Source organism: Papaver somniferum, chromosome 3, assembly GCF_003573695.1.
Source record: "Papaver somniferum cultivar HN1 chromosome 3, ASM357369v1, whole genome shotgun sequence".
NCBI lineage: Eukaryota > Viridiplantae > Streptophyta > Magnoliopsida > Ranunculales > Papaveraceae > Papaver > Papaver somniferum.
In genome coordinates this window covers 83,686,423-83,829,588 of record NC_039360.1, presented here as the reverse complement: position 1 = coordinate 83,829,588, position 143,166 = coordinate 83,686,423, and the positions used below count along the sequence as shown (strand labels likewise).

The 143,166-nt window shown below is 37.7% G+C and overlaps 11 protein-coding genes and 1 pseudogene across 16 annotated transcripts; 6 read left to right on the top strand and 6 right to left on the bottom strand.

Moving 5' to 3' along the window:
• Positions 1-5,081: 5,081 nt before the first annotated feature.
• On the top strand, positions 5,082-6,578 carry LOC113359689. The gene is made up of 3 exons (XM_026603281.1): positions 5,082-5,216; positions 5,346-5,736; positions 5,824-6,578. The coding sequence occupies exons 1-3, from the start codon at positions 5,082-5,084 to the stop codon at positions 6,576-6,578; spliced, it is 1,281 nt and encodes a 426-aa protein (XP_026459066.1).
• A 28,941-nt stretch (positions 6,579-35,519) lies between these two features.
• On the bottom strand, positions 35,520-35,619 carry LOC113362391 (annotated as a pseudogene).
• Positions 35,620-43,300: 7,681 nt separating this feature from the next.
• LOC113356692 (pentatricopeptide repeat-containing protein At3g24000, mitochondrial-like) lies at positions 43,301-46,566 on the bottom strand. 4 transcript variants are annotated; one of them, XM_026599902.1, is made up of 2 exons: positions 46,357-46,566; positions 43,301-45,391 (listed from the first exon to the last, which is right to left on the bottom strand). In XM_026599902.1, exons 1-2 carry the CDS (start codon positions 46,473-46,475, stop codon positions 43,447-43,449), a joined length of 2,064 nt encoding a protein of 687 aa, XP_026455687.1. In that variant the 5' UTR covers positions 46,476-46,566; the 3' UTR covers positions 43,301-43,446. The 4 variants fall into 4 exon arrangements, with proteins under 4 accessions (XP_026455687.1, XP_026455686.1, XP_026455688.1 ...); XM_026599901.1 differs by having other exon boundaries at positions 43,301-45,381; XM_026599903.1 differs by having other exon boundaries at positions 43,301-45,381; positions 46,407-46,566.
• Positions 46,567-50,280: 3,714 nt separating this feature from the next.
• Positions 50,281-54,260, top strand: LOC113361419 (single myb histone 5-like). 2 transcript variants are annotated; one of them, XM_026604671.1, is made up of 8 exons: positions 50,281-50,435; positions 51,128-51,353; positions 51,529-51,800; positions 51,891-51,975; positions 52,298-52,381; positions 52,794-52,961; positions 53,019-53,240; positions 53,918-54,260. In XM_026604671.1, the coding sequence occupies exons 2-8, from the start codon at positions 51,204-51,206 to the stop codon at positions 53,930-53,932; spliced, it is 996 nt and encodes a 331-aa protein (XP_026460456.1). In that variant the 5' UTR covers positions 50,281-50,435; positions 51,128-51,203; the 3' UTR covers positions 53,933-54,260. The 2 variants fall into 2 exon arrangements, with proteins under 2 accessions (XP_026460456.1, XP_026460455.1); XM_026604670.1 differs by having other exon boundaries at positions 52,794-53,240.
• A 7,840-nt stretch (positions 54,261-62,100) lies between these two features.
• Positions 62,101-65,684, top strand: LOC113356691 (GPN-loop GTPase QQT1-like). 2 transcript variants are annotated; one of them, XM_026599900.1, is made up of 11 exons: positions 62,101-62,139; positions 62,256-62,382; positions 62,536-62,580; positions 62,738-62,817; positions 63,075-63,149; positions 63,267-63,370; positions 63,495-63,651; positions 63,762-63,849; positions 64,487-64,559; positions 64,641-64,771; positions 65,426-65,684. In XM_026599900.1, exons 2-11 carry the CDS (start codon positions 62,291-62,293, stop codon positions 65,487-65,489), a joined length of 909 nt encoding a protein of 302 aa, XP_026455685.1. In that variant the 5' UTR covers positions 62,101-62,139; positions 62,256-62,290; the 3' UTR covers positions 65,490-65,684. The 2 variants fall into 2 exon arrangements, with proteins under 2 accessions (XP_026455685.1, XP_026455684.1); XM_026599899.1 differs by lacking the exon at positions 62,101-62,139 and having other exon boundaries at positions 62,150-62,382.
• A 10,686-nt stretch (positions 65,685-76,370) lies between these two features.
• LOC113359688 lies at positions 76,371-76,871 on the bottom strand. Its single transcript, XM_026603280.1, has one exon. The coding sequence runs from the start codon at positions 76,869-76,871 to the stop codon at positions 76,371-76,373; it is 501 nt and encodes a 166-aa protein (XP_026459065.1).
• Positions 76,872-76,976: 105 nt separating this feature from the next.
• Positions 76,977-78,002, bottom strand: LOC113359687. The gene has a single exon (XM_026603279.1). It carries the CDS (start codon positions 78,000-78,002, stop codon positions 76,977-76,979), a length of 1,026 nt encoding a protein of 341 aa, XP_026459064.1.
• Positions 78,003-89,396: 11,394 nt separating this feature from the next.
• LOC113361418 lies at positions 89,397-90,713 on the top strand. The gene is made up of 4 exons (XM_026604669.1): positions 89,397-89,573; positions 89,663-89,801; positions 89,901-90,116; positions 90,275-90,713. The coding sequence occupies exons 1-3, from the start codon at positions 89,449-89,451 to the stop codon at positions 90,033-90,035; spliced, it is 399 nt and encodes a 132-aa protein (XP_026460454.1). The 5' UTR covers positions 89,397-89,448; the 3' UTR covers positions 90,036-90,116; positions 90,275-90,713.
• A 126-nt stretch (positions 90,714-90,839) lies between these two features.
• Positions 90,840-91,582, bottom strand: LOC113359686 (transcription factor MYB117-like). Its single transcript, XM_026603278.1, has 3 exons — positions 91,348-91,582; positions 91,067-91,217; positions 90,840-90,909 (listed from the first exon to the last, which is right to left on the bottom strand). The coding sequence occupies exons 1-3, from the start codon at positions 91,580-91,582 to the stop codon at positions 90,840-90,842; spliced, it is 456 nt and encodes a 151-aa protein (XP_026459063.1).
• Positions 91,583-92,215: 633 nt separating this feature from the next.
• Positions 92,216-93,268, top strand: LOC113359685. The gene is made up of 4 exons (XM_026603277.1): positions 92,216-92,352; positions 92,451-92,574; positions 92,649-92,853; positions 92,975-93,268. Exons 1-4 carry the CDS (start codon positions 92,216-92,218, stop codon positions 93,109-93,111), a joined length of 603 nt encoding a protein of 200 aa, XP_026459062.1. The 3' UTR covers positions 93,112-93,268.
• Positions 93,269-93,873: 605 nt separating this feature from the next.
• LOC113356690 lies at positions 93,874-95,712 on the top strand. The gene is made up of 4 exons (XM_026599898.1): positions 93,874-94,009; positions 94,365-94,470; positions 94,697-94,748; positions 95,402-95,712. The coding sequence occupies exons 1-3, from the start codon at positions 93,897-93,899 to the stop codon at positions 94,709-94,711; spliced, it is 234 nt and encodes a 77-aa protein (XP_026455683.1). The 5' UTR covers positions 93,874-93,896; the 3' UTR covers positions 94,712-94,748; positions 95,402-95,712.
• A 167-nt stretch (positions 95,713-95,879) lies between these two features.
• On the bottom strand, positions 95,880-100,340 carry LOC113356689 (pentatricopeptide repeat-containing protein At5g67570, chloroplastic-like). The gene is made up of 9 exons (XM_026599897.1): positions 99,649-100,340; positions 99,318-99,509; positions 99,019-99,100; positions 98,745-98,936; positions 98,522-98,635; positions 98,142-98,235; positions 97,909-98,066; positions 97,167-97,604; positions 95,880-96,704 (listed from the first exon to the last, which is right to left on the bottom strand). Exons 1-9 carry the CDS (start codon positions 100,248-100,250, stop codon positions 96,042-96,044), a joined length of 2,535 nt encoding a protein of 844 aa, XP_026455682.1. The 5' UTR covers positions 100,251-100,340; the 3' UTR covers positions 95,880-96,041.
• Between the last annotated feature and the right edge of the window lie 42,826 nt (positions 100,341-143,166).

The following is a 143,166-nucleotide window of genomic DNA, read 5'->3' as shown; positions in this document are numbered from 1 at the left end:
CTTGGTCATAAAGGGAGATTGTCTATCAACAATTAACTACATCCAGGGAAATAATACTATCAAATGGTTAATTTCAAGCAATTTTGGATGAAGCAACGAAATTATCAGATCAAGTAGTCTCTTTTCTGAGATTTTAATCTAATTATATGAAAGCAAATGGAGCAACAGACTTGTCAGCCAAGAAATAAAGAAAAGATGTTGCCACAATGTTTCAGGATGAATCATCACCATTTTTGATTCATAGAATAATTTTTGATTTTGTTAATGCTTGTCATGTAAATATCTTGAGCAAATCTGTTATTTCGACTTTAGGAAATGTTCATCTTACCGATTCAATAATCTCAAGGGTACTGGCTGCAGGGTCTGCCTCTAATGAGACCGTATCATATGATTAACTTGCATTCTTCATTATGCCTCGAGTGAATAACATACACATTAGATATGATTCGTAATTTTATATAGGTTCAAATCTATGTTGCACGGACACGGATACGGGACACAGTTACGACACGACACGGTTACGCGGACACGTCAAACCTCAAAAAAACGGGTTGCGGGAACACATTATATATATTACTCAAATCATTAAAATGAAATATTACTATAATCTACACAACAAAATAATTACTCTTATTTTTAAAATATTTGAATACTAATTATATAAAATTAATAATAATGTAATAATGGTAAAGTTTTTCATGAAAAATGTTTGGATTTGACTAAAACAAGAATAAATTAGCCTCACATTTAGTTTATTTTGATTTTCCAAATCAAAATAAATTATTTATGACGTGTCCGAAAGTGTCGAATTGGTGTCCGCAAAGTGTCCAATATCAATTTTTACGCGACACATGATGTGGTGTGTCCATCGAGTGTCGGGAAGTGTCGTAACCGTGTCGTGTCTGTTCATGTGTCCGACACGGTTACATCATCTTTCTTGGAGTGTCCGTGCAACATAGGTTCAAATTAATCTATTCTTACACTAAATTAGATTAAAATGAATAAATAAGCTAAAAACAAAAATCTATAATACAAAACAGAAGGGGTTTTTGAGCTTGGACGGACGTATAACATTCTGAGAAACAAACAGGTGACCCGACCATCCCAGTCTCATCCCAGCCAAAAACATCTAGCAGCCATGATGTTTGTAACCTCCTTCCATTATTGAGATATTGATAACCATCTTAATTAGTCCCTCATCAATTAAAAAACAAATGTGTCATTCCAATAATGAGGAAAAAAACAACATGGAATTTTCAACTTTAGATGGGCGACTAATATTTTGAGAGACAAGTGTTATGTCAGACCATCCAAATCTCATCCAAGCCAAAGACATCCGATGGATGTAAGAGCTGTAACCTCTTTTCATTATGAGTATATATATATATATAGATACATTGATTGGGTCCCTCACAACTAGGATCATAAATAAAACTACATGTGAATTCTTTTTTTAAGACCATTAACTTTAATTTTTTTCATTATCTTATTTTTCCAATATATTCTCCATCTACAAATAAATAAATACCCAAAAATTTCTCAAAATCAAGAATCACTAAACACCAGTTAAATCCACAAAATGAATGAAAACTAAAATTATTCACCACACATCGAAGAACTGTGCATAAAAATACCAGTTATAGAGAAAATCCATGATAATTTATTGCCTTTTGGTAGTTGTCTAAAACACCTTAATATTTATCTATTGTTTATGCTTTCTTTGCTAAGTTTTCTTGTAAATTATGTATTTTATGTTTGATTTTGAGTTTTAGGTACTTTGGAGCAAAAGAAGAAGAAACGTCGCTTAAAAAGGGCTAAAGTGTCATTTCATGTGCAATCGCGGTTGGAGGCGAATTATCTCTCATTATTTGCTTTTATTTCTTCATCTCTGAAAGGCATGTCGGCTTTAGTGATGTAGAAAAATTGAAGAAAAGAAGTGAATATGAAAGGTAAGAGATGACGGCTCGAGAAACTAGTAAGGGCACCCCCAGAAATGACCCGGAGGAGTTGATAAAGGCACCCAAGAGTTTTCACTATCTACAGACCAAAAGTTATCTCTGTACCCCATAAATTACTATTCACAACCCCAAGAATTGCTAAATGTACCCCAAATTGCTAAAGGGATACCGCTGTTGGATAAAGGGGAGGTCATCTTCTCCATTTGAATTTCAAATTTTGGCGGGAAAAAGTAAGGTTTGAACAACAGAATTAGGGTTTAGGATTTGAAGGTGTTCTGAAGAGATTCAATGGCTGAAATTCATTGGGTTTGATCTTCTCGACTATACAGGACTGGTAATGATCTTTGTTTCAGTTAGAATTGTCATGATAATCGGAATTTGAAGAACAAAGAATACACGGTTTGAAAATATTTTGACGGGAAAAGTGATCTTCACGAACCAGATTTAGGGTTCGAATTTTGACCGAGAGTTAACGAGATTCAATCGCTGGATTTAGTTTCATTGGGAATGTTAAGGCTAAACAAGGGAGATATGGGTGATTTGTTCGACCCACTTGGGCTGGATAATCACTAGTGATGAAAACAGAGTTAGAAGGACATTCAGAGTCCTGTTGAGAAGACTTGGACCTTTACACTGAGATTCAACCGGTCAAATAGACTATAATTATCATGTTACGACTTAACAGGATGGTACGTGTGTTGGAATGGGTTTAATTCGACAAAAAATGAAGATTTTCTCAAAACAGGGAAGTTACGGAAATGGAGAAAGAATCTCGGCTTTATATGGAAGTAAGTGGATTTATTTCCACTCTGTGGGATTCTACTACGTCATGATGATAGCTTTGAAGGAAATATCCAGAAGACGCGTAAGAAGATTTGGGAAGAAATTCTCGGAGCTTGGCAGGGAAGAAAAGCGGGTGACTTTGCGTGGAAGAAAAGCATTGTGAAGATTTTCTCGAGTATTTTTCAACTTGTTGGATATACAAAAAAAATCACAAGTTTCATAAAGTTACCTGCTGCTGCAAAATTCGAGAACACGAAGAACATAGGTCGTTCAGAACAGTCGCAGTAGCAGTCTTATAATCAACAGCAGAAGATCAGTATCGTACACTATTTTAGTTGCAGTAGATCTTTCACAACTGAGCTATTGTAACAACTTCGTGGCTGAATACCTTTGGCGACCAAAAATCGTTGTAAGCATATTTATATCTTTTTGAATACAATGATTAATCAAGATTTCTTCAATTTTCGATCCATGAGTAGCTAAATCTCTTTTCTAGGGTTTTGGAAGAAGCTATTTTTGATGCGTAATTTTTAGTAATTATTTTCTTTGACAAAAATACTCAAATATTGTGCTTTTTAAATTATTAAAAAATTTCTCTTCTTTACATGCTCCGTGAAAATTGTTTTGGGTAGTTTAGATACCGTTCTGTTATAAGCGAATGAAAATTAGGCCTTAGAATATAGATGAGAGTCATTAAAAAAGAGCTTGTAGCGTTATATCTTCCAAAGCATGAGATTGGGTTCGAAACTGTTTTGAGTAAAATAGGAGTATTTTGTCAAAGAAATTGTTATTGAATTTACAAATATTGGAAGTAGTGGAATCCAAAACCCTAGAATCTTCTCTCCTTGATAAAAAAAATCAAAAGTAATTAGTTTGTCTTAGTATTTTCTTTAGTTAATCTTAAACCAAATCTTCAAAAGAGTCCGAGAATCGAATCCTTACTACCACAATCAAAACTACATCAGTTTTTGGCGCCGCCGACGCGGACTTGCCTTTAGGTTAGATTTTAGATTTTTCTTTTTCTTTTTTTCTTTTTAATTTAGTTTTTGTTTAATTTAATTTTATTTTATTTTATTTTCTTTGACTTTACTTGGGTATTTTTCTTGTTTTTATTGTGCAGGTAATATTCTATATTTATTGTGGAATTGCCTACCAAAAGAGGTAAGTAACAAAACCCAAATTTTATTATTTTTTAGGTTTTATTTCCTTTATGTGTATATCTATTTTATTTTATTTAAAAAAAATACACGCGCACACACCAATTGCATTATTCGTCTGGCACCGATTCTAGGAAAACACGTGGTTTAGTACGGTGAACCCTATGGGCGTTATCATCCGAAACACCACAAACCTCAGCCCAGTACTTGTGACCAGTCTTTGACTGTAGGTATATTTTGCTGTAGGTAACCCAAGTTTACCTAAATTAGTGAACCCCAGCATTTGCATGTGCACGATTTTCTTGCTTCACTAGTGTTTTTGCTTGTGTATGCGAAGTTGGAAACAGGTAGGAGATAGACTTGAGAAAAACGACCTTTTTAATTTGAGTCCGACCCGCTACACGGATATAGGTGGTACTTCTATTTTTGCAGAAATGGTTAATGAAAATGACGAAGATGTCCCACCAACCAAAACTCTTAGGGATCGCTTGAACCCGTCTAGAGTGACACGTGAACCTGGGGTTGTTTTACCGGCCACTACAGTTAGGTTTGATATTAAACCTGGGACATTTAGCATGCTTTGAAACTTTAGGGGAATAGAGAATGAAAACCCGTATACCCACATAAGAGACTTTGAAATGATCTGTGATGCAATGAATTATCCAAACGTCACAAAAGATGTGCTTAGGTTGCGTTTGTTTTCTTTTTCCCTAGAAGAGAGAGCCAATGAGTGGTACCATTGGATTCCTTCTAAAAAAATCACCACCTGGGATGGCCTTGTAGAGGCCTTTGTTAAGAAGTTCTACCCACACCACAAGACTGTTGTTGTTAGGCAGTCTATCCAAACCTTTAAGCAGAAAATAGGTGAAAGCCTACATGATTACATAGAAAGGTTTAATGAATTGTTATACCAATGCCCGCACCATGGCTTTGATAAAGCCCACATGGCCTAAATCTTATATGAGGGCCTTGATAGTGAAACCCGAATGCAGGTAGAAACAATGAGTGGTGGAGAATTTACCCATCAAGACCCAGATGAATGTTTTGACGAGTTCATCGAGTTAGCTGAAAAGACTCGTCAATGGGTTCAATGAGGGAGCCCGAAATAACTAGGAACCATATCCATAAAGTCAATAGAGTTGATAATGGGTCTGATATCCTTAGGCGTCTAGAGGCCTTATAAATGAACCAAAGGTCTACCCAGACTATGAGCTGTAATAGTGAGCCCAGAACTTATCCATGTACCATTTGTGGTGACCAAAGTCATACTGGACCTCAGTGCCCCCTGTTTTACTTAACTGAAACTACCTGTGACCAGGTTAGTGTCCTACATGGTGGTATGAACTCTAAATTTTAGGGTAGACCCAAGTCTGATCCCTATTCTAATACGTAAAACCCTGGTTGGAGACATAACTCTAATATTTCTTGGTCTAAAGGTTCGCAACAGGGTGGCCCATCTAGCAACCCACCACAAGGTTTTCATGGGAACCAAACTCAAGTCCAAGAACCGAGCCCAGTTGAACAAAAGGTGTCTTCTCTAGAGGAAACTCTAAGACTCTTTATTGAAGGTAGTGCCCGAAATAATGCCGAGACTACCCAAACTTTTAAACTTTTAGGACAAAGGTTCGATGAAGTTCAACGTAACCAACAAAACAGTGACCGAGCTATTACCAACATAGAGACTCAGATAAGTCAACTGTCAAACAGGTTAAATGATAGGGAAAACGGGAAATTTCCTATCCAATCGACTCCAAATTCGAAAGGAGTTAACCAGGTTAATGGGTCGGGTAGTTCTAACCACAATGAACATGTCAAAGCAGTTATCACCCTTAGAAGTGGTAAAACTCTAGAGAACTCGGTAGAACCACCTAAGCACAAAAGTCCAACTGAAAAATAGAGTGAGGTTGACCAAACTTCGTCTAAAGACCTTAATGGGCCTGAGAGGGCTAAGAGTCCAAGTGAGGAAGATATCCCTGAGAGGGTGTACATACCACCCGCACCATTTCCTCAGAGACTCGCTAAGAAAAAGCCTAGTACATATGTTGAGATCCTAGACATCTTTAAGCAAGTTAAGATCAACCTGCCTTTATTAGATGCAATAAAACATGTACCTGCTATTGCCAAGTTCCTAAAAGAGATGTGCACTATCAAGAGAGAAGCGAGTGTCCATAAGAAGGCATTTTTGACCCAACAAGTTAGTTCCATAATCTCACAAAAGTACCCAGTCAAATTAAAAGATCATGGTTGTTCTACTGTCACATGTGTCACAGGTAAACAAACGATAGACAATGCTCTATTAGATCTTGGGGCTAGTGTGAATCTTTTACCGTTCTCGGTATATGAACAAATTGGACTAGGTGAGATGAAACCAACTAGGATAACACTACAGTTAGCCGATAGGTCAGTCAAAATCCCACGTGGAATTATTGAAGACGTTTTGGTTCAGGTAGAAAACTTTATTTATCCAGTTGAATTTGTGATTTTAGGCACTCAACCTGTCTCTAGTCAAGATATCAATATCCCAATCATCCTAGGTCATCCGTTTCTAGCCACTGCAAATGCAATCATACATTTCCAAACTGGCCTAATAGAATTTTCCCCTGGGAATCAGAAAATCTCAATGAACGTTTTTAAGGCGTTACAAGCCCCACCGGACCCTGAACACTATGAGTCTATATGAATGATTGACTCTCTAGTTGAGAATACTTTTACCACTAATAGTGTTAGTGATCCTTTAGAGGCATGCCTGGCCCACTTTGGAGCCTACTATGATGAGGATAGTCATTTTGAAGAAGTTAATGCGTTGTTAGATTCTGCAACAGTAATGAATTATGGGAAATGACAGCGTAAACCAGAACCTCTTCCGCCGACCATATATAAACCCCTCCCATCATCAGTTAAGGAACCCACCCTTGAATTAAAGCCGCTATCAGATACACTGAAATATGTATTTCTTGGTAGTGAAAATACTCTTCCTGTCATAATTGCCTCTGACTTAGAGCCCGATCAGGAAAGTAGACTAGTTAGTGTTCTCCGTGAGCACAAGACTGCAATAGGGTGGACTATAGCAGATTTGAAAGGAATTAGTCCTGCTGATTGTATGCACCGCATTTTCCTAGAAGAAGGTGCCAAAACCTCAAGAGAAATGCAGAGACATTTAAATCCTAACATGAAGGAAGTTGTTCGCACTGAGGTGCTCAAATTATTAGATGCGGGTATCATATACCCCATCTCTGATAGTAAATGGGTCAGTCATGTCCAGGTTGTCCCAAATAAGTCTGGGATTACTGTAGTTGCGAATGAGAATAATGAATTGATCCCTACCCATGTTACTACCGGGTGGAGAGTTTGTATAGACTACCATAAGCTGAACTCAGCAACTAGGAAAAACCACTTTCCTCTACCATTCATCGACCAGATGTTAGAAAGATTAAATCCCTATAGCACCGGAGGACCAAGAGAAAACAACCTTCACATGTCCATTTGGTACTTTTTTCTTACTGGTGTATGCCTTTTGGGTTGTGTAATGCACCCGCAACATTCCAACGTTGCATGCTAAGTATCTTTTCGGACATGGTTGAGCGATTTCTCGAGGTCTTTATGAACGATTTTTCGGTTTTTGGATCCTCATTCGATGAATGCTTGCACCACCTTACACTAGTTCTAGAATGTTGTGAAGAAAAGAACTTAATCCTTAATTGGGAAAAGTGTCATTTTATGGTTAAATCTGGAATAGTGTTAGGACATGTGGTTTCCTCTAAGGGAATAGAAGTTGATAAATCCAAGGTTGAACTAATTTCAAAATTAAGACCACCTAAGAATGTTACAGACGTTAGATCTTTCCTTGGCCATACTGGATTTTATCGTCGTTTCACCAAAGACTTTAGTAAGATTGCTTTACCCCTATCGAACCTACTTGCTAAAGATACTTCCTTTGTATTTGATGAAGCCTGTGTTGCAGCTTTTGAGAAGCTAAAATCGTTGTTGACTTCTGCCCCTATTATCCAACCACCCGATTGGAACCTCCCATTTGAACTCATGTGTGATGCGTCCGATTATACGGTTGGTGTTGTCCTTGGCCAACGACGTGATAAAGCACCTAGTGTGATTTATTATGCGAGTAAGACCCTAAACGATGCCAAGTTGAACTACACAACCACTGAGAAAGAAATGTTAGCCATCGTTTTTTCTTTGGAGAAATTTAGATCATATCTCCTAGGGTCTAAGGTCATAGTTTATTCTGATCATGCCGCACTCAAATATCTCCTTTCAAAGAAGGACTCTAAATCATGGCTGATTAGATGAGTATTGTTATTCCAAGAATTTACTCTAGATATTCGTGATAAGAAAAGGTATAAAAATGTAGTAGCTGACCATTTATCCCGTATCCTTGATGAGACTAGAGATGACGAGAGACCGATCCATGACATGTTCCCTGATGAACAATTACTTTCCATCTCTGTGTTACCCTGGCTTGCTGACATTGTCAATTATTTGGTAACTGGTCAAATGCCCGACCATTGGTCTAAACAGGATAGAGTTAAATTCTTGTCTGAGGTAAAATACTTTTTCTGGGATGATCCGTACTTATTCAAATATTGCCATGATCAGATCATCCGTCGTTGTATTCCTGACAACGAAATCTCCAGTGTCCTGACTTTTTGTCATTCTGGAGCTTGTGGGGGTCACTTTAGTTCTAAGAAAACAACTACAAAGGTTTTGCAATCCGGTCTTTATTGGCCAACAATGTTTAAGGACTCCCACCTATTTTGTCAAAGTTGTGATAAATGTCAAAAGTTAGGAAAGATGACCCAACGTAATATGATGCCACTTAGTCCTATATTAATAATAAAAATATTTGATGTGTGGGGAATAGATTTTATGGGTCCTTTTGTCAATTCATATGGCAACTTTTACATCTTATTAGTTGTTGACTATGTGTCTAAGTGGGTAGAAGCAATTACTACCAAGACAAATGATCGCCACGTTGTAATCAAGTTTGTTAGAGACAATATTTTCTCTCTATTTGGTATGCCTAGAGCAATCATTAGTGACGGAGGTACCCATTTTTGTAACCGATCTTTTAAGAAATACTCTATTACCCATAAGGTTTCTACACCTTATCACCCACAAACTTGTGGCCAAGTTGAAGTGTCTAATAAGAAGATTAAACATATTTTAGAAAAGACCGTAAACCTTACCCGAAAGGATTGGTCTCTGCGCTTAGTAGAAGCATTGTGGGCTTACCGAATCGCTTTTAAGACTCCATTAGGGATGTCTCCGTACAGACTTGTCTTCGGTAAAGCCTTCCACTTGCCTGTAGAATTAGAACACCGAGCTTATTGGGCCAATAAACGGCTAAACTTTGACCTATCTACTGCTGGTGATCACCGTAGACTACAACTCCGTGAGTTATCGTAATGATGCTTACCAAAGTGCGAAAATTTACAAGGAGAAAACTAAGATATTTCAGGATAAATCGATTCTTCGAAAGACATTTGAACCAGGTCAAAAAGTTCTCCTTCACAATTCTCGTCTACACCTTTTCCCTGGTAAATTGAGGTCTCGGTGGTCCAGGCCATACTTTGTCAAAATTGTTTTTCCTCATGGTGCAGTTGAAGTTGAAAATCCTAAGAACGGAGAAACTTTCAAGGTCAACAGTCAACGGGTGAAACCATTCTTGGAGTTACCCAGCCATGCCATAGAAGAGTCGGAGCTTAGAGATCCTGTCTACCAGGATCAATTTTAACGGGTAACAAAGTCTGGCTGAAGACACTAAATTTAGCGCTTATTGGGAGGCAACCCATACATGGAGATATTAAGGTCCCTCTGGAGGACCCTGCTGTTGTACATTGGTTTTTATTTTCTTTCTTTCTTACTCCCATGGAAGGATTGCTACGCTTCATCCAGGTACTATCTTTCTGACTTACCTCTTTATTCCTCTTGTTACTTATTTTTTTGGTACTGCACTTTAATTTGAAACATTGAGGACAATGTTAGGTTTAAATTTGGGGGTGAGGTAAAAACTTTTAGTTAGTTTTTAATAAAATAATAATAAAAAATTTAAATAAAGTATAAAAAATTAAAAAAATTGAACTCCAGAGCCTAGAAATTTGTGCGAAATAAGGATGACACTAACCAGTCTAAGTGAATGGAAACATCTTGGTTGTAGGAGTTAAGGAACCCAATAACAGAGTCTATTCATAGAAAGACAGAGTTCAGGTGTTAGAATGGAATCATCACACTACGTTCTGTTTTTATTTTATTTGAAAAATTATGTTTCTTTAAGTGATTTGGTGGGGCCCACATATCGAATTGTTACCGTTGCCGGATGGAATAGAGTGATTGAGTTACTAAATAATAAATAGACCAGACCAATCAGACCAAACAGATTAAATTTAAAAATAATAATAATAAAAATTAACACTCGAATAACAATATGTGTGTGTTTTCCCTGTCTTCGTCGCCTAAGCAAGCATGGAATGCAGGATCCATGGGAACTATCATGTAATCTGCTGACAAGAAGCATGCGCTTGGATCCAAAAGATCAAATCATGCAGTTGAAAAATAAATAAATAATGAAATGACAGTTATTGTGCAATAAAATCGACTGTTGGTTCCCTTGTATATGCCAAGCAGTGTTGATATTAGTCCAGACCAGTATCTCAATCCATTAGGATTCATAGGTTCATCTTGGCGGAGGCCTTCAAACAGATATGGGAAACACCGTTCACCTTAGACAACATTGTTTGAACTATCTATCTCTATAATCCATCTTCTTAATCTATTCATTTGTGTGATTCCGATTATTGATGTCCATAGTGCGACTATCTATTTAGAGCTCTGTCACTTATATATATGAATATGACTCGCAACCGGGTACTTCCTTTTGTAACCAATGAAAGTATGCCAACCAAGGAGACTCTTTAGTGTCGTTCCTGAGTTCTTCATAGATAGCTAGCGTTTGGAGTAAAAGGTTTTGTAGGTACACCTCTGGTAAACCTTCCCGAGACTATAACTCGGCCTCTAGGGCCACCTAGGGATTTAAAGGCTTGTTATACGTGCTAAGTGTGACCGTATCCTCAACGAGATGGAGTTGTATGTTTTAAAGTTAGTTTAGTTTGATTTGTTCAAGGACTAGCAAAGTCTAAGTGTGGGGGAATTTGATAGACACCTTGATATTTATCTATTGTTTATGCTTTCTTTGCTAAGTTTTCTTGTAAATTATGTATTTTCTGTTTGATTTTGAGTTTTAGGTACTTTGGAGCAAAAGAAGAAGAAACGTTGCTTAAAAAGGGCTAAAGTGTCATTTCAGGTGAAATCGCGGTTGGAGGCGAATTATCTCTCATTATTTGCTTTTATTTCTTCATCTCTGAAAGGATTGTCGGCTTTAGTGATGCAAATTATGTCTGAAAAGCATGACAGCTTTAGTGATGTAGAAAAATTGAAGAAAAGAAGTGAACATGAGAGGTAAGAGATGGCGGCTTGAGAAACTACTAAGGGCAACCCCATAAATGACATGGAGGAGTTGATAAAGGCACACAAGACTTTTCACTATCTACAGCCCAAAAGTTATCTTTGTCCCCACAAATTACTATTCGCAACCCCAAGAATTGCTAAATGTACCCCAAATTGTTAAAGGGATACCGTTGTTGGATAAATGGGAGGTCATCTTCTGCATTTGAATTTCAAATTTTGGCGGGAAAAAGTAAGGTTTGAACAACAGAATTAGGGTTTAGGATTTGAAGGTGTTCTGAAGAGATTCAATGGCTGAAATTCATTGGGTTTGATCTTCTCGACTATATAGGACTGATAATGATCTTTGTTTCAGTTAGAATTTGCCAGATAATCGGAATTTGAAGAACAGAGAATACACGATTTGAAAATATTTTGACGGGAAAAGTGATCTTCACGAACCAGATTTAGGGTTCGAATTTTGACCGAGAGTTAACGAGATTCAATCGCTGGATTTAGTTTCATTGGGCCTGTTAAGGATACACATGGGAGATATGGGTGATTTGTTCGACCCACTTGGGCTGGATAATCACCAGTGATGAAAACAGAGTTAGAAAGACATTCAGAGTTCTGTTGAGAATACTTGGACCTTTACACTGAGATTCAACCGGTCAAATGGACTATAGTTATCATGTTACGACTTAACAGGGATGGTACGTGTGTTGGAATGAGTTTAATTCGACAAAAAATGAAGATTTTCTCAAAACAGGGAAGTTACGGAAATGGAGAAAGAATCTCGGCTCTATATGGAAGTACGTGGATTTATTTCCACTCTGTGGGATTCTGCTACGTCATGATGATAGTTTTGAAGGAAAGAAACATCCAGAAGACGCGTAAAAAGACTTGGGAAGAAATTCTCGGAGATTGGCAAGGAAGAAAAGCGGTGATTTTGCGTGGAAGAAAAGTAAAGATTGTGAAGATTTTCTCGAGTATTTTTCGACTGGCTATATAAAGACATGTAGGAGTCCCAAAAAGATATACAGAGAGCCTAGGAGAGAATAGATACTGCAGAATCGAAGAAAAAAAAATCACAAGTTTCAGAAAGTTACCTGCTGCTGCAAAATTCGAGAACACGAAAAACATAGGCCATTCAGAACAGTCGCAGTGGCAGTCTTATATTCAACAGCAGAAGATCAGAATCGTACACTATTTTAGTTGCGGTAGATCTTTCACAACTGAGCTATTGTAACAGCTTCGTGGCTGAATATCTTTGGCGACCAAAAATCGTTGTAAGCATATTTATATCTTTTTGAATACAATGATTAATCAAGTTTTCTTCAATTTTCGATCCATGAGTAGCTAAATCTCTTTTCTAGGGTTTTGGAAGAAGCTAATTTGATGCGTAATTTTTAGTAATTATTTTCTTTGACAAAAATACTCCAATATTATGCTTTTTAAATTATTAAAAAAAATTCTTCTTTATATGCTTCGTGAAAATTGTTTTGGGTAGTTTAGATACCGTTCTTTTATAAGCGAAGGAAAATTAGGCTTTAGAATATAGACGAGAGTCATTAAAAAAAGAGCTTGTAGCGTTATATCTTCCAAAGCATGAGATTGGTTACGAAACTGTTTTGAGTAAAATAGGAGTATTTTGTCAAAGAAATTGTTATTGAATTTACAAATATTGGAAGTAGTGGAATCCAAAACCCTAGAATCTTCTCTCCTTGATAAAAAAAAATCAAAAGTAATTTGTTTGTCTTAGTATTTTCTTTGGTTAATCTTAAACCAAATCTTCAAAAGAGTCTGAGAATCGAATCCTTACTACCACAATCAAAACTACATCACCTTTTTAGTTAACTCATGTATAAGAGTGCAAATTAAACAAACAAAAAAAAAGTAGTGAAACATACAAATCATTTATAAAGAACAAAATCCTATAGCATGCCTGGAGGAGAAACAAACTAAAGCACAAGATTGTTTGGAAATTACCTTGATGATATGAAGGAGCTTGGTATAAATAATAAAAACCAACATTTTATTTGCTATGAATCAACCCATTGAATTGATAAACGTGAACAAAGAATCACAATTACATAACGGGTTTTGCATGTTTTCTCTTCAACCAAGCATCACAAATCTGATATATGAAATTGCTGAATATATCGCGTTTTCCAAAAAATAAATCAGTAGACATGATATGGAAGAATGGATTTAAATTTCCTACGGTTGATCAACAGTTTCACTAAGTTATGTCGAGCGAATATCAAAGACGTAGCGGGGATAGATGAAAATTTGAGGGAAGTTGTTATTTTCGAGAAAGTCAGTAATTTTAGGAGAAGCGAAATAGAGGCTCGGTAAATTTTGGGCTGAAATATCCCAGGAATGTTTATTTGTATTAATATCTTATGCGTGAAACAAATAACGACCTTTTTGTCACTCTAAATTTTCACATTTTAATTTTGGAACGGTAAGAAAACAAATGTATGGTAATGCCATACACATGCACATGTACAAACCATATAAACAATCCTAAGAAAATTGTCACGAACTAATAAAAAATATGCATAATTCAGGTTAGCCAGATTTTAACGATACATCAGAGGTCAATTATATTGCTACTAAAGGAAATGATTAAATTAGATAAATATTACATTATCCTTTTTCTCTTTTTATTAAACATTACTAGAACATCATATTATAAGTGATTTTGGTTGGATTCAAGGTTCACCATGTTGTCAGATAAATATTACAATAGTGTCGTTACAACCAGGGTTATTTCTAATAACAATACATAAAGGGATAATAGGAAATTATAAACTTTATAAAAGTACGATCCTTAGCAAAGGTGTTGAAAAAATAAGGTTTTTTACTTGATCCTTGGTTGAAGCTAAACACCGATGGAGCGACTCGAGGGACAGCGGGTAAAACTGGTATTTCAGGGGCATGCTACATTTTGAGAAACCATACAGGGAAGCACTTAGTATCAGCAACAATTCCTTTGGGCATAACTGTGAGAATTGTGGCAGAATCAAAAGCGTGTTTTCTTGGTCTCAGGGAAGTGGTGAATTTGCGCACAACTCATCTACATTTGGAAATGGACTCTACTACTTTAGTGCATTGGCTTACTACACATACGGATGAATCGAACTATCCGTACCATCTGTATCATCTACTGAAGGACATCCACAAGCTACTGCGGCAAATTCCTAATGTTCGCATCTCTCACATATATCGAGAAGGAAACAAGGCGGGCGACGCATTGGCAAACATATGAGCGGACAAGGTGGATATTACAAATCAATCTTCAACGACGGAAATATGGATTGATATAGCACCAACTTTTTTAACACAGTTTCTTGTATTAGTGTTTGTGGGTGAAAACCGTTTCTGCCGATTTCGGTAATTTCGTGTGAGTGCGGATGAGAAACGAATCTAAACCCAAAACAATGTACTGCACGGGAGTACTTTTGATTCGAGAGATCAATCTGTACAATCCTGGCCTAAAACAAGAAATGGTCGTTCCAGGATTGCTTCGGTCACAAAGTGAAGGAGAAGGGTTGGTCTTAGGGAGGGAAGCGAAGAAAGTGTTGAGGCCAGAATAGTTGATTCTGGAAGTGTGGATGTTTTGCGACTTTTATCCGAAAGTTGAACTGGAGAGATGAATGGAAAGCTACCAGGTGATTTCTGGATGTGTATTGTTCTCCTGACCAAAACTTGTTCTTTTGTGGAAATAGGTGAGACCTATTTATACAAGTCGCAATAAAACGTACCCTGGCCTCGTAAGAAATGAAAGCGATTGAGTGGTGGAAGAAAGTGGTAAAGGGTAACGCCTGGAATTGATGTTTCCATAATGAGGATAAGTTTCACCAATATTTCTTGCCATCACTAACCGCCTCACTCTTATGACACTTTCTTGTAACGGGCGTTTTGCACGCCGCACGCTGTAAACCGCCAGACCAATACCCTGATGAGCATCCCCCAGTTTGTGACATGTTTTGATGTCTCGAGTGTTTTCATGGAAAACCTAAAGCATGTTGCTATGTTGTCAAGTTAAAATAGAGAGGCTTGCCGGTTCAGTGGCGACGTTCGACGGCGGAGATTTTACATCTAGGGAGGAAGGGTAGCCGTTGATTATGTCTACCTTCCGTTGGTAGCCAGCGGCGTGGCCGTGGTGCTGGCATGGCTTGCGCATGCCTTTGGCGTGGCCAATTAGGGTTTGGTGCTGTGACCAAAAAATTGGCATCGTAGCCAAGAGGTTGCCACAAGTCGTTTGGTTTGGTGGCAAGCTTGTACGGCTGAGATCTGCATCTCGGGAGAAAGGGTAGCCGTTGATCGTGGCTACCTTCCGTTTTCCGGCCAGTGTCATGGTGGCATGGCATGCTCGTGTATACTTTAGGCGCGGCCAAATTAGGGTTTTGGCATAAACCGTGGAATTTGGCATTGCGACCAAAAGTTGCCACAAGTTTGGTGGCGAACTTGGACGGCTGAGATTTGCATCTCAGGAGGAAGGGTAGGCGTTGATTATGGCTACCTTCCGTTGGTGGCTAGAGGCGTCGTAGCGTGGCTGGCATGGGTTGTGCATGCTTTTTGGCACAATTGCGTGGCCAATTTAGGGTTTGGCGGCACAAACCAAAGGATTTGGCGTTGTGGCCAAAAAGTTGCCACAAGTCTTGCGGTTTGGTGGCGAACTCAGACGGCTGAGATTTGCATCTCAGGAGGAAGGGTTGCCGTTGATTATGGTTGCCTTCCGTCGGCGCTCGACAACTTTGTCTAAATTAGGGTTTGGCATGCAGAAACCCTAATTAGCGCCCTTTACTAAAATCGTTGTAGAATTCTCATACGAACTCGGATTTTGACGGTCCGCCCCTCTATTCTTCCCAGAAAAGAATTTCCTATCTCCTTACGAGGGAATATTTAGAGTTTGAGATCGTTTATGAGGTGAAAACAGCGACAGAAAAACCCAGGAAAAGAATTCGGGAGGGATGTTGCGGACCCGAGGTGGCATAGTTTTATGCCACGATTAGGAATTAGGGTTTTATCCACCGCCACTAGAGCATGGTCGCGTCTAGGGTTCAGGCTATCCAAATTGAAGTCCTTTGTGAAGCTGGTCACGCACGGAGAGTGAGCTGGCAAGTTTTGGCATGCTGTCACGGTAAGTGTGCCTGGCATGTGTGTTTGGCATGCGCGTCTGGCATGCGCGCTTGGCATATGCGGCATGCGCGTGCGGCATGTTGGCGCGTTTTGGTAAGCCGACGCGTTTTGGGAAGCCGACTTAGTATGGCGACCTCTTTTGAGGCCGCGACAGGTTTGGAGCAATCTAATTGGTCAATGATGGCAGGTGGCCGGCAAGCTAGGGTGCGGCTGATGGACACATTTTTGTGTCTAAGTTGTCCTCAATTTTTTATATTGTTGTCCCTCGATTTTGTACTAATTTTGGTGTTTTATGTGTTTGTAGGCATTTTTGGGAAATAAACATTTTTGGAAAATTCGGCTTGAAAAGTTGATTTTGGCACCCGGAGGACATTTGCTAAACGGACCCCTGCTTTGGATAAGGGGCGCCTCAATTTATAAGGGGCACCTCAGTTGCACTCCACAGATGGATAGGGGTCAACCACCTTCTTCCCAAATTCAAAATCAATTTTGGCGGGAATGTAAGTTACAACACAGTTCAATTAGGGTTCGAAATTTGGAAGTGATTTGATGAGATTAAATTGCTGGAATCGGTTGGATTGGGCTTGACTTAGTGAAACATGCGTAGTCTGGTGGTTTAATTCAATGGAGATGGGTCAGATAATCAGTTTTTGATAAAACAAGAAAGTGATAAATACTCGATATTTTGTGGGATATTTTTGATGTGGAGGTGTTTCAGCGAGATTAAATCGCTGGAATTCGTTGGTCTGGCTTGTTTTGCCTTAACAGGCATCATATGGGTTTGTGGTTCGACTAAGTTTGGCTGGGTAGCTCGAGTGAAAGAAAACAGGGAAGAGGAAGTAAACTCGGCGTTGACCAGAGAATATCACGGGAAATAATGTGTAGATAGCGTTCTTGCACGAGTTTTATTTCACCAGAGACTCATTCTCAGTGTGTTTGGAGGATTCAGGCGTGTGGAAGTGATAAAAAAAGAGAGAAAATCGAAATTATTCTCGTGCTGCTACAAGTAAGGAAAGAGAATTGATGACAGTTATTACGCGTGATTTTTTTGTCCTGTTGGGTATAAAAGCGAAATATGAGAGGCGTACAAGGGGATGGAGAGTTAGGAGTGAGAACAGAGTGTAGAAATTAGAGTTGCAGAGAGTTGCTGCTGCTGCCATTAGAGAAGAACACGAAGAACAATAGACTGCAAGTAGCAGTCGTTTTCTAGTGTCTTAAAGCCGTTTTGCTTCTGCGACTGTTTTGTGCTATAATTTTGTAACAGCTTCTTTGCAACATTTGTAACACCCGTGTACCATTGCAAATCTCTTTTTTCTACTATTTTTCCAATAAAAACACCATTTGAGCTATGAGTTATCTTTTTGAGTGTGTTTTCACCATGTGGAGCTAGAACCCATCACTGGGACGACGGAAGAAGTTGTCTTTCATTCTTGGGGTAATTTAATAAATTCCTTATTTACTTTTTGCACAAATTTTAAATGATTTATGATTTCTATTAATCAATTGTTATCTTGTTAGATAGTGTATGCTTAGTCTTAGATGCTTTAGATACACTATGCTTGTAATTTACAATTGATGTTTTACGAAATCTACTTTGGCAAAGAATAGAGTTATTGTTTCTTTTGTTTTGAGCTATAAATGTCTAGGATTAATTTATGAACCCCATGAACATGAAAAGCAGTGGAATCCCGAGTCCCGGTCTCTCTTCATCCGTGACAAAAATTTGTATATATATTTTTCTTTTATTTTGGTTTATTAATTCCTAAAAACAATTTCAACAAGTCTGAGTGAACAACAACTCTACTTACCACTATTAAAAATTCGATCAATTTTTGGCGCCGCCGACGCAGATTTGTTTATAGATTTTTTTTAGGTTTTCTTTTCTTTTTATTATTTTTGTTCTTTTTTATGCGTTTTGGTATTTCTTATTTGCTTTCAGATTTGGAGCTAAGCTAAAGAAAAGGGAGAAAGTGTTGAAAAGAAAGGCAAAGCCCAAAAAAGGAAAGAAAAGAGAAATCCAAAAGGAGTGAAGAAGAAGATTTTGTAAATAATTTTTTTTTATTTTTTTTTAGAAACTGTAATTAAGGTTTTTATTTCTGTAATCTTTTATTTTTTGACCTTTTTTCTTTTTGGACTTTATTTTTGGACATTGGACTTTATTCTATTTTTAAAAACCCTACGGAAGGGTAGTTTTAAATAAACTGTGTGCAGAAAAGGACGGCGATTACAATATCGCCTCGGCCCCTCGGGTTCGTACATGACATAGGAGTCGTGGCCCGAGTCGACTTCAACGGTTCATCCCCCGTCTGGAACGGGAGGTTAGAATTCTAAACACCCGTGAATCCCCTGTCAGCGGGTTTACTGGATGATTTTGTATGCATATATGTTGAGGAATCAAATATGGATGTTTTAATTTCCTAGTAAAGGGCAAGGCCTGGCCATACAAGATAAGGGTTCGGATTTCATCACCGTTTTCTTCTTGCCCGCCTTAGGAAAACGAAACCAAACACGAACCTAAGCCTAAAATTTTGACTATAACGAGACTGATAGGGTAACGAGCTTAATAGGAAAGTCATTCGAAAAATATTGGTTACTCTTTTAAGCATACTTCGAAGTTCACGATGGTTTCTGTGAGTTGAATGCGTGATTGCGCCGCCTTGTAATGCGGTGAGGCCTTGGGTATCAAAGCTCCACACAGCTTCCCTCGCCTCTATTCAACTTACTTTGACTCGTATTGAATCCAGAGGGGTTTGCTTAAATTTTAACGAATTCCATTTCCAAAGAATAAAAGCTGGTCTAGAAACAATCTAAGTGGAGCCATCATGCTTTTTGTTTGCTAGATAAAATAGGATTGTTGTGGTCGAGTCAGCCTTCTTTGTGTTTGTTTAAAATTCCCTTGCGGTTAGGATGTCGAACTGGTATTATAATAGCCAATACAATGAGTATACGACTGAGCAGCTTGGACATTATCCTTTTTATGACCATAGTGTGAATAGTGATTGGGAACACGAAACTTTTGGAGGTTATGGTCCATACCATTGTGAGCCCAATTACTATCCATATACCCACAGGTCATACGAGCAAAACAATCCTTCTAGTTCTCTAGAAGAGTCTCTCAAGAGTTTCAATGAGTCAACACGGAAGTTATTTATGAAAGAGACTTATAATATTCTTCTCCCAGAAGAGTCCGTAGAGCGGTCAACTAAGATATCTCTAGGAGAGTCCCTCAAGCAATTTACTGAGAGTATAAATAGGATTGTGGAAAAACTTGCTCAGGATAGTCTTAATTTCCAGTATCGTGTTCCCAATACCACCCTTGAAAATAAGGATAGTTTTTATTCACATAATCAAGATGACAAGGTTAGAATTGATAACACTACTTGTTTTGATGAGGTTCGATCTTTTTCATGTTATTATAAAGATGATTATGATGAGGATAGTATTGGTGAAGAACATGCAATATGTAGGCATAGTGATCAGGAATTTGTTACTCCGATTGAGATTTATAATGATAGTGTTGTTTCTAGTACAAATCCAAATAATTTTAATAATTATTCACCTATTCAAAAGGATGACGATTTGACTAGAGATACCACCGTTTTAGACGATGTAGTTCATGATCCTTTAGCCTGCAGTATGTTGGATAATCTATTATTTGATGTGCCTATCAGTGAATCGGAGGAAGTAACTATGATTAGCACCTTAGTTAATGAGCCTTTACTAGAAACTTTCGCTGGTAATCCTTTATATGATTGTGATAATGGTTTAGAGGAAAGAGTTTACCCTGAGAATAATGTTTTAGAGTCTAGCGATTTAGAAACACTAATCTTAGAAGACCATAAACTCGTAGAGATGAGCGAGGATGAACCAGACTTAGAAGAATCAATTGACCATTTTCAGGAATCTGATGACCTAGAACTTAGGGAAGTTGTGACTAGTCTCTCTAGAGACACATAAAACTCTAAGTTTGGGGGTAATTCTCCGTGTGCTTTAAATATTAGAAAGTTCCCTCGTGTAGGACTTGAAATTTGTGCCTCAACCATATTACAAGATTATCTTCATACACATTTTACCGAACCTAATGATGTCCATAAAGAAGCTCAGTTGTTAGAAACCCATCCTCTGGTTGATGTGGTTTACCCAGGCGATAATACCCAAATTGACTTTGTTTTCCTGCCAAAAACTTTTCTTCCAATTGTGGGAACGTATGATTTTCAGATGTGTCGGTTATTAAGTTTTGAGACTAAACCTAATTACTTTAGGATATTAGGGTCGACACATTATTGTGGTCAACTATGTGAGTCAAATCTAATTGACTTAGAGGATCCCCAATTATTCAGGTTGTTGTTATGTGCTTCTAAGTTCTTAGTTGAGTTTTTCCAGACTCTAATACCTGAACCGGATCTTAGCTTTGAGGAAATCCAACCGATGAAAACCTTTTATTTAGACTCTTTTATAGAGCCTGAACCTGAACCACAACTAGATGTAGTTGTCTTAAGCAAGGGTATGTTCGGTATCTTCTTGGTCTGTTGCAGTTTCCTCTTCTTGTGGGTAATACTTTTTGATCCAGATGATCCACAGTTATTCCGGCTATTACTTTATGATTCTAAGAGGTGACTAATTCCTTTTGATGTCTGGCTGAAGAATTTAAACTTAGCACTTCTTGGGAGGTAACCCATGCTCATGCAACACGGTAATATCTTTCCTTAACTCATTTGCTTCAAGTGGTAACAGTTTCTCCTTGTTCATGCTTTTAATTTTATCTTTAGAACATTGAGGACAATGTTAGATTTAGGTTTGGGGGTATGGGAGAAACTTTTTAGTTGCAGTATAAATAAACTCCAGAGCCTAGAAATTTATGCCTATTAAGGATAGCACTAACCTATCTAAGTGGATGGAAACATCTTGGTTGTAGGAGTTGAGGAACCAATCTGATTAGATGGAAGCATCTAAAGAGTCTATTCATAAAAGCACAGAGCTCAGGTGTTAGAATTAAAAAAAAACATGGTAGTTTCGCCATATCTCGTTGAATCCTAATCCTTCTATTTTTATTTTTTAAGTGATTTGGTGGGGCACAGGATTCAAGTTGTTACCTTTGCTAGGGTGAAATAGGGTGATTGAGATACCAAAAAAAAAAAAAAGAAAAAAAAAAAGAATTAAGACCAGACCATCAGACCAACCGGAATAAATTCAATTAAGTCGACCGCTGGTGCCCTTGTATATGCTAGTTGTGTTGACCTAGAGTTAGGTTTATCGACCACTGGTACCCTTGTATATGCCAGTTGTGTTGATATTAGTCAGACCGGTATCTCAGTCCATTAGGATAGGTCCATCTTGGCAGAGGCCTTAAGACAGATATGGGAAACACTGTTCACTTTAAACCATCTATCTTTTCTCTTTATCCATCTTCTTAATCTTTCCATGTGATTGGTGGACTCTGGTTATGATGTACAGAAACTATCTGAGTAGAGATATGTCACTTTATATGAATTTTAGTATGCTTGAGTGCAAAATAGTGTACAACAATTGGAATTTCGCATCAGGGTACTTCCTCCTATAATCAATGATTGTACGCCAACCAAGGAGATTCTTTAGTGCCTTCCAAGGTTCTGCATAGATAGCTAGGGTTTGAAGTAAAGGTTTTGTGGGTACACCTCTGGTAAACCCTCCCGAGACTATAACTCGGTCACTAGGGCCACCTAGTGAGTTTGAATTTTCTTTTCTAGAATAAATTTGCTCGAGGATTAGGAAATAATAAGTTTGGGGGTATTTGATAGACACATTTTTGTGTCTAAGTTTTCCTAAATTTTCTATATTGTTGGCCCTCGATTTTGTACTAATTTTGGTGTTTTATGTGTTTGTAGGCATTTTTGGGAAATAAACATTTTTGGAAAATTCAGCTTGAAAAGTTGATTTTGGCACCCGGAGGACATTTTCTAAACGGACCCCTGCTTTGGATAAGGGGCACCTCAATTTATAAGGGGCACCTCAGTTGGACACCTGCTACTTGCACTCCACAGATGGATAGGGGTCAACCACCTTCTTCCCAAATTCAAAATCAGTTTTGGCGGGAATGTAAGTTGCAGCACAGTTCAATTAGGGTTCGAAATTTGGAAGTGATTTGATGAGATTCAATTGCTGGAATCGGTTGGATTGGGCTTGACTTAGTGAAACAGGCGTAGTCTGGTGGTTTAATTCAATGGAGATGGGCCAGATAATCAGTTTTTGATAAAACAAGAAAGTGATAAATACTCGATATTCTGTGGGATATTTTTGATGTGGAGGTGTTTCAGCGAGATTAAATCGCTGGAATTCGTTGGTCTGGCTTGTTTTGCCTTAACATGCATCATATGGGTTTGTGGTTCGACTAAGTTTGGCTGGGTAGCTCGAGTGACAGAAAACAGGGAAGAGGAAGTAAACTCGGCGTTGACCAGAGAATATCACGGGAAATAATGTGTAGATAGCGTTCTTGCACGAGTTTTATTTCACCAGAGACTCATTCTCAGCGTGTTTGGAGGATTCAGGCATGTGGAAGAGAGAAAAAAAGAGAGAAAATCGAAATTATTCTCGTGCTGCTACAAGTAAGGAAAGAGAATTGATGAGAGTTATTACGCGTGATTTTTTTGTCATGTTGGGTATAAAAGCGAAATATGAGAGGCGTACAAGGGGATGGAGAGTTAGGGGTGAGAACAGAGTGTAGAAATTAGAGTTGCAGAGAGTTGTTTCTGCTTCCATTAGAGAAGAACACGAAGAACAATAGACTGCAAGTAGTAGTCGTTTTCTAGTGTCTTAAAGCCGTTTCGTTTTCTTCCAGAAAAAGACTGTTGCTTCTGCGACTGTTTTGTGCTATAATTTTGTAACAGCTTCTTTGCAACATTTGTAACACCCGTGTACCATTGCAAATCTTTGTTTTCTACTATTTTTCCAATAAAAACACCATTTGAGCTATGAGTTATCTTTTTGAGTGTATTTCACCATGTGGAGCTGGAACCCATCACTGGGACGACGGAGGAAGTTGTATTTCATCCTTGGGGTAATTTAATAAATTCCTTATTTACTTTTTGCACAAATTTTAAATGATTTATGATTTCTATTAATCAATTGTTATCTTGTTAGATAGTGTATGCTTAGTCTTAGATGCTTTAGATACACTATGCTTGTAATTTACAATTGATGTTTTACGAAATCTACTTTGGCAAAGAATAGAGTTATTGTTTCTTTTGTTTTGAGCTATAAATGTCTAGGATTGATTTATGAACCTCATAAACATGAAAAGCAGTGGAATTCCGAGTCCCGGTCTCTCTTCATCCTGTGATAAAAATTTGTATATATATTTTTCTTTTATTTTGGTTTATTAATTCCTAAAAAAAATTTCAACAAGTCTGAGTGAACGACAACTCTACTTACCACTATTAAAAATTCGATCAGCGGCCACTCTTCTAGTGCGCGTGGCGGGTTTAATGCGACCTGATTGGTCTATGGGAAGTGGGGCCAGCAAGCTAGGGCGTGGCCACACTTCCAATGCGCTGTGGCGGATTTGAAGCGACCTGATTGGTCGATGGAAAGAGGGCCGACAAGCAACGTGGGGACAACTTTGTTTGGAATGCGCATGGCGCATTTAGGGCGACCTGATTGGTCGATGGGAAGTGGGGCCGACAAGCTAGGGCGTGGCCACACTTCCAGCGCACTATGGCGGATTTAATTACCTGATAGGCATAATTAGGAGAAGAAAGGTCTGGTACATTGCGCGAGGCGCGAAACCCTAACTTCTGCAAGTTAGACATGTTGACTGAATTCTATGTGTCGACACAGAGTTCTTTTAAGTTCGTTGCCAGAGAGCAGCATGCTTTTCTGATTAATACCTTATGCAAAGATCTTATTCTTGATACTTGGAGATGCGTGCTACTCTGCTGCGAGTGAACATAAATCATCATGCCATATCAACCTTAAGAGTTCATTCGGAGAACATAGCATATAAGGCATTCAGAGGAACTTATATTAAGTGAATATACGCGAGGCGCCGAAATTTACAGAACATTTGGGATTCGCAGGTCTGGGTAAATTTCGTGTAAGTATATTGAGTGGCACAATAAATATGCCAATGGAGAGGTTAGCGCACATGGCTTTGTTTCCTTGCAGAGTGATGTCACATCAGATGCAAGGTTTTACGATTTTATCCCTAAGCTAAAAACCACCATCAACATTAAGTCCCCTGCTTAGCACGTAACAGTGGCGATGTTGTGAGGTAAGCATGAGATGGTGACGGACAAGAGTAAAATCGAAGGGGCAAGACGTGAAGAGTTTCCAGGGAAATTCAACTAACCTTTAGCGGAAGGCATGAGGAGTCCGTGATCCTTGTATTGACGACTTGGCGCATTTCCGGATTGACTAGGGGGTGTTGGCGTAGAGTTTTGCTTCCCGGAACGTTGGTGCCAATTTGGGCCATGGGGTGGTGAAGATGGCGCCTACGACTTGGGAATGGAGGACGGCGCGGCTTTGAACGGTGGAGATTGCGTTGCTTTGAACGTCGAAGATGGTGCTTCAATCTTGGCCGAGCGGAGATGATGCTGCGGAATGGCGAGTAGCGCTACTAGCTTGGAAGAGACGATGGTGCGGTAGCTCGGAATAGCGCTACTAACTCGGGCGCGGACTTCTGGTACATGCCTGGTGCGGCTGACTTGGAGTAGCAGATGGACGCGGCTATCTAGGCATGGTGGATGGCGCAGCATTGAACGGCCAAGATGGCACCGTTTTTGGTTGGATACGGAAAGGCCAATGGCATGAACAGCTTGGAAGGGTCAATGGCGAGGCTTCGGCGCGGCTTGGACGCGGAGCCGTTTGGCTTGGCTTGGGCGCGGCTTGGACGTGGAGCCGTTTGGCTTGGCTTGGGACGCGAGCTGTTGGCGTTGATGGCATGGTAAATGTGGGGCCACGGAGCATTGGCGTAGTGTTGGCTTGGCAGTGGAAATTAGCGTCATGGAACGCCAACACCGCGGGCCCGGCTGCCTTCTTTCGTGCGCGTCCAAAAAGAGAAACCCTTCTCTAGTCGAACTCCAGAAACACCATGCCTATAAAAGGCGTTGCCCATATTCCTTACTTTCACATTGTTTGCTTTGTTTCCACATCTTGGTGTTAGCAGCAAAGGTTTGGATCAGGGGAGAGAGCATCAACAAAAGTAGGCGAGCGTATTTTAGGTATGTTTCTCGACGTTTCTTCTAGGAACGGTGATGATGGCACTGAAACTTTGGCTATCAAGCAGCGATGATGACGTTGATGCTTTCAGTCTGTGGAACAGTGTAAATGGTACTTGGAAGGCTTGATGGCTAGATCACGGAATGCTGGAGCATTGGCACTAACTTAATCATGGAGCGATGGAGCCATGGAGAGTTGGATTGACCACGGAGTGATGGGTCCATGGAGAGTTGGCTTGACTACAGAGTGCTGGAGCCAAGGAGAGTTGCAGGTTGAGCGACTGGTGTTCCTCGTGCTGTCGCGCCGATGGTTTGATCATGGAGCGGAGATATTGGCACACTACTTTTTTGGCTATGGAGCATGAGTGTGGTGCACCCAATCATCTATTCCCGTTCATGGAGCAGTAAGGAATCCTTATTCTGTTCAAACTCTAGAAACTGCATTCATATGAAAATGTTCAAACTCTAGAAACTGCATTCATATGAAAAGGGGTATCGACCCTCTTCTGTTTTTGTTGTTCGTCCAGCTCCGTGATTTCATCTGCAGTATCTGGCTCCTCTTCGTCATTTGTTAGCGGTGGCAGAGCGAGCATTAATGGTAACGAAGCAATCTCCAATAGTTATAATCAGCAGCAAGGCGATCCAGGAGAACTCGAGGTAGGTGCTCTCCCGTGTATCCACCCAATAGTACCATTAATCTTCTCCAGAATGTGTAATAAGGTTCTGACTCTAGAAAAATGAGCATCCGACCTCTCCAGTGGATTTCAAAATTTACCAAACTCCACTACACTCTTTGGATGGATGGATGGATGAAATAATGTCAGGGATAATCTTGGAGATTGTGGTTGCGTTGTTAGTCCATCCTTGACTTTAGGTTATCTGGTGCCTGGACTTCCTGATTGCTATGATGATATGTTGTGGATGCTTGCATGGTCGAAATCTTCTGGAGCCATTGGGTGAAATAGATGAGTTGAGAGACGTTCCATTGCTGATGTGCTGTTATCAAGTTTTCAAGGACTTCGCTCCAAACGACATCCTTTGAACCATCTTCTGAACCTTGGACTATTGTATAGAATGGGATGCAGTGAGCAGTGACCAGTTATACTTCTGTTAGATCCGATGGTGTGGCCGGATATGTGAATTTATCTGTGGCGTACTTTTGGGGACTTTGATGCACGTGTACGGCTTCATGTTGAGAAATTCTTACGACTCATAAAACTTCGACAGTGATGATGTTGAAATCGGAAATAACCTGGTTGAGAGAAATAAAGGCGTCCCGTTCTGGTAGTCCCCATGTGTAATTATCCTGAGCTTATTTTCTCGTGGAAGATGTGCTTCTGTTGCATTCGCTGGTAAGGTGGTGACTTCGTTTAAGCTTCTAAACATGAAGGAGGCTTCAGTCCCCAGGTGTAGATTGCTTTAATCGTATTGCCTTTAATCCACGCCTATGGGATTTGATACAATATTATCATACTCTCCTGGATGTGATGTTGGGGTGCTTGGAATATCACATGAACGAAATATTCTGGATAACGAAGAAGTAGAAGTGAGAGAGTCATGCCGTTAATCGTGGCTCCCTCTGTCTCTTCAAGAAATGTTTCAGCCGAGTCTCTGGAGTTATCTTATGAATGCTTGATTGTTGCCGGGGATGGACCGTGATGAGTAGTCCCCAATCGCACTTCTCTTTGGTTACTGAAGTTGTTTTCTCTGAGCAAGCTTGGGATCTGCCGCGACCTTGTAAAGTGTTGTAGGCGCCTTCTAAACGGAGAGGTGATGATATTCTCACGCTACACCTTTGAAGGTTAGATGACTGTGTCGTGGATATGACTTTTGGTTGACTGTGTCTTCCGAGCTTTGACAGTGAAGGGATCCCGAGTAGAGCCTCAGTGCCTAAGTGTGGTTTACATGTTTATATCCGGTATGGTTGGCGAGTTGACCATGATAAGGATATCACCATCTTGCATCCGTACTGGTGACTCTATTACTTCTTCCATGTGAAACTAAAACATGGAGAAGTACAGATTACCCTTGTAGCGGTTGTTGCTATGGTGAAGTTCTGGCTGGTATCGACAAACGAGCAGCAACAGTTCTTGGAAGCAGATGTGATCAGAAGAGACTACATCGCGTGGAAACCAAAATAGGTTGGATGGAATTGCATGGGCGTCCATGGAAGCAAAGGGATCGGTTGTATGCGTAAGCGAGTGAACTGTCCATGACCACGAGGTTTGGCGAGATGGATCAAAAAGTGGCCACAACTGCGATCCTTGGCTGGCTGTGATCACAATCCTTGACAGGGAGGAGTGTGGCGGCTATGGCAAGATCTTTGGCAGGAAGAAGTGGCATTGAAGCGACTTCGGATCTTGGAGCAGCTTATGGAGAGAATTTTGAAGCGGAGCGACTTCTGGCTCTGAAAGCGGAGCGGCTTCCCGAGAGAATGTTGAAGCGGTTTCCAGAGAGAAACCTTGAAGCGGAGCGGCTTCTGGCTCTGGAAGCGACTGTTTTCCTGATACAGTGCGGTTGAGGGCTGCAAGTATGTCTTGACGATGCGCCTTGGAGACATACAGAATCCCACACAATTGTTTCATCATAGACTGTACGATTTTGTGGATAGAGTCCCCAGAAATTACGCAGCTCCTGATGGGAAGAGGGTCTCTGTGAACTCAGGAGGGTTGTTGATTTTCTTTGCCTCGATTTTGGAGAAGTCGTTCATGATCTTCACGAATGATGAAATTGGATTGCTGATTTTTTACTACTGGGCGTTTAGGAGAAACGCGAGCCTCTTCATATATAAAGGCGCGTCCTGCTGAAGTGCTTGCGCCGGATGTTAAAAGTATTCCTTGTCAGCTCCATCTGGGGTTGACGTGACTCTTGTGGTAGCTGCTCCGTTAGTGTCTTGAGGAAAATAAGTATCTCTTTCTTAGTTGTAGCCATGTCTGTCTGAGCCTTACGAGAACCTTTTGTCTTCCCATCAAATCAACAGTGGTAAGAGGAGATCGGCTTCTTCTGGCTCCTCCAATCTCTCGTCCTGATGGTGGAGTAGCAGCGGCTCTGGTGACGGTTGAAGCTGTCACACTTGAAGAAACGTTGGGAGTGGCGGCAACGGCTCTGGTGACTAGAGGTGTAACACCTGAAGGAACATTTTATGCGGCAAAGGCTCTGGCTCTGGTAACAGAAGGCGTAACGCCTGAAGGAACATTCTCCATGTTGCTGGTGTTGACATGTGGCGTATTAACACTATTGGAAGGAACGCCAACACCGAGGATAATTTTAGCGCCAGTGTTCTCAGCGTTTGTGATAGACACATTTTTGTGTCTAAATTGATCTCAATACTATATATTGTTGGCACTCGATTTCGTATTTATTTACAGTGTTTTTTTGTGTTTGTAGGTATTTTTGGGGAATAAACATTTTTGGAAGAATTGGCTTAAAAGTGTTAAAGGCATCCTCATTTCAGATAAGAGCACCAATCTTGTTAAAGGCACTCAACAAATGGATAGAGGCATCCTCTCCTTCTTCATCTTGAAACAGATTCACGGAATTTATGGGAGATTTTAAAGATTCGAGGCAAAGATATCTTCTTGCCTATTATACAGAAAGTTTCCATATCTTGAAGGTAAAAGAGAGAATATATTTATGAGTTGGTTTTTATTGAAAAGGAGAAAGAAAATCTGGGGTTTTATTTAAAAAATAAAAAAAGATAATATCCCTAGGATTTTATTCTAGCAAATAAAGAAGATTTGTGATAACGGAGAAAGAAATTATTCATGAGATATCTTTCATTAAAGAGGAGATCTGATGGAGTTATGGAAGAAGATTTCGAAAAGATATTTGAGTAATGGGTTATTGTGTATAAATAGGGTGCTGGTAGGACCAAACAGGATTATGGAGAGAGGGGAGTTTTGGGAGAGAAAAATCATTGTTTTATTCTTCTCATTACATTTCATCATCTTGTAAACACTTTTTGAGCCATGAATAAATATTTTAAGTGTGTTTTCGACGTGATGAGCTAAACCCCAACACTGAGACGACGGAGGAAGACGAATTTCATACATGGGTAAAATTATTTAATTATTTTTAAGACTTTTGCATTAATTTTAATTGAATATGATTTGAATTAATTGGTTGTCATTTAATTTGATGAGGTATGCTTAGCTTAAATGTTTTGATACATCATGCTTAGGATTTACAACTAATCTTTTGTGAATCTACCTTGGAAAAACCAGAGTCCATGTTAATTTTATTCATTTATCTTTAATTGTTGAGAATAAATAAATTGAACCCTATGTTATGAATTTGACGAAATCCTAGTCCCAGTAACACTCTTCATCCTGTGACAATATTTTGTGTATATTTTCTCTTTTCTTTTAGTCTATTAATTCTTAAAATCAATTCATCAAGTCCGAGTGAGCGAGAACTCTATTTACCACTATATAAAATTCGATCAGTTTGTTGCTGATCCGGACCGTTTCCGAGGATGTAATCTCGAGCTGGGAGTTCCACCGGGACATGTGCATAAACTTTGAGTTCAATGCTCCCTGGTTCGTTGAGGGTTTCACCGAGATCCAAAAGTTGCAGGTTAAGGCGACCGAAGGCCCCTCCGCGGATGTGATCAATCAATAGGAAGTAGAAATCGGAAGGTTGTCCAAAAGTCGAAGCTGAAACATGCGGCTCTCCAAAGCGCGAAGGAGGTTTTCTCTAAAAAGAGCAAGCCATTGCTGAATGATTTTCCTTGAACATCTTCTGTCTTCTGGACCTCTTTTGCTAGTTTTTTTTTTTTTGAAAGGCAAACGAAACGCCTAGTTTATGGTTTGGTTTTCTGGTTTTTGGATTGATAGATGATTGTTACCTATGAGGGTTTTGGATTATTCTTTGGAATGAATTTTGGAATAATGTCGTTTTGATTATGACTGTTAGTAGCATACATATTCCAGGAGAGTCAAGGAACTGTGAATGTCGTATGACGGTAGAAAGTATGGGATGAGATTTTTTATTTTTTTTGGGATAACATGGTTGTCGGTTTCCAATGTGAAAACCTAAAGTAGTAGATTGTGTACTATGTATAATAAGACTTACTTGCTTTTAGGGTCTCCCAACAAAATGGATCTTCCGGGCGTATCTCTGAGCTTCATGAGCGACGTCGTTGTATCTGTGAGAAGTCCCCAGTCATTCCTCATCGTTTGATAACTGACAACTGAGTCAATGAACCCCGCGTGATCGTTTGCTTCTACCATCTTGATGTATAGGTTGAAGAATGAAACTTGGAATTGGAAATTGATATTGTAACCGAGAGATTAATCTCCCACTGCGGTCGCCAATTGTTTGTGGGTGAAAACTGTTTCTGCCGATTTCAGTAATTTCATTTGAGTGCGGATGAGAAATGAATCTAAACCCAAAACAATGTACTGCACGGGAGTACTTTTTATTCGAGAGATCAATCTATACAATCCTGACCTAAACCAAGAAATGGCCGTTCCAGGCTTGCTTCGGTCACAAAGTGAAGGAGAAGGGTTGGTCTTAGGGAGGGAAGCGAAGAAAGTGTTGAGGCCAGAATAGTTTATTCTGGAAGTGTGGGTGTTTCGCGACTTGTATCCGAAAGTTGAACTGGCGAGCTGAATGGAAAGCTACCAGGTGATTTATGGATGTGTATTGTTCTCCTGACCAAAACTTGTTCTTTGGTGGAAATAGGTGAGACCTATTTATACAAGTCGCAATAAAACGTACCCTGGCCTCGTAAGAAATGAAAGCGATTGAGTGGTGGAAGAAAGTGGTAACGGGTAACGCCTGGAATTAATGTTTCCATAATGAGGATACGTTTCACCATTATTTCTTGCCATTACTAACCGCCTCACTCTTATGACACTTTCTTGTAACGGGCGTTTTGCACGCCGCACGCTGTAAACCGCCAGACCAATACCCTGATGAGCATCCCCAAGTTTGTGACATGTTTTGATGTCTCGAGTGTTTTCATGGAAAACGTGTAGCATGTTTCTATGTGCGGCAAGTTAAAATAGAGAGGATTGCCGCTTCAGTGGAGACCTTCGACGGCCGAGATTTTGCATCTCGGGAGGAAGAGTAGCCGTTGATTATGGCTACCTTCCGTTGGTAGCCAGCGGCGTGGCCGTGGTGCTGGCATGGCTTGCGCACGCCTTTGGCGTGGCCAATTAGGGTTTGGTGATGTGACCAAAGAATTTCCATCGTAGCCAAGAGGTTGCCACAAGTCGTTTTGTTTGGTGGCAATCTTGTATGGCTGAGATCTGCATCTCGGGAGGAAGGGTAGTCGTTGATCGTGGCTACCTTCTGTTTGGCGGCCAGCGGCATGGTGGCATGGCATGCTCGTGCATACTTTAGGCGCGGCCAAATTAGGGTTCTGGCATAACCCGTGGAATTTGGCATTGCGACCAAAAGTTGCCACAAGTTTGGTGGCGAACTTGGACGGCTGAGATTTGCATCTCAGGAGGAAGGGTATGCGTTGATTATGGCTACCTTCCGTTGGTGGCTTAGAGGCGTGGTAGCGTGGCTGGCATGGCTTGCACATGCTTTTTGGCACGGTGGCGTGGCCAATTTAGGGTTTGTCGGCACAAACCAAAGGATTTGGCGTTGTGGCCAAAAAGTTGCCACAAGTCTTGCGGTTTGGTGGCGAACTTGGACCGCTGAGATTTGCATCTCAGGAGGTGATAAACGCATTTATGTGTCTATTTTGATCTCAATTGTATATATTGATAGTGCTCGATTTTTTATTAATTTGGTTATTTTATGTTTTTGTAGGTGTTTTTGGAGAAATAAGCTTTTTCCCGAAAAATGGCTCGAAAAGTGATATTTGCGCTCGTGTGAGAAAATTACTATTCGGACCCTCAGTTTGGATAAGGGGTAACCTAATTACTAAGGGGAACCCAGATCACTATTCACCACCAACTGCTATTTTTACCCCCATTTCTGTTAGGGGGACTTCACCTTCTTTACGTGAGAATTGAAATTGGCGGGAAAAGTCACGTTTAAAAGCTGCTCACCTGCGAACTTTTCTGCTTTGATTCTGCACAAGATTTTCTTGTAGTTTTTCACGAGTATGGATTGGGTTTGGCCTGTTAACATACAACAGGATTTGTGGTTGCTTCGAAATCGAGAAAAGGAAGGTTCCCACATGGTTATCTTAAAACAGGGAACTAAGTTATTACCGGGTTTGTTTGGGATTGTCTATGGAAAGTACGTGTGTAGAAAGGAAATATATCTGTTCGGGATTTGGCTTTATCAAGTTAGGGAATTTTTGGAAGATTGAAACAACTCAGTCGACGCGTGAATAAGGTAGCAGTGAGATTTTCCCGTGACTTGGCTTGGAAGGAAAGAAGAGATTTCGAAGAGATTTGGGAGAGATTAAACCGGCCTGTGGTGTATAAATAGATTGCTGGGAGGTCGAACAAGGGAGTCGAGAGTTTGGGGGTCGATAGAATCGGAGCAGAGAAGCGCAGGTGAAGTTGCAGGAATATTCACCTGCTGTTGGTGAACAAGAGAAGCTGAAGAACATTGGACAGACGAGAACAGTCGCAAAGGTTGTCGTATTCAAACAGCACATCAGAAGTATCGATGTTCAATAGATCACATATATCATAAGCTGTCATCTTTTCTCTGTAATAGTTCAACACCCGTTGTAACAGCTGTTTGTAACGCCAATACAGCGTTGCAACTGTCTGCGTTATAAGTTTTCTCTTTTTTTTCACCTATTTGAGCTATGAACACCTATTTTGAGATTGTGAATAATATGAGGAGCTAAACCCCAATACTGGGACGAAGGAGGAAGCTATTTTTCATGCATGTGGTAATTCTACTTATTTCTTGTATGACTTTTTGCACTTGATTTAATTGTTTTATGATTTTCACTAATTAGTTGTGATTTCGTTTGATAACGTATGCTTAGTCTTAATAATTTTGATGCGTTATGCTTGTGATTTATAATTAATCTTTTAAAAATCCACCTTGGCAAAGAAGAAGAGTCTATAAAAAGTTAACTTTGGAGCTATAAATGTCTAAAATAATTAGAACCACATGAACATGAGAACTGGTGGAATCCGAAGTTCTGGTATCTCTCGTTATCGTGACAATCTTGTGAATATATTTTCTTTATTTTAGTGTTTTCTTTATTTTTAAGTCTAGAATCGAGTCTTTACAAGTCCGAGCGAACGATACTTTACTTACCACTTGAAAAATTACATCAATTTTTGGCGCCGCCGACGGGGATTTGTGTTTAGGTTAGGGTTTTAGATTTATTTTAGGTTTTGATTTTGTTTTTAGTTTTATTCTTCTTGTTCTATTTTACGTTTTTGGGTATTTGTCTATTTATTGCAGGTTTTGAATCAAAAAGAAATTGGAGACTAAAGACCTTGGGGATTGAAACAAGAGACAAATCGAAAAGAACTGAAAAGAAGACAATTTTATTTTTGTTTAATTTTTAGGATTTTGTTTATTTCTTCTTTTTTTAGAAAAAACTGTATTAGGGTTTATTTTTAATTTTTGTAATTTTTCTTTTCTTTTTGGACACTTTGGACTTTAAACTTTGGGACATTATTTTGAACCCTACGGAAGGGTAGTTTAAATATAAACTGTGTGCAGAGAAGGACGACGATTATGATATCGCCTCGGCCCCTCGGGTCCGTACATGACATAGGAGTTGTGTCCCGAGTCGACTTCAGCGGTTCTTCGCCCGTCTAGAACGGGAGGTAAGATTCTAAACACACGTGAATCTCCTGTCAGCGGGTTTACTGTATTCCTTCGGTTGCATATATGCTGAGGACTTGAAAACGGCTGCTTTAATTTCCTAGTAAAGGGCAAGGACTGGCCATACAAGATAAGGGTTCAAATTTCATCACCGTTCTTGCTGCCTTAGGAAAACGAAACCAAACGCGAACCTAAGCCTAAAATTTTGACTAGAACGAGACCTATAGGGTAACGAGCTTAATAGGAAAGTCGTTCGAAAAATATTGGTTACTCTTTTGAGCATACTTCGAAGTTCATGATGGTTTCTGTGAGTTGAATGCGTGACTGCGCCGCGTTGTAATACCGGTGAGGCCTTGGGTATCAAAGCTCCACCGAGCTTCCCTCGCCTCTATTCAACTTACTTTGACTCGGATTGATTCCAGAGGGGTTTGCTCAGACTGTAACGAGTTCCTTTTCGAAAGAATAGAAGCTGGTCTAGAAACAATTTAAGTGGAGCCATCATGCTTTTTGTTTGCTAGAAATCAATAGGTTTGATTTGGTTGAGTCAGCCTTGCTTTGTGATTGAATAGAATCCCCTTCCTTATTCTTTTGCATGCCTGAACGTAAATGAGACGCCCTAGGTAGATTTGTTAAAGACAAACCTAGTAGTTCTAAGCGTCTCGATTACCTCAATTTAGAAAGTCTGATTCTTGAAGATTCCGTTTTTGAACGTCTGTTTGAGGAGAAAATCCCTGATATTCCAATAGTGCCAGAAATGGCAACTTTGAAAGCTTTGTTGAGCCCTACTAGGACTACTCGTCCCTCGTGTATCAGGTTATCTGAAACTGAAGCAAATTATGAACTTAAGCCTGGAACCTTACAGTTGCTCCCAATATTTTTAGGGAAAGAAAATGAAAACCCTTATTTCCATGTTAGGGACTTTGAGGAAATTTGTAGTACCCTAAAAATTAAAAAACTTGATGATGATGCTTTGAAACTCAGGTTATTCCCCCTTTCCTTGAAAGATAAAGCCAAATCGTGGCTATATAGTTTGGCTTCCGGATCAATTGAAACATATGAACAACTTACATCTGCCTTTTTGAACAATTTTTTCCCTAGGCACAAAACATCGTCTATTAGGACGCAAATCTGCACATTTTCTCAACAGGAGGGAGAATCCTTGTATAGGTATTTGGAAAGGTTCAATGATCTATTAGCCCAATGTCCTCATCATGGTTTAGAAAAGGTTAGGTTAGTTCAGATCCTTTATGAGGGTTTAGATTATCCCACTACAACCACAGTAGAATCTATGTGTACAGGTGGGTTTGAAAACCAAACAGTTGATGATGCGATGACATATTTGCATGAAATCGCCGAAAAGACCCAACAATGGGAAAGTAATAGGGGACCCCATAAAACAATTCTTCTAGGCAGAGAAAACATTAATAGGGTAGAAGGAAACTTTGAATCAGATGCCAAAATTGCTGCTATAACGAAAAGGTTAGAAGCTTTAGAAATGGGTCACACTAGTGGTAGATTAGAGCCTTTTTGGGAAGGCCAGAATAATGAAGAGCAAGCCAATGCTCTCTATAATAACACTAGATTCGATAACCGTCAGAAGTTTGACCCATATTCAGAAACCTATAATCCTGGTTGGAGAAACCATCCGAACCTTTCATGGTCTAAAGGCCAGAGTCAAGGTCAGTTTAGTAATTCTAATGCTCCCCCAGGTTTTGGTTCAGATAAGAACTCTTCAGGTCAGTTTCAGAACTCTTCAGAGAATAGAATAACGAGCTTAGAGGAATCTCTTAGTATATTTAGAAAGAGCCAGGATATGTTAGCACAGAGCCAGGACATGTTATTAAAGAGCCAAGTTAGTTTTCAACAGGAAACCAAGCAGAACTTTCAAACTAATGCTCAGACTCTTGCTAAGTTAGAACTTCAAGTCGGCCAAATAGCTAAGACCTTAAGTGAGAGAGATAACGGAAGGTTCCCTAGTCAGACTAATCCCAATCCTAGAGGAGTTCATGAAGTAGGTGCAAAACCATCGAATCAATTGAATGCTGTTAGAACCCTTAGGAGTGGCAGAGTAGTAGACAATCAGGTAACCATGCCCGATAGTGAGCATACTGTAGTTCACCCCTCAGGACCAACCATAGTTGAGGAGACTGATAAAGTTTCTAATGATGTCAATTCGGCTCCTGAGAGGCCCTATTTTGTGCCTAGAGCCTCATTTCCACAGCTATTAGTACCAACAAAGAGTGAATCGAACTTTAATGACATAATGGAGGTTTTTAGGAAAGTTACCATAAACCTTCCGTTACTAGAAGCAATTAGGCAACTTCCAGCTTACACCAAGTTTCTTAAGGATATGTGTACGCGAAAGGTAAAGCTTAGTGTCCCTAAAAAATCCTTTTTAGCTAGTCATGTAAGTTCGATCATTCAGAACCCCACAACTCCTAAATATAAAGACCCGGGTGCGCATACTATTGCTTGTACGATAGGAAAACACAGGGTACACAAAGCTTTACTTGACTTAGGAGCCAGTGTGAACTTACTCCCATATCATGTGTACTTAAAGCTAGGGCTCGGTGAATTGAAACCTACCAAGATAACATTGCAGTTAGCTGATAGGTCTGTCAAGATTCCTCGTGGTGTGATAGAAGATGTTCTTATTGAGGTCGACAAGTTTATTTATCCTGTGGATTCCGTGGTCTTAGATACCCAACCTCTCCCTGACCCAGAGAACCAGATACTTGTGATTTTAGGTCGCCCATTTTTATCTACGCTTAATGCGATCATAAATTGTCGAAATGGTATTATGAATCTATCTTTTGGTAATATGACTATTGAGTTGAATATTTTTAATGTCAATAAGCTACATTCTGAGCTAGATGACACGTGCATTGAAGAGGTGAACATGATAGGAACCTTAATTCAGGAGTCATTACCAAACCTCATATCGGAAGATCCATTAGAGAGTTGTCTAGCCCACTTTAGCATGGATTTCGACGAAGATAACAACATTGAACAAGTGAATGCTATGTTGGATTCTATTCCTATGTTAGATACTGATAAATGGAAAGCTAGGTTCGAACCATTACTAGATTTTGAGTCTACCTTAATCCCTTGTTTAGAAGAGCCTCCTCAGTTGGACCCTAAATATGCATTCTTAGGCCATCTAAGACTTTGCCTGTGATTATAGCATCCGATCAGGACAGCAGGCCAGAAATCGTGCTTCAAGACAATAAGGAAACTCTAGGGTTGACCATACAGGATATGAAACATATAAGTCCTACATCTAGTTTACCTCAAAAGAATTTAGAGGATGAACCACCTGATTATAACTCAGAGAAAGCAATTGACCTTTTTCAGAAACCTGATGGTCTAGAAATTAGGAATATTGTGACTAGTCTATCTAGAGACACCCAAAATTCTAAGTTTGGGGGTAGTGATCGTCAATTGTCCCTAATAGAAGTCCCTAACTTGGGACTCGATCCTACTGCATATGAGGTATCACTTGAGTCTATTCAGACTCCTCAACCCGATCCTCCTGATACCGTCCAGGAGGAAATCCAGCTATTAAAGTCCCGTTTTTCGGATGAATATGTTTTTCAAGACACTCATATTAAGCCCAAATGGGCGCCCCAAATAAATCCAATTGTCTTGCAAGAAACTTTCAATGAGGTTGTGCTCCTTATGTTATTTTTTCCGATCATGTGCAGTTGTTTCATATTAGTGGCAGTTTTATTTGGTTTTGATAACCCACATTTATTTCGACTACTGATATATGATTTGAAAGGTAACTAGCCATTTTATGAAACTTGATGTCTGGCTGAAGACTTTAAACTTAACACTTCTTGGGAGTTAACCCAATCTCATGCAACACGGTAATATCTTTCCTTAACTCTTTTGATTCAATGGTAACAGTTTCTCCTTGTTCATGCTTTTAATTTCATCTTTAGAACATTGAGGACAATGTTAGATTTAAGTTTGGGGGTATGGGATAAACTTTTTAGTTGCATTAATAAACTCCCGAGCCTAGAAATTTATGTTTATTAAGGATCGCACTAACTAATCTAAGTGGATGGAAGCATTTTGGTTGTAGGAGTTGAGGAACCAATCTGATTAGATGGCAACATCTAAAGAGTCTATTCATAAAAGCATAGAGCTCAGTTGTTAGGAATAACATGATAGTTTCACCATATCTCGTTGAGTCCTTTTCACTTCTTTTTGATGTTGTTTTGTTTTTAAACTATGTTTCTCTAAGTGATTAGGTGGGGCTCACGATTCAAGTTGTTACCAATGCTAGGGTGAATTAGAGTGATTGAGATACCATAAAAAAAAAAATTGAGGCCAGACAATTTGACCAAAAGGAATAAATTCAATAAAGTCGACCACTGGTACCCTTGTATATGCAAGTTGTGTTGACCTAGAGTTAGGTTATCGACCACTGGTTCCCTTGTATATGCCAGTGTGTTGATATTAGTCAGACTAGTACCTCAATCCATTAGGATAGGTTCATTTTGGCGGAGGCCTTCAGACAGATATGGGAAACGTCGTTCACTTAGTAAACATCAAAACCATCTATGTTTTTCTCTATATCCATCTTCTTGATCTATCCATGTGATTAGTTTTGACTCCGGATATTGATGTCCATAGTGCGACTATCTGAGTAGAGCTCTGTCACTTATATATGAATTTTAGTATGCTTGAGTGCAAACTCGTGTACAACAATTGAAATTTCGCATCAGGGTACTTCCTCTTATAGTCAATAAGTATGCCAACCAAGGAGATTCTTTAGTGCCTTCCGAGGTTTTGCGTAGATAGCTAGAGTCAGGAGTAAAGGTTTTGTGGTATATCTCTTGTAAGCCCTCCCGAGACTATAACTCGGCCACTAGGGCCACCTAGGGGTTTAAAGGCTTGTTGCATACGCTAAATGCAACCGACGATGCCTGCGACAGTGAGTTAGGATTTTATTTTCTATTTTTGATTTGCTCGAGGACTAGCAAATAATAAGTTTGGGGGTATTTGATAGACGCATTTATGTGTCTATTTTGATCTCAATTGTATATATTGATAATGCTCGATTTTGTATTAATTTGGTTATTTTATGTTTTTGTAGGTGTTTTTGGAGAAATAAGCTCTTTCCCGAAAAATGGCTCGAAAAGTGATATTTGCGCTCGTGTGAGAAAATTACTATTCGGACCCTCAGTTTGGATAAGGGGTAACCTAATTACTAAGGGGAACCCAGATCACTATTCACCACCAACTGCTATTTTTACCCCCATTTCTGTTAGGGGGACTTCACCTTCTTTACGTGAGAATTGAAATTGGCGGGAAAAGTCACGTTTAAAAGCTGCTCACCTGCGAACTTTTCTGCTTTGATTCTGCACGAGATTTTCTTGTAGTTTTTCACGGGTATGGATTGGGTTTGTCCTGTTAACATACAACAGGATTTGTGGTTGCTTCGAAATCGAGAAAAGGAAGGTTCCCACATGGTTATCTTAAAATAGGGAACTAAGTTATTACCGGGTTTGTTTGGGATTGTCTATGGAAAGTACGTGTGTAGAAAGGAAATATATCTGTTCGGGATTTGGTTTTATCAAGTTAGGGAAGTTTTGGAAGTTTGAAACAACTCAGTCGACGCGTGAATAAGGTAGCAGTGAGAATTTCCCGTGACTTGGCTTGGAAGGAAAGAAGAGATTTCGAAGAGATTTGGGAGAGATTAAACCGGTCTGTGGTGTATGAATAGATTGCTGGGAGGTCGAACAAGGGAGTCGAGAGTTTGGGGGTCGATAGAATCGGAGCAGAGAAGCGCAGGTGAAGTTGCAGGAATATTCACCTGCTGCTGGTGAACAAGAGAAGCTGAAGAACATTGGACAGACGAGAACAGTCGCAAAGGCTGTCGTATTCAAACAGCACATCAGAAGTATCGATGTTCAATAGATCACATATATCATAAGCTGTCATCTTTTCTCTGTAATAGTTCAACACCCGTTGTAACAGCTGTTTGTAACGCCAATACAGCATTGCAACTGTCTGCGTTATAAGTTTTCTCTTGTTTTTCACCTATTTGAGCTATGAACACCTATTTTGAGAACGTGAATAATACGAGGAGCTAAACCCCAATACTGGGACAAAGGAGGAAGCTATTTTTCATTCTTGTGGTAATTCTACTTATTTCTTGTATGACTTTTTGCACTTGATTTAATTGTTTTATGATTTTCACTAATTAGTTGTGATTTCGTTTGATAACGTATGCTTAGTCTTAATACTTTTGATGCGTTATGCTTGTGATTTACAATTAATATTTTAAAAATCCACCTTGGCAAAGAAGAAGAGTCTATAAAAAGTTAACTTCGGAGCTATAAATGTCTAGAATAATTAGTTGAACCACATGAACATGAGAATTGGTGGAATCCGAAGTCCTAGTATCTCTAGTTATCGTGACAATCTTGTGAATATATTTTCTTTATTTTAGTGTTTTCTTTATTTTTAAGTCTAGAATCGAGTCTTTACAAGTCCGAGCGAACGATACTTTACTTACCACTTGAAAAATTACATCAGAAGGAAGAGTAGCTGTTGATTATGGCTGCCTTCCGTCGGTGCTCAGCAACTTTGGCTAAATTAGGGTTTGGCATACCGAAACCCTAATTAGCGCCCTTTACTAAAATCGTTGTAGAATTCTCATACGAACTCGGATTTTGACGGTCCGCGCCTCTATTATGTCCGGAAAAGAATTTCCTATCTCCCTTCGCGGGAATATTTAGGATTTGAGCTCGTTTAGGAGGTGAAAACATCCCGACAGCAAAACCCAGGAAAATAATTCGAGAGGGATGTTGCGGACTCGAGGTGGCATAGTTTGTGCCACGATTAGGAATTAGGGTTTTATCCACCGTCACTAGAGGATGGCCGTGCCTAGGGTTCAGGCTAGCCAAATTGAAGTCCGTTGTGAAGCTGGTCACGCACGGAGAGTGAGCTGGCAAGTTTTGGCATGCTGTCGCGGTAAGTGTGCATGGCATGTGCGTTTGGCCTGCGCGTCTACTATGCGCGTTTGGCATGCGCGCCTGGCATGTGCGGCATGTTGGCGCGTTTTGGGAAGCCGACTTAGTATGACGACCTCTTTTGAGGCTGCGGAAGGTTTGGAGCAACCTAATTGGTCAATGAAGGCAGGTGGACGGCAAGCTAGGGCGCCGCCACACTTCTAGTGCGCGTGGCGGGTTTAATGCGACCTGATTGGTCGATGGAAAGTGGGGCCAGCAAGCTAGGGCGTGGTCACACTTCGAATGCGCTGTGGCGGATTTGAAGCGACCTGATTGGTCGATGGAAAGAGGGCCGACAAGCAACATGGGGCCGGCTTTGTTTGGAATGCGCGTGGCGCATTTAAGGCGACCTGATTGGTCGATGGGAAGTGGGGCCGGCAAGCTAGGGCGTGGCCACACTTCTAGCGCACTGTGGCGGATTTAATTACCGAATAGGCTTAATTTTGACAAGCAAGGTTTGGTATATTGCGCGAGGCGCGAAACCCTAACTTCTGCAAGTTAGACAGGTTGACTGAATTTTATGTGTCGACACGGAGTTCTTTTAAGTTCGTTGCCAGAGAGCAGCATGATTTTCTGATTGAATACCTTATGCAAAGATCTTATTCTTGATACTTGGAGATCCGTGCTACTCTGCTGCGATTGAACATAAATAATCATGCCATATCAACCTTAAGAGTTCAGCCGGAGAACATATCATAGAAGGCATTCAGAGGAACTTATATTAAGTGAATATACGCGAGGCGCCGAAATTTACAGAACATTTGGGATTCGTCGGTCTGGGTAAATTTCGTGTAAGTATATTGCGTGGCTCAATAAATATGCCAGTGGAGAGGTTAGCACACGTGGCTCTGTTTCCTTGCAGAGTGACGTCACATCAGATGCAAGGTTTTACGATTTTATCCCTAAGCTAAAAACCACCATCAACAATTAGATGATTCCCAAGTTACCACAGGGCGCATAATTCGCAGACAGTAATAATAATTTTAGTTTACTTTTTTGAAAAAAAAAAGTGGGTTGAAATCAAATTTTGCATGATTGTTGAATCAAAATCAAATAGGCAGGAAATAAACCTTCCTAGTTTGGGGCCTGGGGCATTTATTTAAGGCCTGTTACTAAAAGATAAAAAGGATCATTAGAAATTAATTTTACACAACGCCTTAGCCAATTATTCTCTTACTACCCATTTTACCCCTGATTAATTAATCGTTTAGGTGTTAATTTACCGTGTTAAATGTGAGATCAACTAATGTAAATCGAACTCTAAAACATCAAACAAGTGAAATTTTTTGATTTTTTCTTTTCCCGAAACATAAACTAGAATCGATTTACGTTCATGCACTTGTAAACCGATTATGAGTTGACCGATTATGGTTCCACACAAAAACCCAAGATTATTTGTAATTTCCAATTTTAAATGGATAAACTAATCATAAATATTAAGAATAACGTGTTGCAATCAACTACGTTTATTTTGAAAAAATAAATTTACAAAAAATGATGAAATCTCCTTTAGATCGATATAGTTAGGATCAATTGATGAAGTTTTAAATTCAATTTATGAGGGAAATGATTTGAATATGTTTTAATTTTGAAAGGATCTCAATAGGTTTTCAAATTTAGCATAATTGCTAAAGACTGATGCCAATTCTTTCGGGATACCATTCTGTATAAGACAAAAAGATAGATATCGATCCCGACCGTCGGATCACTCAAACGGTATCCCCTTAGCAATCATGAAATTTAGAAGGATAATACTTAGAATAAAATTTTAATAATAAGGGTAATTTAGTATTTTATCTAGTTCAGACACCTCTTACTTTAGGTGGGTGAACAAATCTATATGCCTCAATAAATAACTGCCCTACGCCCCAACCTAGGAAGGAAAATAAAATGGCCTCGTGTAATAACAAGTAAATTGGGATAAAATTATTTAGTACAGATCCCCTCTGCCAAAAACGATTTGGGTTAAATCTAGGGACGGGCTAGAGCCTCAGTTAAGTTAGCCCCTTGCCCGTCCCTGCTACCAGTAGTCTTTACATGAACAACTACCACCACTGAAATGATGGTACCTTTTGGTGTCTCGCACTATGATATCCCTCTGCATTACTTTTGACACAAACTTGATAGCAGAATGACAATCTCCACATACTCTGATGTTCTTTAGTATCAGAATTCTTGTACCAGGAGGTGTACTAAGAAGAGCAAACGCTAAAGCTAACTTCTCGCTGTGAACCTGCAGCCTAGCTTCCCTCTCCTGTTGATCAGTAAATGCTAGAACATGGCTCGTATCTGGAACATACCCATCCTGCTTAATCTTCTCACTCACCTTAGCCCACATTTTACGGATTTCCTCATTCAGTGGGTGAGCATCATCATTAGCTACAAACACATGATCTGCATTCCCTATCTTCACCCAACTATTACCAGGTTCTTTCTCAAGCCCAATCTCTCTCATCCTTTTTCTGACTCTTGCAACATCACTTAATCTACCAATAGATGCATAAATATTCGAAAGAATAATGTGAGGACCTGAATCAGTATGATCGAGCTCAATACAACGTTCACCAGCAAAAATCCCCAATTCAGTATTCTTATGCATTCTACAGGCACCCAACAGAGCTCCCCAAATAGCGGATGTGGGTTCAATTGGCATATCTTTTATAAAATCTAAGGCTTGATTAAGAAGCCCTGCTCTACCAAGAAGATCAACTTTTGTTACATAATGATCAACATGTGGTTCCACGTTGTACTTCTTCATCAATTCAAGATAATACAGCCCTTCATTCACTAATCCGCCATGACTGCAAGCCGTAAGAACACAAAGGAAAGTTATATAATTTGGCAGAACTCCAATCTTAAGCATTTCTTCAAATCGTTCAACAGCTTCCCTCGCTTTCCCATGTTGAGCAAGCCCGGTAAGCATAGAATTCCATGACACAACATCTCTGCTCTCCAACCTATCGAAGATTTTGCTTGCGTCCTCAATGCTACCCGCCTTCGCGTACATGTCAAGAATAGTGTTGCCAACAAAAGCAATAAGCTTTCCTCCCGACTTAAGCATATGAGCATGAATCCATTTTCCTTGTTCTAAAGATTCAGTACTAGCACAAGCCTTAAACACACTTGCATACGTGAAATGGGTAGGTTTAAAACCTTCTCTTTGCATCCTCCAAAACAGCTTAAGAGCATCCTTTCCCTCACCCTTTCTGGCATGAAAAGCAATTAATGCATTCCAAGAGACTTCATTTTTACTTACCATTCCATCAAACACTATTTGAGCTTCTTTTATTCTATCAAACCTAGCATACATATCCACAAGGGAACTAGCCACATAAACATCTGAACTGTAACCACAATTTACTACAAAAGCATGTACCTGCCTACCAGGTGTATCAGTAGTTGCTGATCCAGAAGCCTTCAGAAGGCTGCCGAAGGTAAACTGATTTGGTTTCAATCCAAGCTCAATCATCTGAGGAAACAATGCAAGAGCTTCTTCAGGTCGCTCATTTTGAGAATATCCTGAAATTAGAGCAGTCCAAGTAACCATATCTTTGCAAGGCATCTCATCAAACATTTTCTTGGCATCATTCAAACTACCACATTTTGTATACATATTAATGATGGTATTAAGGGTGAAAACATCAGATTTGAATTTTGATTTGAGAAAATGCTCATGAATCATTCTGCCTTCTCTTAGTTTTCCCAAATCGGTGCATTTCTTAAGCATTTTATTATAGAGTGTATGATCAGGTACAATGGAACCTTGGTCGATGAGATCAAGAACGTAAAGACCTTCTTTTGAGTTGTGGCTTTTGCGAAGGTAGTCTTTTTCTTGAATGATACAAGATGCATCACCCTCTTCATTGTCTTCGAAGAAAGCTTCAAATGCAGAGGTACTTAGGCCTTTATTAGATGACGTGGATATGGATGCAATGGTGCACGGAGAAGAAAGTCCCTGGAAAATACTATTCAGGGATGTTTTAATGAAACAAGAAAATCAGTAGAAACATAAAATACATTAAAAAGGATATAGGTGCGCAATTTCGATGTTCACGACACCAAGTTATACATTCATCTCTCAGTAAACATGGTAACTTTCCCAACATATATAACCCTGTCAATCTGTTTCATGGTGCAAATTCTGAAACCTACTAGGATACAAATTGTATGCAAGACACGACACTTGAGGTTTCTAAGTACTGAAATAATCAGTTATATAATCTCTAAACTGCCTAGTACTTCAAGCTACTTTGCAATTGCTTAAGCAAAGATGCATAGACTTGCAACAAAAAATTTATGGCTTTTCTACACGTTGTCTGCGATATACGATAGTTGACTGAATATCAATTTGGTTTATCAAGCCAAGCAGATTGGCTTGTGTTCATATGAGTATCAGACAACCATGAAACAAAATCAATTGCATAATAACTATTATTGCAACCTGCCATAATATCTAAAACATAAGCAAAATTCTAAGGCCACTATTCTTGTTTGACGATAACGTCACCAAAAAGTATCTCTCACCAATATTGATAATTCTTATACCTCTCACAACAGGATGGATAATTCTTATACTTTTTGTTGCGGGGAGAAAATTACACAAAAGTGAACCCTAAGAAGTAACTAACTACAATTTCACAACTATTTCTTCCAATTTCACCACAACTTTTCCAATTCACTTCATTGCTACTTGGAATTAGGTAAATGTTTATGCCAGCACACACTCAGTACACAAAAAAATGTAAACAGGCTCACTTACAGAAAATCCAGACACAAAAAACAACCAAATGCAGATTGAGGAGATAGCCTAACATACCAGAGAAAAAAATAATCTGATAGATACTTTGATAAGCTAAGGCAGCTTAAATTGACACTAAAATCGACAGAGATTTAGAATTTGAGCAAGATTATCCGAAATTATAAAACGTACCCTTCTATGGAGATGTTCTTGATAAATACCAGAATCAATTGCAAGCTCACCATGTTTAATCTCCTGAACCAACGCCTCGAATGAGAATAATCTCGATGAAGAAGAAGCTGACCGGACATAATGTAACGCCCTAATAAACATTTTTCTTTGGCGATTTCGCCGTTTTTAGATTTCTCCGTCCCTCAACCATGATTAACGGTATCCAGTCGACCAGTCCTACACTTTGATACAATACTACGCGGAGTATTAGTTTCCGTGTAGGTATAAAATCTCCATGTTCCAAAGTTACCCTTTCTGGAACAACTTTCTCTGTCTCGGTTATGTGGGTCCGACGCTTGGCAGTTAAATAGGACTATGGTTATTTATCTTAGGATGGGAAACAGAAACACAGAGAGCTTGGAAACGGGATAACATATCCCGGAAAGATTTACCTTAATTTAATTTATGATAACCTTGTTAATGGTTAGTTTTAATGGTGTTTGTCTAAAATTCTATCATATCTTGGGCTAGGTTAAATTGTGTTTGTTTGACTACATAAATAGGTTAATACAAATAATTATTTCTTAGACAATTACTTATTTTAAAGGAAAATAATTGTCTAACCCAGGTAGGCCTGTCAATGGATGCTAACGTAACGGAAATAGGCTCTGCCGCTGCCGTTTCCGTTAAAATTTAGCGGATATCCGTTACCGTTCATTTCCGGCGGAAATAAGAAATTCAAAAACGTTACCGTTACGTTTGACTTACCGAATAACGGATATTTTTCCGCTGCCATCCGGTAAGTCACAGGACAGCCACAAAACAGGCTAAAAACACAGAAGTTACAGAACAAGTACACATAACAGCTTTAAAATCCAACAAAACATGTTCTAAATCCATGCCACACCAAAAAAAGACATACAGATGTTCATGACATTGCCACACAAGAAAACAAGTTCATAATCTTCATGTTTTTTTTGCAAATGCATTCCTCTTCCATCTCCAGATTCTCCTCTGCGAAGTCCCAAGTGCCAACTGCATCTGCAAATGCATTTACCTTACTCCTTAGTCCTGAACTTCTGTATTTTGAAAGAAAAATCAAAAGTGTTAGACATTTTAAGCTGGCAATGTCATTGTCAGTGCAATAAGCCAATAAATTGCAAAAAGAAAGAAAGATTAAGATGTACCTGTAACACAACTATCACTGTCACTGAGAGTGAGATCTGGCAGCCAATCACCCAAACAAAGCAAAGCTTCAACAAGATCTGAAGCTAATGAACTCCTGTGAGATGTGAGAACTCTGCCACCAATACTAAACATAGATTCTGATGCTACACTTGTCACTGGAACTGCCAATACATCTCTTGCAATCCTTGAGAGAATTGGGTACTTAGGAGCATTATTCTTCCACCAACTTAAGATATCAAACCTAATTTCTTCAGTGGATGTGCCTTTAGGAAGAACTGGTTCTGCTAAGTATGTCTCCAATTCTGACTTCTCAACCTCAAACATATTGTTTTCCATAATGAAATCATCATAACCAAATTCATATGATGTTGTTGTACCTGCAGAGCTCTCAATTGCAGTTGAATGCATTCCAGTATCAAAGTAATCTGGAGCTGTAGTGTTAGTTTCATAAGCACAGAAAAGAGCATTGAGTTCAAGCTCAAATTTGTTATAGTGACTTTTATAGTGTTCCACACCATATACTCTCTTCATAACAAACTCCACCCATTTAGATTTGTACCTAGGATCCAAAACAACTCCAATTCCCATCAAAGTGTTACTTTCTTTCCAGTAGCTATCAAATTTCATCCTCATATTCTTGGCCATGTCTCTGATATACTCATGCTCACTTGATTCCCATAACTTAATGCATCTATTAACTACTTGAACCCCATTATAATACAAATTTGCTGTGGGATACTTAATCCCAGCAAATTTGGTTGAAAGGACATCAAACAATTCCAAACATTCACATATGTGTACTCCTTGTTGCCACTCCTTAGAGGTTGGTAGTATCTTGAAGTCATCATCCAAATCAGCTAGCCTAGCAAAAGCTTGTCTAAAAAAAATTGCATCCTTTAGCATCTTAAAGGTGGAGTTCCACCTGGTATCCACATCTAAACCGACAGACCTTTAAGCAGGAAGCTTAACTTGGGAAATTGCACATTCAAATCTCTCTTTTCTAGCCTGACTTGACTTGACATATTTTACACACTCTCTAAATGCATCTATAAATGGAGCAGCTACTCTCATTCCCCACCCAACAATTAAGTGCAATATATGATTACAACACCTCATTTGGAACATATTCCCATTAAGAACTAAACAGTCTTTGCTATCAAGCCATTTCTTCAGCTGTTCCATCATAACATTGTTGGAGCTAGCATTGTCAGCAGCTACAACAAAAAGCTTATTGTCTATGTTCCATTCTAGACACACTGATTTCACTACAGATGCTAGAACCTCTCCAGAGTGTGGTGATGGCACTAAAGTATATGCTAGTGTTTTCTTAACCAGTTTCCACTCCTCATCTATGTAATGCAGTGTCACACAACAATAACCATCCTTTGTATGCTTACATGACCACATATCTGTTGTTAAACTACATTTAGATGTAATATTCTCAAATTGTTCTTGTAATTGCAGTTTGAACTCAGTTGTTAGTCTCATGATGTCTTTCCTAACTGTATTCCTAGTGTAAAGCTTAGCAGTAGGATTCAAAGACTTAACAAACTCTCTAAAATAAGGATGCTCAACTATAGTGATTGGATAACCATGTTTAGCAATCATTTTGGCAACTAGTGTCCTAGTAACAACAGGATCAAACTTCCAATTTGCTAACTTGGTTTGAGCATTACCTGTTTTGAGAGAAGTAATCTTGCTTTGTCCTTTCTTATTGTCAGCTTTTCTTTGCAGATTTTGGCATGGTAATGCAAGCGGCTGGTTCCTTGGTTACTGGGAGCAGGTATTCTCTTGTGACAGTGTTTGCATTCAGCTATCAGTACCCCAACCTCCTTCCCACCTTTTACTGTCTTCTTTCCAACCTTCCTTTCAAAATCAACCCATACATCATACCTTACTGAGCGCATTTTTTTTTCTCTTCAACTATAACTGGGTCTTCATCTACTTCTACATCTTCTTCTTCTTTTTTCTCTAGGACGAATTACAGGTGTAATAGAAGCAGGTGTTGAATTCACTCCAGAAGCTTGAACTTGGTTGGATGCAGCAGCAGCAGCAGCAGGTAAATGTGATGCAACTGAAATAGAGAGATTTTGTGAAGACCCAACATGGTTTGATGCTCCTCTTTCGCTTTGGGACATGATTAATTTCACAAATATGAAATTGTGAACCCTAATTTCAGAAACCCTAAATTGAAATTGAGTTTTGAAGATTGAAATTAAACTCAAAGAAAATTGAAGAAGAGAACCCTAGTTTCTAATCAGTAATCACACAGAGAAGATGATGATTTCTAAGGCAGAGAAGACGATGCTTGATTCAGCATCCGTAGTTTCTCTCTTTTTCTCTCTGAGAACTTCTCTGTTGTGTCGAAACTCGAAGTGAAGAACAGAAGAATGAGATGAGATAAACCAAACAATACTGTCAATACATAACGTATAAAAATTTACACGTGCAGTACGCACGTTAGCGGATAACGGAACTAAACCTAACGGAAATAGGCTTTGCCACTACCGTTACGTTAAGAAGGGATTATCCGTTAGCTTATCGGTATCGGATATCCGTTTACCGCTATGTCGGATGGTAGCAGTAACGGCTAACGGATTATCGGTATCGGATAACGGAAAATCGGTATCTGGAAGAATACCTTAACCTCACTTTTTTATTTTCCTAAAATCAAGGAAGGTTTAGTAATCCTTATCCAGGATTGGAATTGCAGTGAGACAAACACATTTTAACAGTTTTTTACTGGATAACCCAACCTAGGATGGGATATCCAGGATACCAAACACGACCGGAAGGTATAAAGAGGAAAAAAAGGAAACCAAATTCCTATATATTTATATTTATATGATTTTGATCAAAGAGTAGAACAACACCCCTTTCCTATTCCGGAACAATTTTCAGCTTCCTCAAAGGTAATCGTCTAAATCCTTTCCATCTTCTTCAATATTTTGATCAGTTGAACTGTTTGATTCTGTTGATCCCGATGATTAGTAAATTTTATTCTTTTCGTTAATTGATGCTTTTAGGGTTTGATTGTGCACAATTCTGTTTTGGTGATGTAATTTATGGTACTGTAGATATAGAGAAAACGTTTAATTGAGTGACATTGATGAATTTCTTTATCCATGGTGGTGGATGAGAAAGTAATTTTATACATGGTGATGTTAATTAACAACTAGTAGCAGTAAGAGACCATATAAGCCCTAAGAGTGATTCTAAGTAACTTGGTCATATGCACCAAGACAAGTTTGACAGAATGTGCCTGTCAAAGGTTTTAGAAGGATAGGCATGAACATCAAAAAGGGAAGAGATAGCATGTTACAGTTTATATCATGTAGAGGGACAACTCATATGGAGAAACATCAAAAAGGGAAGAGATAACATGTTACAGTTTATATAATCTGACGACATTTACTAAAACTTTCCGTTTTTCCTTACTTCGGCCTTTCAAATTTCCTTCCATGTTTGAGTTTTAATTGATTACGTCCGTATTAGTTTAATTTTTTTCCTCCTAAAATTGGACTCTCGTGTTCTAATTCGTTTGGCATTATTAACTTTTTTTTTAATTGAAGCTAATGAACTTAATTTGCCGACATGTGTACAGGTTGGTCTTTCAATATTGATCGGACAAAGTTATCCTAGTCGATTTTAACTTGGAATAAATTGAAGTGTTCAATTTGATGGGCGCGCCTAAACAGAAGTGGACTGCAGCCGAAGAAGCAGCCCTTAGAGCTGGAATACTTAAACATGGTCTAGGAAAATGGCGCCAAATACTGAAAGACCCAGAATTCAGTGGTATCTTAATTCTGCGCTCAAATGTGGATCTCAAGGTATTACTTTGAATTCTTGTTGAGTTATAATATAGCTCTTTTAAGCTGAGTTTTTTGTTTTGTAAGTTCTACTTTTTAAAGATTCTTTCCACTTCTTAAATTTTATCACATTTCTTATCCTTTTCAACTTCTTAAATTTGCACTTCTTACACTAATGTGGTTCAACTCTTGATAGGATAAGTGGAGAAACATCCAAGCACCAAGATCATTTTCGTCAGCTGACAGACCAGATACACTTTATAGACCTGAAACCCCTGACCTGAGCAGAGCTAGGTCAGGTTATGAGAAAAGTCAACTCAAGGTAGAGCCTTATGAAAGTCCTTTCGCCCTTAGTTGGGAAGCTCGAAGTTGGGAAGCTCAAAGCGATGATGACATTGTTGACGTTAAGCCAATTCCAGTTGCTGTTGAGACCTTGTCAGAGTCTGGTTCAACACAATCAAATTTAAGGTCTGTTACATCACATTGCTATGTTAGAATTATTGCTGATGTGCAATGGACCTGATTTTGACAAATTTTGTGAATTTATCATGTTTGTAGGCTGGACAGTCTTATAATAGAAGCTATAGCCAATCTTAAGGAGCGTAATGGGTCTAACAGGACTTCTATTGCAACCTACATAGAGGTACTTCTTTTCCTTGCACTTTTTGTATTTAATATTAAATGTGAAATTATCTGTAGATGAAATAAGCTAAATTAACCTAGTAGTGGTTATAGTGCTAAACCAATGTTACTACAAATGGTTTGCAATGTTGCAGGGATTTAAAATGATAAGTTCTTAGTTTAGCCATTGCAAGCATAGCTTCTTTTATCCGAATTTTTTTAATGTAAAATGGTGGAACGTTTACGTATTCGGTCTTAGAGCAAGCACACGAGCATTTATACGTATCACACAGCAAATTTCTAGATTAATTTCCGATAATGTTGTTGCTTTTTTTCTTGTTTAGGATCACTATTGTGCGCCACCAAATTTCAGAAGGATCTTGTCAGAAAAGCTCAAGCGTTTTATTGCAAGTGGAAAATTGATAAAGGTCATTACTCGCACTTCCAAAATTAATTAGGGTAAATAGATCTCATGCTAACTGGCCCACTCATATGGTGAATTGCAAGCATGGTTTCTAGCTGATTAAATTAAAAGTTTGTGGACTAGTAAAGTTCCATAGATCTCTCATCTGTTGTTTCTTCTGTTTTTACTTTCCAGTAGAACTAACTAAAATCATAAACCATCTTAAATGCGCGAGTTGATGGAGACGGTCGAAAAAATTGTTTTCACTATATGGTATATCCTCTTCACATGTTGAAGAACCAAGAACCAAGCCAATATCAACTACTTGAAATGTAGGGTTAGAGACTCAAAAAGAAAAACAGAAAAGGAATTGAAAGTAGTGTATCTTTATCAAGTATCTTTGCCTTATTTTATTTTTCCCATTTCTGCCTTCACAGGTAAATCGCAATTACAGAATTGCATCAAACTCAGTTTCCTCAGTTTCCTTTGAGAAAAGCAAAACATGTGAGATGCGACTCCTGGAGGCCAAGCAAGATGACTCTCCCAACATAGATAAAGAACCTGAGAGGATGGTCCCAGAGGCCAAGCAAGATGACTCTCCCAACATAGTTAAAGAACCTGAGAGGATGGTCCCAGAGGCCAAGCAAGATGACTCTCCCAACATAGATAAAGATGGTGATAAAATCATCACTAGGACATGTATTAATACAGAATTGGCAGAAATGAGGTTCATGACAGCACAGCAGGCTTTTGCAGCGGCTGCTCGAGCAGCGGCAGCGGCAGATGAGTGGATGGCAATAGCTGAACAGGCAGCAATGGAGGCAGAGGCAGCTGAAGCTGATGCAGAAGCAGCAATGATGACTTTGAGAGCCAGGAATGCATCGGTACTATTCTTAAGCTGATAATTTGTTTCTCTCTTTCTTTATTTACCGTTTTCGTCGCATCTCTTTCGAATGCTCAGCTGTATCATTCTTGAGTAATTAAATATTTTTGCACTTCTTAATTTCACAAAGGATAGGATAGAGAATCCCGATGTAGTTATAGCCCCAAAATGCGGGGATGCTGTAGGTATCTATAAGAGGGGCCATACCAACCTGGTGTTTCAATCCTGTGAGGACTGTGTTAGTTAAGTTGGGGTACATGTGTTCTTTCATCTTCTTTCTTTCTGAGAATTTTTCTCAAATTGTTTTAAAAGCATTAGAGATAGCATTTAGATCGTGAGTTACCATTTTATTAATTTAGGTTTCAAGAGGATTTTTGGCTCATGTGACTAAGACTCTTACACACCACCTTATAAGTGGGCAAAGTTGGACTCTAGGAAGAAGTTCCCGTTTTCAGTTCATGAAGGTTTAAGGACCCACCAGGCACCAATAATAAGATTTACTAGAGAACCAGTTTGTTATCGTTTGTTCGATGTGGTCAATAATTTATACCATATACAGTGTGAAAATTGTGCTGTTTTCTTTTTCTTTGTTTCTACCGGCTCTTTTATTTTTCTTTTTGAAATGAGATATTTTCTATGTGGTCTTTTAGCTGATTCACATGTTGCAACCATGTACAGGTAGCTTGTGCTTGAAGGGGGCATTACATGCAAGCCATGGAGATGGATGAGCATTAATGGTGGACGCTATTTCAACTACTGATCTGCTTTTTAGTGCTGTTATGCTGACCAAGCCTGTATATATAGGAATAATATTTTGTATAGCTAGTACAATAGAGGATTCATGTCCATGAAGGGGCTAACTGAGGCTCTAGCCCGGCTTTTGATTTAACCCAAATCATTTTTAGTAGAGAGGATTTGTGCTAAATTAGATTTTATTCAATTTTACTTGTTATAAGTTCATGTAATAGGCAACACCAGCTTATTTTTAGCCCATTTGATTTCAATCCATGCTGTTACTGTATTAACTTATCTTTTCGACACCTTTGCTAAGAATACTTTTTTTTATAATGTTTATAATTTCCTATCATCTCATTATATTTTTGTATTCAACTTTTTTATTTGTTTTTTTTTTCTTGTGTTCCCTCACTTCCAAAGATTGCAAATAGTATCTAGCGATCCAGCGATCCCCTTCATTGTTATTTTTTCCATCAATTTCAAAAGTTAGTTGACTCGTCAACAATATACACGTGGCTAGGACAATTCTTGTTTTTAGTGAACTAGCCAAAATATCATCATGCCAAAACGCCAGATTTTTTTTTTTTTTTTGTGAACCATGCATGTGCAAACAAATCTCAACCTAAATCAAATAAATCAACGACGGAGATTCATATGCACATAAGCCCACCATTTGTGCGAGAAAAGACTTTACAAATTTGGAGATGAATTTGAGCTCGGTAATTTCAAAGAAAAGTGACGATACTCAACACAAGATCCTAAAACCAAAATTCAATATTTTTTAGACTAGAAAATATATGCTTACCATATCACAAAGGTTTACAAATCACTAATTGTTATATTAGTAAAATATATGAATGTATTCTAGCTAATTTAGTAGTCAACTAAGAGTGATTGGTTTATGAGTTGGAATACAATTGGTATTTGTTGAATTCAGAAATGTTCTTTGAATATCTTTGGGAATTTCGGAAATGGTAATACATTGTCTTCCGCTCAAGCCTTGATCATAACACTATAAGTAGTGGAGCTTGTATTCTTACAAACTCATTTGTTGGCACACTGCCTAATCGTTTGTGTGGATGTATGTTATATTAATAAAGTATATGGATATATGCTAACTAATATTAGTTGTCAATTAAGAGTGATTTCAGTTTATAAGTCGGAATAAAATTGGTATTTTTTGAATCCGAAAATAATATTTTTTGAGTATCTTTGGGAAATTCCGAAAATTGTAATACATTATCTTCCATTCAAGATTTGATCATAACATTATGAGTAGCAGAGCATGTATTCTTACAAAATCACCCATTAGCACACTGCCTAACCGTTTGTGTGGGAAGTTTACTCGTTGATAGAGAAGAGTAATATAATTAGGTGAAATCTCCTGCGTTGCCTTCATTTAAAGTCTTTATTGGGATCAAGAAGTTTTTAGTAGTACCCTTCGTGGAAAATTAAACTGTATTGTTATCTTAGTTTTATTGATTTGATTTACTAAAGATATGGTTATCCTTGATAGATCAAACTTGATTATTCCATGGTCATTCTCTTCTGGTATAAGGCCGCTCAAGTTTGTTTAAGGATTGATTATTACAGATCTCATGATTCAAGATATGCATATAAAAAATTTAATCAATCGACATTAACAGACTTCGTTCATTACTAGAAGTCAAGTTGTTGTGCATCGGTTATTTTGAGGATTGAAGACTTGAAGATTTTTTATTTTTGATATTCTGATTTTCATGATTCTTATTATACACTTGATTCTCTGGGATCCAAACAAGTTATTTATTTCGATAGACATCAAAGTTATTGTAAAGATCGAACCAACCGTCGAGTTGCTTTTCCTTATAGAGTTGCTTGGATTGAGCTTTTTTACTGAGGTAGATTATTTCTATGGTCTTTTTCTTGGTTTGATATGAGACCAAATGAGTTTATATTGATTAAACGGAAGATCCTTTATACTCAACTTATCTCTGGTCATTGTCGGACTTGGGAGGTTTATAAGTGAGGTGTTTACTGAACATAATTAGTCATTTGTTGTTTCGAGTTACGATCCAAAAGAGTTGAGAGCATAAGTCTCAATATAGTGAACCGTGTCTTGGGATTCACGTGCGTAGACCAGATTATTTTTAGGCGCATGATACTGAAGGAACTAGGTAACTGATGGCAGTTTACTTGGTTTTAACTATACGAAGTCGTAATAGTTAACTTTTATAGCGGCTTAATTCTGATAGTATTCAAAAATGGAATAATTCAAGCATGTTGTTACTAACCTTGAACTGAAAGATGATGTGTTCGTTGATGCCTATACGTTTCTATGTTCCCGGTCCAACCTAACGAAGTTGAATCCAGTAATCAAATCAAGCATCTTCGAGTTTCTGAACTAAAATATGACAATCAAACTTGACATACTAATGCTGGTGGGTTCAACCGAGCAATGCTCTAAGTCTATCACAGTTTCCCCTTTGTCAATTTTAGTTACAACATTTTACATATAGAGAATACGAGAATTAAATTATAAAGATATTACATTACATAAAAATCTCAGTGAATCAGAGGTTTAACGTACCACGTTTGATAAGCAACACTAAATCCAAAACCACTGAAGTAATTAACTTAAATCCTTATCAAGGAACAATTACCCGAAGTAATTCATATGATTTCGATAAGTCAGACCAATATAAGAATTAACTTAGTTACTTCTCAGGATCCAATTATACTTAAATAATTTTACCTATTTCGATAAGTAAATTTTAAGATGAGAATTAACTTAGTTTTATTATCTGGAAAATGATTAACCATTCGTTCCCTAACTTATATAAGTCAAACTAGAATTGAAATCGATATAGTTACTTATCAGAAGCAATTACCATAAATATTTCTTCCCTCAATTTCCACAACCACACTCCCCAGAAAGACAATCATAAATGCAAGTTCGAAAATAGAACTCCCCCTTTGTGTATGTTATTTCATGCAAAACAAAAGAATAACACAAAGACAACCTTTACAAGAGAAAGGTCAACATGATCTTAGACATAACCTACCACAAGAGAAAGACTAAAACTGAAATTACTCATATAACGATTATTCAATTTAGTTATATAACATAAATAAATCAATATTAGTATATGTGACTCACATATGAGTTACATCACCAACATCTTATTATGATTTTTTATATGGCAACCATAAAGGTAAATATGCTACAAATTAAAAGTCACAAATCATAAAAAGATAATCCAAATATGAGACCTAAAGTTAGTTTGTGAAACTGAAGTTTTATCTCATACAATCTGAAAGCAATATGAAGAGGCATATGAATCAGAACAAGTAACACAATCTTGACTATCAATATAATAATACAAGATTATATAAATAAAAGTTATCATTAACTTTTTATTGATAGTTTAATATAGAGCTATACATATATTGATATTAATGAACAATTAAGTAGTTCATTCTCATAAAAGACTAAACAAGAAAATTCTTCTTAATCTTTGGACGGGTTAAACAAGAAAATTCTTCTTAATCTTTGGACGGGTTATGGTTATTCACTGATGTTTCTTCAAATTTGAAAGCCTTAAAGATATTTTCGAGAGACTTGTCAACAACCATAACTTGTTTTTTTAATTTCTCAACTTGTTTTTTCACTAGTGCAAGGTCAACAACAGTCTCCTTGATTTTTCCTTTAGATAATCCTTATTCTTAACTGAGATGATAGGATAAGTTTTTAGATCCTCAAAACAAGCTATTTAATCGATTATCCCATGTCACTTGGGATCTTAATAATCAAAATCAAGAAGTAAAGATTCATTCTGAGATCCATTAGAGTCATCGAAATCATAAGGATGATTGCTCAAAATAAAGAACCCATTGCTCAAAATGAAGAACCTGATGCTCAAAGTGAATAAGCCATTTCCCAAGATACTTAGCTAGGTAATTAATAATCTAGGAATGTTTGATTTCTTGGTTAAACGGAGACTGCCCGGACGATGAAGGGAAGTAGACCCCTTATATGTTCAATAAGATAAACAAACAGATAATAAGGACAACTTGTATACGATTTATACAATTATGTTGCCAAAGCAGCGCTCAGAAGAACAAAATGGAATGGGAAATTGATTATGCAACAATCTCAGTGGTTAGATGATAAGCTATACCATGCGATGCAAGTAAAGGCGGGTCACGATTACAAACTAACTCACATTTTTCTCGTGCATCAGAAGATACTAAAATTGGCTCAATATTTTTATCAGGTTGTGATGATAGATTGTACTTATATTACCAGTATGTATATATGTCGATGTTGAACATTGTCGGTCATACTTCGTGCAAGAAATTATTCAGTGTGGATTGGTATTTATGGAAAAATGAAGGATGATAATGGGCGTCGCAATAATTTAGGTAAAATGACGAGGGTACAAAGTACACCACAATATTTTCGTATCAACACACTACAGACATACCTTGTATAAAAGATTATTTTAACAAGATGTAACTTGGTATATAACTTAAGTTCGTGAGCGACCCAATCTATGGGATCGTGACAAATTTGATTAACGTACAAGTGTATTTACTTTAACTATAAATACAAATCTATATAATGCAAAGTAAAGTAAATCACACGACACACAAGATTTTTTTAACGAAAAAAACTGCAAGGCATAAAAACCACATGACCTAGTCAACTTCTGAATACTCTCAGAATTAAGCCGATATACAAATTGACTACCGCAACCTCGTATAATTGAGACCTAGTAAACTACTAATAGTTACCCAGTTCCTTCATTATCAATGCATACAACCAAAAGTGAAGTGACTTGATATACTAGACTTTATCTTAGGTTTACGCACGTAATCCTAAGATAAAGTCCAGTATATCAAGTCACTTCACCTGTTGTGAAGACTTATGCTTCTCAACTCATTTGGATCGTAAGCCGAACACAATAAAGGACTAACTTGTTTCAGTAACCACTCACTTATCAATCTCCTTGAACAAAAGTTTAATCATAGATAGATCTTTGGTGTGTCGCAAGTGCAACAAATTACTCGATATATTTTCCACTAATTAACTAGTAATATAGCGGTAGTAAGGATCGCTCCCACAAAAAGCTGTGTAGTTGATATGTTATTTAAATTAACTAAATTATAATAAAATCAACTAACTAAAGGGCATTGGTTGATTATGTGACTAAAAGAATAAATAGTAAGAATAAAAGATGATTAAGGATTTATTCGCCGTTACCAAACGCTGATTCAATCAGTTTACTTCTTTATCTTTTGTTGAAATCATTCATCAGCAACCGTAGAATAGCAGCTAACTCAGTGTTATCCACAAAGTTCCTTATATCACTGAATACAGAAGCTCTCCAATACCAGATTATGTTTATCTGAACCACCAAGTAGTATCTCACTCAAGGTGTAATCCAATTGAACACTTTAAGCTTTATGAATTTAGGTTGATTTTAATAGTTAAACTTTTATCTCAAGGTTCACTTGTTGGTGTTTTCTTCACTCGCAATCGCTCAACATAATCCGTCTGCAAGGTATCACGATTTTTACTTGTGTAGATCGTTATTTGACTATTGCACTTATCTCACAACTTTTACTAGTGATAGAATAGTCAGTAGACTAATCTAGTTGTACACCTAACAATCTAGCAATTACATTAGATACAATAAAGAAATGGATTAATGATTAAAACTCTAGATAAATTAATATAACTAATTAATTTCACAATCAACAAAGTAATAACAACAATTAATCTAAAAGGTAAAGTTGGGATAGTTACGATATTAATCTAGAAGGAAAAAATGGGATAATTACGATGGTAGATAAGATGTAAGAAGCCCACGTGCCGTGATATCCAAATAGAACTGATCCTCCATCTTCGGGTTACCATATAACATTCTCACTGTGAAGAGGTTCTAACATCAAGTGGTCAGAGGAAATATACGAAGCTCTTTATTTTGGTTATTTTCGCCATCCTTATTTTTTTAGTTTTTGCTTCATCTTCCACCTCATCCTAATCATTACCATCGTTACCACCATCATCGTTATTATCTCCATTACCTTTATCATCATCATCAAAATCTTTTTCGCTAGTTCCCTCTCCATCACCTTGTTCATTTTCCTTTTTAGGGAAATCATCTCAATCTTCATGGTCTAAACATACAGATAGAATAAAGGAGAAATAACAAGAAATATCTGCGAGTTCATTACCTTGTTGTGTACGTTCACGGATAACAAACGATACCTCATTTGTACTTTTTTGATGATATGTACCAGTAACAAAGATTTTCTCAATACATGGAGGTTTTGAAAGAAGAGTGGAAATATGTGATTTTTATTTCTTAATTTGTTGAAGCATATACGATAGAACATACAAAAAAATCGCAAAACTGAAATAACACTCGTAGTCACTGGATAAGAGTCATCATGGTCTAAATTGTCGACTATGGAAAATTTCAATTATACCATGATGACATTGCAGCTAGATTATGACGACTCTTGGCAAATTCACGACATAATAGTTTGTTTTGTTTTTTTTTTCTCTAGAGTCGTCATGGTCTACTTAAGTATCGTCATGGTACTACTCGTCACGGTTTATGATTTTTCCATGATGACTTAAGCTATCTTTGTATTCTCATAATTGAGTTGTCACGTTCTAGAGTAAACGACAATGACGACTCACAATGTCGTATAAGCTCTGAAAAACGGTAATACAAAATCGTCATAAACTGCAATTTTTGGGTTTCTAACATAAATTAACAATCAGAACACTAAAAGCAAGTAATGTAATGGATTTTGAGTTTACTTACTTTCTAACTGGGATTATTTATGCTTTTCGTTGTTTCCGCTCCTCTTCCGATTCTTCACCAATTGATTTTTTCTTCCTTCTCGAATAAGATCTCTTTTTGATTTTATCTACGATATTAGGATTTTTTTCCACCCTTTGAACGTTTTTATGACGATTCATATTTATAGACGAAGTTTATCGGCGATGAAAGTTTTCAAATCGACGAAGAATTATGTTTGGAGAAAAATGGAGGAGGAGGAAGAAGAAGAGAGTCGTTAGGTTAGAGAGGAGAAATAATTAGTTTTAGGTTCAAAATGAAATGTAAAGGGGCCCATGCATTTAAGTATATTGGAATTTTAGGATAGTTATTAAGAAAAATGTAATGTAGTATTTTCATTGATTTTTTGCACCCGATATAAGTTGATTTTAAATGAAATTAGAATTGACAAGCCCCAATTAACGAGATAAAGTATATTTTCTACCTTAGGAAAAAAGGCATCCTACGAGATACTTATATTGAGATACTTATATTCTAAGAACAATTTTAAACCGTACCTCCTGCGACAGTCTGATACGCGGTTTTAACTTTGAGAATCCGCTGTAGATGTTGCGATCTATGATTGATGTAAAACCCGACCGAAACCTTCCATAATAACCTGATAGCTATAGCCGTTGATGAGAGTTAATCCTATCCATCCATATTTCAAATGCCTATAAACCTAAAAGACCATTTCATTCTCTATAACTTTAGTTCTTTTAATTTATTTTTCCACAATTCTCTACTTCTTCTCTTCTTTCATTATGCGTCTCATCTCAGTTATAATCTCTAAGTCTCACCACTTCATCGAAGATTCTATCCATCAACACTTCATCATCAATTCAACAACCAACAAATTCATCAATTGTAATTGACAACAACAGACAAATTCATCTCCAACTAACGAACATGTAAAATTCGGGGTTCTGAGTAAACTAGTGAAATCGATTTAATATGTATTCGTTCGCTGAACTAAATCAATCGATTATTAGATCTGTCTGAACACGAAGTACTGCAAAAAATTCGGGTATGTCCGCATTTTAACCCAAACCCAACCGACCCGATGCAGGGCAATTAAAACCTGAACCGAAGATAAACGAGGTTGGTTTGAATTTCAAAACCAAAAATTAGCAGGTCTGTCGATGGTTTTAGGTGAAACCCGAACCGAACGATTCATATGGAGCCCTAACCAAAACCGGCTCTTACAAATTTTATTGGCCCGAGCCCGTCCACTATCCCAAAGCTATTAGGGGTCACTCTAGTATGTGCCGGGTTTTAGTGAAGTTCAATTATTCGGTTTTAAAGTCGCACGACTCGCATCACTCTTCCGTAAGTCCTCTCAAATCCCAACTTAAACCCTAGTTTATTCCAGTGCTCTGTCACTCTTTCTCAATACACCCTGCTTTTCTTTCAGTTTTCCAAGTTCTAAAAGCAAGCTTTTGCAGGATTTCTTCTCAAGAAGTAATTTTGATCGAAAAATATGGTGTTCGGTCAAGTAGTTATTGGTCCACCAGGTTCAGGCAAGACCACTTATTGCAATGGCATGTCTCAGTTCCTCAGACTCATTGGGAGGTAAATTAACTGTTAATTCGAATCAACGTTACTGTTTTTATTGCATAAGTTGAGTTACTTGCAGTTGTGGGTAGAAGAAAAATATGGGGTTTGGTTGTATAAATGTTTATATTTCTCAAATTTGACTGGAAAGATGTAAACTTGGGATTGCAGGAAAGTAGCTGTTATCAATTTGGATCCTGCCAATGATGCATTACCGTATCCAAAAGCAATAGAAACATTTGATTTTTATTTATTTTTATTTTTTTCTGTGTGTTTTTGCAAAATTTAGGTTAATTTGATTATTAGGAAGAAGGGTTTTACATATATTGGTGTTGTTTCGTATTTTTTGTTTCCTTTACATTAAGATGTACAGGTATGATTGCGCTGTTAATATTGAAGATCTCATAAAGCTTAGTGATGTAATGGCTGAGCATTCTCTTGGTCCTAATGGAGGTAAATTCTAATACTGAGCTGGTTATTTCTGATATGTGGTAGTCGGCTATGTTTGAACTAAAGATTTAATACGAATTGGAGGTAGTTTCATGGTTGAATTAAATCCAAACATAGCAATTGATACCTGATCAGCAGTTTTGCTATGATGTTGTGTTGGTAGACTTCCATACTTTTGATGGGCACTTTAAATCTATGACGTCGATATCCTTTAGATATATGTGAATATTAGTACATGAAATTTGTTATGCTATAATCAGGTCTTGTATACTGTATGGATTACTTGGAGAAGAACGTGGACTGGTTAGAGTCTAAATTGGCGCCTCTAATCAAAGGTGATTATGTTATGCACTTGCGCTGTACCGTTTCCGTATCACAAAACCTAGGATTACAGTAGCACTTTTGGAAGCTATCTCACTATTTTGGTTAACAGAAATGGTCAAATCTTGCAGATCATTATCTTCTGTTTGACTTCCCCGGCCAAGTGGAGCTCTTTTTCCTTCATTCAAACGCCAAACACGTTATTGAAAAACTCATAAAGAAGTTGGATCTGAGGGTATGAATATGTGAATGTCACTGAGTAACATATAGTAGTTTTCAGCAGAACGTTTGTTGTTGTTTCTCAATTTGGAATATTTTTATTAATCTTTTTTTCTTTCTCTTATGCTATATCTATGCAGTTGACTGCTATCCACTTGGTTGATGCCCATCTATGCAGTGATCCTGGGAAATATGTGAGTGCATTGCTACTCTCGCTGTCGACCATGTTGCATCTAGCACTGCCACATATCAATGTTTTGTCCAAGATTGATCTCATCGAGAGCTATGGGAAGCTAGGTCTTGCCTTAACCATCCTTTTCTAATAATAAGCGGCAAATAACAATTTGAATTTTGTGCAAGATCTTGATCAATTACATCCACTAATAGTTACCGTCATATATCTGCAGCCTTTAACCTTGATTTTTATACGGATGTTGAAGATTTATCTTATTTACAATACCATCTTGATCAAGATCCTCGATCTGCTAAGTACAGGTACGATGTTTGTTCCAATTTATTTGCATAACATCAAGTAGCAAAGCATTTGCAATGCTCTCTTCTAAAATTGTGAGGTGAAGGAGATGACACGATAAGTGCTAGCGTACTATTAAACACTTCTGGATACCTATGAACAATTCCCAGCTTTTAAGTTTAAGTTAACTATAAAAGCTAGTCGACTCATCTCAAATGCTACCAGTTACAATTCATTGATACGTGTGTCTGTACATTGTATCTCCTTTAGAGAAATAGTTCATGTTACGTAGATACTTTTTTCTAGGATCTACCCGAAGCTCCATAATCATTACACTCCTGTTTATTTTCCTTTTTATAATGAGCATTTTAGTGTATTTGTTCTAACAAAGAACCATATAACTACTCTTTTGAAATGTCACCCAACTTTCGGGTAACAAATCTTTTTGTGAAGTTCTGAATGTTTCATGACCAATGTTTCAGCAAAGTCTATCTTTTGATTACATTGTTGACTGTGATACATTATGATATCATAATCTCTACACCAGTAAAAGAACAGAGTATTTTAATTACTTGAACTAACTTGTTTGTTAAAGACGAGGAAGAGAAATCCTAGTAATTCTAGCATTGGTCTTTTGAAGCACTCCTTTTCTGATTGCAGGAAGCTTACAAAGCAGTTGTGTGAAGTGGTAGAAGACCATAGTCTTGTCAATTTCTCAACCTTAGATATCCAGGCACGATTATCTCCTCCTGGCTAATCATGTTATCCTTTTAAAGGCTCAGTCCCTTCTCTAATAACTTCTGTCTCACTTCAGGATAAAGAGAGTGTTGGAAATCTTGTGAAGCTCATAGACAAGAGCAACGGATATATATTTGCTGGTATAGATGCGAGTGCAGTTGAGTTCAGCAAGATTGCAGTTCGTCCTGTTGATTGGGACTACTACAGATATCCTTTTCTCTTCCCTTACTTTAGATTCACAGAGAAAGTGCTTCTATTTTGCTTTTGCTGGTTAGGTGTCAATATGTTGCTAATTAGGTTGTCAGAGTTGGTGGTTTTGATTGATAGTCTTACTAATATCTTTTAGGGAAATCCTTCCACCTGTGTGTATACTTTCTTAATCTTTACTTCTCCTGAGATGGTGGTTTTGGCGCATCCTACAAATTTACATCACTCGCATCTTGAAGTATGCAATATTTTGTTGGCAATTTGGGGCCTGCATCGTCTGTTCACATTTCACAGGAATGGCACTTGTGTGCCTATCATATTGTTTATATTTGTTAGGATTCTTTGTTACGACTCCATGCTTATATTTGCATTCACATAGTCAACCATTTGATAGTGTACCCCATGCCTATACTATCTCATGGACAGTCAGTGTAGGCTAGATTAACTATAACCAAGTTGATTTTCTTGTATTGAAAGACCTAGTTCACTAGTAAGGGCTCCATAAATTAGGTAGAAAATGGATACTGGAGCAGTTTCTGTCGTCTTGTTAGTTCTTGCATCTTTCATTTTGCCTCTCTCTTTTGTTGTGCTCCATCTGATTAAGAATTTAAGGTGAAATCTTAGGCAACATTTTCTTAACTAAGCGGATCTTACAACAGCTACAGTGCAGGAGAAATACATGAAGGATGACGATTTGGATTTCGATCATGTGAAATGACTGTAAACATAATACATGTAATTGAATTATTTCCGTTTTCCCTTCTTCCAGAAATTACTTTTTTAGGAATTTTATGATGGTGGGTTTTGCGAAGTTTTCTTGTAGAATAGCTATGTAATCTCAGAACTCAGTATACTTCACTTTTACAGACATTACTAATTGAGTTGAGCAATAAATCTGACCACTAAATATAGGTAAATACCCACATTTGAATGTGAAACAAAAGAAGCGAACAAGGTGGTGCAATATGGTTTTGTGCAGTCTACTTGTGGTAATTTAGTAACAGGTTTGTTAAGCCTGGTGGTAAATCAGTGTTGCCCAGCCCTGTTACCTACTTTTGCCTCTTTACAGGGCTCCTATCTTAATCGTAAACATTTTGAGGAGAAAGATAAGAAATTCCTAGTGAGCATTACTTGTGAAAATGGCTTTTTCAATGTTTTCTTCTGCTGCAGTCACCTCTGTAAGCAGCTCCACTCCCACTCAAGCTAGCATGGTTGCACCTTTCAGCGGTTTGAAATCCGTTTCTGCATTCCCCATTACCCACAAATCAGCCGACATCACCTTCATCTCCAGAAAGAAACGGTGGAAGAGTTAACTGCATGCAGGTATGGCCACCAACTGGTTTGAAGAAGTTTGAGACCCTTCAATACCTTGACCGGTCGATTTTTGTTAAAGAGAGAGCAAAAATGGATCAGAGGAAAGCGAAAATCGTAGTTGACTCAATAACTAGGCCGATTTGTATACTGAGTTTATTGTTGAGTTTTTTTTTTGCCCAAAATGACCTTTACCCTAACAATCCTGTGTAAGTTAATCTAAGGCAAGGTTTGAAAAACACCTGTTAGAACGATCACACCCATATACCGTGGCCGTGAGGGTCCCCGAACCTCGTGCCTATATAATGCCGATAAATAGGAATTAACGACAGTTTTTTAGGACCGTTTTTCCGTTTTCACACACGTTATAACCGTTTTTCTAAAATTGAATTTTACGTTTTTTTCCATCTAAATAACATTTTAACGTAAGTTTTTCAGACCATTTTTCCCGTTTCACGTCAGTTGTAACCGTTTTCTAATAAAAAAGAATATAAAAATATTTTCCTACAATTCTTTATATTTTAAATTAAAGATTAAAAAATTACAACTAATCTTTTAAAAATAAAAGAATAAAATAATAATATATAGAAAACGTTATAACAACATTATTAGACCCGTTATAACTGTTTTCACGCACGTTGTAACCGTTAGTTAGATAGGAATTTCAAACCATAATTCTTTTTTATTTTCTATTTAACTGTTATAACGCCCGTTATTTTAGAATAACGTATAAAAACACGTTTTTTTCCTGAATAACACAATTTTTGTCTGATACGTGCTCACACCCGTCAAAACGCGTTATAACGGTTACACTCAGTAGCCGTGACCTGTTTTTCAAACCTTGATCTAAGGTATAATTTTTGGAACGGAAGGGAATCAAATCAGAATTTTTATCATCACAAACAACCAAAACACCGTTAAACCCTAAACCCCAGAAGTAATGCCAGAAGATCCAATGGATACTCATATATTAGTTTCATTTAATATACCTTTCATCTGATGCCCTTGTCTCATTAGACTAGTTATTTTCTTCTTATTTTCGGTCATTCTGTGTGTAGTAATGGTTGCAGATATTTCCAAAAAAAATTTTGGCGTCGACTGTCAATCAATGGTCACTACATAACTTGGCTTTGGATTGGTTTTTAATGATCACTACATAACATGGATCAGGCTTATAGTGAAATATAGATTTCCACAGAAAGAAGCGTTTGACAGGTTGGAGCTTGATTTGTGAGTTAAGCCTGTTTAGGTCTGCAATCATGTGAAGGGTAAACTTGTCCAGAGTCAAAACTCATTATAGAAATCGCCTAGTTAGTGAGTCAATTATAATTATCGCTTTCCTCGAATCCATTTTTTCTCTCCCTTTAAAAGTCCCCCATCAACCGTAGAGCAATTATATAAAAAATAAAAATAAATTAAAGGAAGTCAATCGACCACCTTCTCCGTAAAGGAAGTCTATGGACCTGCTATTAAAAGTGCCCATATTATTAGTTCCAAATTCATTACCGTATTTAGTATTTACTATATATATACTTGGTAAGGCGGGAAGGTAGAGGTGTTGGAGACTGAGTCCCGTATGAGAGAGAGAGTAAAACGATGGTGGTTCTGCGTTCGGGTTCAAGGGGATTGTGCGGCAATTCTTCATCTAACTCCTATAATTTGCGTTCGAAGGAAGTGTCTGATCCTTCACTTGATGGCTCTAAACGTTTGTGTTCCAGGGTTGGTCCTGTCAGGTAATTTTGTTATAAATTGCGATTTTTTGAGGGGTTTGAACTTTGAAGTCCTTGTTTGCTATTTATTTGTTGATCCAGCTTTTGTTTGATCAAAAAAAGTAATATATTACTTTACAATGTTTGTTGTTGTTGCCATGTTTGCTTACCTTGTTGTACCCGTGTCCAACCCATCATAAACACTTCCAATCGCTTTGAGTTTCACTAGTATGGCTGCGAGACTAATTGACACATAACATGAAACACAGTTGAGTGATTTTCTGTTGGAATTTTTTTCCCTAAAGAGAATGTTGAACTTAGACATGGTTGCTGACACATCTCTTTGTCGCAAACTCAACTGAATGCTTTTGATTTGCTCAAACTTTTCAGTGATTTTGATTCCAATCTTGGCAATTTCAGGCCTAAAGATAAATCCAAAGCTAAGCGCAGAAAGGAATCTAAAGACAGTGATGATGATTGTAGATGTGGAAAATCCTACAACTACATCCAAAGAAACACATACACACACCTAATGAAGTAAACAAGCAAGAGATGCACAAGAACACAAGATATACGTGGTTCGGTATGATTACCTACATCTACGGGGGTAAGGGATGATCTTTATTACTTGATTCAAGGTTACAAAGGATGTCTCTTCTTACAAGCTCACAAGTCTCACTCTCAAGCTCTTAGTATTCTCTCTTTCCTTACTGATTACTTGCCCCTCAACTCTCTACATAGCCCTCTATTTATAGCCGTAAGTGATGATACACTCAAGTTACAGTGTAAGTTGTGGTGTATCTTTCTTGATGTCATTCTCGAGTTAGGAATACAATTTGGCCCGAGATTTGGGGTCGAGCCTAGACCTTCTCCTGATGTTTCTTTGCCTGATGTCGTCTACTTAATGAATGATGTCGATGTCACCCTTTATATATTTAGCCGAGTCTCTCTTTGACCAGATTCTTCTTATCTCTTCAACTACTTCGTCAGTGGATTTATTGCTCTTGTACTCGATGGCCGTCTCTTCAGTCACCTCTGACCTTTACACGTATTTTCTTCACTGGTTCCTTTGGTATCTCTTTTCTCGCGCCAAGGCCAAGTAAGGTGATTTGGTGCTCCACGGTTCATCTGTTATCGATGCTTCGCTACCTAGGATTGTCCCACCTGGATTTGTGGATTATTTACACCTACATTTATTCCCCTTCTTCCACTCGTGTGACCGACACGAGGGGAAGAAACTGCTTCGTCTTCCACGTCCGCTCCCATGCCGCATTTCACGCCATGTTGTTCCCCACTACCGTCGTCTTTATGACCTGTTTGACCTTCTCCGTCGGTTACCACTGCTGAGGGTATAAATCCGTCCCTTAAACCCTTGGTCCTTCACTTCACCTTTTTCAGAGAACCACCTTATCTTTCTTCCCTCAACTGTAGCTCCATTGTTTCTTTATTTTCTGATTTCCTTGAGAAACTGAATCATCCTTCGTTTATTTAGTGATTCCCCTTGTTGCTGCTCTTGTGTCTTCGCTGATTGTCTTCATACCTTTTGGTTCGAGTTTTGTTGTTTCTATTCTCCAATGGCTTCTTCAACCTCTTCCATGACAGAAAAGAGGTGTGTGAGTTATACCTTTTCTGATGATGATGGCGCTCCTCTTGATTCCTTGTTTCTTATTGACAGTCCTTGTAACCATGATTCCCGTGCCCTTAATTCTATCCTCTCTGATGGTTCTCCTTCATTTGTATGTAGGAATGAAAAGAAAGTTGACAAGGACTTGAATGATGAACAGTTCATCAAGCAGTTGAAGAGTGATTTTGATCTTCATGGTTACGACATCAGACTCTTGTCGGGCCAAAGGGGCGTTCTGAAGAGAAGTGATGTTGTGAATTTCCCTCACTCGGCCGAGGAGACCGTCATCACCAGAGGTCAATTGGAGATCTGGCTACGCTTCCCTCTGTACAACCCTATCCATACCTTCATGTATGAGGCTCTTTCAAAGCTTCGTCCTCATCGTGCCTTAGCTCAGTGGAATGGTAATACTTTTCGTCTCATAAACGAGTGGGAGAGACGAAGTCTGGGAAGTTGCACTCCTACGGCCTGGTCCACCTATGATCCGTCTGAAGCAGGCGACTATACCCCCGCCAGTTTTGCTGCCAATTATCGGAGTGGGACTTCCACTAATGGTGACCTCGCCGGTTTTGCTGCTAGTCCTCACCGTAATAAGACTATCCCTGATGGTTTCAAGAAGCTTCTCCTGGACGAGGACCTTGAGGGGAAGACGACTAACAAGCATGCCCGACATACCAGTGATGTGGATTGGCACCGAGTTCCGCTTGCTATCTACGGTCCTCTTCTTAATGGCCAATTTCTTCCTCCGACCGAGTCCTACCCGTTCTGGGTAGTCAATGTTGATCGAGTAAGTCGCTTCGTCTGTTTTAACTTTGTCGGCCCGGGTACCCAGATGGGCCATGTTTTGACTTATTGCTGTTTTGCAGTCTCAGTCTCAAAGCAGTCAGTTTAAAGCTTCGGTTTCTAAGAAGAGGGATAGGGGTCCTAGCACAGGAGTCAAGGGAGAGGCAGGGAAGGTAACAAATATACTGCTCTTCCTACAGTACATGTACTTGTCCCTATTTGTTGCCTTGAATGGATCTAACGAATACTCATGTGCATAAATCGAAAGCTGATGGGAGAGATGTGGAGAATGATCCGGCGATTGAGGGTGAGGACCCCGACGAGCGGCTTCCCTTGTCTCATTTTCTGAGGAAGTTGTCTCAGAAATCTTCTGGTGTTTCTTCTACCGTTGTAGGTGGTAAGCCTAGTGGAGGGGAAAAAGAATCGAAGGTCGATGAATCTGCCCCAGGGGAAGTTATGCCCCAACAGTCTGTTAGTAGAAGTGTCACTCTTGTCGATGGTGTTGTGCTTCTTGTTTCTGATGGTGAGGATGATGGCGATCTTTTTGAAGAGGAGGATAGTACTGGTGGTGCGGGCGAGAAAGAGGATGAGTCTGGTGCTGGTGAAGAAAATGTTACCCCTGAGGGTGTGTTGTTGGAAAAAGTCTCTCCTGTTATTCCTTCCCGAGCTCGGGTGGGGCTACCTTCTTTACTATCTCGGGTCCGATGTGCAATTCTCTCAGGGCTCTCACTTCTCCCGACTTTGCCTCATTGTCTGATGATCAGATGATCAGTGTTGTTTCTTTGTACTCTGCCGGTCTGAAGGGCACTTTTGATCAAATGGTGAGTTGTGTTTATTTATGCATACATTTATAACGTGGAGTGGTTGCTGACGTTCATAGTGTTTTCAGGTTGTCAATAAGGAGTTGTTGGAGGCTTCTCTTCGGTGAAAGGAACTAGAAGAGAAGGAGAGTCTTCATCTCCAATTAAAGCAAGAGAAGGACCGAGCCCGAGAGTTAGAGAAACGATTGACTGAGACCTAAGGTATTTGTTTAGAACTTAAGTAACTATGATTGATTCCGTAGTGCCAATATCCTGAACTTAGTATTATCTTGTTAACCGAGATGTCTAGTATAGATGTCGATCCAGCTTTTGAATATCGTTTGTTAAATAGGAAACTGGATATTGAGCTGAGCCAGCCAAAGAATCGTTAACAAGGATGACAAAATTGATCGTCAAGAAACCGAACTGGAGGAGCTCCGAGACAAACTATACCGCTATGAGATCTTCGAATATGTGCCCGAGGAGATAGATAATATGCGGGGGAGTCTTTCCCGTGCTCAAGGTGTTGCCTCCGATAAGGCTCTGTTGGTCGATAATTTGGAGGGCCAATGTGAACGTTTAAGGCGTTAGAACGTGTATTTTCATGCTGATCGTCAGCGCATTTTAGAGGAAAAAGACGTTGTTGATAAGTCCAATCAGGAATTACAAGGGAGGCTTCAAACTTTGGGCCGAGTATCCGAAGAGTTGGAATGGGTTCGAGCTCAGTTGTTAGGTCTGCAGAAGGCACATGATCGACAGAAGGCCGATTGGAGTGATCATACGAAATATTGCCCCACGAATGAGTTTAATGAACAACGTTATCATGAGTTAACTTCCAAGATTTCATCCCTTGAGTGTAGTCTACTTAAGTCCGAGGAGACCGTTAAAGTAGTTTTTCCTTTGTTAGAAAGTGTTGTAGTCCATATTGTATTGTGTTTGCTCGTGTTTTGGTGCTATGATTTGGGTTCCCCTGTTACTAATCATCTTTATTATTTGTAGTTGAACAAGGAAAAGTGAAGTCGTTGGAAGAGGAAGCTGCCCGGTTAAAGGCGAGAGAGACCCAGCTACAGGCGAGAGAGACCCAGCTACTCGGGCAGGTAGCTATTGACGAGGCGACATCTCTTCAATTGGCTCAGGATCTTGCGACCGAGAAAGAGAAGTTCAATACTGAGCTTATCGTCAAGGTCAAAGAAGGTGTGAAGGCAGTCATGGATAAGAAGCGAGCCGATGCTGCTGCTAAGAAGGCTGGTTCGGGATCAGTTCCGCCAAAGGCCTGAGTAGATCTTTTGTAGTGCTGCGCCACTATTATGCTCCTTATGTTGGGCTGTAAATCGTTTGAACATCCTTATTTTCTCTAACATTTTCTTTTTAAGGGGTGTTGTGTCGCCAACCAGTTTGTTTACTGAACTTCTGACATTTTCATGCTTGTTGTTACGATTATCTTTCGTTGTTTTGTCAAGGCATGTCGACGTTTTCCTGCATGAAAGTGGTTGAACTAGTTAGTATAAAGTCCATTTCTGTCGAACACACTCAACAGGGAGGGTCATCGGGCCCAATGCCATGTTCCGATTGAGGTATCTCATCACCGTCATTTAGTTCTAGTGGTAGGGTATTCGGTCATTCCTAGGTTTTATTGGCTCGATACCCCAAGAAGTTATCAATTAACTAGCTTGGGCAAGTGATTTCGGCCACTTGCGATGGGAGCAATGTTGTATGCTCGACTATCGGGTACTCATGCCTTGATAATCGACCACTAGTTTCCAACCACCAGGGCCCTTAGACTACCTCGGCACTTGCATACTGCCACTGCCCCGAGTTCGAATAGCCCGTCGAGTGTAAGACACCTCGGCACTTTCACACTGCCATCGCCCCGAGTACGAATGTCCATTCGAGTGTAAGTCACCTCGGTACTTGCACACTGCCGTCGCCCCGAGTACGAATGACCATTAGATGCAGTTGTCACATTCCCTACCCCACTTGGATTTTTAAGGAAATAAATGACAGAATATCATACCTATTGATACACCTCTCATGGGTGATATAGATTCAGATGTTGGGTGTTCCACGGTCTCGGCTCGGGTGTTCCGTCTGGTTTCGATATCTTATACGCTCCTTCGCCGACTTTTTCCACTATAATATAGGGTCCGCCCCATTTTTCCGCCAACTTCCCACCCTTCTTATCACGTCCGTAACTGGGTATCTCATTCAATCCCAATTTTCCAGCTTGAAATTCTCTCGGTCGTACCCGTTTGTTGTATTCACGTTGTAACCCCCTTTGGTAGTTCTCCATTTTTTGTAGGGCCATTTCTCTAGTTTCTTCTAAATCATCCAGCTTAGCCAAAATGAGGTCTTCCGAGATGTTCCTTCTCCACGCCTCAATCCTTGTAGTAGGTATCATTGCCTCAGTTGGGAGGATACCTTCGGTCCCATATGTTAGCATGAAGGGTGATAAGCCGGTTGCGTCCCTGCGGGTGGTCCTATATGCCCATAGGACATTGTAGAGCTCCTCGCACCACTCGCCATATTCTTCATTCAACTTTTTCTTTAGGTTGTCGGCTATGGTTTTGTTTGTAATCTCAGCTTTCCCATTACTTTGTGGGTAAATAGGCGTAGCCTTGATTTTGCGGATGTTATAGGTGTTAAAAATAACAGGTCAATGTTCTTTCATTGGATTTGTTGTCCATTGTCCGAGACAATTGTCGCCGGAACGCCAAAACGACAGATAATGTGCTCCCAAATGAAGCGAAAGACGTCTTTATCTCGAATGTACCTTAGTGGTGCCGCTTCCACCCATTTGGTGAAGTAGTCAGTAGCCATGATCAAGTATTTTCTCTGCCCCGACCTGACGTGTAGGGGCCCCACGATATCGATCCCCCACTTAGCAAAGGTCCAGGGGCTGATTACTGAGTTCAAAGTTACTGCAGGTGCATGTATCTTTTTTTCCAAATTTTTGGCATTCATCGCAGGCTAATGCCATGTGTTTTGCGTCGTCATTCATGTATGGCCAAAAATACCCCATGGTTTTAGCTCGGGCTGCCAGGCTTCGACCCGAGCTGTGATTGCCCGCAGCCCCATAATGCAATTCATTCAAGATTGAGTGTCCTTCTTCTTTGCTTAGGCACCTCAATAGTGGTCATAGGTAGGATTTCCTATACAGAACCCGTCTCGTAATTCGTATGCCGCCGCTTTGGTTTTAACTTTATTGATCTCGGGTCGTCCCTTGGGCAATTCCCCCGTCTCCAAATATTGGTGAATGGATTTGCGCCAATCGTCGTTCTCGTATTTATCAGCTGTAGTTACCGCTACATATGCTTTTGTGTCTACTGGCTCAGGGACAGATGGCATCATGATTCTCATGACTCTGATGCCTTCATGCTTGAGTCTGTTAGCATGGAGGTGATATACGCCAGTGCATCTGAATGTCGATTGTCTTTCCTACAAATATATCAGAATTTGATGTTTGGTATCTGGACGATATAGAATTTGGCGAGCTCCCAATACTTCTGCAATACTGGATCATGTATAGCATACTGCGCAGTGATCTGCCTAATGACCAGCTGGGAGTCGCTGGTCAGTCTCACGTCGTGGATCCCCATTTCTACTATCATTCGTAAAGCATGTATCACGGCCTCGTACTCGGTGACATTGTTTGTTGCCTTAAACTCCAGCCTGAAAGAATGAAACATCTTTTTCCCCTTTGGTGTGGTGAAGACGAGCCCTAGGTCGGACCCATCTTTGTTGGACGACCCATCGACGAAGACTTCCCATCGCGTTGGGCTGCAAGTTTCAAGGAGGTCGGAGGGGTCTTCTCGGTCTTCTTCCATGCCCGGGATATCTTCAACTCCTTCCCCATCATCTAAAAGGAAATATGCCAGGAAGTCGGCCACTGCCTGTGCATGTACTGCTGTTCTCATCTCATAGAAGATATCGAACTGCTTGATTTGAGCACTCCATTTAAAAATCCGTCATGACCTCGCTGCATTGTCGAGCACTGACTCTATGGAAGACTTCGTAAGCACTCGAATTCTGTGGGTCTGGAAATATGTTCGAAGTTTTTGTGTTGCAAATACCAAGGCTAGTATTAACTGCTCAATTCTAGTGTATTTTTTCTCTGCCGGGTTCATGGTTTTGCTTATGAAGTACACATGCTTCTCCCCGGCCCCCAAATTCTTGACTAAAACTGCGCTTATGGCATAACCTGTTGCCCCGAGATACAGGGTAAGCACTTCATCGGGCTCGGGTCTTTGCAAAACTGGTAGGCTTGCTAGATGTTGCTTAATCTTTTAGAAGGAATCCTCACATTCCTCACTCCATTTGAATTTTTCTCCTTTCTTTAACGTCCCGAAGAAATCTTTACATTTATCTGAGGATCGTGAGATGAATCGTCCTAGTGCCGCCAAGTTTCTGTTTAGCCGTTGTACATATTTGATCGTCACCGGGGACGGCATTTCCAACACAACCCTAATATTCTATGGATCGGCTTCTATACCTTTATCAGTGATTATGTATCCCATAAACTTACTCGAGGTAACCCAAAAGGTGCATTTGGCTGGGTTTACTCGCATCTTATATTTTCTCATGGTTCGAAATATTTCCCTAAGATCATCAATATGATTGTCTGCCACCTTGCTTTTGACTAACATATCGTCCACATAGAATTCGATGGTGTCGTGTATTTTGTCCTCAAACATGTCCTCCACCAACCTTTGATAAGTGGCACCGGCGTTCCTCAATCCGAACGACATTTTGGTGTAGCAATATAACCCTCTAGGTGTGAAGAAATACGTATGTTCTTGATCCTCGGGAGCTAGGGGAATTTGATTATATCCTGAGTACCCGTCCATCAGTGTTATCGCCTTGTACCCAACTATGGACTCTACCAATTGATCGATACTGGGGAGGGGAAAACTATCCTTCGGGCAGGCCTTATTCAAGTCGATGAAGTCGATACATATTCTAACCCCTCCATTCATTTTAGGGACTATCACCATATTAGATATCCATTAGGGGTATTGAGCCTTCCGAATGATCCCCGCTATCTGTAGCTTTTTTAACTCGGCCTCTACTGCTGCCTGCAACTCGGGTGCAATCCTACGCATTTTTTGTCGGATCGGTTTGAATTTAGGGTCTATTCTTAAGTGGTGTGAGCATACTTCTGGGTCGATTCCCTCCATATCATGCATCTGCCAGGCGAACACATTCAGGTGTTCCTTTAATAAGGTTATTAGTTGTTCTGTTTGTCCTTCTGATAGTAAGGTCCCAATTTTTAATATCTTAGGTTCCTCCTCAGTCCCTAAGTTGATTTGTCGGGTAGCCTCTAAGACCGAGAAGTTAGGCTTTGATTCCTTCACCGACATCGCCTCCTTTGATTGCTATAAAACTTCTTTCTCGCCTGTTTCATAGGTCGCAATGGCTTGTGAGAGTACCTTCTCTAACTCCTCCGCTGCTTTAGCCTCCTTAGCTTTGTTCTTTTCTCGGCGCTGTCTTGATCGCCTTTCCTCATTTTGTTGAATATCCAGCTGCATACATTGTCTTGTAGCCTGTGGATCGCCCAGTACTTCCACAACCCCTCGGTAAGATGGGAACCTTAACTTATGATGGTATGCCGATGGCACACATTTGATACCCGCGATCCAAGGTCTTCCAAGGATAGCCTCATAGGGAGATACGACATCCACTACACAAAAGGTGGTAAGTGTGTCCAAGTATCCCTGTCCGTCCGAGACTCTGAGAGTGCCCTCCCCCTTTGGCATTGTCACTGTACCGTTGAAGCCGTAGATCCGATAAGTTGAAGGGATCAGAACGTCATCTGATATCTCCATCCTCTTGAACGTGTCGTAAAATAGGACCTCGACTGAGCTCCCACTGTCCATCAATATCCTTTTCACCCCTCACTCCTCGATGAGTAAGGTAACTACTAAGGGATCTCCATGTGCTTGGTCGTTCGATGGGACGTCCTTGGCCGAGAAGGTGATCGGCTACATCATCCAGGGTTCCATAGGCAAAATTTTGGCTACACTAAGGATCTCTTTTCCCGCCCGATCCCTCTTGCAGATTCTAGAAGTGATACTGCCCCCTAAGTCGAATCTTTGGGTCGTCGAGTGTGAAATGGTGTTGCAGGTGAACTGAGTCCCTTGGTCGATCCTCACTTGATGTACGAGAGCATCGGGTTGTTGGGTCGATGTCGACGCTGTCTTAACAAAATTTCGTAAGTAGCCATCTTGGATCAAATGTTGAACAATGTCCTTTACCTCCCGACAGTTGTTAGTCGAGTGGCCTCGGTACTGGTGGTAATGGCAAAACTCGGGATGGTTTCTTGTCTCGTCAAACTGGATTCCCTTCGTCTTTGGGTATCTGATGTCTTTTCGCTTTTCTACTTCCTTGAATATTTCCTCTAATGGTGCATTCAGAGGCGTGTACGTCCTTGGTTCATGACGAGGTTTCTTTCCTTTCTCAACCCATTCCTTCTTGCCCGAGCCTTGATGTGGTGCCATCGGCCTTTTCTCTGATCGTTTTGGGTCTTCTTGAGGAACAGGTTCCACCGACGCACTCGCTTCTTGTACTCCTCTATCCTGCGCTCCCTCTTGTATCTCCTCTAAGGCGATATAATGCTCTTGCATCTTTCCCATCTCCCTTAGGATTTGCGGTTTCTCAGTATACATAGCTATCCAAATAGGGTCGGATTTTCCTAATGAATTTTCGAATCCGAAAATCTGTTGGTCGACTGGTACTTTTCCGATATCGGTGCACAGCTTCCTCCATCTGTCCGTTAGAGATCTTAAAGGTTCCCTGAACCTTCGTGCCAGTGTGAACAGTTTGTTCACCCTTGGGCGAGAAATGTTGTTATGCATGTATGTTTCGAGAAATGTTTCCACTAGGACGCCACAATTTCCAATGGACTCATCGGGCAAAGTATAGAACCAGATCTTCGCCTCGCCTTCTAGGCTTGCTGGGAAAAACTTACACATAACCACGTCATAGTTCTTCCATTGTAGTAGGGACATGATGTACATCTAGATGTGCTCTCCTGCGTCGCCAGTGTTGTCAAACCTGGATGGGAAGGTTGGAAGTGTACATTATGGGGGGAACGGTGCTCGTTCAAGTTCCTTGGTGAAAGGAGTTTTATGTGCTTCGCTAATCACCTCTGCCAACTTGTCGTCCTCGCCGTCTCCCGCCAATTTCTTGACTATCTCCTCAGGTTGCTTGAGCTTAGCATCCGTCTCCGCCTCAGATCTCCCATTATGCACTTCTTCGTCAATTGAAGAATTTTCGGGTGGACCATACCCGCTTCTCGTCCGGCTGGGGTCGGGTGCATGTCCTGGGGTCAAGGGCGGTGTTTGAGTTCGTCCTGATCGGGTGTGGCTGCTGGAAGCTCCTCGGCTCAATGACCCCCGTGACCCAGATCTCTGATTTCGAAGTTGATAGTTTTCATGCTCCAACGCCAGGTTCCTTCTATGTAATTCCCTCATCATATCCTCCTGTCTCCTCTGATTGGACAGAATTTCCAGTAGTGTCGGGTCGGTGCTCTCGTGACTGGAATGACCATTTCCCTGGTTCCCTACCGTATCGGGTGGTGGAACTGGTGGTGCCACAGGAGGAGCTACGGGGGGAGCGGTTGAAATTGGTGGGATGTCTCGGGTGGTGTTACCCAATTCTAGGTGTACTCTCCTAAGCCTCTCGCCTTCTTGTTCCAAAGCCCTCTGATACTCTGCACGTTTCCGAGCTCGTCTACGGTCCTCTCGCATTATTCGTGCTTCCTCGTCTTCCTCTGTGTCCGATGCAGTCATTCTGTCTATCATCTCCCCTCGTCTCATTTGACTCGGGTCAATTTTTTAGTTCTCTCGGGGTGAGTTCATCGTCTTGGCCTAAGTCGACTTCCTCATTAACAGTTGTCATGCCTCCACCCGGTGCCCGAGACTCTCCTTGTTGATGTTGTCGATTGTTTTGTCGAGAGTCCGTTACTCCCTCATGCGCGCTAGTTCCTGTTACAGTTCGATTCCTCAGAATCCTGCCCGTCCCGGAAGTACTTGCCATCGGCTCTCCGTTCCTTACCTACGTCAGAAAAATAGACAGCACCTCACTTTGGACTATTTTCGAAAAAGTTAAGGATGAAGTACAACAACTCTGAATTGCAGAAGAAGAAAAAGTTCAACCAAGTACGATTCCTTTTTGCTTCATCTTGCTAAACTCAACAAAAAAGGTCGTTTTGACAAATAAGACAATCTTTAGAAATGTTGTTTTTTACGTCTCTTTCGGTACTTTTATTATGCATTAATCATCGTTTGTCCCAACATTCTTTGTGCCAGAAATCATTAATTATCCGTACGTTCGGTCGGAAAATTTCTTTCTTGACTAAGATTTGTGGTGATGACCTCCGTCAATCGATCTGTCCATGTCTGACCAGCACAAGTTGTCCTGACGAGTTTTCTTTTCCTTTTGGCTTTGTGATGATGTTGTAGGTCTCTTGTGACAGGGTTAAGATGAGACTATTGTTAAAGTACTCATCGCACCCTTTATAGCCATAGCTTTTGGAAAACCCTAACTCAACGATTTCGAGCTGATTTTACCGCTGCTACTGTTGTGATTAAGTTACCCATGACCAGCGGGGTGGTGTTTTTTCTAGCTTCTACCAAACATAAAAGACAGTTCTTTTGGGATTTTCAAATCCTTATGATCACTCGTTTCAGTCACAAAAGAAAACACAACCAATCGAAACTTATACCAGACTTCTTAATCAGAACTATTTGACGTGAAGAGAAAGTTTTCAAAAGCATACCTCACAAGCTTGTTTTACAAGAGAATCTTGTAAGATAAAGGAAATTTTGATTAATATGCAACGAGAATCTTGTTTTACAAGAGCACAGCAGCTCTGATTGTTGACACGAGTCTAATCAGAACTTTGCAAACTCGACGAAAATTAAATGAAAACGAAAGTAACATACCGAGTTTCGAAAAGGAAAGAAAGACAAGAAAAAAAGCTTTAAAAGACTCGTCCATCAACTCCTATTTCTCAACCATAAGAGTCTTTCACTTAGCGTCAACTAACATCGAAGGATGTCTTTAGGAGCTTGTGAATCTCTCTTTAATGGCTTTGATGCAAGGCATCAAAAGATGTTACAAGGTCGCCTTAGTCGGCGCCAGAATGTAGATGTGGAAAATACTACAACTACATCCAAAGAAACACATACACACACCTAATGAATTAAACAAGCAAGAGATGCACAAGAACACAAGATATACGTGGTTCAGTATGATTACCTACGTCCACGGGGGGTAAGGGATGATCTTTATTACTTGATTCAAGGTTACAAAGGATGTCTCTTCTTACAAGCTCACAAGTCTCACTCTCAAGCTCTTAGTATTCTCTCTTTCCTCACTTATTACTTGCCCCTCAACTCTCTACATAGCCCTCTATTTATAGCCCTAAGTGATGATACACTCAAGTTACAGTGTAAGTTGTGGCGCATCTTTCTTGATGTCCTTCTCGAGTTAGGAATAGAGTTTGGCCCGAGATTTTGGGCCGAGCCTAGAATACCTTCTTCTGATGTTCCTTTGCCCGATGTCGTCTACTTAATGAATTCTACCGATGTCGCTCTTGATATATTAAGCCGAGTCTCTATTTAACCAGATTCTTCTTATCTTTTCAACTACTTCGTCAGTGCATTTATTGCTCTTGTACTCGATGGCTGTCTCTTCAGTCACCTATGAAATTTACATGTATTGTCTTCACGGGTTCCTTTGGTATCTCTTTTCTCGCGCCAAGGCCAAGTAAGGTGATTTGGTGCTCCGCGGTTCATCTGTTATCGATGCTTCGCTACCTAGGATTGTCCCACCTGGATTTGTGGATTATTTACACCTACAATGATTTTGATAATATACTAATGTCATATGCAACCGATGGCAGGAGTTTCTATAACAAATGAAAAGTCATTTTTCTTCTGAATCTTTTATTGCTTTTCTTGAAACCAATCGCCATTTTTGTTGGATTCCCTTAATCTCTCTTTTTTGTTCTGTTTGCCTTGGCCTAAAATCCGTAGGATACAAAATATAAGCTGCTGGAGTGTGGTTGCATTACATCTGCGGCAGTTCGGCCATACTTTCTTCACCATATCAACTTCACGGCTAAGAAGGCTGGTGTCGCTGATGCTCCAGAGGAGATGTTTTTTGCTGAACTGAAAACTATCGACGAGGTTTGTTTTGTCGAGCTTTGCATATCCCTGGGGCCAAAAAGCAGCTTAATTTCAGGAGAGAGAATCAATGGCTGTTCTTATTGCAACATGTATGGTGATGAGTGCCAAATATTGTATATTTTTATCCCTTTTTGTTGGCATTTAACTCATCTTTTGCGCAGTAATTCTACATTTTATCCCATATTCTGTATTTTCATTGTTTTCAAGAATAAATATTTTTCTTACTTAATTTTGCATTTTTAGGTAATAAATAAAGTCTGGATGAATTGCGGAGCGGAATAGAGCAGAAAAGTAGTGAAAAGCCAGGAGGAATTACGCAAGGAAGCCGTGAAGAATGATGTGCGGAAGACCAAAGAGGGTAGAAATGGGCTTGAAGAAGAGATTTGTTCTTAAAGAAGAAGTGGGCTCAAGATTTTCCAAGCCCAAACTCATTTCCCAAACCCATATTCTATACCCAAAAGCCTAAAACCCAAATCCATACCCGCTTGCGTCTTCAGCCGTCAGATTGATCTCAGAGTCATCCTACGGTCCCCCCTTGTTGTGCATCAAAGTTTGATACATCCGCTTTTCACTACAGTTCCTAACTCCATCAAGTGTCGTTAGTTTTGTTGTATCACTTCATCTGACGGTCGCTCCTCGCTTACCTCCGCATCGCCGTCAGATCTACCTACCATCTTCACATCCTACGGCCCAGATCGCATAACATCTTCACTCGCTGCAACTTCCCAACACCCTAACATCCGAGCCATATACCCCTACCAAACACCCCCTTCTCCTTCTTCCATCGACCTCTCCCCCTCCATGCCTGTTGCAGACCACCACCATCTTCTCCACCTGCTCTGCCTTCGCAACCACCACCTCACCTGCCTCAACTACCCAAACCAACCACACCCATCCTTCTCCCATCAATCCCCTACCCCTCTACCTATCTAATTCACTAATTTCTCTTCTCATCTTTCTCTGAAAACCTAGAAGAAAAATTGATGAATTAGGTGGAGTTAGTAGAGTAATTGGAGCGTGAGAAAGCAGCAGTAGAGTCAGAAGAAGATTGGGTTAGCATGCATGCGATCAATTCCAACGAATTAGGTGAGTTTCACCAAACCCTAATTACACTGTTTTGGGTCTTTTGGGGACTTCTCTTGTAAACTATAAATTGGGACTGTGGGTGTGATGTAAAAACTTATGCTGGGTTAGCCAGCTTCACTCTTGTAGAGAACTGGACTAGCCAGTTTCTCATTTGTTTCATGTTTACACTGTTGGTTCATATGTTTATCATGTTTTTGTATTTGCTCACCATATGTGTGTTGTTTGAATTGCCTTGTATGATATTTATTATTGTTTACAAGATTAGCATGAGCTAAGTTGCATTGCTGAGGCTCAGATGATGCTTTAGTGCACTGTTAGGTAGTGGAATGCTAGGTTAGAGCCTTAGGATGCATTGTTTTGATTGAGCAATGGGAGAAATTAGTGCTCATAGCAAGCTAATTCTCTTTCCATTCCATTTGTATGCTTAGGATGCATTGTTTTGATTGAGCAATGGGAGAAATTAGTGCTCATAGCAAGCTAATTCTCTTTCCATTCCTTTTGTATGCTTAAGATCCTAATTTCAACCTAGAATTGCATTGTTTAGCTAGGACACAAGGTGGATTCTAAGCCTTAGCTTAGCCACAGCTGAAAACTCCTCCCTGCCCTTGGCTAACAGCCTTGGTTTATTTGGTTTTGTTTCCTGTTAACTGCCACTGTTACCTTTGCTTCATTGTTTTTATTCTACTTCACTGTCACATTTACTTTACTTTCTGTCACTAATTCAGTTACACCAAAACAGCTCAGTTGTGTTTTAACACAACACAAAAATCTCTAGGAAAACAACAATAGCTCCCTCCAAGTCCCTGTGGACAAACCCCTGCTTATTCACTTTCTACTTTAGATCCTGTGCACTTGCAGGTGTAAATATAACCATAGTTTTAGGTTTAATTCCTTAGCTATCAAGTTTTTGGCGCCGTTGCCGGGGATTGGTGCTGTGTTTTTCTTGTTGTTTTATTAGCTATTTTTGCATTTCACTGCATAGCATTTGCATCTGCATCTGCTTCACTTCATTTGCTGTTGGACCTGCTGTTCTGAACCTGTTTTTCCTCTGCTGGGACGCCACCAAGGAAAAGAACCAAAGCCCAACTGGGTTTTTGCAACAATATCAGAGCAGCTGGGCTGTGCTTAAAAGGTAACCCATTTAAGAGAACCCGAATTGTGGGCTTCCAATTTTTTAATTGTGGGCTTGTAATATTAAAGCCAATTTTTGGGCTTCTCTTATTTTCTGTTGGGTTTGTAATAATTTATTTGTGGGCTTGTTTGTTTAATTTGTGGGCTTGTTTAAATTCTTTCATTGGACTTGTATTTTGGACTCTGGGTTTAAACCCAGCTGAGCTTGTAACCGATTGTGGGCTTGCTTCCACTCAAGAGTGGACCTCGAAACCAAAGTTTTAAAACAAACGTCGGGCCTTAACCAACTGGGCCAAATTAAACTTTCAAAATTAAAACTTAGTGTTTCATGGGCCGCAGCCTTCCTTCCATTCCATTAGAGGACAAACAGTGGGCTTGCTCCCATTCAAAAACCAAATTTTATTTTCTTTTTTTTTCAAAAAAAAAAAAAAAAAAAAAAACAAATTTTATTTTCTTTTAAAATAAATAAATAAATAAATAAATATTTGCTCCCAATTTCAAAAACCAAAAATTTCTCCCATAAAAACCAAAGTTTTCCAAATGTTTCCCTAAAAAACCAAAATTTTTCTTTCCATCAAAGCCAAATGTCTCCCGACAAAACCAAATTTTTCCCAAAAAGTCCAATCCCATTAAAAACCAAATTTTCTTGTAGATAATGTGTTAGTTAAAATTCCTTTTGTATATATTTTGCTAATCCAATATGATCTCGGCTGAAATATGTTGGATTTTTTTCCTTGAATAACGGAGTTTTAATCGAGCTTTCGCCGTACAATCGGGTATTCTCTCTCCTTTTACTCTACTCAGCATGTTCCTCTTCATATATTGTTTTTTACTTCTTTCCATATTTTGAAACATTGAGGACAATGTTTAGTTTAGGTTTGGGGGTATAGAGTAGATACTTTGATAATATGCCATAATTGAAAACAAGAACTCCTTCTTTTTGAAAAAAATTAAAAAATCAAAATAAAAAATTAAAAAATTAAAAAAATCATAAAAATGGAGCTCATTTACCTTAAAATGTTGAATCTTGTGCAAATATGTAATTATTAGGAGTCTTAGTCTAGATATTTAGGCACCCTGATTCTAGCACAATTCACATAGTGATAAGAAATTTGCACGCGCACGATCTACCAATACATGTATGGCCTCGATCTTCAAGGTGTTTGATAGGAAGTTACGATTTCCAATCACTTTAGAATACTGAACGAAACTTGACTAGCTTGTTCTTTGGTTGGTTGGGATAGAAGGTGGAGGTTACATTAAGAAAAACAACCATCGAATTTAACTGGGTGCATCAAAAAGGGCTACCTCTTGCAAAGTGTCATGTAATTTTTTGTTTCCTTTTGTATATGTATCAAAAGTGTCTCCTTATTAAAAAAAAAAAAAAAAAAAAAACGATGTATATATTCAGAAAAAAAAAAAAAAAAAATCAAATCAGAAAAATACAAAAAAATCAAGTATTTATCAATTCCATCATCTCTTGTTCCAAAAATAAAAAGAGAATAGTCAATGTAAATAAGAGTCATGTAAAGAGTCATTTTGTTGTTTTTTGTAATAAGCAAGGAGGGTGTATGCCATTGATGTACAACGCGAGTAATTGTGAAATACCTCCAACTCATTCACAATTCTCGTAAAGTCCGGACAGCTAGCTAGATTTCGACCTCAGTTCTTAGCCTGAGAAACTATCTCTTGGTGATTAGTAGTCATAACTTCAGATCTTTCTTTACACATGTGTAGATACACTTTACACTCTTATCACATGTCTTTTTTTGTTATCAGTGCTAGGATTGTGCCTTACATAGCTAGATTGACATCTCCATTTTGCTGTGAGCTTAAACTGTTTTGCACATGTCACATTTGATGGAATCTGAGCTTATATTTTGACCTAGAACTTTGTAGGTACGTTCTAAGCAAACCTTCACGAGACTTCAACTCGTCCACTAGGGACACTTAGTGGTTTAAAAGGCTTAGTGCATACGCTAAATGCATTCGAGAGACCAGCGACAGTGGTATAGTTAGGATTTCCTTAGTTCTGTTTTACTTGAGGACAAGTAAAATTCAGGTTTGGGGGTATTTGATGAGTGCCAAATATTGTATATTTTTATCCCTTTTTTGGCATTTAACTCATCTTTTGCGCAGTAATTCTACATTTTATCCCATATTCTGTATTTTCATTGTTTTCAAGAATAAATATTTTTCTTACTTAATTTTGCATTTTTAGGTAATAAATAAAGTCTGGATGAATTGCGGAGCGGAATAGAGCAGAAAAGTAGTGAAAAGCCAGGAGGAATTACGCAAGGAAGCCGTGAAGAATGATGTGCGGAAGACCAAAGAGGGTAGAAATGGGCTTGAAGAAGAGATTTGTTCTTAAAGAAGAAGTGGGCTCAAGATTTTCCAAGCCCAAACTCATTTCCCAAACCCATATTCTATACCCAAAAGCCTAAAACCCAAATCCATACCCGCTTGCGTCTTCAGCCGTCAGATTGATCTCAGAGTCATCCTACGGTCGCCCCCTTGTTGTGCATCAAAGTTTGATACATCCGCTTTTCACTACAGTTCCTAACTCCATCAAGTGTCGTTAGTTTTGTTGTATCACTTCATTTGACGGTCGCTCCTCGCTTACCTCCGCATCGCCGTCAGATCTACCTACCATCTTCACATCCTACGGCCCAGATCGCATAACATCTTCACTCGCTGCAACTGCCCAACACCCTAACATCCGAGCCATATACCCCTACCAAACACCCCCTTCTCCTTCTTCCATCGACCTCTCCCCCTCCATGCCTGTTGCAGACCACCACCATCTTCTCCACCTGCTCTGCCTTCGCAACCACCACCTCACCTGCCTCAACTACCCAAACCAACCACACCCATCCTTCTCCCATCAATCCCCTACCCCTCTACCTATCTAATTCACTAATTTCTCTTCTCATCTTTCTCTGAAAACCTAGAAGAAAAATTGATGAATTAGGTGGAGTTAGTAGAGTAATTGGAGCGTGAGAAAGCAGCAGTAGAGTCAGAAGAAGATTGGGTTAGCATGCATGCGATCAATTCCAACGAATTAGGTGAGTTTCACCAAACCCTAATTACACTGTTTTGGGTCTTTTGGGGACTTCTCTTGTAAACTATAAATTGGGACTGTGGGTGTGATGTAAAAACTTATGCTGGGTTAGCCAGCTTCACTCTTGTAGAGAACTGGACTAGCCAGTTTCTCATTTGTTTCATGTTTACACTGTTGGTTCATATGTTTATCATGTTTTTGTATTTGCTCACCATATGTGTGTTGTTTGAATTGCCTTGTATGATATTTATTATTGTTTACAAGATTAGCATGAGCTAAGTTGCATTGCTGAGGCTCAGATGATGCTTTAGTGCACTGTTAGGTAGTGGAATGCTAGGTTAGAGCCTTAGGATGCATTGTTTTGATTGAGCAATGGGAGAAATTAGTGCTCATAGCAAGCTAATTCTCTTTCCATTCCATTTGTATGCTTAGGATGCATTGTTTTGATTGAGCAATGGGAGAAATTAGTGCTCATAACAAGCTAATTCTCTTTCCATTCCTTTTGTATGCTTAAGATCCTAATTTCAACCTAGAATTGCATTGTTTAGCTAGGACACAAGGTGGATTCTAAGCCTTAGCTTAGCCACAGCTGAAAACTCCTCCCTGCCCTTGGCTAACAGCCTTGGTTTATTTGGTTTTGTTTCCTGTTAACTGCCACTGTTACCTTTGCTTCATTGTTTTTATTCTACTTCACTGTCACATTTACTTTACTTTCTGTCACTAATTCAGTTACACCAAAACAGCTCAGTTGTGTTTTAACACAACACAAAAATCTCTAGGAAAACAACAATAGCTCCCTCCAAGTCCCTGTGGACAAACCCCTGCTTATTCACTTTCTACTTTAGATCCTGTGCACTTGCAGGTGTAAATATAACCATAGTTTTAGGTTTAATTCCTTAGCTATCATATGGCAATGTAAAGCATCCTGAGGGCGGATTCACGGCCGGAAAATTCATGACTTTTTCAGAATGGAAGAAAAACCGTGATTCCTTGGCTTGTTCACAGTGAACTTTTTATGAACATAACAATGTCAGTTGTGCGAATTCAAACTTAACTTAGAGCTGGACTCTGTTTGACGCATGCGTAGTTGCCTTTTGATATTTGTACCTCAGAATGGATACTGGTTTTGTATTCGGACATATTTAAAAGTTTCTAAGTAACTTAAGGATGCATTATATGGTTTTGACTTATTGTTACGCCTCTATGTTGTCTAATGTTATCTTACACATCATGCACCTTCTGGTTGTTTTATTCCCTAATGCCGCGAGGAAAGTAGTGCTAAAGAACCATATTACCCTTCACATCATAAATCCGTGACTAGCACAGGCTATGGAAAGATAGCTGAAATTTTCTATCTTATTATGAACGGTTTTTTGGGATCATGGTTATTTTGGGGGACCATGGTTTTATTTTGGGTAAAGACATTAGAAGTAAATCTAGGCCACCCCTTATCTAGATATTTATATTAATACCTAAATTACCCTTTTGATTAATTTTTTGGTAATAATTAGTTAGTGTTAATAATAGTTAGCGTAGTGATTAGTAAAATGATTAAGTTAAAGATAATTAATGAGATTAAAAAATCAGATGGTTTTTTTTTTTTAAATAAGCAGAATTATTGAGAGAGTAAAGTTGGAGAAGATGAAGAAGGAAAACATGAAAAACAAAGGATTTTACCAACCACAACCGAAGGAAGGGTATTTGGGTACCCAGGTATGTTTCAAACTTAGATAATGTTGGTTGAATTGTTCCAAATTTTCAAAAACTGTAAATTTTTAGGGTAGATTTGGGCTTGTTCGGTTACCTTATGTGAAGACCAGGTTAACGAACTCATCTGAAAGTGTAGTTCGTTTACCTTTTCCATATACGCAGGTTACCGAACTCGTTCTTTAATGGAGGTTTTTAGTTGTTCGGTTACCTTTTCCATACACGCAGGTTACCGAACTTTGTTTATAGGACTTACAAAGTAATGTTCGGTTGGTTCGCAAACTTTAACCCAACAACATATCTAACCGAACTCCACATGTATGCAATTAGTGAAGAGTTCGGTTTGTCAAGATTTTTTGCGAACAAACCGAACATAGTGGAACAAGTTCGGTTAAATTGAAACTCAACATAGTAGGAAAATAACACAGTTCGGTTACATTGGAAAAAAAGAATTCTTTTTGGAATATAAGTAGAGTTCGGTTACTAGATAGTTTTATAAATTTTTGCGAACCAACCGAACAAGGTAGGTAAAGTTCGGTTATATCATAACTCAACATAGTAGGAAAAATAACACAGTTCGGTTACTTTTTTTTTTTTTTTGTATTATGGGTAGAGTTCGGTTACTAACTAGTTTTAGAATTTTTTGCGAACCAACTGAACTCGGAGTTCGGTTATGAAAAATTAAATTCGTGATAACCGAAGTGTTCTTCGTGTTCTTGGTTTCAGAATGTTCGGTTACAAAACTAGTTTTTTTAAAATTATTCATAACCGAACATGCCACTTTAACATCCATTTAAACCATATTTTGATGATTTCTACTCAATTTTTCTATCCAAAAACGAATTAAAAAGATTGATGGGTTTTTCAATCGGACGAGGAACGTCAAGGAAAGAGAGAAGAAGAAGAGAATAAACTTTTTTTCAAAACTAAAAATTTTCAATTGCTCTTTTGATTTTGATTTTGGTTAATAAATTCATTTAGATTAGATGTAGGAGTATATGATTAGATTTATATAGTTATTAAGTTAGTTTTAATTTAAAGTAAAGGAAAAATGGGTATTTACCTAACTTTGGGACATCCCTTATAAGTATAGGGAGGTTGGCCTAATAAGACCATGATTCCAAAAAAAAAACCATGATCCCTAAAAAAATTGTTCTTTATTATATCATAGCTAGCACAACTTAGTGAAGCCCATATCAAAAGGCCTAGTATTTGATCGGGCGTTTGATCCAAACTATAGGCTTCCGCTACGTTAGAGAGAAATAAGGTAAAACGATGGTGGTTCTGCGTTCAAGTTCAAAGGGATTGTGCGGCACTTCTTCATCTAACTCCTATAGTTTGCGTTCCAAGGATGTGTCTGATGGCTCTAAACGTTTGTGTTCAAGGGTTGGTCGTATCGGGTAATTCCTTCTTGATCGCGAACTCAACTGAATGATTTTGATTTGCTCAAACTTTTAAGTGATTTAGGTTTTAATCTTGGGAATTTCAGGCCTAAAGCTAAAGCGAAACCCAAGGAATTCGAGTACACATCCAAGAAACCCAGGGAACGTAAGTACACATCCAAGGACGGTGATGATGTATTAACGCCGTTGGCAATCGAAGCCATGAGGTTCTATAACAAAAAAAATGTCAGTTTTCTTCTGAATCTTTATTGCTTTTCTTTGCCATTTTTGTTGGATTCCCTTAATCTTTCTTTTTGGCTGTTGCCTTGGCCTAAACTTGTGTAGGGTACAGAATATGAGCTGGTGGAGCCTGGTTGCATTACATCTGTGCTTGATCTGACATGCTTTTTTTACCATATCGACTTCATCGCTAAGAAGGCTGATGTTGCTGATGCTCCAGAGGAAATGTTTTTTTGCTGAACTGACAGCTACCAACAGCTACCAACAAGGATATTTTTGTCGAGGTTTGCAAATGCATGGGGCCAAAAAACTTAATTTCAGGTTTGTATTTAGCATGTAGATGTGGTTTCATTAGACTCTTACTTGTACGTGCATTCTTTTGCTTGCTAATTGATTTGTTTGTCAATCGGGGAACACTGTTATGAATCTTATGATTTATGACTTACTTGTATTGGCAACTCTATGAATTCGTCTTGCAGGAGATAAAATCAATGGCTGCTCTTTTTGCAACATGTATGGCAATGTTCAGCATCCTAAGGACAGAGGATTTACGGCTGGAGACTTCTTTGATTTTGAAGAATGGAAGAAAAACTATGATTCCCCCCCAGCTTATTGATGGTGAAGAACATAACAATGTCATTTGAAACTTAATTTAGAGTTGGAGTATGTTTGACGCATGCATAGTTGCCTTTTGATATTTGTGAAAACCAGGCCTGTCTTTTGGTATGTAAATATTTATCAGAACCCATGTTTGAATTGAAGGGTGTACAGTTTGGACATACTTAAAAGTTTGTGAGCAACTTTTAAGGATGACACTAATTATGGTTTGACTATTATTACCCTCCTATGTTGTCTATGCATCCACCAGGTTTTTTATTTGGTTGCTTTATTCCCTATCAATGCCTTACTCTTTTCTGTTTAAGTACATATATTTCAGCTTTTTTTAGGTTGCCATTGCAAGCAGTCAGCAGAGAAATTGATTTCTCTGTATACATGCCTGAAATGAATCCTGTGTAGACAGCATTTAATTCTATACCATCTTGACTAGAAAACCCAGGGTAGTTTATCCTTCATGAACGCCCATTCCATAGCTCTTAGAGCTGCCACACAGTTTCTGCAATAAAATTGGTAACCACCAGATTCAGCAGCAATAAATTCACCATTAGAGTTCCTAGCTATATAAAACCATAACCAGCCAGGCCAGGATTATCCTTAGCACAACAGAAAAGAGTTATATGATTTTCTGGCAGCAGAAAGAAGCACTCAATAACCGTGAAGCTTTTGATAGGTCTCTTTTCAATGTTATCATAGCCCATCTATTTCCATATGCTGCTAACAATCTCTCTTCCTCTTCTTCACTAAATGCTCTTCTATTAATCCTTGGATCCAGTTGATTAAACCATCTTAATCTACAACTTTTTCCTGCACCCAAGAAAAAAACAAGAATATCATCAGTATTCATAATCGAATGACTTGAGCAAAAAAAAACTTATGAAATAATTATATATGCACCTGATCTCCCTTGTAGTTTCTCTGAAATGAGATTCCAGACCATACTGAGATACAAGTTCTTTAAGTTTGGAATCCTCAGCTGGTCTCCAATGCCCTCTTGCAATAGAATGCACACTACTTGTACTTTGTTGATTGCTTCCATGACCAAAAATTTCACTTTTCTGTTGTTTTTGATAATCAGCATTGCAAGGCATTTCATTTTTTGTGGCCGTTTCTTCAGAAGTAGTCTGGAAACTCCAACTTTTGATGTTTTGCTCATCATTTGATCCCCCCATTACTTGACAACCTCTCCTGAAGACGTTATCTTGATTGGCGATTGCTCGTAACTGGGAGGGTATTTTTCTTTCTGCTGGTACTAAATTTGGGACAACTCACAATGCACTTGTTGCAGAAGCTTTTGGGTTTCTCTTGGCAGTGCAGTCAGCTATTCAGATGGGGAATTTCTCACATGATAATTGAAGGTGATTCTCATATCATCGTGCAGTCTCTTCAGGGTAGTGTCATCAGAGAACCATGGAGAATTTCTCACATTTTTACTATGATCAAGCAGCTACCAGGCCAGTTGGGTCAGTGTGTATTCATTCATAGTCCGGGAAGAGAAAATCAGACTGCTCATAATCTCGCAGCTTATGCTTTTAAGCATCACGTCCAGTATTGGTGGACATCTCCTCTTCCCCCTCTTTGTATTGTGTCTAACCTTCAACTGGAGACTTCTTTGTCTACCTCGCTTTTGTTTTGGGCTTTACCGGCCATCGTTCAAAAAAAAAAAAAGTTTCCTTTTCCTGGTCCTAATGATATTTGGAATTACTGATGCCTATATAAGAAGGCCTACTATAGAGAAACACAATTCTTAAACCAATATTATTATTTCACCCAAACTATACGCTTCCGCTACGTTAGAGAGAGAGATGGTGGTTCTGCGTTCAAGTTCAAAGGGATTGTGCGGCAATTCTTCATCTAACTCCTATAATTTGCGTTCGAGGAAAGTATCTGATCCTTCACTCGATGGCTCTAAACGTTTGTGTTCAAGGGTTGGTCCTGTCAGGTGATTTTCCAACACATTTCTTGATCGCAAACTCAACTGAATGCTTTTGATTCGCTCAAACTTTTGACTGAATTTGGTTTCAATCTTGGCAATTTCAGGCCTAAAGCTAAACCTAAAGCTAAGCCGAGAAAGGAAAGTAAGCACACATCTAAAGACGGTGGTGATGATGATGAAGAAAGGAAGTATGCAACCGATGCCATGAGTTTCTATAACAAAGAAAAGGTTAGTTTTCGCTTTTCTTGAAACCAATCACCATTTTTGTTGGAATCTCTAAATCTCTCCTTTTTTGTTCTTAGGGTACAAAATATGAGCTGGTGAAGCCTGGTTGCATTACATCTGCGTTTCTTGGGTCATGCTTTCTTCACCATATCAACTTCACGGCTAAGAAGGCTGATGTTGCAGATGCTCCAGAAGAGATGTTTTTTGCTGAACTGAAAACTACCTACAAGGTTCGTGTTGTACAGCTTTGCAAATCGATGGGGCCAGAAAGCTTAATTACAGGTTTGTATTTAACATGTAGATGTGGTTTTTGTGCGTCTCTTACTGCTACACTTAGTGCATTTGTTTGTCAAATCGGGGATCACTATTAATTGACAATGTTAATTATGAATTGGTTTTGCAGGAGATAAAACCAATGGGTGCTCTTACTGCAACAAGTATGGCGGCTATGTTCAGCATCCTAAGGACGGAGGATTCACGGCAGGAGAATTCATGAATTTTTCAGAATGGAAGAAAAACCATGATTCCTTGACTTGTTGACAGTGAACTTTTTATGTCAGTTGTGTGTATTGAAACTTAGTTTAGAGCGTTGAAAAACCATGATTTCTCTGAATGAAAACTTGGCCTCTGTGTTAAGGGCGTTGTACTGGTTGTGTATTGCGCTTCTATATCGTCTAATGTTATTTTACATCATGCATCTTTCAGTTGCTTTGTTCTTTATGCCGCGAGGAAAGTAGTAGGATTTGACTAGACTACTTGAACATTTTCCTGGTTTCTTCCATTGGACCTGCTCCCTTGCCACTTTGATTAGAGTGCAGCTTTCCATCCCCTTGCCATTCCTGGTTCTCCATATATTCCATAAGGTGCTAAAGAACCGTATTGCATCTAAAAAAGCATGTGGACCAACAACAGTACATTTTGAAGCTTAATTTACCAATGACATTTCATCACCGGATATTACATTATTTGGCAGGAACAGGAAACTGATGAAAACTTGAAAATTTCAAGTGTCCTCCAATTATATAGGAACATCAACACATGCCCAAACTGGATGCAATCTAGGCACTATTGAAATTATGACACACAAATTAAAAACAACTGCAAATGGAAATGGTACCAGAATATCCAGTACTCCATTTTTTTACCAAGGTTATTTGGATATATAATTTAGTAACTCCCTATACCGGTATTTCATTTATACACGACAGAAATGTAAAGTATGTACGCATTTCCAGGTGGTTAGACTTACCCACGCGTACAAGTAGTCGGTCCTCCCTTTATATAATCTGAAGTCAACTGAAAAACTGAAAAAGAGTTTCGAAGAGATGGGATTTTGCTTTTCGTGCTTTGGTGGTGGAGAAACAGAGAAGAGTAGAGAAGAAGATCGGTTAGCTTCTGAAGAAGCTCGATCAAGAGCTGCTGAAGCTGCCCACAAAAGGTTTCTTTCTTATCCTCGATTAACTTCCATCTACTTCCTCTATAATCGCAATTGTTTGTCTTCCTTATCTTCTTTTGATTCTATAACTACCTGGAGGTCCTGAATCTATTGTTGAATTCTTTTGCTTCTAGGGTCTTAAATTGAAATTGTTGTAGAGTTTTTCAAGTTACCAAATTCCGTTGATATGAATCTTCAAATGGTTCTAAAGTAAAATAAATAATTCAATGATTAATCATAATACCAACTACCCATATTTCAAATAAAATAATCCTGTGAGACTCCGGGAACAAGAACGCGTAATCTGCTAATACCATTTTTCATTGTGATTTTTATGTAATTGTATTGTCAATTGTAGGCAAGAGGATTTTGAGAAGTCAGCTGCAGGAAGAGCTGCTAAAGCGCAAATGACAGCAATGGCAAAGCAATCTGCTGCGCCTAAAACTGGTGAACCAGTTCTCAAGGTAATACTACTGTTAAACTGTGAATTCTTAAAACAAAACTTGAAAACAATAGAAGCATCAGAACAATGAACACATAAGTGCTGATTTGATATGGTGTTTCTATATTAGGCTTTCATTTGTGGATCTAAGTACCAATTCAGCTCAGCTCAGCGATTCGAATTTATTTATGTTTAACCTGATAGAAGAGTTTCTCACTGTTTTAATGATTTCTTCTTTGTGAATGCAGTGGCAAATGGGATGAAGTTAAAAAGATTCAACTGTGTAAATTACTGTTCATTGTAAGTTCATGTCCAAACATTCTGACTCGTTTTTGTTCAATGCTTCAGTCCTGTAGATGCTCGTTCAGGCTTTCAATTCGTGTCAGTTTCTTTTCCTTAAGTCTTCTGCAATTGTTAGGTCGATACTTTGCAATCTTTATAAATTTGGTCACAGTTTCGCTTTGCACAGAAAAAATAACAGCACTTGCAAATAAGAAGATGAAGCGTTAGAGCAAAGTATAACATTTAAGGATATGTTAACAGTAATATCCACGTCCCTGGGTTTTGGAAATGTAATTGCCATTGTCCAAAGTGTGTAATGATGTCTATGTAAGTAACCTCTTCCAAGGTTCCAAGAAAACAATAGAAATTCAACCCTTCTGACATGATAACAAGCTGGTTCTTACCCAAATCAATGGAGGTTGTTGTTGGACAAGATTAGCGCATCTGTTTTGGATGCCTTGTATAGCAATGTCAGGGTCTTAGACCGAAAGAAATTTAATTTATATGTAAAGAGTGTCATTCGGAATCCTTGGAGAATTTCCGAGAATTCCGCCTTTTGATAATTTCCCACCCAGAGCTATGTAGCTTACTCTTGGAAATTTGTGGACATGATTTTCTTATCTTTTAATGTGTTTCAGGATGATTAACTTCTCTATTACTTATTTGTTCAGGAAATTTTTACGAGGGTGTTTGATTATAATTGTGTGTATATTGTGGAAGAGCAGTGTTGGTGTCTTGATGCATCTCAGATAAAGTTGCTACCTCCGCTTTCAGGAGATGTATATTCCAAGGATTTGATATAGTTCTAATGAATCTTCCCCTTTAAACCTGAATAATACACAGTTGAGTTGGTATCTTATGTTCCTCTTACTCTTGTGTGCATTTGCTGAAAGCTTGAAACAGAATGTTTTTAGTTCATTGATGGGTAACTGATTTTGCAGTTGCCAGATTCAAGTTGTAAAGTTCTTTTCTTTTCTTTTCATCGGTTTGTAGGAAGTTGTAAAGATGTTAAAATATCATGACAGACTAATCTTGTCGAGGAAATTTTGTGGGCAAATTCAGTTTTGCAGGTGAAGCTTTGTACAGTGGGTTGTGATATGATTTGTTTAAACTTCAATCAATAGTAACAGTAGAGCTCAATAAACTTCAATCAATAGTAACAGTAGAGCTCAATAGATTACCAATTTTATATACAAATATATTACAGATAGCAGCGGTGTTTGAGATAATACACGAGAGATGGATAGCTAAACATGGGGGAATTCACCAACTATAGAACTCCAAAACATCAGTGGGTTCAATCAATTGAGGCTACTTGGGTTGAAGGTTAAATGGCAAGAAGATTCCTTCTTTGTTACGACGTTCTTTCCATGTTCCAAGTATCTCAGATGCAGGTGGTGGCCCAGATTTATCAAGTTTATTAGAATCACATGTTAGCAAGTCTAGTGTTACCTCAATACTTTCGTTGTCATCGCAGTCCTGAATGCCTGGTGCTGAGTCAAACAACGAATTAGACGTTATGCCCATCTTAGGATTCTCATATAAATCAGGGCTTCCATCTTGCCCATGTATGGAATGTTCATCCCTGTCAACAATGGGTGACTTGTCAGAGGCACCATCTCTAGGACCTATGAGACCCGTCGAGTCTTTTGAGGCACTTGATTCACATAGGGATATTAATGACTTCGAAAAATTTGAGACAGTGGCTTCCTGTACTACTTCACTACTCCGGAGAGTATCCAACAGCTTCTGCAATACACCCTCACTGATTCGTTCTGAATTCCTTCTGAAAAGGTCAGTCCACTGATTTTCACTGACTTGGAAAGGTGCATGAGCCATGCTGTTTACAAGCGTAACAGCTCTTTCATAGTTGAGCTGAACTGAAGTTTGGCATACCATCTCAGTGAAGAGAGAAGGATGAGGAATCTCTCCTGCTTCCAAAATAGTGTCGAATGCATGCTCCAGCAAGTGCCACTGCGGGAAACCAGAAATGCAAAATCAAGAATTTTCATTTTTTTTCCCTTGTAAAGAGTTGATTAGTGCCTTCAAAATATAAACACCACATGTAAGAAGTTGATTGGCCACATACAAATGGTGCCTTCAATAGGAAACGTACATGAATGGATAGCCAAAAGACAAAATTAGCTTAATAAATACTGTTTTTTTTTCTATGATTGAGTCAGATTGTTGAGACGACGACTACACGGTATTTAGTATGCTTCTGACCAAATGTTTTGGTTTGTTAAAGAAATCGGAGAGTTGAAGGAAATGTTATGTTATCGTATCCGTTTTGGTTTTGAAAAAAACTTTTTCACCATAAATACAGGACCAACCAGAATATCCCCATCCATTCCGATCATTTGAAGAAAAAACAAAGCAAGAACAAATGCATTTGGTACCGGGAGCAAGACATCTAAAATTCTGTCAGGAAATTACCTTCCCAGCTATGGATGCTTGAACAAGTAGCCAGGCATGTTTGTTCTGATCTAGCTGGAACCCACAGAGATGCATCTCCTTGTACACATACTCAAAATATTCCCATTGATGAGCACTAGCAGAGGCCTCAAGCATTGAGCTGTATGTGTATACGTCCAGGGCAAGGTAGGAACGGCCACCACTGCTGTTGGCATCATCAACTGAACCTCTCCTCTTTGTGTCTTCAAACAGCTCCTTCGCTTTTAGAAACATATCACTGTGACGATAGACTTTCAACATAGCGTTAATTGTCCCTATGTTTGGGGCACAGTGGTTCTTCATTTGCTTAAAGATAGATATGCAATCATCCACATGCCCTCCATCCAGACAAGACAATATCATACCAGTGAAGGCTACCTCCAAAGGTTTGGTAAGAGTGAGCTTTTTCATCTTCTCAATCTGAATGTTGATAGGAATGAGCGTAAGTTATGACAACAGAATTTTTTTTATTTTTTTAATTAACAGGATAATATATTGAAATCAAGAAATAACATATAACCAAGTGTACTCCTAATACAAAATCATGTTTTGGTCCACTTAAACTTCTAGAAGGAACCAGTTGTAATGTTATATGCCACACGATAGGCTCAACAAAGTAAGAAATCAGGCAAAACTTATGTTTTGGAGAGGAGAGACAACGCAAAAGGAAAATATAGCAGCATGCTGAAAGCTAAGGCAATAAACTAAATGAAGAAGGAAGTACCTCTAGCATAGCTTCTTGCCATCTACCACTATTGCAAAGGCAGCAGGCAAGTTCATAATAGACGCTCACAGATCCAACCACTCCTCGTAGTTCCATATCCCTGACAACTTTGACAGCTTCATTCACTTTACCTTCCTCCCAAAAGGCTTTTACTAGAACTGCAAATAGGAGCAAAAAAGATATATAACCGAACTTAACCTGTGTATCAGGCCAAAACAGATAAAAATTAATACCTTTATATGTGATAGCTTTTGGAGCTGCCCCATTTCTTCTCATTCTCCCAAATAAGTCGTGGACCAGATCATACTTCCCTGATTTCAGCATAACCTTTCAACAAGTACGTCCTGTAAGACTTTAATACAGATGTAATTGGGGGTATATTTTACTAGACTTGGTCACTCCAAAAATAACTTAACATCTTTTCCTTTAAAAATTTCAAAAACAAAAAGTCCCGAGAAAAAGCAGATTTGTGAATTAACTTCTGCATGTGACTCCAATAGGTTTAGCAAGGATGAAGTTCGTAACCTTTACGTCAAGTGTCACAGATAATTTACACACATAAAGCTTCCACAGTATTAAAGCAGTTGGGAAATACAGGAACAAGAGAATATACCTCCATTGCAAGTCCATAAGTTGCGCCATCAGGTTTCAAACTGCCTTTCCTCATTTGCTGCAGAACCCACGATACTGCTTTCCATTGCTGGGATGGGACACAAGCATTTAGTACCTGAAGACCATTACTTAACACTCAGTAAGGAACCAGATAATCTGATGTGCAAATCAACTTAAGCTAAACAAATATTCAACGAGTTTGCTGAAAACAATTTGGTTCTTACAGCATTATATACAACCACGTCAGGTTCAAGAGATGGATCCCAGTTCTTGCGGCGCATATTTTTTATTTTTTTGAGAGGCTTATGCCTCATGCACTCAATAATGTTTGTCAATTCTTTCACATAACCAGCTTGACCAAGGGTAACAGCAATGCTCCTATATGCAGGCATGTCTGGATATAGATGACAGTCTTCCTGAATAAATCCCAAGGTTAAAACTCAATACAAAAAGATAAGATGTAAACAATAGCTTCTCAAAAAATGATTTTGTCATTACTCGCATCAGGTTAAAAACTTGAAGTGCTTCGTTGGGCCTCCTTGCTTTCCCAAGAACTGATAGTAGTTTCGTATACACAAATCTGAAAGAACAGGAAATTTTATTAATGACAAGACGGAGAATTCACTCCTTGCAGTGCGTCCCAAGACACTAGCTTATTTAAATACGACGACATATGAGCAATGACACAATTCAAAAACAAAGCACTGTAAATGGATAGACTGATAGACTGTACACAGTAATTTGACTATAAGAATGCATAATAGGCCTATAAAACATCGGTAGAGAAAGCTGGTTACCTGCTTTTTTGGTGTTTGTAATCATTGTTGTTGTAAACCCATTCTACAACGGATAATGCAATTCTCCAGTTACCACGAACCCCCAATCCTTCAACAATTTTGAGCAAATGGCCTTCAGTAAAATGTAACCCTGATAGTTTCATCAACCTACCAAATTTCCAATCTCTAATGCTAAGGTCTGTAGCAATTAACCTAAACCAAAGCCCATCATAAAGAATGTACTCAGAATCCAAAATTCAAACTCAACAACTAACTAATACTACACAAAATGAACAATCTGCAACTAAACTATCATAAATATTAGCAATTAAGAAAGACTTAGAAACCGAACCTGTCAACAAGATAACTAATTTTCTCCGGATCCCCCACAGAACGCTTAATCGAAAAGCCCTTATTTGCTTCAGTTTCCATCAAATTCCCATCTCCTTGTTCAATGTCATCATCCAAAAGCCATTTACTATCTTCACTGTTTCTCTTTACAAGAATTTCACCCAATTCCTTCAAATGTTCACTTTTAAGTTTCTTCCCACCATATTCTTTACTAACACTAGAAAGTTCTCTAAACCCATTTCTCTCTAACCTCTCCCATGGCTGCCCAACCATCAAAACCCCATCTTTATAACTCTCTTTACCTTTAAATTCCTTCGTTACCATTTTATATTCACGGCTAATAGTTTGAAACTGAGCTTCTTCCTCCATAATTTGCTTATCAGATTCAGATAAGGGTTTATCTAGGGTTTTATCAACTACACGTTTAGACTTGGGGATATATTTCAGCATTTCTTTCTTTCGAAGTGTGTGGATGATTTTAGGAGTGGGGTAAAGGTAAACACCCTTTCGTAATGGTCTTTTTTTGATAGTTTCTGGGTTTGGAGTGGAAATTCTTGAAGCTTCCATGGAGTTGAAGATGGAGAAAGTGGAGAGAGATGACATGATTTTACTGAGTGAGATGAAATGAAAGGAATGGGTAGGTTTATCAGAACGAATTAGAAGGATGAAAAAAACATCAAAAATTCTTTACAAACATTGAAAAAAACCGAGAGAAAAAAACCGCCGCATCTTCTCTCACAAATACCAGCACCTTGCTCCTGCTGTCCTCCGCGGGTTCACCCGGACCCACCAAAAAAAACTGAGTATGGCGGTTTTGCCGTTGTCAGTTTTCTCGGTCCGTAAAGAATTACCCAAAAAACATAGACAGGGGGAATGGGGAGTAAGTTGTTTATTTTTGACGCACTATTTTTCTTAGGTGTTAATGGGGTACCAGTTTATTTGGGAGGGTATTAAAATCCATATTAGACAAGCTATAATGTCCCTTATCGGTAGGGTTGTCAATGGGATTCGAATTCCGCCCGTTACCGATAATCCGAGTTCCTATACGTAATTTTTCGACATAACGGTAATCGGAAATTGGTAACGGAATTTTACCGATAATTATGGTCTTAACGAAATGTTATCGGCTGAGGCACATACCGGTTGGTTATAACGGTATTTACCGATAACTGTAATTATTTTCTAGAGATGCAACTGTTTTTGAATTTTTTGTGTTTTTTTGCAAGAACATGTAACTAAGCAAATTGGGAGCATTTGTATGTATTTACTTTGTGTTTGGAACGGATTTTGAACCGAAAACTTCTTATTTGAACTGAATTTGGGTGTGAAAAACAGGGTATGTAACACTCTGTCAGATAACAGTATTTATCGGTAATTTTACCAATATCCGATAACCTTAACGAAGTGATTTCGGATAGGATTTTGAAAACTCCACCGAAAATTATTGGTATCGAAATTCCGGTAAAATTATCGGTAGCATCACCGGCTAAGCCAGACCATTTCAATAGGTTTCGTTGGCAGCCCTATCTTTCAGGTATGGGTTTTGCTTTTTTTTTTTTGATATCCCCTTACACTTCGTTAACACTAATAATTGATCCCCTAAGCTCTGGTCGACCAGGTAAATATATTTTCTTCAACTTTAGTTTGAAATCAAATGAATGCGTTATATCCCATTAGTCACCAAAGATGCCAGATGGAGGTATTCGTTGGTGATGAACAAGCATCTTGAATAGACGCAAAATTCCCAATAACAGTGATATTTGATTCAGAATTAAGTAATAAAAAAACTCATGATTTATACAGGGGGATGACACTATTAGCGGACATGATATCATTTGAGTGATCCAACAGTTGAGATGTGCTTATATTTGTTTGTCATATATGGTATCATCCCCGCTAATATAGGTATCCCCTTCATAGATGATGAAAAAGCTATCTATCTTGATTGTTCCTTAAAAGCACTATCAAAATTGTCATTGTGTGTTTTTGGATGAATCAATCGGTAGGCACATTGAATCAATTATGTTGTTAAAGGGCTTCATGGTATGCTAAAGGCATTATTTCACATATTCATTATACTTGTTAATTCATTGGGAAGGGTCGAAACAATTATCTAAAATAAGTCTTTAAAAAGTCTTGAAGTTAGAAGTATATCATATATATTTCATCCTCTCTTTTAGCCTAATTTTCCAACAAAATGGAATTGCAAAACCATTTTTGTCACATGCAGCTTATGATATAAAAATGCTTCGGATAAACCAGAGTTTTCCAACTGATGATACTGAATGGTGATTGGCTTATTCGGAGTAGTGCTCGATCTACTCGAAAGTCATTGTATACACTGCAATTGAATATGTTTACTTGATATGTAAAAGAGATAATTGCTACTATTAAGTGTAGTTCATATTATCTAAATATCTGACGAACTACGGTCGTGCTTGATCCCTTCGAGCAACGGACATGGTACGTAGGCAGCCGCTATGCGGTTCAGCACAAATCCACAAGGTTGTTCATATTATCTGAAAAGGGTTGTTTGCTACTTCGCAGTTCACATTGCCTATTCGGAGATGATTGCAACTTTGGCATAATGTATCGTTAGTAAGATGTCGTTGCAGTATTAGTTGTTCATACTACCTAGTGAGAGATGATTGTTACCAACTCTCATGTTAGGAAACTGGTCGTGTAAATTATTAGAGTTGGCAACTGGCCATTTTCCATTTTTGGGGAATTGGCCCTTGTTAATTTGGCAACTGTCCGTCTGTTATTTTTGGACAATTGGCCCATATTAATTTTGGAAACTGGCCATCTGTTAAGTTACAACTGGCCAAATTTTTATTTTAGGCTACTGGCCGACTCGTATATTTAATTTTTGGAAATTGGATCCCTTGTGGAATTCTACGAGTATTATGGTATGGGACATATGCTCATAGAATTCTAACCTCGAGACTAATGAAATTTTCCACTGTCTGCAGGATCACGAAAGAACAAAATTTTTACTTGAGTGGCGTATTAGGGAGTCGGATCTTGCTAAGCGGTCCGAAATCCGGTTCCTTGGAAGTCCAGATTCTCTGCTCCGTCATAGTTGGTATCAGAGCAGTTCCGGTTCACTCGAGACTGTGAGTTTTGGACTTGTCAGCATTTTTGTTGTAATGCGTCAGCAGGTATTCTTCCTTATTCCTAAGCTTTGTTTTGAACTTTGGGGACAAAGTTCTTTTTAAGGGATTGATGATGTAACATTCCGAACCTTTCCGTCGGATCTAAGTGTACTCGTTAGCCAAATTTTATACTTAGAATGCCTGAAGTTTAAATACCCAAGTGTTGTTAACACTCCTAGTTTGCCTGAATAAGAACTGTTTGTGCCTAAATAAAAAGAAAAATGTCTTAGTTTAAAGATATGGGTGTGCTTTTCATTTTGGCAACTATAAACCAAGGTATAAGTACCTAAATAGTGACACATGCAGCGACCCAGTGTATATACATGGGTGAATCTTACTTGAGGAGAGATATCAAAGGAAGGGGTCTTCTTAATCTTCTTCTCTAAACATTCTTTCCTCTTCTTAGAAAAAAAAATTATAAGAAAAAGACTTGGAATTATAAATTTTATGGTGATAGAATTCTATTGAGTTATTATTGGCAAGACGGAACCCTTCATTCTTTTTTTCAAGATGGAAGTTGTTTGAATAATAATTTTCTTACTCAACTGAACATCATGATTCATATCGATCTATGGATGGGTTTGCGCTATTATACCCAATGCGTGTTTGATTAGGTACTTGTTATCAATTTTCCCTTGAATCAAAGTGTTAAAACCATAACTAAATAGAATGATTAGGGTTCATATGACCCTAGAATTATTTGTAGCCAGTGAATCATTGAACTTCAATTCATGTGATACTAAAGCTTGGGAAAAATCATCAGATTCGTTATTGTTAATTGTGGTGTGTTTGCATGAAAGGTATGGGACTCCTTCCTCCCTTTTTATATTTTCTAGTTCTACTAAACTTGTCGTAATTGTTATTTGAGATGGTTTAGTTTGATTTTAGTTTCGATTATTTAAGCTTATATGTGTTGCCGTTGGAACAATAGTTCGTTGGCAAAGAACACAAATTTCATGTTTTAATTTGGGAATTAGGGTTCTTCATGAAAATTTAAGATCTTTCAAAATCGAGGGTTTAATATTTAAACTCTTGTAAATTTATAAACTAGGTTGGTGCTACATAGCATGATATTTGTATTGATTAAATAAATTGCAAGATTTGATTGTAATTCAACTTTATGAACCCTAAAAACTTTTGTTTTTGTTTTAAAGATATCTAGAGATTCAGCCGTTGGAATATGATGAATTTTTTATATGTTGTGCTTCGTTGAGTTTTATAGCCACCACAAAAATTCTAAGAGAATCAGGTCACATTAACTATTGCAAATCCTGAATAAGCCATGACTGCATGCTGCTGAATTGCAGTCCTGGACAGCTGACTAATAGTGGTGTTTTCTCATTATCTCTTTATCGGATTAAGATGAAAATTTGATATGTTACTCATTGGAGTTACTTACTGTATAATTTTCAGAATTTTCCAATCATTTTAGGTACCTCAAATCGTGAGGAAATTGGGACTGAATTCTGCAGATTGGAAGCGCGAGCAGCCAACTTGCACTGTGTTTATCTCCTTAACCAACCGTTAGAATGATCAACCGTTAGAATGATCTGAATTTTGAATATGTTATGATACCTTGGTCCGTAGAGATACTGTGAAAATTCCAATATGATCAGAGAATGTTTCCTACTGAAAGGTTTGGATAAACCATGACTGATGTTTGTGGAATAGAAATCTGGTACATTCTTGCTCCTTCATTATTTCCTTATATATTTCTTTGTGGGGAACTTTGAAATCTGATTAAAAGTGTTGAGGATCTAATGATGGGATAAGTTAGGATATTTATTATGCTAGCTCTTTATCAATGTCAATCTTTGAATTGTGCATGTAATTTCTTGTTCATGTGGATCATGGTTGTGGCCGTTTTGAAGGTGTATCGCGAGATGATCAGTTTTATTTGTAGAATAATCATTTTTGGACACGTGAAGTATTATTTATTAATCTAGCGGATTTTGAAAACAAATTTCATGTGTCTGGTTGGGACTAAATATAATTGATGGGGTTCATGAATTAGGATTTGAGGTTATAGTTTGGTTTTATGTTAAACACACTATGCAAGGACTGTTAAAATAACTTTCTTACATTTGATAGGGAAAGGGTCATTGTATCATGTTCATGGAAAATTTAGAATTCCTATCACACATTTCTTAATTTATATTCGCTAGCTAGCTAGTTATATATAGCCTTTGTGGTCACCCGGCTTGAATTGCCTTCGTGACTTTAAGCTGGAATTTTTCAATTAATAATGAAAGGTTAACTTGAAACGATAATCTCGACAAAAATGATAGATGTTTAATTACAATATTCGATGGATGTAAATGTAACGCAATAGTCGATCTGCATTTAAGATTGCAAGTCTGCATAACAAGCCACAATTGATGGAGTGTGCCACAATTCATGGAGTGTGATCGTTCGTTGACCCTTGTTTCTCTGTGGTATGTTATGTACCACTTAATGGAGTCAAAAGAGTATGTGCTAAGACATTATCGGCAGAGTAACCCTTGCCCTGTTGCATTTCCTCGTTCGAGATATCTAGTTTTGCAGGCGTTGTAGCGCAAGTTGGTCTCATAGTACTGTTGATTAGGCTTTGGAGCGGTATAATTTTATACATTTTCATTTATGGTTTCACATTGGCATCTGGGAGAAAGTCTACAAGTGGTTAGCTTAATTATTGTTCACTATACTGATAAATTTGGTTATTCTGGTATCGCGATGAATTAGTGAGAGGTGATCTCATTCAAAGGTACAATATTATTTTGGTTTAAATGAAATCAGTATCTTCTACCATGTGTTTTCAAACCATTTCATGTAGTATGCTTACTAATTTATTGTGATGATATCTATGGATTTGGAATGATTGATATTTACTCTTAACTGGGTCTTAAATGTTTATGAGATTATTTATCAATTCCCTAAAAAAAAATTAGTTGATGTTGCTTCTATGATACTGAATGGTGATTGGCTTATTCGGAGTAGCGCTCGATCTACTCGAAAGTCATTGTATACTCTGCAATTGAATATGTTTACTTGATATGTAAAACAAATAATTGCTACTATTAAGTGTAGTTCATATTATCTAAATACCTGACGAACTACGGGAGTGCTTGATCCCTTCAAGCAACGGAGAGGGTACGTAGGCAGTCGCTATGCGGTTCAGCACAAATCCACAAGGTTGTTCATATTATCTGAAAAGGGTTGGTTGCTACTTCGCCGTTCACATCGCCTATTCGAAGATGATTACAACTTTGGCATATTGTATCGTTGGTAAGATGTAGTTGCAGTATTAGTTGTTCATACTACCTAGTGAGAGATGATTGTTACCATCTCTCATGTTAGGCAACTGGTCGTGTAAATTATTAGAGTTGGCAACTGGCAATCACCCATTTACGTGCAATTGACCCGTGTTAATTTGGCAACTGGCCGTTTGTTATTTTTGGGCAATTGACTCGTGTTAATTTGGCAATTGGCCGTGTTATTTTTTGGGCAATTGGACCGTGTTAATTCGGCAACTGTCCGTCTGTTATTTTTGGGCAATTGGCCCGTATTAATTTTTGAAATTGGCTGTCTGTTAAGCTATTGGGTTGGCAACTGGCCAAATTTTTATTTTAAGCTATTGGCCGACTCGTATATTTAATTTTTGGAAATCGGATCCCTTGTGGAATTCTATGAGTATTATGGTATGAGACATATGCTCATAGAATTCTAACCTTGAGACTAATGAAATTTCTACTGTGTGCAGGATCACGAAAGAACAAAATTTTCACTTGGATGACGTATTAGGGAGTCGGAGCTTGCCAAGCGGGCCGAAACCCGGTTCCTTGGAAGTCCAGATTCTCCGGTCTGTCACAGTTGATATCAGAGCAGTTCCGGTTCACTCCAGACTGTGAGTTTTGGACTTGTCACCATTTTGTTGTAATGCGTCAGCATGTATTCTTCCTTATTCCTAAGCTTTGTTTTGAACTTTGGGGACAAAGTTCTTTTTAAGGGATTGATGATGTAACATTCTGAACCTTTCCGTCGGATCTAATTGTACTCGTTAGCCAAATTTGATACTTAGAATGCCTGAAGTTTAAATACCCAAGTGTTGTTAACACTCCTAGTTTGTCGGAATAAGAAATGTTCGTGCCTAAATAAAAAGAAAAATGTCTTAGTTTAAAGATATGGGTGTGCTTTTCATTTTGGCAACTATAAACCAAGGTATAAGTACCTAAATAGTGAAACATGCAGCGACCCAATGTATATACATGGATGAATCTTACTTGAGGAGAGATATCAAAGGGAGGGGTCTTCTTAATCTTTTCTGATCTTCTTCTCTAAACATTCTTTCCTCTTCTTAGAAAAAAAAATTATAAGAAAAAGACTTGGAATTATAAATTTTATGGTGATAGAAATCTATTGAGTTATTATTGGAAAGACGGAACCCTTCATTCTTTTTTTCAAGATGGAAGTTGTTTGAATAATAATTTTCTTACTCAACTGAACATCATGATTCATATCGATCTATGGATGGGTTTGCTCTATTATACCCAATGCGTGTTTGATTAGGTACTTGTTATCAATTTTCCCTTGAATCAAAGTGTTAAAACCATAACTAAATAGAATGATTAGGGTTCATATGACCCTAGAGTTATTTGTAGACAGTGAATCATTGAACTTCAATTCATGTGATACTAAAGCTTGGGAAAAATCATCAGATTCGTTATTGTTAATTGTGGTGTGTTTGCATGAAAGGTATGGGACTCCTTCCTCCCTTTTTATATTTTCTAGTTCTACTAAACTTGTCGTAATTGTTATTTGATATGGTTTAGTTTGATTTTAGTTTCGATTATTTAAGCTTATATGTGTTACCGTTGGAACAATAGTTCGTTGGCAAAGAACACAAATTTCATGTTTTAATTTGGGAATTAGGGTTCTTCATGAAAATTTAAGATCTTTCAAAATCGAGGGTTTAATATTTAAAATCTTGTAAATTTATAAACTTGGTTGGTGCTACATAGGATGATATTTGTGTTGATTAAAGAAATTGCAAGATTTGATTGTAATTCAACTTTATGAACCCTAAAAACTTCTGTTTTTGTTTTACAGATATCTAGAGATTCAGCCGTTGGAATATGATGAATTTTTTATATGTTGTGCTTCGTTGAGTTTTATAGCCACCACAAAAATTCTAACAGAATAAGGTCACATTTACTATTGCAAATCCTGAATAAGCCATGACTGCATGCTGCTGAATTACAGTCCTGGACAGCTGACTAATGGTGGTGTTTTCTCATTATCTCTTTATCGGATTAAGATGAAAATTTGATATGTTACGAATATAGGTTACTTACTGTATAATTTCAGAATTTTCCAATCATTTTAGGTACCTCAAATCGTGAGGCAATTGGGGCTGAATTCTGCAGATTGGAAGCGCGAGCAGCCAACTTGCACTGTGTTTATCTCCTTAACCAACCGTTAGAATGATCTGAATTTTGAATATGTTGTGATACCTTGGTCCGTAGAGATACTGTGAAAATATCAAGATAATCATAGAATGTTTCTTACTGAAAGGTTTGGATAAACCATGACTGAAGTTTGTGAAATAGAAAACTGGTACATTCTTACTCCTTCATTATTTCCTTATATATTTCTTTGTGGGGAACTTTGAAATCTGATTGAAAGTGTTCAGGATCTAATGATGGGATAATTTAGGATATTTCTTATGCTAGCTCTTTATCAATGTTAATCTTTGAATTGTGCTTGTAATTTCTTGTTCATGTGGATCATCGTTGTGGCCGTTTTGAAGGTGTATCGCGGGATGACAGTTCTATTTGTAGAATAATCATTTTTGGACACGTGAAGTATTATTTATTAATCTAGATTATTTAGAAAACCAATTTCATGTGTCTGGTTGGGACTAAATATAATTGATGGGGTTCATGAATTAGGATTTGAGGTTATAGTTTGGTTTTATGTTAAACACACTATTGAAGGACTGTTGAAATAACTTTCTTACATTTGATAGGGAAAGGGGCATTGTATCATGTTCATGGAAAAGTTAGAATTCCTATCACACATTTCTTAATTTATATTCGCTAGCTAGCTAGTTATATATAGCCTTTGTGGTCACCCGGCTTGAATTGCCTTCGTGACTTTTAGCTGGAATTTTTCAATTAATAATGAAAGGTTAACTTGAAACGATAATCTCGACAAAAATGATAGATGTTTAATTATAATATTCGATGGATGTAAATGTAACGCAATAGTCGATCTGCATTTAAGATTGCAAGTCTGCATAACAAGCCACAATTGATGGAGTGTGCCACAATTCATGGAGTGTGATCGTTCGTTGACCCTTGTTTCTCTGTGGTATGTTATGTACCACTTAATGGAGTCAAAAGAGTATGTGCTAAGACATTATCGGCAGAGTAACCCTTGCCCTGTTGCATTTCCTCTTTCGAGATATCTAGTTTTGCAGGCGTTGTAGCGCAAGTTGGTCTCATAGTACTGTTGATTAGGCTTTGGAGAGGTATAATTTTATACATTTTCATTTATGGTTTCACATTGGCATCTGGGAGAAAGTCTACAAGTGGTTAGCTTAATTATTGTTCACTATACTGATAAATTTGGTTATTCTGGTATCGCGATGAATTAGTGAGAGGTGATCTCATTCAAAGGTACAATATTATTTTGGTTTAAATGAAATCAGTATCTTCTACCATGTGTTTTCAAACCATTTCATGTAGTATGCTTACTAAATTGTGATGATATCTATGGATTTGGAATGATTGATATTTACTCTTAACTGGGTCTTAAATGTTTATGAGATTATTTATCAATTCCCTAAAAAAAATTAGTTGATGTTGCTTCTATGATACTGAATGGTGATTGGCTTATTCGGAGTAGCGCTCGATCTACTCGAAAGTCATTGTATACTCTGCAATTGAATATGTTTACTTGATATGTAAAACAAATAATTGCTACTATTAAGTGTAGTTCATATTATCTAAATACCTGACGAACTACGGGAGTGCTTGATCCCTTCAAGCAACGGAGAGGGTACGTAGGCAGTCGCTATGCGGTTCAGCACAAATCCACAAGGTTGTTCATATTATCTGAAAAGGGTTTGTTGCTACTTCGCCGTTCACATCGCCTATTCGAAGATGATTGCAACTTTGGCATATTGTATCGTTGGTAAGATGTAGTTGCAGTATTAGTTGTTCATACTACCTAGTGAGAGATGATTGTTACCATCTCTCATGTTAGGCAACTGGTCGTGTAAATTATTAGAGTTGGCAACTGGCAATCACCCATTTACGGGCAATTGACCCGTGTTAATTTGGCAACTGGCCGTTTGTTATTCTTGGGCAATTGACTCGTGTTAATTTGGAAATTGGCCGTGTTATTTCTTGGGCAATTGGCCCGTGTTAATTCGGCAACTGTCCGTCTGTTATTTTTGGGCAATTGGCCCGTATTAATTTTGGAAATTGGCTGTCTGTTAAGTTATTGGGTTGGCAACTGGCCAAATTTTTATTTTAAGCTATTGGCTGACACGTATATTTAATTTTTGGAAATTGGATCCCTTGTGGAATTCTATGAGTATTATGGTATGTGACATATGCTCATAGAATTCTAACCTTGAGACTAATGAAATTTCTACTGTGTGCAGGATCACGAAAGAACAAAATTTTCACTTGGGTGACGTATTAGGGAGTCGGAACTTGCCAAGCGGGCCGAAAACCGGTTCCTTGGAAGTCCAGATTCTCCAGTCCCTCACAGTTGATATCAGAGCAGTTCCGGTACACTCGATACTGTGAGTGTTTGACTTGTCACCATTTTTGTTGTAATGCGTCAGCATGTATTCTTCCTTATTCCTAAGCTTTGTTTTGAACTTTGGGGACAAAGTTCTTTTTAAGGGGTTGATGATGTAACATTCCGAATCTTTCCGTCGGATCTAAATGTACTTGTTAGCCAAATTTTATACTTAGGATGCCTGAAGTTTAAATACCCAAGTGTTGTTAACACTTCTAGTTTGCCTGAATAAGAAATGGTTGTCCCTAAATAAAAAGAAAAATGTCTTAGTTTAAAGATATGAGTGTGCTTTACAATTTGGCAACTATAAACCAAGGTATAAGTACCTAAATAGTGACACATGCAGCGACCCAGTGTATAAACATGGGTGAACCTTACTTGAGGAGAGATATCAAAGTGAGGGGTCTTCTCAATCTTTTCTTATCTTCTTCTCTAAACATTCTTTCCTCTTCGTAGAAAAAAAAATTATAAGAAAAAGACTTGGAATTATAAATTTTATGGTGATAGAAATCTATTGAGTTATTATTGGCAAGACGGAACCCTTCATTCTTTTTTTCAAGATGGAAGTTGTTTGAATAATAATTTTCTTACTCAACTGAACATCATGATTCATATCGATCTATGGATGGGTTTGCCTATTATAGCCAATGCGTGTTTGATTAGGTACTTGTTATCAATTTTCCCTTGAATCAAAGTGTTAAAACCATAACTAAATAGAATGATTAGGGTTCATATGACCCTATAATTATTTGTAGACAGTGAATCATTGAACTTGAATTCATGTGATACTAAAGCTTGGGAAAAATCATCAGATTCGTTATTGTTAATTGTGGTGTGTTTGCATGAAAGGTATGGGACTCCTTCCTCCCTTTTTATATTTTCTAGTTCTACTAAACTTGTCGTAATTTTTATTTGAGATGGTTTAGTTTGATTTTAGTTTCGATTATTTAAGCTTATATGTGTTGCCGTTGGAACAATAGTTCGTTGGCAAAGAACACAAATTTCATGTTTTAATTTGGGAATTAGGGTTCTTCATGAAAATTTAAGATCTTTCAAAATCTAGGGTTTAATATTTAAACTCTTGTAAATTTATAAACTAGGTTGGTGCTACATAGCATGATATTTGTGTTGATTAAAGAAATTGCAAGATTTGATTGTAATTCAACTTTATGAACCCTAAAAACTTTTGTTTTTGTTTTAAAGATATATAGAGATTCAGCCGTTGGAATATGATGAATTTTTTATATGTTGTGCTTCGTTGAGTTTTATAGCCACCACAAAAATTCTAAGAGAATCAGGTCACATTTACTATTGCAAATCCTGAATAAGCCATGACTGCGTGCTGCTGAATTGCAGTCCTGGACAGCTGACTAATGGTGGTGTTTTCTCATTATCTCTTTATCGGATTAAGATGAAAATTTGATATGTTACGAATATAGGTTACTTACTGTATAATTTTCAGAATTTTCCAATCATTTTAGGTACCTCAAATCGTGAGGCAATTGGGGCTGAATTCTGCAGATTGGAAGCGCGAGCAGCCAACTTGCATCGTGTTTATCTCCTTAACCAACCGTTAGAATGATATGAATTTTGAATATGTTGTGATACCTTGGTCCGTAGAGATACTGTGAAAATATCAAGATGATCAGAGAATGTTTCCTACTGAAAGGTTTGGATAAACCATGATTGAAGTTTGTGAAATAGAAATCTGGTACATTCTTACTCCTTCATTATTTCCTTATATATTTCTTTGTGGGGAACTTTGAAATATGATTGAAAGTGTTCAGGATCTAATGATGGGATAATTTAGGATATTTCTTATGCTAGCTCTTTATCAATGTTAATCTTTGAATTGTCCTTGTAATTTCTTGTTCATGTGGATCACGGTTGTGGCCGTTTTGAAGGTGTATCGCGGGATGACAGTTCTATTTGTAGAATAATCATTTTTGGAAGCGTGAAGTATTATTTATTAATATAGATGATTTAGAAAACCAATTTCATGTGTCTGGTTGGGACTAAATATAATTGATGGGGTTCATGAATTAGGATTTGAGGTTATAGTTTGGTTTTATGTTAAACACACTATGCAAGGACTGCTGAAATAACTTTCTTATATTTGATAGGGAAAGGGGAATTCTATCATGTTCATGGAAAAGTTAGAATTCCTATCACACAGTTCTTAATTTATATTCGCTAGCTAGCTAGTTATATATAGCCTTTGTGGTCACCCCGCTTGAATTGCCTTCGTGACTTTTAGCTGGAATTTTTCAATTAATAATGAAAGGTTAACTTGAAACGATAATCTCGACAAAAATGACAGATGTTTAATTACAATATTTCGATGGATGTAAATGTGACACAATAGTCGATCTGCATTTAGGATTGCATGTCTGCATAACAAGTCACAATTTATGGAGTGTGCCACAATTTATGGAGTGTGATCGTTCGCTGCCCCTTGTTTCTCTGTGGTATGTTATGTACCACTTAATGGAGTCTAAAGAGTATGTTCTAAGACATTATCGGCAGAGTAACCCTTGTCCTGTTGCATTTCCTCTTTAGAGATATCTAGTTTTGCAGGTGTTGTAGCGCAAGTTGGTCTCATAGTACTGTTGATTAGGCTTTGGAGGGGAATAATTTTATACATTTTCATTTATGATTTCACATTGGTATCTGGGAAAAAGTCTACAAGTGGTTAGCTTAATTATTGTTCACTATACTGACAAATTTGGTTATTCTGGTAGCGCTATGAGTTAGTGAGAGGTGATCTCATTCAAAGGTACAATATTATTTTGGTTTAAATGAAATCAGTGTCTTCTACCTTGTGTTTTCAAATCATTTCATGTAGTATGCTTACTAATTTATTGTGATGGTATCCATGGATCTGGAATGATTGATATTTACTCTTAACTGGGTCTTAAATGTTTATGAGATTATTTATCAATTCCCTAAAAAAAAAAATTAGTTGATGTTGCTTCTATGATACTAAATGGTGATTGGCTTATTCGGAGTAGTGCTCGATCTACTCGAAAGTCATTATATACACTGCAATTGAATATGTTTACTTGATATGTAAAAGAGATAATTGCTACTATTAAGTGTAGTTCATATTATCTAAATATCTGACGAACTACGGTCGTGCTTGATACCTTCGAACAACGGAGAGGGTACGTAGACAGCCGCTATGCGGTTCAACATAAATCCACTAGGTTGTTCATATTATCTGAAAAGGGTTGGTTGCTACTTCGGATTTCACATCGCCTATTCGGAGATGATTGCAACTTTGGCATAATGTATCGTTGGTAAGATGTAGTTGCAGTATTAGCTGTTCATACTACCTAGTGAGAGATGATTGTTACCATCTCTCATGTTAGGCAACTGGTCATGTAAATTATTAGAGTTGGCAACTGGCCATCTCCCATTTTTGGGCAATTGACCCGTGTTAATTTGGAAACTGGTCGTCTGTTATTTTTTGGGCAATTGACCCGTGTTAATTTGGAAATTGGCCGTCTGTTATTTTTTGAGAAATTGGGCCGTGTTAATTTGGCAACTGTCCGTCTGTTATTTTTGGGAAATTGGCCCGTATTAATTTTTGAAACTGACCGTCTGTTAAATTATTGGGTTGGCAACTGGCCAAATTTTTATTTTAAGCTATTGGCCGACTCGTATATTTAATTTTTGGAAATTAGATCCCTTGTGGAATTCTATGAGTATTATGGTATGGGACATATGCTCATAGAATTCTAACCTTGAGACTAATGAAATTTCTACTGTGTGCAGGATCACGAAAGAACAAATTTTTTACTTGAGTGGCGTATTAGGGAGTCGGAGCTTGCCAAGCAGGCCGAAACCCGGTTCCTTGGAAGTCTAGATTCTCTGATACGTCACATATTATCTTCACAAAATTGGACTTACGTAGTGGATATCATCAAATACGAATTTGGGAAGTAGATGAATGGAAAACAGCATTCAAGACGCGTGAAGGATTATATGAATGGCTTGTCATGCCATTTGGATTATCTAATGCACCAAGTACTGTAGTTGCAGGAAATCCTACACTACACCCCTCATATGATTTCATTGTTGATCAACTCATTTTTATGTTTACACTCTTAATTTTATTGATAAATCTTTGAATGTTCTTACAAGAAAGATAAAGAAGTCAAGAATGATCTCTGCTCTGAACTTTATCTCTCCTATTTACTTGTTTCTTACTCAAAAAAGATCTCTCCCTTTCTTTTCAACTCGAACGACTATTTATAAAGAAATAAATAGTGGACGACAGCTAATCTGTCCTTTATTTTTGGGTATAGTTTGCGACATTCTCGCAACCTTACAAATGTTAATTTCGCAAACTCTCTAATTTTCGCAGAACTATCATATCTTTCTCGTGATCTTTGCTGACGTCTTGTATCCCTGAAATTGTTCTGCGACGTTGTTGTGCTGTGTCATTGATGATTTCGCTAAAACCTTGTCGTTGCGAGATTCTGATCCTACATCTTGCCTCTTCTCATATCTTCTCTGCAAAGTAGATAATGATGTGAGAAATGCCGCAGCTGCTTATCTTTTCATATTTTGCATTTATTACACGTATTCTTTCTTCCACTTATTTCTCGACACGTCTTTTGTAACCGTTACTTTTTAACCGCTTATATCTTTCCGTATTAATCGTGTTTATTCTCTCGAGGATAAATTCCCTCTATATATATTACTTTTCACTCTGTTCTTCTTTCTTCTTATCTTCTCTGCAACTTCATCGTTCTTATGCAAATTCCATTATTGCAACTTTTTTTTTTTCTTCAATCTTTTTAATTTCTTCTTCATCTTCATACTATTTCTTCTGCAAATCTTCATAGTTCATAATTTTCTTCGGAACAATCTCCCTGCTATTATCTTCCATGGATTCATCAAGGTTAGTTTTCTTTTTTTTTTCTTTAAGAGTTTTGCTGAAATTGAACTTGTTTATTGCCTTATTTGATGTTGTTTATATGATTCCCATACTCTTGTTATTTCAGCAAAAGCGCTTCCAACACCAGATTTACAGTTCAGAACCCTAACATTCCCAAGTCGCAACATAAGGTTGTTGCGCATAAAATAAAGTCTGCGAATGAGAAGGTAGTAAGAAACACTATCCTTTTATAATAACAATATTGTTACCTCTGTTTCTTATCTGGATTGTAATTCGCAGGGTGATAAAGATGTTAATAAACCAAACAAGAAATTTCGCCACCTTAAAACTGTTCCAACTTCTGTTCCCTTCCACTTACTCATTTCCTCTAAATCTTCTGCAACATCTTCGCAAGATAAACCTTTGTCTCCAATTCGCGAAAAAACTGCCTCAGACTTCATTTCTTCAGCTGACCTCTCAATAATTGAAACTCCCCTTGTTGATCCTGCTGTAAATGAAACCTCTTCTCTTCCCATTGAGAATGTTTCTCAACCTTCTATCTCTACCAGTTCTTTACCTAAGTCTCTTCCTCTTTCGAAAGAAACCGTTGAAGGGATAGATACTGCCTTCAAAGTTTTATCTAAAGTTCTGGATGATGTCAAGAAGTCTTCTACTGATCCCATCAAACCTAATGTTTGCAAAATTCTGAGTAAGCATTTGGGTTCTGATAGAGCTGCTTCGCAGACAGCTTTGGAAGAAGAATGTAATGCTCTTCGTCTCGAAAATCAGAAGCTTCAGAATGTTTTACTGGATCGTGATAATCTTCGCAAGAAGAATGATGAATTGAGAGGTATAATTTTCTTATCTGTGTCTTTAATTTTCCTTTTGAATGGTTTTATCCTTCCCATATTTAATTATCCTTGAAATCCCTCTTTCGCATGTTAAGATTTAAACCAAAAACGAATAATGGAGATATATCAATTTTAATCTGTTGTTGAAGAAGCTCGTATTGATAAAGAAATCTTGATGGATCAATATAACCAATTAGATAACCTCTATTCATATTCTCTCGATCATATAAATAATCTTACCAATGAAAGTACCCAATTAATTCAAAGACAAGATTTATTAAGTAATGAAATATCTCGTCTTTCTTATTCTTTAACCAAAGCTAATTTAGGGATGGAAACTTTATCAGATGAGAATAAAACCTTGTCCCAAGAGAAGAAAACTTATTTAAACAAGATGGCGATATCTTCGCAACAACTTAGTATTCTTCAAAAAGTATGTGATGACCAAGAGCAATCACTTCGCTCTTTGAGAAATGAACTTAAAGAAGTAACAGAGTCATCTATCGTTGAAAGAGATACACTCATTCAAGGTAGAATAACTTTAAGTGTAAAGGCGAATCAGCTTAAAGAACAATATTCCAAATTAGAAGAATCTTATTCTTCTCTTGCGAAGAAAAATGCCTTTCTTATTTCTAAAGAGAAAAATCTTCAGTCTTGACTTAAAGGTTTAGTTGGAGATAAATTTGATGACGCAATGGATCGTTGGGAGAATAGTTGTTTGTCCCTGATTCAACACCTTACTTCGCAAAAGGAAGGTAGTCATAATAGTTTGACTGCCTTAATTATCTTTTCTCTGTCATATCTCTCTGAATTCCTTATCTTAATAAAATTTTGTATTCTATTTTTCGCAGAGTCTGAGAAGAATCTTCATTCTTCTATTTCTGTTTTGGAGGCTAAATATGCCAAAATTCGTAAAGAAAATGCATTGCTCGTCTCTACCCTTACTGGTTCACGCGACCGAGCAGAAAGAAGACTTTATTATCTTGTTTATTTTAAGGACATCCAAGATAGGAATTATCAGAGAGCACTTCTTCGCCAAGTTCATCTCTGGGCTGAAGTCCTTGTAAATGACATTTTATTGTCCAACTCTCTTCCTCCTACATCAATTGATCCTTTAGAAGTAGATGATGATGAAGTTCCTTGTCCTGCTAATAGTGATTATGATTACGAAAGCGGTGCAAAGGATAATTTCTTAGAAGATGAAGAAGAGGTTCCTTCTAAAGAAGCATCTGCTGGTGTTAATCAGAATGAGAAAGAAATTTCTCCTGAAGAAGTAATTGCTGGCGATAATTAAGATGCTAATCAAGGCGAGGACCAAAACCGAAATGAAGGAGAAGCTTGCGAGAATGTTGGCGAAGAATTTATGTTATCTCCTGCTACTGAAATTAATACTGAAGCTTGAGCTTCTTATTTAATCTTCTTGAACTGTCTTATTTTTCTTACTTTTGCGAGTTACATTTTTCAACCAACTTTGGAATCAACTTTTCCCTTTAATATTTTGTTGATGAGAAAGATAATGCTTCTTGTGTATTGATTCCCATAATTGCCTCTCATTATCTTTCTTGCAAAAAATAATCTGTTACGAATACTTATAAATATTTTGTTTGATCATATGGTCTTATTTTGCCTTCCTAATTAAAGGTCTTATTATGCCACCTCTTGTCATTGCGAAAAAATCGCAGGACGTCCTTGCACTTTCATGCAAAAACCCCTTGATCTTGCCTTAACTTTTTCTTTTGTATTATGGCCTCTTCAGGAATGTTGTGACAATATGACAGGCCTAAATATTCTTGCGAAAATAAAGTCCCATGACATTGTCGTCTTGCGACGAAATCGCAGGACGTCTTCGCACTTTCATGCGAAAACCCATTGATCTCGTCTTATCCTTTTCTTTTGTATTATTGCCTCTTCAGGATTGTTGCACAAATATGACAAGCCTTAATATCCTTGCGAATAAAAACCTCATGACATTTGCGTCTTAAGACACTTATCAGCTCCCTAATGGAGGGTGCCGCCCTTATCTCCCCCCTGGTTGCCCCTTCAAGGAGGCGTACTTCTACCATACAAGGTTAGCTCCTCCCATCCAGTCTTAACAACAACCAGTTTTTTCGCAGCCTCTTATCCCTTTTACCTATAGGGTTATGGTTACGAGACTGCACCCTAAGTGGGGTTTTCTTCAGGCCGAGTGCAGTATAAGCCAAGACTTGTCAAGAATGGCAAGGTACGCTTCAAACGTCCCTGGCACTCTTGACTCAACCGTGTACCTCGGCGCCTTGATCAGATCTGCACTCCTTGGGAGAGTCCTTATTACCTTAGTCCCAACCCAAGTCATATGCTTAAGCTGAGAATCCAAGGTGCCTCTCCCGGATGGGCTTTATTGACCCCAAATCTCCATGACTCAGGTTCCGGTGGCGGTGTAGCCTTTCCCTGAGCCATGAACAGGTACCCCCTAATATGACGTACTTTAGGTCTTACATTTGCCTCTTGCGAAATTTTATTCGCGAACTAGGTGTACGCCATAAAGGTTCGCCCCTTTCTTTTATGTCATTGTTCTGTATTATCTCTGCGAAAATTTCGCACATCATGATCTTGTTTTGATATGAGTAATCTGCAATTATTCTTTCAAATCATAACTTCTCAAAGCTTCTTACGGATAATATTTTTTAAGTACAACCTGTTCCATGGTCTGTCTAATCTATGACCAACATCTTTCCTTCTGGATCCATAATATATAAGCTCATGTTCCAACTATCTCCTTAATGATGTAAGGTCCATCCCATTTTTTCGCTAATTTTCCACCATTTTCTCGCTGATTATTGGTGTTTCTCGCAGAACTAAATCTCCTGGTTGAAATTCGCGTATTTTGACACGTTTATTATATTCTCGGGCTAATCTTCGCTGATAATTCTCCATATGTTGTAAAGTTTTTCTCTTTCTTCTAATTCATCAAGTTTATTTAAAATCAAGCCCGCACTAAGATTTTTCTCCCAAGCTTCTCTTTTTGTTGTCGGAATAACAACTTCTGTTGGTAACACCGCTTCAACTCCGTATGTTAAACAAAAAGGTGACATTCCAGTAGCTTCTCTTCTAGTTGTATTATAAGCCCATACTGCATTATGTACTTGTTCGCACCATGCTCTGTGATGTCCTTCCAATTTCTTCTTTAATATATCTGCAATTGTTTTGTTTGTTGCTTCTACTTGCCCATTAGCTTGTGGATACAAAGGAGTAGATTTTCCACATTTTATCTTGAATGCATTAAGTAGCATTTCTATATTCTGTCCTTCAAATTGTTTCCCATTATCAGATACCAACTGTGCAGGAATTCCGAATCTGCAAATGATATTTTCGAATATGAATGTAAAGATATCTTTGTCGCGAATATGCTGTACTGCCTTCACTTCTGTCCATTTTGTGAAATAATCTGTTGCGACTATTAAGTATCTTCTTTGTCCAGATCCTGGTAAAAATGGCCCCACAATATCTAAGCCCCACTTTCCAAAAGGCCATACACTAGTTGAAGATGACAATGGTGCTCCAGGTGCATGTATTTTCTTTCCATGCCGCTGACAATCTTCGCAACGTCTTGATATTTGTTTTGCATCTTCATGCATGTATGGCCAGTAATAACCTTGCATTTTTGCTCTATGTGCCAAAGATCTTCCTCCACTATGATTGCCAGCATCCCCACTATGTAACATTTTTAGCACCTTTTCTCCTTCCTCTCGTGTCAAACATCTGAGTGATGGTCCATTAAAGGATTTTCGGTATAGCAACCCATCTCTTAATTCATAATTCGTTGCACGGCTTTTTAACTTGTGTGTTTCCAATCTATTTCTTGGTGTTTCTCCTTTCGCCAAATATGCATGAAGTTCCATTCTCCAGTCTGCGATATTGTTCATTTGTTCTTCTTCTTCATTGTCTATTATCATCACGTCCACGTTCTTCTTCTTTATTGATTGATGGTGACAGAAGTGTTTGTATTTTTATGCATCTCGCAGTTGGATCTGTCATCATGCTTGAGATGAAAGCAAAAGCATCTGCGAGTCTGTTATCTTTCTTGAAATGTGCCTCCATTTTATTTTTGGGATTTTCGCTGACAATTCTTCAACCAGCTTCTTGTATTTCTTCAAGGATGGTTCATTTGTAGTATACTCTCCCTTTATTTGGCGAATAACTAGCTGCGAATCACTAGTGATCCTGGCATTTTCTAGTTTCATTTCTATTGCGAATTTTAAGGCATGTATCACAGCTTCATATTCTGTTTCATTATTAGTGGATGCAAATTCCAATCTGAATGAAAAAGCCATTTTTATTCCTTCTGGCGAAATTAAAACAATTCCAACTCCATTTCCTTCTCCATTTGATGATCCATCTACCAATATCTCCCATCTATTTGGTTTGTTAATAAATTTTGGATCTCCATGTTCTTCTTCTACATCCATCATTTCTTCTACTGCTTCATCTTCTTCTAAAGGAAATTCTGCCAAGAAATCTGCAACAACTTGTGATTTTGGTGAAGACAAAATTTCATATTTAATATCAAAGTGGCCTACTTGTGCATTCCATCTCTCCACTCTTCCTGATCTTTTAGAATTCTTCATCACTGATTCAATTGGTACTTTTGTTAATACCTTTATCTTGTGTGCTTGAAAGTATATGCGGAGCTTAAATGATGCATAAACTAATGCTAAGATTAACTTTTCAATCTTTGAGTAATTCTTCTCGGCAGTATTAAAAGTTTTGCTAATGTAATAAATGGGTTTCTCCACTCCTGCGTCTACTCGCAATAACACAACACTTAATGCATGCGACGTCGTCGCAAGATAGATCAATAATTCTTCTCCTGATTCTGCTTTTTGTAAAATAGTTGTATTCATAAGATGTTCTTTGATTCCTTGAAAAGCTTTTTCACATTCATCAGTCCATTTAAATTTCGCACCCTTCTTGAGTATATCGAAAAAATATTTGCATTTGTCTGATGATCGCGAAATGAATCTCCCCAGCGAAGCTAGAAGCCCATTCAACTTCTGTACATTTTATTGTTGCTGGTGTTGGCATGTCACGAACTGCTTGCACTTTTTCTGGATCAACCTGTATTCCTTCCTTTGATACAATGTAGCCTAAAAATTTTCCCGATGCAACTCCAATAGTACACTTCTCAGGATTCAATTTAATGTTATACTGCCGCATTTGTTCAAAAATCTCCCTCAGGTCTTGTACATGGTCTTTAGCTTCTTTACTCTTTACTAACATGTCATCCACGTATACTTCTAATGTTTTGTGTATCCATTTTGCGAACACCTTCTCTACCATTCTTTGGTATGTCGCTCCGCGTTTCGCAAACCAAATGGCATTTTCGTGTAACAATATAAACCTCTAGGGCAAAGAAAGCAGTATGTTCTTGATCTTCTTCAGCGAGAGGGATTTGGTTATACCCTTTGTATCCATCTAAAGATGATACCCTATCATTTCCCGCTGCGGATTCCACCATTTGAGGAATATCTGGTAACGGAAAACTATCTTTGGGGCAAGCTTTGTTTAAATCAGTGAAATCTATGCAAATCCTGATTCCTTTGTTTTTCTTTGGGACAATGACCATATTCGCTATCCATTCTGGGTATTTAGCTTCTCTTATGATTCCCGCCTCAAGCATTTTCTGTATTCTTCTTCTATTTGGGAATGGTAAGTTGTTGCAATTTTTCTTATTCTCTGTTTAAATGGTCTCACATTTTTTTTAATCTCCAACTTGTGGCATGCAATTGATGGATCTATTCCCGGTATCTCATCCATGCTTCCTGCGAAAACATCTTTATATTCTCGCAACAAGTTAACAGTTCTTTCTTCTTCTTCCATATCCATTTTGGTTCCAATTCTCAATATTAGAGGTTCTTCTATAGTCCCAACGTTTATTTCTTTTGTTGGTTCTGCGGCAGTGTAACTGGGTTTAGGTTCTCCCATTGGTGTTGGTTCTTTTATTGTTTTCATAGGTCCTTCTCCTTCTTCCGAAATTTCGCTGGGTATTCCTTTGCCTTCTTTTGCCCTTATCATATATACTCTAAATTCTTCTTCTTTCTTTGCTTCCTTTGCCAACTTTCTGCGAAATTGTTTTTTTTGCTTGTCCTTCATAATGCTTTACTTCAATTTGATGACATAATTTCGCATTGTCAACATCTCCTCTGATTTCACCTATTCCATTTGGTGTGGGGAATTTAATACATTGATGCAACGTTGATATACAAGCTTTTATCGCATGTATCCATGGTCTTCCTAATAACATATTATATGGCGATTCCATATCCACCACAAACGTTACATGTGTTTCGATTTCTCCAAGTGGAATTCGTACCACTATCTCTCCTTTAGGTTTTGTTGTGGATTTTCCAAAGCCGTGAACAAAATATGTTGAACTGGACATTTCTTCATCTTTAAATCCCATTCCCCGGAATGCGTGATAAAATATTATATCCACTGAACTTCCTGTATCGATTAAAGTTCTGTTCAATATCCATTCTCCTGTGGATTTTGTTGTCTCCTTCTCTTTTCGCGTAATAGGCACTGTGATGACCAACGGAGATGTGTGGTTCAAATTTTCTTTTGGTATTTCTTGCCGCCATGAATGTAATTTTTTGCTTTTCCCAATCTTTCAAGGGTGATGTTTTTCTACCGCCATAACTTTCCTTCCTTCAAAATTTCGTTTATGTATTCTTCCTTTGATGTTTTCATGGAATTCATTAATCATCGTTTTTGTTATCATATTACACTCCAATCTTTTTCCATTTTCACTAATTCTATTCATCTTTCTTCTAACTGATTCACTGATTTGTTTAATCACTTTCTTGACTTGAATATTCTCAATCAACAATCTTCAACTTTCGATCTTCAATTCCCTGTTTCTAGCGCCATTATGTAGTTGCAGGAAATCCTACACTACACCCCTCATATGATTTCATTGTTGATCAACTCATTTTTAGGTTTACACTCTTAATTTTATTGATAAATCTTTTAATGTTCTTACAAGAAAGATAAAGAAGTCAAGAATGATCTCTGCTCTGAAACTTCTCTCTCCTATTTACTTGTTTCTTACTCAAAAAAGATCTCTGCCTTTATTTTCAACTCGAACGACTATTTATAAAGAAATACATAGTGGACGACAGCTAATCTGTCCTTTATTTTCGGGTATAGTTTGCGACATTCTCGCAACCTTACAAATGTTAATTTCGCAAACTCTCTAATTTTCGCAGAACTATCATATCTTTCTCGTGATCTTTTCTGACGTCTTTTATCCCTGAGATTGTTCTGCGACGCTGTTGTGCCGTGTCATTGATGATTTCGCTAAAACGTTGTCGTTGCGAGATTCTGATCCTACAAGTACCTTTATGCGACTCATGAATCAGGTTCTCCAACCCTTTCTTAGTCAATTTTTTATTGTATATTTTGATGAAATTTTGATTTTTAGTCGAAGTGAGCAAGAACACCTTGACCATCTGTCACAAGTATTTCAATCTCTTGCTGACAACTACTTATATGTTAATCTGAAGAAGTGTACATTCATGGCTTCATCAGTAACATTTTTGGGGTATGTGATATCTAATAATGGCATACATGTCAATCCTTCTAAAGTTCAAGCAATTAAAGATTGGCCAGTTCCTACATCTATTCGAGATGTTCGTAGTTTTCATGGTTTGGCTTCCTTTTAAAGAAGATTTGTGAAGAATTTTAGCACTATTTGTGCACCCCTAACTGAGTGCCTCAAGAAAGAGAAGTTTGAATGGACAGAAGCAATGGACATGAGCTTTAATGCTTTGAAAGAAAAGCTTTGTACTGCACCAATTCTTGTTTTACCAAATTTTGACAAACCTTTTGAGATATATTGCGATGCTTCCATTGTTGGCATTGGCGTTGTTTTATCACAAGAAGGTCATCCAGTAGCATATCACAGTGAAAAGAATTCAGATGCACAGAAAAAGTGGTCTACCTATGAATTAGAGTTACTTGGTCTTGTCCAATCTCTCATACAGTGGCATACTTATTTGATACATAGAGAATTTGTTGTCAATACTGGCAACCATGCACTGAAATTTTTGAATACTTCTGCTAAAGTTAACCGAATGCATAATCGATGGTTAGATACAATCAATAAATACACCTTTTCTGTGAAGCACAAAAGTGGTAACTTAACTAAAGTTGCAGATGCTCTAAGTAGAAGAAGTCATCTATTAACCATTATTCGTAATGAGAGTTTTGCATTTTATTACATCAAAGATATCTATCCAAAAGATGAAGATTTCAGTAAATTATGGAACCAATGCAGTTGTCAAAATCATGAAGTTGATGATTTTCTTATATAAGATGGCTTTCTCTTTAAAGGTAATCTTTTATGTATTCCGCAAGGTTCTTTACGTTTACATCTTGTGCGTGAATTGCATGGTAGTGGTCTTGGTGGTCATTTTGGAAGAGATAAAACCATCACACTTGTTGAAGAAATATTTTATTGGCCTTCTTTGAAACGCGAAGTACAAAAATTTGTACAAAAGTGCATGGTCTGTCAGAGAGATAAGGGTACAATTCAAACTATATACTCCATTACCAGTTCCTGATGCACCTTGGGTTGATGTCAGTATGGATTTTATACTCGGTTTACCTCGTACTGCTAGAGGTAATGATTCTGTAATGGTCGTAGTTGATCGTTATTCCAAGATGGCTCATTTTATTGCATGTAAAAATTCCACCGATGCAACGAATGTTGCTGCCTTATTCTTCAAAGAAATAGTACGACTACACAGAGTTCCAAAATCCATCACTTCTGACAGGGATACTAAGTTCTTAAGCTACTTTTGGAAGACTCTATGGATGCGTTTGTGGATTGCCTTACAGTTTAATACAACTTCAAATCCACAAACTGATGGTCAAACAGAGATAGTGAATCGTTCACTTGGTAATCTCATTCGAGCTAAGTGCATGGACAATAGCAAACAATGTGATATTTTACTACCTCATATGGAGTTTGCTTTCAATACTTCTGTCAACCGTTCTACGGGAAAAACTCCATTTGAGATTGTATACTCTAAGGTTACCAATCATACACTTGACTTGGTAGTATTACCCAACACTCAGAGTACAAGCACAACTGTAGATTCTTTTGTAGACAAGGCTAATGAACTACACAAGTCAGTCAAGACTAAGCTGGAAAAGTCTAATTCAAAGTATAAAGAAGATGCTGATAAACAAAAGAGACTGAAGACTTTCAAAGAAGGTGAGTTAGTAATGATATATCTGAGAAAGGAAAGATTTCCAGTGGGAACTTACAACAAAACCAAAATGAAGAAGTATGCTCTTTTCAAGGTTTTAAAGAAGATCAGCGATAATGCATACATTATTGATCTGCCAATTGACTGGAATATTTCAAACACATTTAATGTGCAAGAATTTTCACTTTTCATGCTGACAATGAACTGTTGATTTGCACAGAAAACTCGAGGGCGAGTTTCATTCAAGAAGGGGGATTGATACAGGGCATATACATGTTCTAAAAGATTCCACATAGAAGCTTAACTTCTAAGTTTGTTTAGTTTATGTCTTTCCTTATTTTAGGACTCTTTTAGATTTCCTTTTCAGTTTACGTTTCCTAGTTTAATTGTTTGCTTAAGCCTATATAAAGGCTAGTCTTATTCTTGTGCAGAACACAACTTTATCAATCAATTATTATTATCAAACTATCTTCTTCTTCCTATGATTTCTAAGTTTCTTCTTCTTCTTACTCAATTATCTTCTTTCTTAGCCTACAACAATCTCTGCATTGCTTTCTTTCTCTTATACCACATTATATTTAGTCACTCCCTTTTCCATAACTTCTTTAAAAATAAAATCTGTAACAAAACATTTCGAACCAAGGATGATTTATGGAGTTTTAACCTTCAATTGTGTTGGTGTTGTAAGAAGTGTCCAAGATTCAAATACATACAACAATCGATAGTGTATTAGGTTTTTCATTATCCTCTGTTCTTTCTCCGATTTATATAACTATTAATGAGTTTTCATTCGAAAAATCATTGAAATCTCTATCCATAGGAGGAATAAGTGAAAAACGAAGTTGATCATAAAACCATGGACAGAAGAATCAGAGTTCTTTTGATCAGATAGAAAGAAAAAATACTGAATAGGATAATGAACCAATACAATCAACGCGAATACCATATTTAAAAATTTTAGCTTGATTTTGGGTTCTCAAAAAGATTTATGTCTGCATCAACCATTAGACTGTGTCATATGTGGAAATTATTCCCTTACTTAAAATAAAATGTATATTCTGTGGATAAAAAATTCTCGTCGAAGCTTAATCCGGATGCACATATCCGAAAATTTAAGAGGTGAATAAGGCTTAGAGTAATAGGGCTCCAAGATTCAAGGGAAAACATGTCACCAAAATTCAACGTTCAAGCATTATGGGGATCCAAGATTCAAAATAAAAACGCCAAATAATATACCGTCAAACACCTAACCAGTTGGCGTCTCGATTTTGCCTAAAAACTTACAGTATAAAGATAATTATATTTAACATAACCAAGGCAGTCAATATCAGTTGTATCGGCTGATATTAGTTTTTATCGTGTATCGGGAAAAACCTTTACGATATCTAAAATATCGGTGATATGAGGAATGAACGATTAAAACACTTATATGGGAAGTACAAACCGATATATCGGGTTCACTGATACACATATAATATCGGTAAAGGTAATTTGGTAGAATAAATTATTTAAATCAGAAAATTTGTAAAAAGAATCCTTCCTCTTGACCATCCTCTTCTTATGTACCCTTTAATTCGTATTGTGAAACCTTTGTTCTTGAGTTAGACTGAAACATTTATAAATATTTAAAATTTTATTCTTAATGATGTATCACCCATGAAAACCGATATAATCTTTTGTATAGGTGTATCGAACCCGGCCGATACGACACCAATACATGATATTAACTACTTTGAACATAACAAATATCCTTTATGGATAGTTGAGAGGTTGGTAAGTGTTTTTTATTTTAAGTGAACCTGTTAATCGTATTCTTCATAAAAAAACTCTTACCTACTTCTGATTTGTTTTTGTAGGAGCAATATGCAAACATGAAATTCACTCGGGATACATGGAAAGATTTCAGGTTCAATGAAAGCTAGGTAATCACGAAATAAAACTTCCCGGAACTTAAAACGATACAACCACCATGTAATCTTCCTCAAGATGGAGGCGAAGGTTAACACAATTTCACTGGCATTGCTAGTTTTATAGGTAAACCTCTCGTAAACTCTTCTGATACATTACTCGGCCGTTAGGGTCACCCAACGGTTTAAAGGCTTGTTGCACTGGCTAAGTGCAACCGCTATACCTGTAAAAGTGAATAGGTTTGAAATTCAGTAATCAAACGATGTACTATCTTGTGTCGCTTTCTGAAATTAATAAAATCATTTAAACATCTTGTTTAAGCTTGGTGACATTGATTCCGCTCGTTGAACCTTTAAATCTCGACTACAATATCAATATTATCCATGAGAACGTGAATTAGAACGTAAGAGTGTAAACGGTGTGTAGTATAAAAAAGGTCAAACAAATATTTAAATGAGATGCCAAATGATTAGGCGTCAGGGTCTGACACCAAATGAAATGTCGTCCGACGACAAATGGTTAGGTGTCTCTCTACATCTTCGCCTAGACGCCTAACCATTTGGCGTTTTCCAAATTTCTGAGACGCCAAACCACTTGGCGTGCCTATGTTGATTATATATCACACCCAAAAAAATTGTCGAACGCTTGGTGGAATCATAGGAATAAGTGACGCTTTTTGCCTAGAAAGTTGAATCTTGGAGCTCCACTACACTAAATCTAAGGGAACGAAGATAAATAGATTATAGTTTACCAATAGCTAAATGGTTCACCTATCAAGCTTTATTTTATTTTTTTTAAAATATATTATTTTATTTTAATCCATTTGTGAATCATATCCCGATCGGGAGTTGGCTTGCATTTACTTTTGCAAGTATTTTGTTTTTGTCGCGATTTTCTGGTTATCGTTGCGTTCTTGTTTTTATTTTATGTGAAATTTTGATTTGGAAAAAATGTTTTGATACCCATACCATGTTGATATTGGAGAATTGTTTCATTATAGTCAAACAAAATTTCTTTTAAAAAATTCCTTATTGCAAGTCCTCGTCTCGATCGTGGCTCCATCTAACAATCACTAAACAATTATGACATGGTATTCCCCTAATACTTTACATGTCAATCAAACTGACTGATAATTGAGTAGGATTTGAAGGGAATTCCTTATATCCTCGTGGGTTTTGAAGAATCAATGAAGCCTTGTAGTTGCTCATGAAAACATCTTTAGCTAAAATGTTTTGGAAAGAAAGCAATTCATACATTCAATTTCTTTATATGCAAATTATTGGTTAGAGCACGGATTATACTAATTCGTATGGTGGTTGCCTTGACAACATGAAGAATGTGAAAAGTACCAACTTTTTTGTTCAGAAACCTGTATGGAAAAAGTTGTCACGATCAGTAGTATAGATCAACAGAAGAGATCTTGTACTTGATATGTAAACAAGTTTTCTTGGACGATCTCACAAATCAATATCCTATAATCAACCTAGTATGTACCTGAACTGTATCCAAATCGAATGCCTTCAAGAACAAGTCTTGTAATATATGTTTCAAGAAATGAATTCTCAAGAATAAATCTTGTAGCTTCTGTACAATATTTTGGGCTTAAAAACTATCTATGTTGCTTAACGTACTACTTTTGATATTTTTAATATAAAGACAAACAATATGATACGGAAAATAAATAATACAAGACACCAGATATTTTGTTAACGAAAAAAACTACAATGTGCATAAAAACCTCGGGACCTAGTCCAAACTGGAACATCATACTGGATTAAGTCGGTACATACACTGGCCTACTATCATACTTCGTATTAGAATATAGTTGAGACCAGATCGACGAGTGATTCAGTTTCAGTTGTTTTCCTTTATGTCTCTTGGATCTTTTAAGACCCTACGCAACATAGACCTTTAGCTGGCGTCCTTTACAGGCCTAGGAGTTTCTTTAACCTAAGTAAATACTTTTTTTTAACTATTTGTCCTCTAACATATAGCTTATTTGTCAGAGAGACATTCAATTGAGGTAATGGATATCTATATGCTTATGAGGGATCTTCAAGATAAAGAAGATATCAAGAAAAACTCAACGACTAGAATAGCTTACTATATTCAAAAAATTATAGAGATGTTTAATCGATTCTACCTCATAAGAATAATCTAAACAAATCAAAATAAAAGTGTTTTAGATATCTATTGTGACGCCCCAACCTAATCACCTGCTTAGCTAATAGGATCACAACCTAATTGAAGCATCAAACTTAGATTACCGATTATAAGAATCATAATTATATAAAGTGCAAATAACAAAAACCAAACTCTCTGATATTGTACAAATGACAAATCTCTCGTGTGATATGAATATATTAATGTGTTGTTTTACAGAATAATATAGAAAACATATATATAAAAGATTCACAACATCTCTAACATCGCTAATAGCCTTGAGCTACGAAAACGGATATCTTCACGCGCACGATTGCTTCTGATTGCTGAAACTGAAGTGGGAACGAGTGAGCACATCATCCCAAAGGGTTTCCCAATGGAAACATATAACTTCCAAGTAATCACTACTACGTTTCACAATTCTGAAGAATAATAATTAAACATGTCGTCGTGCATAACATGCATAAGAGTGATTTCCCCAAATACCTCGATATAATATTGCCTCATTTGGGTCATTAACGAAATAAATTAGGTTATAAAATAAAAAATAATACTATTACGTTTTACGCGTTAGATAGCTATACTACACTTCCCATGCTATATAATATTTACACTTCCCGTGCTGAATAAGACTTAACAAGGAGTTGTGGGGAGACCACAGTCACTTCTCGCGGGGATTTCATTCAAATACACATCAAATTATTCACTTAGCAAACAACAAGAGCAATATAACATACATGAAATAAAGGTTATTCTAATTCTACCTCCTCAGATATTGGCGTACCATAATAACAATATCCGTAAAAGACCACAACCGGATGATCTACAAAAGTGAAACTATAACAAACCAAAGATATGTCACTCAGACCTCGCCAAACTCATTGGAGAAAGCGAAAGCAGAATAACTCCAGACTCGAATAATAGCGCCATCCACACAGAGTGCCCATACAAACCATGATTCAGGAAACTACCATCATAAATCCAGAACGTTTTGCAATCAAGCATAATATGCAAACGAAAGGATTCTCACAAGAAAATTGTGTAAAAGTAATATTGAGAGATGAAACCCCTATATAACGGTACTGCCTCATCTGGGCTAAAATAGACATAGAAATAGATATAACATTTGGAGAATCCAAACAATGCATATCACGCAACATACCCAATCAATTACACACAAATATGCTCATAAGAAATAAAGACACATCGTGCTCGCAAGTTAAAGGAACTTAATGATTACAAGAAGGTTACAAAGTTCCCACCTGATATTGAAGGCAAACCACGCCTACCTCGAGATCCATAATCCACTAGTTCAATCTTTGAATCGATCGTTGTTACTAACAGAGTAACTGTTGATCACACAGACACTCTAAGAAATTAGCCAAAAGACTCACACAAGGATCATAACATAATCTCACACAAGTCTCTAATTATAGGTTAAGTGAACTATCTAATGATTCTAAGCCCATTTATGGTTCTACATCTTTTAATTATCTAACTTTAGCACAACTAAGGTTCACTTATTGAATTGGGTTGGTTCTATAGTCCATTACTTAAGTCTAACGAATATCTATAAATTTGTAGAAGGTACCAAAGGCTAATTCAGACCATAAGGGTCCATTTCATGTTTAATAGAAAATCTGGCTCTAAGCCCAAGTCCACTAAACCAGCCAGTTAAACTAAAGTTCAGTCCATCTGAGTCAGCTAACGATCGCTAACGGTCAAGGGAGTCAACGGTCCACGTCAAATCAAAGTCCAAAGTCAAGTGGTCAACGAGTCAAATTGGAATCGGTCAACAATCCAACTCAGGTCAAGATAGGGAACTCACTGAGTCAACACGATTCAACTCAGTCAGACAAGGTAAATTAGTCAGACATCTAACTGAACTGAAAGATTTAAGGCCAAGCCTTTGTATAGGCCAAACTAATGCATCAAAACACACAAACAACACGGACAAACACTTTCTTAGTAACTAACTTCAGTTTTTCATTTCTAAACACACTTCTGTAACATCAAACTAATACAACAATCCCCCAAATTGAATCTCAATTCAAACATCTCTTCAACATCCTAATATACATCTAACTATTCAATCCAGTTAACACTTCACAATATCAACACCAGCTGCAACTTCAGCTATGGCCACCACCACCAACAAAACTTCTTCATTGATTCTTTCATACGATAACCTAACATTCATCTAAAATACCACCAGAAACTCAACTCTACCAACATTACCATCATTGTAATTCAAACCTACCCAGCACAACCATTTCAGTACCATTATAATCATCACCTCCACCTGTATCTCATTCATCTACAGCTTATTCTCATTATCAGTTCCAAGACCCTAAACTCCAACTAACACCATCTGCAGTATCACTACCACTCCCATGAGTTGATACTTCAATTCATTCATCTTATCCAAGTCTACAACAACACTCACTTCAACTCAAACTCATTCCCTGTAATATCCATTCTACCACTCTATGAAACTGCAATCACTTATAACATCAACAATCCACAATTCTGCAATCTCAACATCTCTTCTGCTCATACACAGAACCCTGAACCCTGAACACCATCTGCAGTATCACTACCACTCCCATGAGCTGATACTTCAATTCATTCATCTTATCCAAGTCTACAACAACACTCACTTCAACTCAAACTCATTCCCTGTAATATCCATTCTACCACTCTATGAAACTGCAATCACTTATAACATCAACAGTCCACAATTCTGCAATCTCAACATCTCTTCTGCTCATACACATCAGGCTCAACTGAAAACATCATTTCCTCTTATACAAGGTCTACCAGCTTCACAAAATCACCACCACAGTAACTATGAACCTATGTCTTCTTCTCTTATCTCCATATGCATTTAAAGTAACCTACATGTCATACAACAATCAATACACCCCTATTTATTTCATTTGCAAAACCCAACACAGGAACCCTAATTCTAATTTGGGGAAGAACAGGGGAAAACCCTAATTTTCTACGAAATTAAAATTAAACTTCTCACAATTAACATAACTTCAATTCAAGCAATACCCATCTAAGATTTCATCAATTATATCCAATTAAACGAAATTAAACAAACAAACCCTAATTACCTTCTTCCTGAGATTCACGTGTTAGTATCAACACCAGGATCAACGACATCATCATTAGTTGTTCTCGAATCTTTTATAATTTTCATTTCTCAGTCTCAATCTCATTATCATACTCATATTCATCGATTCACAGAGAAACCCTAACTCTACACTTACAGCAGCATCCACTCCATCACCAACAATCAGTTCTTAAAGTTTCCCCTAAGTTTCCATCGATATCACGATCTCTGAATCAAATCTCAGAATCGCCAGAGGAATAGAAAAAGAAGAAGAGAAAAGAAGAATGAAGAACGAAAAGAAAAGAAAAGAAAATGAGTTTATCTTCTCAATTCATCGGGGGATAAGGCCGAAAAAAATTACTGAGGCGCCCAACAACTTGATATGGGCTGCCAAGTCGGTTAAATTGCAAAATGACTATTTTCCCCTTTAAACCATTCTGATGATATCTTCTTCGTCTGATATCCGAAAGACACGTTCGAGTAGCCCATTGCACACAAATTTTCGAGACCTATTTAATGACACTAGTTTCGTATCCAAATTATTTTTAGATTAATTTCTATTAATTAAAATCTATATTATCTTATCGAGTCATTAGTGGTTAATTTGTCTCTTGACGAGTCTAATAGCGTTGACGAGCTTGAGGGTCCTTACATCTATCTTATGGAATCACAAAGTTTGAGACAAAGAGTACTTTGTGATTTCTTTCTATCTTGATTTATACTTCGGAAAACTATAACAATCAATAAGAACACAATCCGGATAACAAGATCTATTAGGTAATAGATAGTCTGACTAGGCATCACGAATCCCTTATTGGAGACTTTCAAAGTTGTTACCTAATATAGTTTCTCCAGAGGAAACCTAGATCTTTAAAGGACGACTCTAGCCACAACTAGGACACAGAAGTGGCAGAATTGATATTCTAGTATGCAAAGAGTCCTTTATTTATTTTGATGAACAAGGCTTGGAAGCTTACAAACAAAACTAGTCACCAAACAAGATTAAATTTTCCAAATAGATTTATCATGTAAGCATGTGACAATTTTTCCTTGAACCACAAAGAAAAAAATGTGCAACCACATATTATACATTATGCACTAAGTGGTTAACCCAGGAGCAATGGTTAAATAACTATGAAACTGACAAGCATAAATTGGAGTATAATATCACAAGACCAAAAACCATTTGTGAATAATTAGTCATATCTTAAATCAGAATCATTTTGTAATGATAAGTTCGTGAACTGTCAAAAACAGTTTGTGTACTAGCAATATTAAGAGTATCCAAATTTCAAAACCGACCAGTTCACAGACTGACAAAATTAGTTCGTGTGCACGAGTTAATTGAGATTAATTCATCACGTTTTTATAATTAATAAGTTCAAGTTCTGGAACTGAGCAAATCAGTTTGTGTACATAAGAACCAACTTGACGACTCGTTATTGCTTGAATTCTTCTTTGCAATGTTCATCATAATACTAAAGTCATACGACATGTCTTAGTAGATAGAATTATTGATAAATGAATAAATAGGATATTCATTCTTCGCATATCTTTGTTGATGAAGTTGTTCTTCAATCTTCAAGGTCGATTGATGAATTCTGATACCCAACTACTATACTATACACCAAGTCCAAGACTGACTTAGTAGTATATAAATCAAGATGTAATTTTAATCATCTAAATTTGAGAAGAAGTTTGACATACCAACACTTGTGAGTTTGACCGAGCGATGCTCTAACAAAATGTTCTAGTAAAATTAACACCTTCTATTTATGATAACCTTTTTGCAACCATCCTGGCTTTGAACCTCTTAATAGAGTCATTCGCTTTAAGTTTTATATCGTACACCCGCTTATACCCAAAACTAAATAGTATATCGTTTATGAGAAATATCATTTTCTTAGTTGGAATATAAATAGTATTTAATGTTAACTTCGGAAATGAACATATATTGCATATCTTAAGGAATTTCAAAAAAAAAATTTGAAGGAAACATCTTGATTTCATTAATATTGTAAAATTGAATACATGATTACCAAATACATCAAAGATGAGAATAATAAAAAATTACATATATCTTGTTTCACAAAGGAAACTGATATTTGAAAAATGGCTTTAGAAATAAAATTCTGCCATTGAGATTTGTCTTCTTCAATAAGAGTATAATGTCCCAGAGGGGAGTAATCTGCCCGTTTCATCATTATAACAATTTTCTGTAGCCACTGATCTTCAAGGAATTGCAAAACCATGACCACTTCTGAGAAATCGCCAGCGATGATATATTTGATAAGATTGTAACAATCATATGAAGCGCCCTTAAGGCTATAAGAAACATCTAATTGGCATATAAGCCATTAGAATGGATGAAATCAATTAAAAACAAAATAAAAACATTATTTACAAACCCTAAAATCACTAAAAAGTGATTTTTTTTATTTAATACTAATAGATGATGATATTTATACCAAACTTGCCAAAAGATCTGAAGATTTCAGATCAAATATGACATATTTGGATTAAATCTAAGAGATTTTAGGAAGATTGAATTATAGAGAAAAAACGATTTTTTTCTTGGAAAGAGAAGACTATAAAATTAACACTATAAAATGTGGAGCCTTGTATTCTTACAAACTCATTCCTTGGAAACACATATTGATTGATCATGTGGGTAGTCAACTTGTTAAGAGATATGATTGATATAATTAATAAAATAGAAAACAAGAGTAATACAAGGTAATATGCATGCAAGAAATCTAACTAAAACAAGTGTGAAATTGACGCTAAAAAAATGTAAATTAAACATATAAAGGCACGACATAATATTTTATTAACGAGGAAACTGCAAATGCATAAAAACTCAGGGATCTAGTCTAGTTTTGAATACTCTCAGAATCAATCCGCTATACAATAACTACTACCAACTTCGTATGGTTGAGACCAAGTAAAATAACTCCAAGTTACCTAGTTCCTTCAGCATCCATGCACTTACGACCAATCTGGTCAACGCACGTGAATCTTAAAATAGAGTTCACTATCATATGTTGCTTCACCCACTATGAAGACTTCTTGCACTCAACTCCTTTGGATCGTATTTTGGAAAGATAAATGACTAATCTGTATTCGGTAACCACTCTATCAATCTCAAGAACTAAATCATAGATACATGTTAAGTTAAACAAAGAACTCTTACGTTTAAACTAATTAACTTCTTTGCTTGGTTTAGATCAACCAAGATCTAGACTATCAAGATAATCAGATCTAGGTTCACAATCTATCAAATTTGGATCCTGGAGAGAACCGCAAAATGATAGATCTATATAAATATCTAAGAAAATCTATCAAAGATAAACAAGTTATGTCGAATCCTAGACAATCGAGTATGCATGAAGAATATCACAAAGATCAGAAACCGATAAGAAATCATTTTTTCTTAAAATCTTCAGTCTTCAATGTACATGCACAAATAACTTGATTCCCTTATGATTAATCATATATACAAAGGAGTCTGCTAATGATGGATGATCACTTGTCTATCTTCAGATCTAAAAACAGATTTGAACTTTGTCGATCCCTGATCTAGTTTGAGTGACTCTATGTAAAAAGCAAAGGCTCTTAGAATAATAAAACTAGGTGAATATCAAGGTTCAACTATTGTTAATCAATTAAATCAATGATCTAAAACTAAATTAACAACACGAGTTTAGTTTCCAACTAACGGTACTTGTAGACGCTTCTTGATCCCACAAAAGTATTTAAATAACGGACGTAAGAGATCTCGCCTAATTAGGTTATTTTTCTCTCTAAAAAAGTATTACGAATACTACTATTAGTCGACTATCACATTGACTACAAAATGAAGTTTGTGTGTTAGGATAAGTTTGTTAGAAGAACAAACTTCACTATTTATAGACCAAGGTAAATTGGATACCAAGAAATTTCCATAACCGAAAATATCAAAAGATATGCAATAAATATCAATTTTCAATTTTGTGTAATTCCAACTAATATATAGAAATCTCTCATGGATACAACTCAATATTAGCTAGCATATAAGTATACTTTACTAATATATCTTCCAGAAATGTATTTTACTTACTGGAAAAGTAAAAAAAAAACATATAAATTCGAAAACCCTAATAGAAGATTCTCCAATATTTCGGTTTGGGATCTCACCTTGAGTATCAAGGAATATATTTGAACAATTAATAAATAAGATTTTAGCATGCTCAAATTACTCATTATGTCGACATCTTGAACTTTCCTGAATAGCAAACCATATTTTCAATATTTGCACAAACCCTAAAGTGTATATGAAACCGGAAATACGTTTTGTTATTAGGAATTTAGGACCGATCCTACGAGATCCCAAATAGGGATTGGTCCTGCTATAGATCCCCAAGGAAGGGATTATTCCTGCTATAGATCCTCAATAGGGATCGGACCACCAAATACCTTTAATTCCTTACAATTACGAAACAAGTTTCTCAAGTCTACTTTCTTAAACTCATGTAGTTAAGTATAGTTTTCTAGGCGTGGAATCAACCTAAGATTCAACAAACAATCTAGTAATAAGTCACAAAGATTGTGTTTAGTCGTAATTACGAAGTTCAAAGATAGACATTGTACTTTATAATTCAATATACCAAAGTCGTATTACAACTTGTATATTTTACCTTGACTCTTTGATCATAATAAAATGATCAAGTCTCTAATACTAGAGATTCATATATATAACTTAGCATGTTATGTTTTCAATGTAAACGACTTGAAATAAATGCAGACAGAAACGGAAACAAGTCTATTCTTGTATTACTAACCTCGATGAAACACATTATGTGTTCATTAAAGTAGACACGTTTTCAGGTTCTTCAGCGTAACAAGATTTTGTCTCAAAATTTCTAGACTTCCTAATCTAACCTAACAAAGTTTACTCTAGTAATTTATTCAAGCAGCCTTGAGTTTTGGAACTAGAATATGACAATAAAACTTGACATACCAACGTTTGGTGGGTTCAACCGTGCAATGCTTAACATAATGATTTAACTATGGTCATTACTGATGAAAATTTTAATCAGCACAATTACAAGAGTATGATTTTAGCAGCACTCAGACACACCCCCAATAATGGTGATTAAGTTCTCATATCATATTTTAATCGCTAATCACAATTACAACAAAAAGAAATAAATCTTGTGTCCCAAATCAACAAACCCCACGAAAAAAATCTAAGCAAACCCATATAGAAAATCCAAACGCCTGTTAAATCTCCACCAATCTCGTCTCTGACTTTTTATCGTTAGGGATGATTGAAATAATGACTTACCAAGTGTTAAATTTGAATGACCATTGCAGACATTGATGTCACGAAGACGCCATTACCATACTTTCTTCCCCTTACAACTTTGTTTTTGTTGGTGGAGGAACATCGAAATTGAGAAGGTGAGGGAGAATAAGACCCAAGAAGAGAAAAAACTAATGAGATCTAGTTTTTTTTTTTGGGGTATTTGAGCAGATTTTTGTATGCATTCTTAGGAAGGACCCAACGAAATCTAGGGTCTTGATGCAAACACGTGTCTCAAGTTTGTTTCTATTGGGATGGTAGTTTTGTAATTGATATAAATCATTACCACTCATACGTTGCTTACATGTAAATCGTGTGCCATATAAAGGGATAACTTAAAGATAACAAGTTTGATAATACTGAATCTATAGCAGAGGAAACACTAATTTGCAATCTTTTTTGGGTGAGAAAACGCAAAATACCCCTTAAGAAATTATCAGATATCCTTTTCAAAATACCAAAAACTAAAGTATTGTAGATAAGTAGCATAGTTTCAGTAGCAATCTTAGGTCTCCCCCCAAAAATTCTATTATTCCCCTACTTCCAAATATGCAAAAGGCTAACAAATTTCACCTACCATCAAAGGAGAGATTATTAAGCCTTCAGGTTTCAAATGTTGTAAAACTATAGCAGTGAAATCCCAAGACACTATAAATGCCTTCACAAAAAAGACAACATCTCAAATGAATAAGAGCAATGTAAGAATATATGATCAACATTTTCATATTTTTTTGGACAAAAAGGGCACAACTTGTTATGCACTCTCACCCCTCTCTGACTGTGCATACATTACACATTATAGGTAAAGAATTATGGAAGTTAACCCACAACATAAAGCAAACTTTAGAAGATATATTCTTCTGCCAAATAAACCTCTCAAATCACACACATTGTAATCTTCCAGATACAACTCATAACATTTATGAAATGAAAAACACCATAAAAATTGACATCACCAGTCAACTCAGGTACAAGCTCTAATAAATTGCATAACATACCCCGCTACTCAGATACAAAATGACTCCTCCTGGTTAGACAATGCAATCTCCGTTCTACAATCATGTCAGACATAAAAACATTTTTCTGACAAGCAATTTTAAAGATTACAGGATATGTATTCTTCAATAGTAGGCCATTTTTCATACCAGAATCTAATAGATTTTCCGATGAAATTGGAAAACCTCCTCCAGAGAAGTAGTAACCTTGAGAATATTTAATCATAACCCCTCCCTTGCTGCTTTGCATCATCACCAGGGGTTAGCATTGATTGTTATTATTAAATTTTCATTACACATTTTCCTCAGAACGTTCCTCTCCTTAGTATCTCCTCATGTCCACTTATGATTTAAAACCTTACTTGTTAATCTAGATTCTTCACGCCGAAAACCTCTCATTTTCTCATACCTACCCATCACATTATCTAAGTGTATCGTTTGAATCCTACAAAAAAATTCTCATCAACCTAGTAAGTTTTAACTCCACAATTGTTGGTATATAAATAAGAGAGAGGAAATAAATAGGAAGACTTGAAAGACAACCCTTCTTGATCAATACTAACCTTCCACCTTTATTTGTGTTTTTTGTCTATCCATAAAGACAAAGAAAATTTAAATTTCTCCTTAACAAAACAACCGGAGAAAGAAACTAATTTTATTTTTTCCAATGATGCTTGGAAAATCTGTACAATGGATGAAAAAATTTGGTCCCCCTATGAGAGCCATCTTTTATGGATACGTACAAAATACATTTATTATATGTTCCATGAAATAATTTATTTATTTTTTTAACGCAAGAAAAGGGCCAGATATATTGAAAAAGACCATCTCCATACAAAGAAATGTGAAAAATGCAAGAGTTACATGAAGTATAAACTAAGAACCAAATGAAACGTCAAACGACAATCTCACCTTAAAACAACATCCTAGTTAAAAAGAACATTATCTAAAGTGATACCGGAAAAAATAGTACGTCATGAAGCCCAATTATACATTAAGCATTTGACATGATAATAAGTTTCATATGATCATCTTTCCCCAAAAATGGCATGTTATCGCACTATCTCCAAATAACCCTCCCACCTAGTGGAAAAAGTAAGCATGCTCTAAAGTTTTCTTTTTTACGATGTTCCTTTCTTTTTATTCCACCCCAAAAGAGATTTATTAAAATCGTCATTAAACACCAAACATATGTTAAAAGTATTAAATAGATAATTCCAAACCTTTGTTATCTCAGTACAATGTAACAAGATGTGAGAGTTTGTCATGTCCCATTCTTATAGGGCAACCATGTATAAGGGAACCCTAGGTATGATAAGCTATGTTAGCACGTGCGGCTGGCACATGTGCAATTATCCTTCCCTAATATGTACTGAGTCTGTAATTCTCTTTGAACCAAGTAATGAATGAATAATGTTCTTCTCAACCCTAACTCTCTTCTCATCTATAATTCGTCTATTCTCATCTTAATTCTTCTCAACTAACATCAAGAGCTGTTTCTGCATATCAATTGTAGTGAATTCACTACAAGTGGTATCAGAGCACTCGATTCCTGTGTGACCGAGTGAAAATGGTAATCCAATAGGATCATATTGAAGCTAAATTGAAGAATTCATGGGAGAATCCGTTTGTTGAATTGGAAGCTCACATGAAGAATTATACTGCTCAGTTGAAGGACTTGGAGGATTGTATAAGTAAACTGAAACCGGATGAAGATTTTATCGAACCCTCATCTGGATTTACACCCACAGTCGACGCCGATTTGGAAGTAATTCCTAATGATTCAGAATCAGTGAGTGATTTGACTCAACAAACTTCAAATCCACCAGCAGATGAAGGTAATTTTCGATCTACACCAATAATTACTTACTCTAGTGTTGATGAATCAAGTATTGTTAAGTAAGTTTACAAATACGATAGGAATTCAACATTTCTGGATTATCAAGAAGGTAAACCCTTCGTTTATGAACATGTTTCTCCTAATGTTGTTTTGAATTCTCGAGTTAGAAAGGTTATAAATGGTGAGGTCAAGGATTTCAGCTCGTTGAATGAACTCAATGGAAATGTATTTACTCCTCTACCAATGGAGGAAGGTAAATTTCGATTTAAACCCACAATCCGTTTCTCAGATATTTCGGAAGCTAGACCTGCAGTTGAAATTCGTAACTATGAGAGACATGATTCTCAAGTGGTTAATTTAGTTTCTCTTCGTTTCAATTTAGAAGGGAAGATGAAAACATGTTTTTTAGATTATCAAGAGGGTAAACCCTTCTCTACTTGGCCAAAATTGATTAATGATGCTTGTCTTCAGTTTGAGAAATCAGAATATGTGATGAATTTAAGTAGAATGAGTCCCTTATCAACTGTGGAGATGTGTTATGAGCAGTTTAAAGGCCAAGGGTTCTTGATTTTTACCAACAACAAGTTACTTTTAAAGAAGACTCTTACTCATCATATTCTGTTTGGATTAACTGGGAACATACACACCACCATTCAGTTAGCTAAGCTCCAAGGATTCTATTGTGACCGAAGTAAAGGAATTGGAGATTATGAAGTGAGGAATTGCAACACAGGAAATCAGAAATTTTGTGTTAAAACTCTGGAGCCTATTACTGAATCTAACTGGGCTCAATTATTTTTGCACATTTTAAGAATTGCCAAGTTGGGTGAACACATGGCTGAGACATGGGAAGAAGCAATTTTACTTTCGCAACTGAGGTACAGGTTTTCATATGAGAAGTATGCAACTGTGCTTGTGTTTGGTAACAAGAGTGACAATCAGGTGCTCAAAGTTATTAATTCAGAAGGTGCAACAAGTGGTTGTAGTAAATTGTTTGAGGAATCTTCGCAGATAAGTGAAGATCTCTGGACAGTCTTGATTCTTCAAATGGCAATGAGAAATGATTGTGCCAGTTCACCAGGCATGATTCTCAACTTCAGAAGAAAGATTGCAGGCCTCATATACAAATGGCAGTAGCCTGGAAAGTGTTCATGGAATCGGTGACATCCACAAACAGCTATAATTTGTTGACACTATGGAAGCTTATCATTCTCATAGAGTACAACTCTTTACTTTTCAAATGGATTTTAATTGAGTTACTTAGATCTTACTTGTGTGGAGATAGTGGTGGGAGTGTCACCTGCGATGAGCATCACCCGTTACAGCCTCAACATGGTGTTTCTGCAAACATAGAAGCACAAGGAAATAAATTTATGAACTATTGTGGTTGTGAGGTCTCCAAGCTGAGGTTCTAAAATGTTCAGCATTTCCTGCTTGTGTTTCTAGAACCTAAAAAGTTTAAACTAATAGTACTATGACACTGTATAATAATGATCGAGAATCTCGATTTCTCTCATTGTTATAGCAACGGATTTTCAACAACGGTGATGCTAAACTTACAACCTTTGAGATCATTGGAGTACTTGGAAGGACGAATATTTCAGGGAATGTTGAAAATTAGACTATGGAATAGGAGCCACTAAAGTTTATCTTTTTGTATTTCATACGTATTAATAGTTCTGTCACTAATATTGACAAAGGGGGAGATTGTTAGAGCATAGCTCGGTCAACCTCGCATGCGTTGCTATCTCAAGCATGTTTGTCAATGTTAGTGATCAAAACTATGAGTCTTGATTTCTAGCCTACATAGCTAAGTCTCGGACTAGGATAGGAAAAGTGTAGCTGAGCTCAAGGACTTCATGGTGATTCATCATACAACGACGAAAATCTATACAAGGAACCGTGGAACTTCATCAACAAAAAGGTATGTGGAGACTTGAACTTATCTATCACTCAAAAGTCTATCTATTCTATCTCCTACTTCTTATGAGACAAAAGTCGTGTGCTATATAGACTAGATCATACACACTTGGCATTTCGAGCTGAGCATTCATTGCTTATCTTTTATCTCGAAATCATGTGTTGGTAAAGCGTTTCGCTTTGATCAAGTTTATATTCACCTAGTGACGAAAGTCATGAAAAGTTTCAATCACTTTGAGAATTGCTCTGACGTGAATCGGTCTGTGAATAACGGCTACATAGCATCCTCTGAGAA

What these genes read in the sequence shown, in the direction of transcription:
- LOC113359688 (XM_026603280.1), bottom strand. Translation starts at nt 76,871, where the DNA reads ATGGACAGTGGGAGCTCAGTCGAGGTCCTATTTTACGACACGTTCAAG.
- LOC113356689 (XM_026599897.1), bottom strand. Translation starts at nt 100,250, where the DNA reads ATGTCATCTCTCTCCACTTTCTCCATCTTCAACTCCATGGAAGCTTCA. An exon ending in ATTAGTTATCTTGTTGACAG is followed by an intron (nt 99,510 to 99,648) that starts GTTCGGTTTCTA and finishes GCTTTGGTTTAG; the next exon opens with GTTAATTGCTACAGACCTTA. An exon ending in TACAAACACCAAAAAAGCAG is followed by an intron (nt 99,101 to 99,317) that starts GTAACCAGCTTT and finishes CTGTTCTTTCAG; the next exon opens with ATTTGTGTATACGAAACTAC.
- LOC113356691 (XM_026599900.1), top strand. Translation starts at nt 62,291, where the DNA reads ATGGTGTTCGGTCAAGTAGTTATTGGTCCACCAGGTTCAGGCAAGACC. An exon ending in CGAGAGCTATGGGAAGCTAG is followed by an intron (nt 63,652 to 63,761) that starts GTCTTGCCTTAA and finishes ATATATCTGCAG; the next exon opens with CCTTTAACCTTGATTTTTAT. An exon ending in GTTGATTGGGACTACTACAG is followed by an intron (nt 64,772 to 65,425) that starts ATATCCTTTTCT and finishes AGCGGATCTTAC; the next exon opens with AACAGCTACAGTGCAGGAGA.
- LOC113359685 (XM_026603277.1), top strand. Translation starts at nt 92,216, where the DNA reads ATGGTGGTTCTGCGTTCAAGTTCAAAGGGATTGTGCGGCAATTCTTCA. An exon ending in TCAAGGGTTGGTCCTGTCAG is followed by an intron (nt 92,353 to 92,450) that starts GTGATTTTCCAA and finishes TGGCAATTTCAG; the next exon opens with GCCTAAAGCTAAACCTAAAG. An exon ending in GCCAGAAAGCTTAATTACAG is followed by an intron (nt 92,854 to 92,974) that starts GTTTGTATTTAA and finishes TTGGTTTTGCAG; the next exon opens with GAGATAAAACCAATGGGTGC.
- LOC113359686 (XM_026603278.1), bottom strand. Translation starts at nt 91,582, where the DNA reads ATGGGGGGATCAAATGATGAGCAAAACATCAAAAGTTGGAGTTTCCAG. An exon ending in AGAACTTGTATCTCAGTATG is followed by an intron (nt 91,218 to 91,347) that starts GTCTGGAATCTC and finishes TCTTGGGTGCAG; the next exon opens with GAAAAAGTTGTAGATTAAGA. An exon ending in GACCTATCAAAAGCTTCACG is followed by an intron (nt 90,910 to 91,066) that starts GTTATTGAGTGC and finishes ATTTTATTGCAG; the next exon opens with AAACTGTGTGGCAGCTCTAA.
- LOC113361419 (XM_026604670.1), top strand. Translation starts at nt 51,204, where the DNA reads ATGGGCGCGCCTAAACAGAAGTGGACTGCAGCCGAAGAAGCAGCCCTT. An exon ending in TCAACACAATCAAATTTAAG is followed by an intron (nt 51,801 to 51,890) that starts GTCTGTTACATC and finishes TCATGTTTGTAG; the next exon opens with GCTGGACAGTCTTATAATAG. An exon ending in CTATTGCAACCTACATAGAG is followed by an intron (nt 51,976 to 52,297) that starts GTACTTCTTTTC and finishes TTTCTTGTTTAG; the next exon opens with GATCACTATTGTGCGCCACC.
- LOC113361418 (XM_026604669.1), top strand. Translation starts at nt 89,449, where the DNA reads ATGGTGGTTCTGCGTTCAAGTTCAAAGGGATTGTGCGGCACTTCTTCA. An exon ending in TCAAGGGTTGGTCGTATCGG is followed by an intron (nt 89,574 to 89,662) that starts GTAATTCCTTCT and finishes TGGGAATTTCAG; the next exon opens with GCCTAAAGCTAAAGCGAAAC. An exon ending in GGTTCTATAACAAAAAAAAT is followed by an intron (nt 89,802 to 89,900) that starts GTCAGTTTTCTT and finishes AAACTTGTGTAG; the next exon opens with GGTACAGAATATGAGCTGGT.
- LOC113359687 (XM_026603279.1), bottom strand. Translation starts at nt 78,002, where the DNA reads ATGTCCCTACTACAATGGAAGAACTATGACGTGGTTATGTGTAAGTTT.
- LOC113356690 (XM_026599898.1), top strand. Translation starts at nt 93,897, where the DNA reads ATGGGATTTTGCTTTTCGTGCTTTGGTGGTGGAGAAACAGAGAAGAGT. An exon ending in GCTGAAGCTGCCCACAAAAG is followed by an intron (nt 94,010 to 94,364) that starts GTTTCTTTCTTA and finishes TGTCAATTGTAG; the next exon opens with GCAAGAGGATTTTGAGAAGT.
- LOC113359689 (XM_026603281.1), top strand. Translation starts at nt 5,082, where the DNA reads ATGAACCAAAGGTCTACCCAGACTATGAGCTGTAATAGTGAGCCCAGA. An exon ending in CTGAAACTACCTGTGACCAG is followed by an intron (nt 5,217 to 5,345) that starts GTTAGTGTCCTA and finishes GGTTCGCAACAG; the next exon opens with GGTGGCCCATCTAGCAACCC. An exon ending in AGTTATCACCCTTAGAAGTG is followed by an intron (nt 5,737 to 5,823) that starts GTAAAACTCTAG and finishes CTTCGTCTAAAG; the next exon opens with ACCTTAATGGGCCTGAGAGG.
- LOC113356692 (XM_026599901.1), bottom strand. Translation starts at nt 46,497, where the DNA reads ATGTTTATTAGGGCGTTACATTATGTCCGGTCAGCTTCTTCTTCATCG. An exon ending in AAGAACATCTCCATAGAAGG is followed by an intron (nt 45,382 to 46,356) that starts GTACGTTTTATA and finishes AGTATTTTCCAG; the next exon opens with GGACTTTCTTCTCCGTGCAC.